The 144179-nt window shown below is 40.1% G+C and overlaps 4 protein-coding genes and 2 long non-coding RNA genes across 6 annotated transcripts; 5 read left to right on the forward strand and 1 right to left on the reverse strand.

Moving 5' to 3' along the window:
• Positions 1-4617: 4617 nt before the first annotated feature.
• On the forward strand, positions 4618-13187 carry f11r.1 (F11 receptor, tandem duplicate 1). Its single transcript, XM_026182198.1, has 10 exons — positions 4618-4967; positions 8980-9039; positions 9384-9500; positions 10065-10214; positions 10309-10511; positions 10602-10704; positions 10823-10930; positions 11093-11105; positions 11237-11294; positions 11659-13187. The coding sequence occupies exons 1-10, from the start codon at positions 4916-4918 to the stop codon at positions 11692-11694; spliced, it is 900 nt and encodes a 299-aa protein (XP_026037983.1). The 5' UTR covers positions 4618-4915; the 3' UTR covers positions 11695-13187.
• A 1969-nt stretch (positions 13188-15156) lies between these two features.
• On the forward strand, positions 15157-35240 carry ubash3ba (ubiquitin associated and SH3 domain containing Ba). The gene is made up of 15 exons (XM_026182197.1): positions 15157-15498; positions 15685-15859; positions 28491-28544; positions 28793-28979; positions 29810-30008; positions 30711-30880; positions 30996-31204; positions 31294-31438; positions 31624-31744; positions 31842-31964; positions 32113-32205; positions 32509-32653; positions 32747-32853; positions 33124-33233; positions 33342-35240. Exons 2-15 carry the CDS (start codon positions 15732-15734, stop codon positions 33477-33479), a joined length of 1929 nt encoding a protein of 642 aa, XP_026037982.1. The 5' UTR covers positions 15157-15498; positions 15685-15731; the 3' UTR covers positions 33480-35240.
• A 4562-nt stretch (positions 35241-39802) lies between these two features.
• LOC113030604 (uncharacterized) lies at positions 39803-64042 on the forward strand. Its single transcript, XR_003273610.1, has 3 exons — positions 39803-40128; positions 43217-43378; positions 57072-64042. It is a non-coding gene; the product is annotated as an uncharacterized LOC113030604 (long non-coding RNA).
• A 12549-nt stretch (positions 64043-76591) lies between these two features.
• On the forward strand, positions 76592-92541 carry LOC113030603 (uncharacterized). The gene is made up of 2 exons (XR_003273609.1): positions 76592-83550; positions 89157-92541. It is a non-coding gene; the product is annotated as an uncharacterized LOC113030603 (long non-coding RNA).
• A 19332-nt stretch (positions 92542-111873) lies between these two features.
• Positions 111874-122251, reverse strand: LOC113030283 (beta,beta-carotene 9',10'-oxygenase-like). The gene is made up of 12 exons (XM_026181572.1): positions 122130-122251; positions 120507-120690; positions 120209-120420; positions 119748-119863; positions 119548-119650; positions 118917-119045; positions 118655-118815; positions 116479-116646; positions 115091-115228; positions 114267-114449; positions 113315-113425; positions 111874-112552 (listed from the first exon to the last, which is right to left on the reverse strand). Exons 1-12 carry the CDS (start codon positions 122155-122157, stop codon positions 112436-112438), a joined length of 1650 nt encoding a protein of 549 aa, XP_026037357.1. The 5' UTR covers positions 122158-122251; the 3' UTR covers positions 111874-112435.
• Positions 122252-122345: 94 nt separating this feature from the next.
• snx19a (sorting nexin 19a) lies at positions 122346-133658 on the forward strand. Its single transcript, XM_026181571.1, has 13 exons — positions 122346-122396; positions 123043-123179; positions 125066-126559; positions 126652-126787; positions 126875-126975; positions 127055-127174; positions 127478-127596; positions 127758-127854; positions 127961-128102; positions 128579-128702; positions 132605-132789; positions 132886-132973; positions 133182-133658. The coding sequence occupies exons 3-13, from the start codon at positions 125090-125092 to the stop codon at positions 133291-133293; spliced, it is 2694 nt and encodes an 897-aa protein (XP_026037356.1). The 5' UTR covers positions 122346-122396; positions 123043-123179; positions 125066-125089; the 3' UTR covers positions 133294-133658.
• Positions 133659-144179: the final 10521 nt, after the last annotated feature.

Here is a 144179-nt window from a genome sequence, read left to right on the forward strand (position 1 = left end):
CTGAAAATCAATAGAAAACCGTACACAGTCCTAAGAAATGTCCCCAAAGTCCACCGGAGCAGCATTTTCTCCCCCTCCCCTCTCTGTGTCCCCCCCTCCACTCCCTTCCTCGCGCCCTCCCTCTCTCCCCTGCTTCTTCTATAAGCCGACCTCTACTGTATCTACCCCCAGCATCACACTGCAGAGCACTGAGGAAGACTCAAAAATGCATCAGAGAAGGTGAGAGGGATTCATGCGCTATGTTTGTGCATGCTGTTTAATCTGAATGGCAAAATATCGAACCGTGGCATGCACAATGCATTTCTGTCATTCGGTTATTCTGGATGAAGTATATGGTCCAGCTGCTCTAAAGCAAATGTTTGAATGCAGGAAAGGGTTGGTTTGCATCAAGCAAATAAAATGAAGTGCTTAGTCTATTCTTTCTACATATCGAGGACGTGAATAATTAGCTGGTATCCTCTAAAGAGGTTAAGCACGGAAATGTGTCAGTAAAGTTTGTACTTCGATTCTTTGCATTGTGAACCGTGAGGCTGGATTGTGATCGATTGTGTAGCGTTAAGGGTACAGCGACTTTTCTGTGGTTTAGCACAGAGCAGCAGAAGTGTGATGTTCATGTCTCCGAAGTGACTTGACTCCACTCTTTACAGCTGACTCAGATTTATTTGGAATCCAGCTAATGTCGAGACAAACACAATAAAAAACTCTTAACTTCCTCTTTTTTGTTTTGTTTTTTAGGAACCTCGGGAGAATGTCTTTGTTTACCACCATATTACTCTTTGGTAAGACACGCATCCTCACGTGAGCAACCCCAAATGTATACGTTTGTGTTCTTAATTCGGATCATCTCTTCCTGCTTCATTATAGGCTTTGCATCTGCTCAGAAGGTGATTCAGTTGTCCTACTGCTCTATAGACGAGGACCACCTCAGGATGGACTGCAAATACTCACTTCCTTCTGAGTCATCAGAAGTCTTTTGCAAGTACACGCACGGTGAACGCCTCTTCGACACCACTGACCCATCGGAGGAGCAGCACGCCCCCTTCAAGAAACGTGCCAAAGCCCGCATCTTCCCAGGCAACATCTGTCGCCTGCTGTATAAGAACCTGCCCAACGGCAAGTCCACCTTCACCTGCAACATCAAAGTGGGCGACTCGGCCCCTGTGACCAAAACTTCGGTAGTCGAGAAGAGTAAGATGCTTATCCTCATGCTCGTTTGACCCATATGTGCACTTCCTGTTATTTTTACAAATAAGAATAGAACATGTGAGCTTGACAAACAAAACGCGCGTCCTTGTGAACCTGTGTTGCTTTTTTCTTATCGCAGAGCTCCTCCTCCCCTGTTCTGCATGGAGTGTCCTATTACAAAGCTGCAGTGGCCTACTGTTGACCTTGATGACCTTTCCCATGCTGCTGGAAATTCACTGGCTGTGAAGAAGGTGCCAAACTGCTGCATATCTTAACACTGCAACCATAACCATCTGGTCACTGATGCTGTACTCCCCCGAAGTTGCGTGTATGCACAAAGTGCAATAAGTTAAACTGAATGTACTCACAGTATATATTTGGTATGTCACACACTTGCACACTTGGCATTATGCACTCAATACTAAGCACACATACTGCTGCATATACACTATACTCTAAACTAATATTAGCTCTAAGCTATAAGTTACCTGTTGTATCTGGCAGACTTTCAGTAGGGTTAATGAGAAAAAAAGCATGATTTAAAATTGAAATCCTAGATTCTGCAGTGCTCACTATCTAGATTCTATCATTGTAGCAGATGTAGTCAAAGATATTGACAGATTGCTTCTTTAATAAGACAAAAACTGTCTGATTTAGAGGGTTTTTAAGAAGGGATGGAAACTAGTTTTGCTGTTCCATCTAATGAGTGAAATCTTCACAGCTCTAAAGTGCAACGCTGCACTCTCCAATGTGAATTATTGCTGAGTCACGTCGCTCGTTAAGGTAAGCAATCTATTTTGCCTGACTGAAATCTGTCCCTAGTGTCTCCTCCTGGCTGTCAAAAAATGACAGCAGATGGCAGTGACCTTGTGCTGCACAGGCCCACTAACGGGAGACCGTGCTGTGTATTTGTCAATAGAAATTGGATGGAGCAATGAAGATAGCTGACAGGGTTTTAATGTAAGCTTCAAATGATGTTTTGACTTACTATTGCATGCAATCAAGTTTCTCTATTCTATCGTGTTCTATTCTATTCTGAGGAGAGGATCAATAGTCTGTATCAAGTCCCTCAACTACAGTTGCAAAGACACCCAAACACAGTTTTTTTTAAATTTTGCCTTTCACGTGTGCCTAAAACACATAAGCCATGTTTGGCTGAGGCTTATTTAGTACATGTTTGAAACTATAAGCTAAGTCAGATACTCAGTCTTTATGAATTTATGAATTTACATTAAAAATTCTTTCACTGGTGCAGTGTTTTCTCCTGAGGTCAGCCTGTTCTGATGGCTGTTTCCAGCAGGATAACGCACCATGTCACAAAGCTCAGATCATCTCAGTCTGGTTCCTTTAACATGACAATGAGTTTACAGGATTCAAATGACCTCCACAGTCATCAGATCTCAGTGTCATCGGCAGCTGTGGGATGTGGTGGAGCAAGAGAGTTGCATCATGGATGTTCAGCCAGCAGTTTGTGCCAATACGGACCAAAATCTCAGAGGAACGTTTCCAGCACCTTGTTGAATCTGTGACATTAAGAACTGAAGCGATTCTGGAAACAAAAGGGGGTCCAGTCAAGTAGTAGAAAGGTGTATCTAATTAAGTAGCCAGTGAGTGTATACAGTGTCTGGTATTTCATACTATACTAAAGGCGCATATCCTTTGGCTGAGCCAAGTGAGTCAAATTGTATTTGAAGGTGTTGAAAAGCAACAGTGAAAGAGAAGGAAAAGAATATCTCGTTTCTATAAAAATCTGTGACTGACAGGATCTGTTTTGAAATTGCATCCTTTAACTGAAAATGAATGAATAATAAAATGAATGAATAAAATTCACACTTGAGTTCAGCTTCTGGAAAGTAGTCCTTGTAAACAAGAAATACAGTCCAACTACCATTTGAAAAAAATTATTTTACTGATTGTTTGTATTCTGCCAAAACAGGAAGATGATTAATCTATAGTACTGGTACCCTGTATACAGAATAAAGAAATGATATGGATTTTCTTTTATAAAATACATTTTTTTATAAAGTTGTATCATTAAACTCTCTTTTAAATAGAAATAACGTTGTTAAAATGCACATATACATTTCATGATCACAAGTATGTGGTGTCTGTATGCCCACATACCTTTGGCTGCATGATGTCATTGTACACCGACAGGCAATTTTAAAAATGCGTCTTCCTACGATTGAGCAGAAGATCTGATAATATGTTATCAGCATGCGGTTAAACAGCAACATTTCCACTGAAGTGCCAAACGAACCGAGTAACTCCTGTCATCGTGTTGCCTAATCCCGTGTGCCTGTGAGCATTATTTGAACAATTACTCAGTAACATGCTGGCGTTGCGTAACAAAGCACGGTGTCATCTCGGGGTCCAAAATACCGAATCATGTACTGATGAATCATTTGCACAGTTTTACTTTCCAGCACTTCTTGTGAACTTTATCTTACAAATAACAAGTGATAATATGACAAAGTTTTGAATATTATGATGCAAGAAACAGTCCATATCAGCCAGATGTGGGCTATATTTAAATCATGAATTAAATATTACTAATTGATTAAACATAAATTCCAATACAATTACTCATGCAGGGGAACTTGCCTTTAAAATGAGAGGAAATAAGAGACACACAAGCTAAAAATACAATCTGATTCATAGATTTTGAAAGGTGAAAACAGATGGCAGACAGAAAGTCAGGCAGCAGTTTGACTCTCATTGTTTGTCCAGATTGCAAAAGCAGTAAAACCAGGCTTACTGGAGGTGGTTTCATTGTTTGTTTGGTTCACATTTATCCACTTTTTTCTGTTTCTGTTTCAATAAGGATTCATTAGTTAATGTACCTAAAATAAACATGCATTTAAACACACATGCTTAAATATGTATTTTTTATATTGGTGTGTTTATTAGCAATTCTCTTTTTAATCTCTGTACATATGTTTAATAAGACAGATTGCTCTCTTAGGACTGAATAGTGCTGCATACAGCTCGGCTGTACCTTTAGTATAATGACAGCAAAGCTTGCGATTATAATGTTAAGCTATATCCCGATTAAAATGAAATGTAATGGTGCTAATAATAAACTTTATTTATGCAGGACTTTTCTTAACAAAATTAAAACGTACTTCACATAAATGCATTAAGAAAAAAGGGGCCAAGAAGCACACACAAACATTAAAACAAGGTAAAAAAAAAATATAAGAATCTGTACGAATCTATTCAAACAGTGCCATCGAAAGTCTACTCTGTTCCTCACTTCTGACTCAGCTGGAAAACACCACGGCAGGACCTAACTGCAAGCGCTTGCATGGCCTACAAACACGCACATCAGTTTCACGCAGAACCCACACAGCTGAGAATGTGTGAGGGTTAAAAGACTGGAAATGTCTACAGTATTGACAAACTAGCCATTGCACATGCTTTCCTATCGGGGAGATGTAGTTTCTATTGGGCGTGTTCTAGTCAAACCTGTTTTTCTCCATCAGCCTCTGGGCGGCACCTGACAGGATCTTATTACCGGAAGTTAGGTGTTTGTAGTCACCTGCGCTGATTCTTTAGGTAACAAGAGGTGTTTACTCGAGCTGGAAACGTCGAAATAAGAGAAATAGGAGTCGGTGAAACGGAGACCATTCGTTCTTTATTCGACACAAAGAAGAGTTTTGCGTACTTTCGGCTTGTTTTACTCGAGAATTTTTAAAGGAGCCGTCGAATAATAAACAAGAAACCCGACATGACTGTGAGAGGAGTCCTTTGGCTGCTTTTGTTCTCTGGCGCAGCAATAGGTGAGAAAACTTGGGATTTCTTTTTAGTTATCTATTAATTTTTAAAAAATGTTTATTTATGTGCTGTTCTTTTAGTCTTTGTAGCCATTCAACAGTTGAAGCTCCGTGTCTTGTTTTTATTTTTTTGTTTTTTTTTTGTTTGTTTTTTCATTTTTAAAGAAGATAGTAATCTTGTTTTGCAGTAGTTTTTGCCAAACCGTAATTATAAGCTTAACGGTTCTTTAAAAATATGGGCAGGTTCAGTTACAACGCCCTAGTCTTGAGCAGAACCATGAAAGGCCATTTTGAATTATTACATGACTGGAATTGTCCTACTCTTAAAACATCTTAACCTTCCGTTTCCACACCACCATTACTTTTACACAAATGTAAAGATGTTTAGCGAGGCCATATTCAATCAAATGTAATTCATCAAAAGAGCTGCTATTTACTTTGGTAAGTTCTTAAGTTTCCTGTCACATGCCCACTCTAAAGGGGTCAGTAGGTATCGGTCAGCATCATTTGTCCTGTTGTAATTCTCTGTGAGGTGCAGTGTGTTTTATATACAGCTCGGCTTTTTGATAATCATCTCTGCAGAAAAACAAACAAACAAAAAAGGTGAATCTTCATGAAAAAAAAGCTCTTTATGGAAAAGATAGGTTAATCGTAAAAATAAGAAAACTGTGATCAGGGACAAAAATCAGTTTAGTTTAGCGATTCATCCAGATACACCCCCAGACCTGAACAATATCTGTAATATTATTCGTACTTCCGCCTTAATTTAAATGTCATCTCCTCGTTATTCTGTATTTTCCTTCCAAGTTTCCTTGTGCTGCTTGATGGTCATTTGTGTAATAGTGTAGTTATCAGTTTTAAGTTTGTGTTGTTTGCTTTTTTTTTTTTTTTTTTTTTTTTTTTTTTTCTAAAGGTTAATATGGAGCTGCTGCTGCTTTTGTTGTTGTGATTGTCTTGCATACAGTTTCACATTTGTCATTATACACATGTTGAGTGGCTTTTTATCCTTTATACTGTCTCAGATTTTCTGAATTGCTTGCAAGATGTCAAGTATTTTCACATTAATTTTTCTGGATTGGTATTAACAGTTAGTAAACTCAAAGTCTGTTCAGGTTATCACGTGTGTATGTTACGTACAAAAATAAAACAACTCTCCCACAAACTTGTAACGAAGTGAGGATTTTCATCCCCTACCATTCCTCTGCAATACAATAAGCACACTCTGCTGTATGAATCAAACTCTGGCTTGTCAGACGAGTTCCTTTAAAACTTGTTTGACTTCTCAGGTACATTTGCTGTCAGGACTTCTCAGTATGTATGTACACCGAAACTCTAAAAGTATGCAAACAAGGAAGTCATGGTGTGTTCTTTCAGTTTGCACTCCTACCTTATTTTTCCATCAAACTTATCTCGGTTGAGATTGCCTATAAGAAATGACCACAGGCTTTAGGTTGGTCTGCCATGAAAACACATGCCAGCAGTGTATTTGTATCAATGTTAATCTGAAGTTTAGCTTTATTTTTATCAGCACCTTGTAAAAAAACGTGATGAATGCTCACAGAATGAATTTGCACTGAGTTAATAATTATCTGCCTTCTGCTGTAGTTGAAGCTTCTCTGTGCTACCTAAGCTTAGCAGACAGGGCAGTGGTTAATCATGTAACTCTAAAGTAATGGCAGCTGTGCAGTGTAATGTGGAGTGGGGCAACAGATGGACATGTGGTGTGACAGAGAAGCTTTTTACTGGCTGCATTAATGATTTAGTGTCCCCGAAGCTCCGCTGACGTGCCTGAAAAGACCCAGTTTCACCCAGAGAGCCGATAGTTTCACCGGAAGCTTCCTGGTTCAGCAGACAGGAATGAGCCACTTTTGTTTTGATGTTTTGCTTGACCACTCCCTGAAAGCTTCTGAGCATGCTCCAAGTGTTTAGGCAAAGGGTGTGTTTTTCAATCCTCAGTGCTGTATGCCTGATTATTTACATAATGGAAGATTGTGGTCTACTGGGAATACCTTATAATTTTCCTGGTAATACAGGGGGAGGACTTGGGTTTTCTGATCGTGGCCGTCAGCCTAGAATGATTATTTTAGTTTATTTAAATGAATGAAAACCTTCGATTGATTTTTAGACACCATTAGGTCTCTTTTGTTAAACAAAGTACAAAAAAAAAATTAACTTTGAAATGATGTTACCTTTTGAAGCCTGAGTAATAAAATCTCCTCCTGGCGTCTCTTCACCTATTCCTGCATGCCATGTTTGTGGAGTGTTAAAACTGGGTTTATTAAAACCCAATTTTCAAAGCAGCTTAAGCAGAGCACTATCTGTGCATGTGTGTAGGGGTTTTTTTCTTTTCTTTTTTTAATCTGCTTTTTGTGTTCCGCAAATGGTTGGCACAAACTTCCTACTCACGCCATGCTTCACTTTTCAGACAGGTTAGACCAGCGGTCCCCAACCCCCAGGCCTCGGACCGGTATCGGTCCATGAGTCATTTGGTACCGGGCCGAGAGTTGACGATCAGGTGTGAAATGTATGGTTTTCAGGGTTTTTATCGGTTTTCAGCGTTATTTTGTTATCGTTTTTATCGTTTACTCGGTTTTCCTGGGTCTTTTCACGTGTGTTATAAATAAATCTTCTTTTTTTCGGTACCAGTACTAGTTTTATTGTGTTGTGTTTATCCGCAACACCTTAAAGGCCGGTCCGTGAAAATATTGTTGGGCATAAACCGGTCCGTGGTGCAAAAAAGGTTGGGGACCGCTGGGTTAGATTACACAGAGTACATTGAGTACACAATGAGTATTTTTAAACCCAAAAGGTTCCTATCCTGCAGGGCCTATTGTTAGTGTGTGTTATCAATAAGCTTTTTTTAATTTTTCTTTTATAAACCATTATGGGGTCTGTGTGTGTCCAAGTAAATGGTAAGGATATTGCTTATAGGTTTATTCAGTAAGCTTATTGTATTTTATACACTGGCTTATTTTAATATTATGTTGTTGTCTCTTTTGGTCATGTATATATGTATTTTTTTTATTTACACTGACAGTGCACATGTAATGAAACGTGTATAAATTACATTTGCGTTTCAAGAGTGCTTGGCCCGTATGCAGCCATACACACAAGCAGCATATAGACAAAAGTATAGAGCCACCTGTATATTACGCATACAAGAGCTGCTTAGTTGTGGAAACCTATGCTGTAAAGCTCCTGGTGCACATTTTTTTTGTGTGTGTGCTGATATTAATGCTAGAGGTGGTTTGGATCGCTGGTGACTCAGTAACTGCTTCCACACAGTAATAATAGCACTTACAGCTGATCATGGAACCAGGGGCACCTCCAGAATGTTTTCATAGGCGTGGCCATATGGGGGCCACTAAAAATATTCGGGTGACACAACAAAAAACAGAATTTCTGGTTTTATTATGCTTTGGTCAAATATAGGTTACCTGGAAAATATAGCAAAAAAAAGAAAGAAAATAAGTTGATATCACTAAAAATATGAAAACCAAACAAGATTTGATGACTATCATCCTTAGGCCCCCAAGTTATTGTTTCTGTTACGAGTTAGTAACATTAGTTTATGTTAGTTAACTATTGGCTGCGACCGACCAACCAACCTGATGATGAAATGTTCCGTGCTGACAGAAGATGACGCTAAACATGTTTTTAAAAATTTTACTTTAACCACTTCTTTCTTAAATAAGCTTCACAGACAGAGTTGCATCCATGTCAGCTTTTATGAACAGGGCTCCATGAAGTAAATTAGTCATGTATCGCTACATGTCCACTTCAACACTTGTACCGATCACTCATATCAAACCTTCCATTACACAAGTTATGCTTTCCCTGTTTTGTAGTTTATTTCAGAGACAAAGAATGGTAGCTCTATCATGACCGTGCATTCACTTGCATTATATTCCTTTAGGCTACAAGCCGGTTCGCTTAAAGGAAGTGAGTATTTTGGACTTGACACTTGATGCTGAGTGTTCTATTTATTTACTTGTTTTATTTTAATCTGTGTGTCTAGGTGTAAGTGGATATTCGGTCACTACTTCAAAGGCAAATGTACGAGCGGAAGAGAACACAGGTGAGTTTTAAAACAAAATTTTGAATACCATACCACCTTTATTTATAAAGCACTTTAAAATAAACCAGGGTTCACAAAGTGCTGTTCATATAAAAAATAGCATAAACAGAAAATGAAATCAAACATGTTAAAAATAGAGAATTTAAAAAAACAAAACAAAAAATGGGATTGTGAATGATTACCCAGGAAAATTGCAAACTGTCTATGATGTGTCTGCTAAAATCACAGATTCAGAGGTTTTCAAGATGAAGTCATATAATAAGACAAAACTGCATTTAAATAATAGACTGCAGAATTATGCAGGTTAATGGTGTCACCACACAAATTTCCCTCTCTCTTTCCAGATGTGGATTTGACATGCTCATTTTCAGGAGACTTTGGTTCAAACATTTTACTTAGATGGAAGTTTAAGGACCGAAAAGGCTCTCAGGTGTTTGTGGTTCACGATGGGAAACCAACAGGTAAGTTTGACATTTCTTTCTTTTAACTGACACTTTAATTAGTTTAACTAAAAAACAAAAACACATGATGCATGTGAAATAAAACCACAATTTTCCAAAAATTCTATTTTGATGTCACTGTTGACAAAATTCGGTGAATGTAATATCATCAATATCAGTCACGGTGATCACATTGGTGCCTGCCATGGTCCGTTTTATTTGACAGATCCAGATTTAGATTAAAAGAAAAAACTAGTTCTGTCAGCATTAATCTCGTTAAAATGACGTTAACGCCAAAACTGCATTAACGCGGAAAATCTCTGTTAGCGAGTTACCGCGGATCGCCCCATGCGTGGGGCTGCACGGCGTTAACGAGCTAACTGCACTAACACGTTGATGAGCTAACGGCGCTCGCCGAGTTAATGCAGTTATGGCGTTAACGTCATTTTAATTAGATTAACACTGACAACACTAGAAAAAACCTTTTTCTGTGACCAACCAAATAACCTGTCCTGAAACCCATCTGCTGAATGTGGTGTCTGAATACTTGCATGCTGGTTACGTAATGCTGCGTTTCTTCCACAGCGCCGTATGCTGACCGTTTGAATGTGTATGGTGGTAGCAATCTGAGATTCTCCAAAGTCACTCGTAAAGATACTGGAGTGTACACCTGTGAGATAACCAGCGCTGACAAAACCCAAGTTGGGGAAACAGAAGTGACTCTGACTGTTCTGGGTAAGACTATGTATCACATTTACTTGCTGTAATGAAGACCGTATGTTGCCATTTATAAGTGGTCCAGATAAAAACTAAACATTTTGTCCTACAGTGCCTCCATCTGTGCCATTTTGTAAAGTCCCCTCATCGGTAACAACGGGCAGCACAGCCATCCTGTATTGCATTGATGAAAGCGCTTCACCGCGCCCCACATACAAGTGGTACAAAAACAACGTTCTTCTGCCTGATAACCCTAGTAACGTTGCTGGCTTCAAAAACGCCACCTACAAGTTGAATTCAACCAGTGGCGAACTGGTAAGCTTTAGCTAGTTACATGTGTAACCTTTACTATGACTGATATGGTGTGTTGGCCTTTAAGTTTAAAATATACCTGTGTGGCCACAGAAATTTCCTGCTGCAGCCAAGACTGATACAGCTGACTACTACTGTGAGTCTGTCAATGATGCTGGCCCTGCTCAGAAATGTAGAGCTATGAAGATGGAAGTTCGTAAGTTCCTTTCACACTTTAAACTCCACAAAATGCTTTCGCCTGAGCCATTTCTTCCTTACCTCACAAAGAAAGTGTGCTGGTTCACCTTATTATGTTTCCCTGTGTTTTCTTCAAGGCGACCTAAACACCGGAGGAATTGTCGCTGGTGTAATAGTGGCTCTGCTGCTTGTGGCCCTACTGATATTTGCCGTTTGGTTTGCCAAAAAGAAAGGATATCTGCCTGGTTAGTTTTCCACATTATATTCAAATCAGACTTTTACCGTCCTCATTGTTCTGACGATGATCAGCGAAAAGTTAGTTTGTTGATTCAGGCAGGCAGAGGTCTAAAAAGTGTATCTGTAAGAAGTACTCTGTGCTGATGTTGTTTCCTTTCTTCCTATTACAGCAAAGAAAGAAAGGTAAGTGCATATTTCTATGCATTTAAATGTTACTTAACATTAGTGCCTTTGGTTTAATAATGTAAAAATGATAGCGATCTATATTTGGTGATGTCAATACTGGGTTTTTCCCCCCCTCATTTTTCTTGCAGCAGTTCAAAGATGAACCAGTCTTACCAAGCAGCACCTAGTGGTGATGGTGGTGATGATGTAAGTACAACGTTGCCTTTCATTCCACTAGCGGATTCATTGTTATAATAAGTACTTCTAGCTCTCGTTATAATGAAGTGTGCTTGGTATATTTGAACTTTGAAATTGCCAGAAAATTGAATTTTTTTTAAAAATTGGAGTGTTACTTGAACCTTCTAAGCTAAACTAAATATCAGTTTGCTTTATCGAAGGTTAAATTTTACATCTGGTATTTTTTTTTTTTTTGTGCAACTAGTCGGCATAAACTAACTCATGTGTCACATGTGATACACTTTGCATACAGGGCTAAAACATGGTATCTGTGCAAAAATGGATGAAGCAGAGCTTTATTTTGATTGTGTTGTTTGATATGCTTGTTTCTCAGGCGGATTTCACACAGAAGTCATCATTTGTGGTATAGTGTACGAGCAGCAGTGGCGACAGCAAGCGCTCTGAGCGAGATGTCTCTTAAGTGTGTGGTTTTCCAGGAGTTTGAAAGTTTGTACAATGCAGTTTTTATAGACCATTGCAATATATATATATATTTTTTTTTAACCTGAGCCAGCTACAGTAGTCTGTCAAATGCATCAACACGTGAGGTTCATGTAGCAACACCCTACAGGAAATAAGGAAATAGATAACTAATGAACCTTGTACTGTATCTATCTTTACTGAAATGAACTGTGGCCACTAGTGACCTATTTTCAGCAGAGACAAATTTTCTGCTCCTCACCGATGTGTGCTTTTCTGTGTGCTTTTTATCTTCTGTCTTATGAAGAACAAGATTTTAAAGATATGCGCTTACCTGTGAAAACAAGGTTAATTAGAGTACCCCTACACCACTACCAGCAGCAGTAAATGAATAAATATATTTATTTGTTATCTTTACATTGAGGACAGACGTATATTGCTGCATTTATTATATTTGCTGTCCCATCACATTCATTTCCGCTAGCACAACTCTCTTATCGGTCTTTGTGGGTTAGCTGAAATGTTAACAGAGCCTCAATATCACAGCCACGTTTTTAAAGGTGTTTCATTTTTTTGTTTTTTTAATTTCTTCTTTTTCCAACCACAGATCTGATGTAATGTACATGATAATTTTTTTCTCTTTCTTTGTAAATAAAACTAATTTTAAAATTTGGATAGCTTCTTGGGATTAAATGGTCACTCTTATACCCCTTTCACTGCAGGAAAATGGTTCAATACTGTTTCCAAATTCACATAATGACTTCAGTTTATTTTAGAGGGTATGTGTCTGCGTCTGTGCGCCTTTGGCAACTAAAGTCATGAACTGCTACATTCCTTGTGATGTTTGTGTGTGTGTGTGTGCGTGTGAGTGTGAGAGAATATGCCTTTCCTGCTTAGTAAAAAGGCTTCCACTTATTTGGCATAGAGCCTGTTTAGGAAGGGTGAGACTTAATGCTGAGAGTGCGCAACCCTAAAGCAGTATTAGCAGTAAGCTAGCACACCCACCGATTTCACCATGATTCACACTGGAAAAACTTAACATCCATTTTATTCCAACAAGGGACCGACTGTCAGGTCCCAACCAGTTTATTTTTGGCTAGAATGCTCTGAAGGCTTCAAGATTAGGTGTACAGCCAGTACTGAACCGGTTTCCTGTTAGTGGAAAAGGGGTAAAAGTTTACTTTGTGAATAGGATTCATGGAGAAGGTTGTATGAAGTCAATGCCTTGGATCTACTTGCTTCTTACACATTCAATTTTCACACAACATATCTTAATGAAATGCTGTATACCTCTGGACGCTAACATTTAGATAGTGGTGTGATGAGATCCAAGTATATATTGATGGCATTCGATATTTAAGTGGATGTTGTTTTGTCCTTTTTGTATAAGTGTATAATTTTTCTGTGTGCTTATTTATAATAAACTCTTTTAAAATAGGTCTACATTTGTCTCGGAAGGGTAATATTTAGCTTTTGTGTCATCTACAGACTGACTGTTTGACTAGCCAACCCTCACTGACCCTATAAATACTGCTCTTTTTATAAAAATTAGTTTTACTTGCAAATACATGCTGATCCAATAAAGTTAAAGCACATGTACATCAATTCCTTATAAGCCTATTGCCGCATGTTAGATTTTTTTTTGTCTGCCATGTATAGACTAAAATGACAGTGGAACAGCACTTTTATTTTTGAAACTGGGGAAAGTTCATTATACCCTTCTCAAAAAATAAATAAAGGAACACTTTATATCATATGTGTGGGGGAAAATCATGCTGGATTTCTATTTTAATATAGATTGGGTAATGTGTTAGGAACGAAAGGATCAACCTACAGAGGGCTGGATTCAAAGATACTCTTAAAATTAAAAGTACATTTTACTAAAATTTCACTGTAGCAACTTAGAATTGTACTCAGGAGTTAGACTGGACAGTCTAAGGTGCAACCTGGTGGCATTAGATAGACAGAAACGTAATGTCCCAGAGGAGTTCAGCTGGATTTAAATCAGGTGAACATGGGACCTGTCAATGTATTAATTCTTTCATCCTCCAATAACTGCCTGCATACTCTCACCACATAAGGCCCAGCATTGTTGTGGACTCAGGAGGAACCCAGGAACAACTGAACCAACGTAGGGTCTTACAGTGGGTCCACAGATTTCAACCCGATACTTACTGGTAATCAGGGTGCCGTTGCCTAATCTGTAGCGGCCTTTGCTTCCATCCATGGACATTCCTCTCAAGACCATCACTGACCTACCACAAAACCGGTCGTGCTGAGCGATGGTGCAGGCAGCATAGCATTTTCCACAGCTTGTCCAGACCCTTTCATGTCTGTCACCTCTTCCCATGTGTGAAAAGCACAAGGCAAAAGTGTTGTACTTTCAATTTCTGGTATTCTATGGCAAATGCCAATCAGGCTCCAAGGGGCTCAGCAGTGAGCACAGGGCCACCTAGAGGACATAGGACTAACTAAGAACCCTCTCTGTTATTTCCCTGACCACATACAGTATGTTTAACTAATTTAATCCAACACTTTGATTAAAAAGTGTTCCTTTTGGTTTTTGAGTAGCGTCCATCCACCAAGCAACAATCCAAAGCAAATGCTGCCCGTCAGCTTTGAGTATGGAGCGAGGAATCCAGGTCATCGTAAAACATTTTTGTTATAATTCTGAAGTTTTAACTGTTGTTTCAATTTATAACTATTGGGATGTATGGAAAAATATGCCTACTGCTAAGTATGTGTGATGGACACGATGGGCAGTGGACTGAATAAGAAGTAAGCATTTTTGTCCATTGAGCTGTATGAGACATGTCGCCCTTCATTTTCAATACATGGCCACACGTGCACAAATATATAATCATAGTCATGCAGATGAGTTTAAAAATTAATGCTTCGTTTCAAACACGATGGGGTGCTACTTATTATCATGATTATCTATTTTTATTGCAGTTCTTTGCTCTATTTTCTCCTTTAAAAGTGTATCTCACACACAAGCTGAAATGCTACAGCTGTCAATATGAAAGAAAATAAAGCTACCATTAAAAAAAGTTGTGCTATTCTCTACACAGATACATTTTAAAATGACAAAAATCATTCACTTAACTGCAGGAGGAATTCACACATCACCGCGATCCGTAAGAGTTAGAAGTACCTATATTTCACGTAGTAATGTAGGGCAAATTGAGCGGGTTACTGTGGCAACTGATGGTGCTCGGATCCCCTTTGGAGTGCACTGCGCATGCGGAGTAGTGTCGACACAGACTTTCGCAGACAGGAAGTGTGACCAACTTTTTCCACCATCCAGCCGTACCTCGGCTCTTTACATCACCCTTTCTCAAGTAATCTCATTACTTTCATCGCACACGTATATAAGCAGAGGAGTGGGCTTTACTTTTAGTTTCACCCTGGTTCCGTTTATAACAGCTTTCCTGTCCTCTCACAAACAAGCGTATGCCCCTTTAACTGAGAAAGAGGGGCCGCGCAGTCAGACCTGCGACCGTTTACAGGCTGAGCCTTCCCCTCGCTCCGGGATTCATTCATAAATAAGACATCGTTTCGGCGTGGAAAGGCTGACTTTCTCACTCGAGAGCACCGGATGCGAACAGCGAGCGGGAGTCAGACACTTTCGCCTCCGCGCTCGGCGAATGTGGATCGGGGGCACGGCTGACAGCGCAGAAGTGACTTTCCATGGCTGAGCCCCCTGCTGTTGAGTTCATGTGCGAGTCCGTCAGGAGGCAGCTTGACAAGCTAAGTGCGTTTAGACCAAGTCTCACCATGCTCGCTTCCCCGCACTGTTTCGTGATTTCTACGCGCTTCCTCTTCAGCCGGGGCAGCCTGCTTTAAATAGCTCGCCTCTTCCTTTCTTCTTCTGGTTTACTCTCTACACCCATCGGTCTATCTATATCTATACACATCTATTACTTCCAACAAATGACAGTACATCGGAGGAGGGGTGGACCTGACGTACCGATGGAGCAGTGAGTTATGGCAGCTAAAGAGGAACTGTATGCCAAAGTGACCCCGCGGAGACAGCGCCAGAACCGGCCGAACACCATCAAACATGGGTCCACTCTGGACGTACTGCTGTCCATGGGCTTCCCCAAGACCAGGGCGTGAGTATACGCAGCTTCACACACTGCTCACACCATTAAACACTGTAGAGCTGACCATCAGCAGCCTGTCAAAGTTTTCCTTTATCTGCCTTTCGGCGTCAACACCAGCAGCTGATCAGCAGCATCTCTGCAGCTGGAAGGAGAGGCAGCGAGTCTGCTCAGCTGTGCGTGTTTATTGATACATATTATCGCCCGTGGGGTCTTCTCAGATGACTCCCGTAAAGAAAAATGCTACAGCAGCTTTACACAGTAGGATTTCGGCTTATCTATTGTGCCATGCGTTACTTCTTTTCTTTTCTTTCTGCGGTGCTGCAGAAAGTATTTAGTCCAACAATATGAACGCAAGCTACTCAATCTCAGCTAAAAAAGACAGCAACAATGACTTAAGCTCAAGTGTTGCCTCCCCAGCAAACCAAAGTACCTCAGTGCTGCTGTGCACGCACCTGTCCGTGTGTTGTTAGGTCTTCTTCCCACTGCTAGGGTAATAAAAAAATGACAGGAGATGTTTAGTGCTGTCTGAGGCAGTCTTTTTTTTTTTTGCTTTTGTTTTTTTTTTAATGAGAAGCTGACCCCCTGGGCCTCTCTTGGATGTGCCTCTCAATACTTCTTTTCATTCATCCCTGAGCAAAGAAGTTGCCAGGAAACAAGCAGTACTGGCTTGTGATTGTAGTCTGTGGATTATGTAATTATACTGGAAAATGACAATGTGTGATCTGCTTACTACTATTGCACCCCCCCCCTCCCCCCCCTCAAAAAAAAATCATATAAATAACACATTTTCTTATAAAAAAATGAGGGTTAATCAACAGAAGGATGTGTTTATTGAAACCAGGAAAGAAGAGAAGTTTAAAAAATGGATGCGCAGCTTTGTTAGTGAGTAAAGTTATGAACATTTCTGTCGCTGAGCCTTTTATTTCACTCGAGCCTGTGGGCAAAGGAGCGTTTTATCAAACATGATGTGGTTTGTGTAACCCGACATACTGAAGAGGTGTCAAATTTGAAGTTCTGCACAGAGCTCGGTTTTTACATCTCAGCCTCCTCTCGCTGCGCAAACTCCACATAATCACATAATCTGCAATCATAGTGTCTCTCATTGCTCGCTCTGCCGTTGACTCCCACATTACATATATTTCAGCAGCCTCATCTTCTCACACAAAAGCCTTTCTGTATGTTCAGCCTCTCCCCAGGTATCAAAAGAAAGCTGAAATTACTGCCACAGCAGACAAAAGTGAATTACCTGAGAGCGCCGCGATTAACGTCGAGCTCTGATGCTTGTTTTGCCGTCTGGATCGTACAGATAGAAAACTGTCTGACCATTTAGAACAAGGAGTCAGAATTTAGCAGTGACAGTTGGCAGAGTTTTGCAAGTAGGCCGAAAGTGTTGAACAGTCTTTCGCTTTTGTTTAAGATGCAGCGTCTCCAAAATTAAGCCTTTTTATCGTCTGCAAAACTGGCTGAGGTCATCCCGGCTTTGATCGCTCCAGGCTGAAGCTCTCACTCGTTCTGCACAAAGAACCGATGCAGACAGAGCAACCTGTTTGCCAGGGCTCGCTTCTATTATTGATGACAGACTGATACACTTTGATTTGATTGAGGCTATTACATTCATAATGGAGCAGGATTATTAGGAGCCACTGCCTTCAAGGCTGTCTGGCCTCTCTGGCCTATTTATGATATTAGAAAACAAACATAAAAGGTGTTTTGTGCAACACTAGAAAGCCTCATGAAGTGTGAGGCTCCTTTTTTACTTATATGACTAGTGATACCAAAATATAACATGACATTTTTATATTTTTGGAGCCTAATTACATGTGTGACTGCTTGCGGTTCTTTATCCCATTTTATTTTTAGGGAATCAAATATGCACAGGTTTTACTAACCATTTTCTGGTCTTGAAATAACTGCACACAAAGCTATTTGTTTTTTTCTCTAAGTGGAACATTAAAGACGTAAAAGATGAGGCGATAATGTCGCTCTGTATCTGATCGATGTGTAAACAGGCAACTGCTTTCGGACACGCTTGTCACGTCTGCTTTATCAAGCGATAATGCAATACGTCCCAGTGTTGTCTCTGTACCACAGACAGCTTTGCAGTAACCCTCTCTAAATGAAATACTCGTGTCAGAAACGGAGAAATCCACGATTAAGACATTTGGGGGCTGTAGTTCGATTCACTTAAAAGTTATCTGTGTTCTGCAGATGTGTTTCAAACGGTCAGAATCTACTCTGACGACCACGCCAGACACGTTGCTGTAAAATATCAAAAATAAACATCTGCTTATTAGGTTTTGTTGTCAGCTTCTCTCCCAGTTGGTATTGTGAGAGGGAGAGGTACTAATAGGAAAATCAGTTATCAGTCATGGCTCGAGCGAACAGCAGCTTCATTGTGCTAGAGTTCTTTTTTTTTTTTTTCAGGGAGTAGGGAGCATGAATCATGTACACACACGCATACACGAACACGGAGAATTGGGCTTTCTGTTTTAATTGGGCAGCGAGGGGTCTGCTGAGTCATCCAGGAACTGGCTTGTGTAATCAGATAGGACATGGACGGACAGTGGTCTCTCTTTCTCTGCGATAATGGTGTCAGATGGTTGGAAGACGGTTGGAAAACTGAGCCTTACAACACAGACTTGCCATAATAAAAGACCGAGGACATGATATAGAGTTAAGCTCCTTTTATTTGGATACTTTTTCTTTTCTAGAAAATAAAAATGGCAAATATAATTTTATTTTAAATAAAATCTATGCCATAGTGAGCAATGTAAAGGGGCTGGACCTCTACTGAAGACAACTGGTGTATGATCACAGCATCTTTTCTATGGTAAAGAAAAGTGCTGAAACTCTCCATTATGTAGGCTCATCATTAACTAATCCCTCTGCAAAGAGAAGACTTCAAGAGAGAAAAACGTAGCGATTTCAAGGCGCAAAACACTCATCAGCCTCAAGAACAGAAAGGCCATTACAGAGCCGAAAATGGCCAAGCCGATCACTTGACTGACTTGGCCAGTCGAGCATGCATTCCACGTACTGAATGCAAAAATGAAGGCAGAAGTACAAATAAAGAACAGCTACACACAGCTGCAGCAAAGGCCTGCAAAGCATGACAAAGAAAGAATCTTTGGTGAGGTCCACAGACTCCAGACATCGTGCAAAGGATCCTCAACAAGATCTTAAACTGAGTCTTTTTACATTATAGTGTGGGGGGAGGAAGTGCGTGCAAAAATAGCTGTAAATGCAATATCTTTGTTAACCACGTCAACACCTTAAGGGTAAACAAATTCTGCACATGAAACAGAAATTTGTGTCCAAAAATATGGAGCAACTGTGAGTATCGGGCTAGAACTACCGTTTTGTTTTTGAAGCTACACCGAGCCATCTTCTGGACTTTTGGTGATCTTTTGTTGTGATGTTATATCCAAGCTTCTGGCCACTTCCAGATATGGTCTGTATAATTACAGATATTTTGTAAACAATATGTTCTGGGAAATTCCTTGATAAAACATTTGCTTGCATTACTGCCACCGTAGTTAAATATTAACTTTTGCCATGAGTTTATATCCCCAGTATTCTCCGGCCTGCTATACTTTATCAGTAAGGCAGTTGCTCTGTCTTCCTTCCTCTGTCCTGACTTGGATCCTGACTTTTCTCTGACCTCCAATTATCAATAAGTGTGTAACGTCAGAGCAGTGTATTACCTGAGGCTAAATTTGACATAACTATGGTATCGGCTGACTGTAGGTACCTGTGCCGATGGCAGATTTAGGCGCAGTTTTACAGCTCATGAGAAAGTCAAGAGAGGAATTAAGCTCTTGATTTAAACAAATGATGAACTATGTTAAGAGAAACTACGAGAAACAGACAGCGTGTCTGCGGCTTCTTCATGTCAGCCATGCATGAAGCACAGACCTGCCTTGAAGCAGCTGTAAGAAAAAAAATGTGACTGAAATAGAAACAAATTAGGATATGAGCCAGCATACTAATTCGTTAAAATGCCTTACCTCAGTGTTTATTGTGGCAGTTTGGAGCAACTGAAGCGTGAAGCTGATGACCACAATGCAGCAGAACAAGAACCGCAGGAACAAAGAGCAAAGCGGGGAATTAAAAGAGTAAATAAAATATTTAGACACCCTTTTGCTCACTTTTACTTTCATGCTAACAGGATGTAGACAAACTAGAAGCGGTGAAGGCTTTTGTAATGAATTATGCAGCATGACCACTTCTCAGTCAGAAGGTCTGTGCTTCATCCCAAAAGTCACATAAACTCTCGTGCATCCAGGATTGTCACACAGAATCCAAAATCTGAAATAAAAATATATGTTATGGGGTAATCAGGTGATCAGGTTTTAATAAGTGGCGTATTAGAAAATATAACATCATAACTAAACACAAGTTCTAAGAAAATTGCTGCTTTTGAAAGGCTGGGTCTGTCTAATATCTGGCAGTTTAGCATAATAAATGCCATAAATGTGCCCTTCATTTGTTTATTTGGCCTAAATCTGGTGTTGATTGTGAAATAGAATGCAGCCCTTCTGAGCTCCAGTATAAACCCTGACAAATGCTGACCAAAAGCCTCTGTTTTGTATTCCTTAACACGTGCAATTATCTTCAGGCACTGCCATGTCTGTTGGTTTCCGACAGTGTGTCTAAAGTGAAGAGGGCGATGGCACTGCGGTTGCTGCGCTCTAACGTATCTATGCTCAGATAGCATAATATGTGGTAAATTTGTCGTTTCTGTCTTTGTTTCTGTTCTTTCTGTCTGTAAAGGCTTTTGTTTGTTTAAGAGGAAGTCGGTGTGGGACAATGTTCTCTTGCCTGCATCGGTTTCATAACTCCCGCCTCAACCATAGCAGCTACATGCATTAACTTTACTCCCGTGTAACACGCACCAAAGGCATCAATGAGGAACCGTTTAAGTTTAACTGAGGAAATCTTACAGCAGTCACTCAGTGTAGCTCACGAGTACATCAGACGTGTTAGTGGCTGCTTGCAGTAACAAACTCTGAGCTTGCATTGCAGACGGCCAAGAGGAAGTCGCCCATTTCCGGAAGTGGCTTGTGACCTTTAGAGTGTGCTCGTTTGAGGGTTGAAGGGTGGCTGACGCAGGGGATTCGCACGTCTCTTCTGCATTGTAAAAGCCTTTTATACCTCTTGAGTTGCTGTACTTTTTTTCTCAGTAGACAAATGCAAAACTTTAGGAAATGTAAACAGTTAAAAACTCTATTTAGATTAAGCTTGTATTTGTTAACCTGTCGACAGGCCAATTTTAATCTGACCTTTGAGACCTGGAAACAAAATTTTCAGGTGTAATTTAACCCCAAAAAACCCCCAAACTAGAATAAAGATCCTGATTTTAGCTTTCAGAAAGCATCCATGTGCGTGCCAACTGCAGCTCTTGAACATTTGCTGTTTTGCTTTGCTTTGCATGACACATCCGCGGACTTTTGATGAATGCTGTGCTATGCGTCACAGTTTTGGCACCGAGCCTCACATATTCTTAGTGAAACATTTGCCCTGTGCACTCATTTCACTGACGTCACGGGGCACTAAAAATAGCATGCTAAAACAGCACACTTTGTTTTAGTTGTTTTAGAAGCATTTCTGATCAATTGCTCAAACGGCAAAGCTCGGCGAGCGACTAAACATTAACTTTAGTAACACAAACGGCTCACAGTTCATTAACTGGTGTCAATCTCTGACTTTCTCCGTCAGATCTTGTGGATTTGATGTGTCGATTGTGTGGAAATAATGAAGAGTAGAGGCCCATGTCACGGGCCGTACACTGCTTGCTTTGTACGGCAAGCAGTGTACGGTTAGAGGGGTGATACTGAAATGTTGCTTTGATAGCTCTAAAGAAAGCTCTGAATGTACAACACCAAGAGATCAAAGTATATATATTTATGTATTCTCTAAATTTATTTCTTAATTTTTTTCAGTATTGAGTTTTTGTTTTAATTCAGTTTAGTTTCACTTAGTTTCCTTATTGCACTTCAGTTTTTATTATTTGAAAAAGCTAGTTTTTGTTTAGTTTTCAATATTTTTAGTTTTTGTGTTTGTCTTTTTAATTACTTAAATATTGAGAGTATTTGTAAGGGGCAAGATTTAGGAAAATCCGAATTGGTATTTTAATAAACTGCTCAAAAAAATCATCAGATCTCAGTGGGAAAGTGATCATGCTGGATATCTATACTGATACGAACTACGTAATGTTTTAGGAACACGTTTGATGGAAACGAAAATGATCAACTTAGAGAGGACTGAATTCAAAGACGCCCTGAAAAAAAAGTGAGGTTAGGCGGGTTAGGGGCGACCGTGGTTCAGGGGGTTGGGAAGCTCATCTTGTAACCGGTTCAATCACCAGCTCTCTCTGTCTTGGTCGTTGTGTCCTTGGGCAAGACCCTTCACCTGCCACCTACTGGTGTTGGCCAGAGGGGCCGATGGCGCGATATGGCAGCCTCGCTTCTGTCAGTCTGTCCCAGGGCAGCTGTGGCTACAACTGTAGCTTGCCTCCACCAGTGTGTAAATGTGAGAGTGAATGAATAGTGGAATTGTAAAGCGCTTTGAGGGTCTCGAAAAGCGCTGTATAAATGCAATCTATTATTATTATTATTATTATTATTTTGCTGAAATGTAATTGCTGCAATTCAAAACCTAATGGCTGCCACGGTGCCGTTGCCTAGCCTGTAGAGGTCTGTGACCCACCACCAAACCAGTCATGTGATGTTAGAGGCAGTATAATTTTCTACATGGCTTTTCCAGATCCTGTACATGTGCTCAGGGTGAACCTGCTCTCATCTTTGAAAAGCACAGGGTGCAAGTGGACCTGCCAATCCTGGCATTTCATGACAAACGCCAGTTGGACTCCACGGTGCTGGGCAGTGAGGACAGGGCCCGCTAGAGGACGCTGAGTCCTCGGGCCACCCTCATGAAGTCTGTTTCTGATTGTATGGTCAGATACATTCACACTAGCGGTTCCTAGCAGATTGCTGCGGTCACCTCTAGTTTGCAAACACAAACACTACAAACACTCACAAGCTGAGATGCCGTAAAACTAAAGAAAGTGTCATTAAAACTTGAAATATCATTTGTCATATATAACCTGGCTTCTACACAATATATTATGTTGAGAACCAGTTAGCTACCAATATATCTTTATGTCATGTTATAATGTCATCATGTTGCCTAACAACTGCCTAGCAATGGCTTAAAATATTTATTTGTTGCGGTTATGCACCTACAGCACCTTATAAAAGCATCATATTGTTTTCATTTCAAGCCATTTCAACAGAACAAACAGGCCAAACAACACTGATGCACGGGCATCTACTAGTAGATTAAACAGACAAGATAAAACAAATTAGCTGTAGAGGTGTTAGCAGGCAAATGTCTAAACATTAGTGTGCTTACAACTTTGCGCTGCTTCCACTTTTTGTGCAAAGCAAATTGACCTCAAAGATGTGGCTAGTTTAATAGTGGGATTTTCAAACTTTTCAGGGTCAGAGATGGATCTCTTGATAGAAAATTTTGCAAGGACCTTTTTATAATCCTACCACAGATAGCTGGCTTAGTGTCACTAACTCTAAGGAAACAAAATGCCATAAAGCATCTCTTTCAACATATACAATAAACCTACATAATGGAAATGTTAAGTCGGTGAGCATTATTGCTTTGTTGGCATGAATGCATCAGCCTTGTTGTGTATAAGGATACTTGTAGGCAATGTATCGTGAACTATAATGATGAATCAGCTGTTCCGGCCTCATGTCTGGCGTGGGCTTACCACCCATTTGCATAGTCTGCTAGATTGGCCGAAGGGGAGCCCCTTTCCTCTCCTGATGGGGGCTTTCCTCAGGCTGCAGTCTGGTTTTAGCAGCATCAGTCCTCTCAGCCCTGTGGCTGTAATAAGTGGCAAAAACTGTGTGGCTTGTAAACAGGAAATGTTCATTTGCCTATTGAGTGAAGTCAGGAGGGGGCCCCTGGGAGCATTTAACACATTTGTGTGTGTCCTAAGATGTGTTGATATGCTTCTTTTTTTAACTTCTGTTCTTCATTTGTGGTTTGCTACTTCTTTGGAAATTTATGTAGCTAACCTGCATGGAAAAATATCCAGTTCAGCTGTAATAAATAGTCCGCTGTATGTTTACACGTGTGAAAAACCAGAAACACTGCTGTTTTAACATGCAACACAACACTTTATCTGAAGTGGGCTTAAATGTGGAAACAGGAACTAAACACAGTTGCCATGTGTGGCTGCCATGAAAAGCTGTTTTCTGTGTTGCGTGCAGCCGTGGTGCATGTGCAAATTAAGTTAAAGCTCCATTCAATAATAGTCACTTTCTCTTATACTTCGGCGTGACAGAAACTATTACTAATCCAGAGTGCGTTCACTAACAAATATATATACTGGAACGACATAGAAAAACCATTTGAAACATGGAATTAATTCATGGTAAAAGAAAACGCATCGACCACTATAGTCAAAAAGTCTTTGCCTTTTTTGGCATTTAACATTTTTAGTAAGTGAAGGCTGGAATAACTGGTTCAACTATTTTGTTTTCTGTACTTATGGCAGTGTTGTCTTTATTTATCATTCTACTCTAAAGTGGTTAAGGTGCGTATATTTATTTTTAATGAAAAAAATAGACAATATTCTGTCTGTCAAGACTCTACATCTTGTCCTCACTTGGTCTTAAAATTAGTTAAATGTAACCATTATATTATTTATTTAACTTATAGATTCGCCTTTAGCACCAATCCAGCCGTTAAGTCTGACGTCACTAGCCGTGTCTGGGCCTAAACTCCGCTGCAGGTCCATATATCAAACGATCACTATGGCATTACTGAGAGTTGAAAAACTGTCTAAAGTCTTTCATCTTTAATAAAATGATCAGCGTTCTGCTCTCCCAGGTGAGTTTAACAGCTAGGCATCCATGAAAACGGAATTTATGACATTCAACGGAGTTAGAAGTTAGAAGCTAGCGAGCTAACTCCCTGCTATCTAAATACAATATAGCATGTCCTGACTACCGGGTTTTGGAAACAAATTAAAATTATCACTTCCAACATAAATGAAGACAGAAAACTAAACAGCAGTGATGTTTGTAGGGTTACTGAAGTTTGGCTAGCTGGTATATAATGATGTGCTACGTGACCGCTAGCGACACAGCTATTTTAGGCCGGGAAATAGGATTCATCATGTCATCACTTAACGACCGGATAACTGTATGACTGTCTCAGTCTCTCACATTGTTGTGGAGGATGTTTGACCCACTCTTCTTTCCAGCGTCGCTTTAGTTCAGCTGACTCTGTAACATTTTGCCATACAGACGACTTCGTGGTCGACTCAACGGCTGCGAGGTGCTAAGGTCCTTTTACTGAAAAACAAGCTGAAATCATCACACCTACACCACTGTGCTTGACAACCAGTATGAGGTGTTTGTCCTTATTAGAAAACCTTCGAAATGTACTCTCTTTTTACCAAGACTGCATCCAAATATCTACACTGATATGATCTACATGGGTTGTGCGACGCCTAGTTCTTGTTATCAGTCATAACCACTCTGTAAAGTAGGCACTCGTCTGAGGTTAGATTATGAAATGCAGACAGGCATGTAGGAATTTGCGGTGGCGAAAGTATACATGACACCTTTAAGCATGTCTGTTGGTGTACTACGACTTCCTTGTGGTCCCGCATGTCAGTCAAAATCAGACCATGAAAGTAAGGCTTTAAAAAAGTTAAAGATATTTCTGAAAACGGCCTCACCACAGCTTGGAAATGATTGCAAGAAATACCAAGAACAACGCATACTTAAATCAGCTCATTTCTTTTTCCAAAACTATTAGAAATGTGGGAAAGTTTAATAAAGAAGGCACCAAATTTGAAAGTGGGGTTTTGAAAAAAGTATTGCTACATTTATAATTTAGTATGAGGATATTTCATTTTCAAAATGTGGAGCAGTTTATTATAATATTCCAATATGAGCGTTAAAAATTGTGGAAAGATTACCTTCTTTATTAAACTTCTGGCGAAGGAATACATCACATGCATGTGATTTCTTGCTTAATCAGTATCTTAATATAAAGATATTCTTTTCTAAGGGAACTATGCATGGAAGAGCTCATCGTGAGAACATTACACTTACAAGTTCCACCAGAGGAGTCACACTAGAGGTTTGAGTGTGAATACTCTGGCCACCTGTATAACGATTCCAAAGTGAGCCATCAAGCACAATCATGAAGAAAAATGGTAGCAAAAAAAAAAAAAACACAGCACAAACCACAGTGAAACATGCTGCAACGAAGCAAGCCTGGTGGTATTTAGCACGGCTTCCTCACAGGAAGAGGCTCCTCTGTTTCTCCAGGCATGAAAAAACCTGCTCGGTTACTGTTACCTACTTCAGTCGAGGACACTCTCACAAAAGACATTCGGAAATCTCAAGAATTTTATTCATGGATTTAATAAAGGAGGAAAAATCGACAAGTTTCAGGCAGACATATTTCTGAATCGGCTGTTAGCTGAAACGTATGATTTGATCAAACGTGTCAGCATCGATGTTTTTACTTTGAAGTGTTGCCAGAGTCGGTAATGATGTCCTTTTCACGTGGACTGATCCACGAAAAGCTTAAGCTTAAACTCCAATCTTGTGCGTTACATTTTCAAAATACACACATACAAAAAAATCTTTTGTTTAAAACATTGCCCTTTTTAAAAATCTGTGCCACACAGATGAATAAAAAACGGCAACACCATCCTGCTTGATGTTGTGTTATTGTTTATACATGGATCGGGGGTTCTTCTCCTTTGAAAAGCTTTAAAAAAAAAGGAAGATTAAATTCAAGTGCCATTGCATCAGTTTGCTCTGTGACTCCGCACTAAGAGCATTACTATTATTTAATATCGCAAGGGTTCACTCTCATAAAATACCAAGGAGATAAGAAGCAAGAATCCAATGTTCCAGCCTGGATTGGATTTTGTGACGTCTCAGTCACATCTGCATGTAATCCCATCATGCCTTCTGAGAGAAAATCCCCTTCTTTTCCTCCTCCACACAGAACCAGGTGGAATCTTTTGAAAAGGACAACTGACTCTCTTTCTTAAAACCTCCTCCTTACAGTGGTGGTGTAGTGCTAAAATAGCATAAATAATAGATTAACCATAGACTAACCAAATTTTTTGACTCTCACTGTAGCTGATATATAACTCAAGTCTTTATGTAGATCTGTGTGAGCCATCTGTTAGGATCCTGTAGGCTTGACGCTCTCAGCGTGCACGCTGTGCTCTTTCAGTGCGCACTGCCCCAGGGTTGGGGGATTTCGCCGTATCTAGGACCCTCTCACTGGGACAAATTTAAAAATAGCTCATTGAGTTCGAACATCAGGGCGGCACAATGAACTCTGTCCGCATCACGCTATAAATTCAGTCAAATGGTGACCATACAATGATGCAGAATACGACCCCTTGTTCAGTTTTATGGCTCATTAGAACTGCCATTAAGAGTACCAACAAGCAAAGCTCTCTTATGTGAGAATAGAGATATCGTTTAGAAAAATGTGACATTATTTTGAAGGTTTTGCTTTTAGGGTTATCTGTTGCAATGAATGAGAGCTAAACAGACTCAGAGTTCTGCTTTATTTTCAAGCACCCTACAAAGCTCAAAGGAGATGGAGTTGGGTGGCTTGTAGCTGAGCTTTAAAGCTTAAATGCTACAAAGCAACGTGCAGTTACTTAACATGAATTCCCTGTTGTTTAAACATGAAACTGTCTACTTCCTTTCTTTACTCGTTTATCAGGAATCCAGCTCTTACAGGCTGTAATACCAAGCATAAGATATATTCGACAAAACAGCAAAGTTTATGCTACAGTGCACCAAAGATTTGCAGTGCGTGTATGCTCTGAACCTTCTAAATTACCGTCTCTTGCAGATATAATCTGTGTTAGTCCTCTAAGAGCTGAAGAAACCTCCTTGAATCAGCAAATCCCTTCAGAGGCAGCCTGCGATAACAGAGCTTTTATAAAAAGATGCTAATTAGATTTTGAACACTCGAGAGTAATCATTCAATCAGCTCTCTGTTTCAGGAAAAAAAGAAAGAAATTAGAGTATAAAATGACACAGATAAATCTTGTGGTAGGAACCGTTCATTTTATATCATTTTAGAACCAAAGGCGTTATTTTATCTGTCATTTATAGCAGATCTTGGTATCGTGACACAGGGGTTTTGTTGGCCTACATTTTTAAGCAATGAGACGAGTGATTTGAATGTGTTGTTACCGTACTCGAGTGTGCTCGGCTTCAAGTTCGACCTCAGTTAACACTAACACAGGGAGATGCATCTCCCTGTAGGTGGCCACACCTAACTGATGATAGAACCAGACTGTCCTAGTGCATTCTTAGTTCTTAGCAAAGAAGCTAGCTGCTTCAAGTCAGAGTGTTTCATGAACCTCTGGTATGAATAATGAAAGAATCATTGTGTGCTTTCTGTCTTTTTACTGGTCTCTCTGGATGTTTGTTCTTTGTTCACAGTCACACGGAGACGCAGCAGTCTCTTCCTAATAAATACAGTCCGGAAGAGAAAGTATTGATTTGTGTGGCTGTGCTTTGATCTCCCCCTCTTGCTTTCTCTTCCTGTTTTGCAGCCTAAAAGCTCTGGTTTCGACAGGAGGGAAAAACGTCCAGGCGGCTTGTGACTGGTGAGAGCAACACATGCGCACACTCATATTTACGCTCCCTGTTGTTATTGCTTAACAGGAAATCAAATGGATATTCTTGACATGGCAAAAATATACTGACCTAATGTAACATTTTATTGACACATCAGATTGCATTTACAACCATCGCTGCCCTCTGCTGGACATTAGCTGCTCCTTCCTTTTTATCTTCCATTATCACAGCTTTTTTTTCTCCCTCTTTCCACTTGACGTGATCTTGGTCACTCCAGGCTCTTTTCCCATGTCGATGACCCCTTCCTGGATGACCCTCTACCCAGAGAGTATGTGTTATATCTGCGACCAAGTGGGCCACTGCTCCAGCAGCTCACGCACTTCTGGAAGCAGTCCCGCCTGTCTTGTGGCAAGAACAAGGCACACAACATCTTTCCCCACATTACCCTCTGCCAGTTCTTCATGGTCAGTCTCAACTTCCTGTGTGTGTGTGTGTGTGTGTGTGTGTGTGTGTGTGTGTGTATTTAAATTATTTGTGCTCACCCAGAGGAAGTTGTTTTCAGTTTCTGCAAATGTACAGTAAACATTTAATGTATGCTGTCACATTTCCGCGTGAAGCTTGCTGCAGAGAACGCAGTGAACAGTTTAGAACTGAAAGAAGTGCTTGCAAATACAACATGTTAGATTTGAGTTTGCTGGATTGGTTAACCTCCTGTAACCTCTTTGTGGTCTTCAAATTTAAAATCTGTCCCTCAGTTGTTAGCTAACTTATGACCCAAGTTCCTCTTTGTTAAAGCATTACGTCTATGTGTAGAATTTCAGCCCAATTTCTCCCAGTTCAAAGCCTTGCATGCATAGGCGTGCATTGTGAGACAGGATTTGAAAGTGGTGAGTGTCACAGATGTCAAGGTGCGGAGCTGAGCAACTGAAAACTCTACTGTAAACATCATGGTAGTCAAAGGGACTGTGAGAAGAAGACCTTTGGGGCCAGTCAGGAGAAAGTCAGAGTTGCAAGCAAAGCAGATTTCCTGGAGGTGTCACAAGTGGGAGAGTGGTGTTAGGTTTGGTAGACAGGTAGAGCTGGATGTCATCAGGATAACAGTAGAAGCTTATATTAAAAAGTTGATTAAACTTACAGAAAATATATTCAGTGGAAATAAATAAGTATGTATGTAAGTATGTTTGCACTAAACTCTATATTTGCCCATGTACAGATTGTTTCTGAGATCACTAGCAATGACAGAGTGTTCAGTATATCACTGAGTTTCCTGTGTTGTTATCTCCTTTACACTCAGTGTACTGATGCGAAGGTGGAGGCTCTGTCCGATGCTCTCCAGACCACCATGGCCAAGTGGAAGGGTCGCATACCTATGCCCCTCCCCCTGGAGCTCTATGTCTCCTCAACCTTCATTGGTCTCTTCGTGGAGGAACAGATGGCAGAAGTTCTGAAGAGTTTTGCTGCTGACTTTGCCACTGAAGCCGCATCAAAAGCAGGTTCAAGTCCTCTTTTTCCCTTTGGTTAAGAGGTTATACATGAACGCTGTCTTGCAGACGCAGTGTTGGATACTAATGCTCCCAGGCTCTCTGCAGCAATGATTTAGTTCAAAGGAGTAGACAGACATTTGCATGCCTAATTGCTTTCTGACTAAGAGTTTTATGAAAGGATCAATACAATTCTCTCTTGCTTATCCCATGTATTAGAATTATTTGGGCAGAACTGCTTAATGTATTATTATTTGGGGCTTGGCTCGCTAGTTGATACCATATCCTGGAAGTTCCTTTGCCTGGTTAAGAGAGTCCATCATGTAGCCATTGACGAAAAACTACAACCATGGAACTGTATCATGGTACAGAGCCAGGCTAGCTAATAGTAACATGAGAGATAGGCTGTATGCTATCGTCAAGGTTAAAGGTCAGAAGTGGTACTAGTATTTTCTATATTTTCAACTGGTGCATCCCAAGAAACCCTTAACTTTTGCATGGAAAAGGCACATATTAGAGTTAGGCTTAATATGGTTGGGCTGAATTGGGGGTACTTGTAGGCTTTGGAAAGATGCTGAAGGCCAGGATCCAGGTTTTCCCACATAAATATCCCACTGTGACACGATCTGTAGTGTTAATTACTTTACCTGCCAGTGCTTTTATTATTGTGGATAACTGGTGTGTATATGCTGTTCTTTTTTATCCTTAATCCAGATGTTCATGTTGAGCCCCATAAGAAACAGCTTCATGTCACGTTGGCTTACCACTTTCAAGCCAGTAGCCTTCCGGCTTTGGAGAAGCTAGCCAAAAATGTTGACGTGTCTGCAGGGTGTGACTGGCTGGCCGTGCTCTTCTCCAGGGATATTCGGTTTGCTAATCACGAGGTACACTCTCATTTAGTGCCATCTCTTAACAAGCATGTTTCCGCTCCTCAGTTGTAGCTCGGGCACTTGAAATTGCTGCCGTCTTAATGGCTCTTAATCATCTGGCCCCCCGCAGACACTGCAAGTCATGTACCCGTACATGCCTCAGAACGATGACGAGCTGGAGCTGTTGCAAGGAGACTTTATTTTCATGTCTCCGATGGAGCAGAGCACCGCTAGCGAAGGCTGGGTGTTTGGCAGTTCGCTGAGTACAGGGCTGTCCGGCCTCCTGCCTGAGAACTACGTCAACCGTGCCGATGAGTCTGATACATGGGTCGTCCATGGGTAAGGAAGGGAAACAGGGTTGCTGTGCCCTTTTTAAAACTATTAACAATTTAAATCATTTGTGTTTTGTTTTTTGTTTCATTCTCTAGGTCTTTCTCCTTTCTTAACTGTGCCTCTCCATCGAACTCTAGCAGCACTGTTGGTGGGCTATTTTTTGATGGACAGCAAAATGACAGTTTACTTGACAGTCTTGTGGATCCTCCCAGCCTTCCAGGCCTCTGTCTTCCTATGCAGGTACAGCCCGTGTTAAAGTAAAAAAAAACAAAAACAAAAAAACACCACAAACCTCACTGTTGTCCTGTAACAATCCCAGTAAAGAGTTTGTTAATGACAATAATTACTGCGTGGGCTCCTAGCAGAGGCTCCAGATTAGTGCATGTTGTCTTTAATGACTCAGTTTCAAACAATTCTAATCGTAGGTGTCAAGACCAGCTAGTCAGCCGTCCCTGTCCAAGATGAGGCTGTTTGTGTGTCGCCATGGAGAGAGGATGGATGTGGTGTTTGGCAAACACTGGGTCACTCAGTGCTTTGACTCCAAAGGTAAGGGTTTAATAGGGGGATGACCATGTTTTTTACACATCAGTATGGCATTAAATACGTTTAACTTGATTTATTATATTTTATTTGTGTTGTGCAGGCAGATACATTCGCTCTAATCTCAACATGCCAACCAGTCTCCCAGCTCGAAGTGGTGGGCACCGGGACTTTGATAAGGATTGCCCAATTACTGTCTTTGGCGCCACACAGGCCCGTCTTGTTGGTTGGTATATTTTACTTTTATATCATTTACCAGTGTAAAGCTATCTGAGATTCTGAAGAATTGAGCTTTTTAAGACTGAAATGTTTTATTTCCCATACTACATGACATTCTTGCCTGTGGAATCACACTGTATTTTGTCCTATCTCAGGGGAAGCCCTGTTAGAAAGCCATACAACAATAGACTTTGTTTACTGCTCTCCTTCTCTTCGATGCATTCAGACTACTCAGCACATTCTTCAAGGTAGGACCTCATCTTCACAGGCGTCAGTGTACTGACACCAGCACCTACTCAGCTTCTTTCTACTGTGTGATATTTTCAATGTTAGCTTTGAGTCATAAATCTTTAGTTCAGGTCTTATCACAGTGAGGCTTTTCTAGGTCCATTTTATAAAGTGTAACGGGACCTTCGTAGTATTTAGACACATCAATATGTCTGCTTTAAAAAGGCAAATCCTTTTTAAAGGTTACCTCGTTTGCACATATTTATACATTTCCTTTACATTTTACTCCAAAAAGAGTAAGTCTCAGTTCAACTCTCTGCCAGGTCTCCAGCAGGACGGAAAGACAAAAATCCGTGTGGAGCCAGGATTGTTTGAATGGACCAAGTGGGTTTCAGGTACATGTTTACCTTCCTGGATCCCTCCAGCTGAGCTGGCTGCTGCTAATCTGAGTGTGGACACAACATATAGGTACACAGCAACACTAACACTATGGAGGTTGTGCTGTTTTCTCTGATCCTACAATCTACTTCACCCCTAGTATCTATTTCGTTTTTCTCCTAGACCTCATATTCCCATAAGTAAATTGACAGTTTCAGAGTCCTATGACACCTACATCAGCAGGAGCTTCCAGGTGACCCGAGAGATCCTGACTGAGTGCAAAAACTTGGGTAAAGTATAATAATTAACATGTATCCAGGATTTTTAAGTAATTGCTTAGTAAGCATTAAATGTTGCCAACATTCACAGGTTAAAACAGCCACTTTATGTAGATAAAACTGTAGTTTTCAGTGTTGTACTTTTACACTTCTTAGCTAGACTTTTTAGCTCGTAAAACACGCGTATCCAAGAAACTAAACATCATCAATGGCTTAGTTTGGGACAGAAAGCTTATGGTATCTGAGGAATGTGACTCTATGTTCTCTACCTCTTTCACACAGGAAACACGGTCCTGTTTGTGGCCCATGCTTCCTCCCTGGAGGCCTGCACTCGCCAGATACAAGGCCTCAACCCCCAAAACTCCAAGGACTTTGTCCAAGTTGTCCGAAAGGTCAGTGTAGCGTTTCAGTTTCGGCGCTTCTTTGATTTCCTTTGTAACTTCTCCCTTTCCCAATGCTTTTTTTGGACAACATGCACATCTGTGTCTTCTTTTGTCCAGATTCCTTACTTGGGATTTTGCAGTTGCGAAGAAATGGGAGAGACTGGGGTGTGGCAGCTGGTCGACCCACCGATTCTGCCTCTGACACACGGGCCCAATCACAGTTTCAACTGGAGGGAAATGCTAATGCAAGATTGAAGGATTTGCTCTTTGGCTCTCTTATCTTGAACTGCTGAACAAAAAGTGGCTTCCATCAAAAGACATCATGCAAAAAACAAAAAGAAAAAACAAAAAAGAAGCGCATAAATGAAGGCAAATGTATTCAAACACACTGCTCAGGAACGGGAATGTACAGTTTGTGTGGAGATTACAGAAAAATGTGTTACAGTTTGGGCGGGACTTTGCTGCATTATCCTCAGCGATATACTTGTTAACCCAAAATGTAGAGGTGCTGCGAGGAATGCAGATGGCTGTTTGATTTGTTGATGGTTGCCGATGAATCAGGTTTTATGTCACGAGAGGGTGCCTCATTAAACTGTGTCTGCGGGCCCCTCTTTGGCAGAGAGGGGAGTGGGTGACGACTTTGTGTTCTGCTGCCTTCTCACACACTGTGACCAGAATTAGTTGAGAAAGACTTGTGTATCAGAAAAACTATATTGCCGTGGGTCAAAAATAACTATTTAACTTGTAGCTGTGACCCTCTGGTGAAAAAAAACAAACACAAAAAGCACAAAAGAAATGTTGACAATCAGACAGGGAGGAACTGATCTTCATCGTTTTTTGGTGCTCAGGTGGGTAGCTTGTTATAGGTTTGATTCCTGTAAAATGTCATATCATTTTCTTCTGTGTTGACATTTACATGGCCACATGACTCATTTAATCTTGCTGTAAGCCATGGCCTATGGGATTTGTCTGGAGACAACCAAGTCAATATGACCAAGAAAATTTATATGATAATATACAGAATGTTGCTGTGTTGTTGTTTTTTATCGACTGAACCTTCTGCTTGCTTTCTCTGACCACGACAGTACTTTTTCGACAACGTGATGAATTTTACTTTTTCTGGATTACATAAGATATCAGTTATTTGCTGCATGAATCTGAAAATCCACCGATACTCTAAAAATTAATAAAACAAGGTTGTGGAGCTACGAAGGCCAGCATATATCAGCCCTCCATGTCTTCTGTAAAGACCTTACTCCCTCTTCTCGTGCAGCAAGAAAACGAGCATAAGTGGACACTGCAGTGCAGTAGAGCAGTGCTGCCAATATCCCCTTACTGTAAACTGTCTGCACAAATGCATATCAAATAAGTTTAGTTGCTTTAGGGTTTATTCTGTACCAGTTGCAACTTCTGATTTGTTTTTAAAACAGTAATGAATACAGGGACATCAAACTCATTTTACACTTTGATATTAAATCTCTGAGCACAGGTTTAATGTATTTGTATTTTATGTTATGTATGTGTGGTGCTTTTGCACCACTATATTTTGGATACAATGTACTCAACACCATTTATTTGAAGGCTTTAGGTTTTTCTTGTGTTGCAGATAAATTGCATTTTATTAGAGCAAGCTATTCAGCAACATATAAGTAATTAAAATTATTAAAGAGACATACACATGAATGTATAATTATGACAATATGTATAATAATAATATGTATGAGTCTGAAAATTGCCATTCTACATAATTAGTACAGGTACTATTTGAGGTACCTGTACTATATATGTACTTCAGGTATTTTAATGTTTGATTATACAAACTGAGTACTGTTAGGCTACCAAGTAAGGTTGTAATTTTTACTAAAGTAAAAAGTCTGAATGCTTTTTTCCACTTTAAAACAACTGTCCACCGCAGAGTTATATTTAAAGTCTTGTGCAGAACCCCTGCGCATGAATCTGAAAATAATTCTTTTCTATGATAACTTTATTTCTGATTAAATATCTGGATTTCCTGGAGCCCCCTGTGCCACCCTATTTTTTTTTAAACCCAGTGGCATACATCTCTGATTAAAAACACTTGTGCAAGTCATAAACGAAAAGGAACTAGTTTTTTGCAGATACTTAGACCATTCACACATTTTATTTTCAGACATCATGCTGCCAGTTGTGGTTTATAACATTTCAGACTTCCGTTTCTTTCAATTGCCTACTATGAACCTTGCACTGCCTGCAAAGAGGATTTCTTGCTTAATGTGTGAAATTTATCAACATTTTATGAATCTGAAATATTAATTTAGGACATAGTATTATTTGTGAGTTTATATAATTCTTCTATGCTAGCTAAAAGTAATTGCGCTAACCTGTTCACCTGAATTTCCTCCTAATTGTTCGAGGCGCTTAGTATAATGCACTTTTAATAGTGACGAAACTTTAAAAACTACATTTTATTTTAAATCCGTGGGACCACTAACAATATCTTAAACTCACTACAGGTTAAAGCGCACAGGTGAAAAGCACCTGGGACATGAATAACTACTGTATTAGCATGGTAGCCCCACAAATGAAACTTTCTAGCTAATACAGGCTCTTCCACGTGATATGAGAAGCTGAGGAGAATATAAGGTACGTTTGATTTATGGCCTACTGCTCATTGCATAGTCTAGTTGTCAGAGTAGTTAAAGCCGATATAGTGTATAGCAAATATTACATTAACAGTATATCTTGTAGTATGTTAAGAGGATTGAAGATTCAAGAGTCAGTTGCTACAGGTGGCGCAAAAAAGAGACTTAACATAAACATACTGACATAGTATAAATAGAAATACAATAATTAAACACAATTTACTGACATGTAGTAAAAAGTAGAAAGTGTGTGTATACACACACATATATACACATATGTTTATGTCTACGCTATTTACAGGCTGTGCGCATGTCTATGTAAAACGTATTCAAGAGGGTTGTAATTGTGTGAAGCTGAGCAGTATAAAGTGCACTTTACATGAGTTATTTAGCACATTATAAAATGTATATAAAGAAATATGTCAGATTGAAGCAACATAGCTCAATCCGCCTTACAGTGTTTTAGATACTGTCATATGAAGTGCCTTTAGTTTCAATTCTTGCTGTAAATATGTAGCCTCAAACCTTTTTTTGTTATTACTGGCTTTTTTGACAACTGTAGGGATTATCTAAGGATATGCATCTTGTTCTAAACTGTATAAAAAACGGAATTATTACAGAATTTTAAATATAAATTATCACTAGGAGTAAATTGAGTGCTTCTAAAATCTTTGTCTGCGTTGCCCGCATTTCACTCACACTTAAACTCTTGGCATGCAACACAGCGCCTTCTAGCACTCACGCTAGATGGCGCTGTTAAACCAATCTCAGAGTCCCGCGTAGTCAGTTACTCACAGGCTCACGAACACTATGAGCCAGCAATTTCTAAATTCTGCCCCGGGTAACATGTAGATTAACACTGATCCTGGTGTTTGATTTGTTTTGCCTCAGAGAGCTGTGTGTTGGGCCTGAGTGGCATTTAAACTAATTCAGTTGTAGGTTCCCTGCACTAAAATCTAAGAAGAAAAATAGGACTTTATCTAAAATTGTCAAATGTAGTTTTTTGACAGTGAAAATTTTTATTTTTTTAAATTGGGAATCGGAAAAACATGGATTGTTTTACTTAGCAGCGATTACTTAACAATTGCTTTTGATTGTTATTAATAATACATTACGAAGTAGTGTAAAAGACTAATGTTTAATGATAGCTGATCAACACATCATAAAGAAAACATCTACATAAAAACAGCACAGTAGATATTTTTTAGGGCTTACTGGTTCGGTTATGATGGTTTACATTTCATGTATACATTCTTTGGTAAGGCGCTGAGGGTAGTCGCAATCTTGACCAACATCCCTTTAAGTATTCTGCAGGTGTTCATAACTTGATCACACATGGAAATAATCTCAGTCTATTAGTTAATTAATTTAGACAAATTAATGTTCAATTCAGCACAAAGAAATGCTTTAACAAAAGTCTGTAAACACAGTTCTATCCTCTCCGTTGGTGCAGAGGTCAAGCACAGGCAAAGAAAGCATGCAGAAACTGAGCAGATATTTTTGTTCAGAGGTGCGCGATTAGGCCTTGGCCCAGTATGCATTCTCCTTCGTCGAGTTATGCAGCCGCTGTGCTACACTTAAGATTGAATAACTAACTAATTGGGGTTAGGGTTTGGAAGACCTTAATTTTTAATGCTGAACAATGAATTGGTATTTTTAAAAAGGATTTCTTCCTTTATGCATGTATTTTCTATCAAATGAGTCTTGAAACATCAGTATGATTTTTTAAAACTTATTGTGTTATTACTACTTAGATAATCTCTTAACTATATGAGCTGTTTTTATACATCGAATTTTTAAGTCTGTCCTTCTTTCCTGTGAAAGCGCATTAAAGTTTTGGGTTTTTGGGGGGAACTTTGGGCATGGATTGCAGTGTAGAAACTGGAATATTAATTTAGTCGTTACGGTGATTATAATGTGAAACAGTTACCTGTTTGCACATCTGTCTGGCTTTCATTTTGCAGTTGTGTCAAATTAAACTCAACTCACTCTTGTGTGAGATATCCTGCTCTTCAGTTGCTAAATGCTCCACTGTGTTCACAAGCTGTTTTCCTGCTTTGACTGTGTGCTGTTTGAGCAGACCACTTAAAGTGTTTTCCAGAGCTTTTTGACTAAAAAAAGGGTTTTTGGGTGGGAGCAGTGAATCAAAACTGTGGAGCTGCCAGCTTTAAAACCCAAACGGTAAGCTGAAAAATGCTAAAACGAAGTTAAAAACAGAGGTTTGTGACTTCTTCCATTAGAGATAAGTGCTATGAAGACTTTCACAGTCCAATATTAAGGTGATCTGTAAATAATAGAAGAAGATTGTCGTTGATGAATATTTATGGGCTTGATTATAATGTAGATTTTACTCTGGGTTACATGTGCCACAATTACATTGCTGGTCTTTTTTATTTGTGTCCTCCGTCTAAACTTTTTGGAATTCAGAGTTATTGTGAGAGGTGTCTCTTGGCAACTTTGAAGGTCTTCAGACACATTGCAGAACAGCATTGGCAGTTTGCATGTTAGAGGAATCTAAAGTGGCTGTCATAAGTCCTTGGGCCTTCGTGTTGGCAATAACATGAACCAGATTACTGGGGGTCCTGACATATAGCTAAGTCAGTTTGGAAAAGAGTCAAAATTCTTGCTCTGTGTAGCGCCCTGGCTAGTTTATGACAAAACCAAGAATTATAAAAAAAACATTTTTATTTCAGTCATTTTTATTTCAGTCATGCTTGACAGCATGACATCAAATGTGAAGTCATTGGCTTGTCACTCGAGCAAAGCAGCTCTAGCAAATAAACATGAAAATGTCAATTTTTCACAGAAGCACAAGCTTAGGATTAGGCAACCAGTTCCTGCAGAGCTAGTCATTCTGACCAGCGATAAGGTTGGACACAGCTGTCACGAGTTAAGTGAGGCCATAACACATCATCACGATGAGCTGAAGTGCCTGCAGAGTACAAGAACAGAAAAACATGGATATACTGTACTGTTACAGATTGACGGATGTCTTAGTGTTAGTGCTTCTCAGTGTGGGGTACAGTTATTAATCGACTTTGGATATGTGGATGGACTTAAGCGCAAACATCATCAATCATAGTGGTAGCAAATGAACAAACATTTTTGAGAGCTAGCAGAAGCTATTTGAAAGCAGCATCCCTCCGAACAAAAACTTTTCCAGGAGCCTTCACCTTTACTGATTTATTAAAACAGGTTTCACCATCATCATGGCGAGCATTCGCATCTGCTCTACTGAGCACACAATGCAAGCCGTTACTATAGTATAACTATACTATAGTCTAACTAACTAGTCAGTCGTACTGAAAATTCGTAAGAAAGGTCAGTTAATGTGAGAGATTTCTAGCTGTTTGCCAGGATTAATGCAGCATGTGAAATATATGACATATGGCCATGCTTATAGGTCTTTGATTATACAGATATTTTTCATTCATGTATCTCTGTGACGAGTCACCTGAAATTGTGTCAAAGGATCATGAAATCTGGGCTATTTAAAGTAGAGCAGCTAAAGGATTACTGTGCATATAAAGTGTGTATCTTTTTTTCTCCGCACCACTGAAAAGACAGAAGCAAGCAAAAGGTTTGAGCTTTTTTTTTAAGGATTTAAAACGCTCGTGAAAATTCAGTTTGACTGTTTCTGATTTTTATGTCAATAAAGAGGATCGTACTTTTAAACAAGTGTGGATAAAAACAAACATTTCACACTGTTTTGCTCTGCTTTGTCGTACAGAAGCAGTTCGGTGTTTTTTTGGTTTTTTTGTAACCAGGAAAAGACGACAGTTCTGCATTGTGCGTTGAACCGTTAACAGGAAAAAGTTGAAGAAAAAGAAACTTCTGAGCCCCTTTCTCTTTGTGTCTTGGAGCTGTTTAGGAGAGAGGGAGGGGAGGTGCGTGGAGGGGGAGGAGGAGGAGGAGGTAGGTGGAGTAAGGTTGGAGTTCCACACAAGGGGCGAACTGCTGGCAAAGGAGCTGTTTTATACTGTGCTTCTCTAAGCTGTCTATGCCTTCTCTGTTTGTGTTCACTGGGGGTCTGCGTGCACCTGTGTGTTTGAGCACTGGTGTCTGTCATTCCAGTTGGTTGTTTATCAGTGTTGTCATGTTAGCAGCTCATGCAGCAGTCAGTAGGAGAGAAGCAGAACCGGACCTGCTAATAACAAAAACTCAGAGCAAAGGAACGGTGTTTGGAGAGTTTCTGCCTCCATCTTGAGACGAAAGAAATCTGAGGAACAAACTTGCCTAGCTGGAATGAAAGACTGACAACAAGCAGACTTGTGGGGAAAAGGGTAAGTTTCACAAACAGCTAAAGTTACTTCAGGTTGTTTGGTTTGAGCCAGGATCACTGTGAAAGTTTTCACCTTGTTTATTTTGTTCCAAATTCTGTCACAAACCTCAGTAAACTGTACAGGACTGTGGCAGTGGTACACTTTTCTTGGACTTGAGCTTCTGTTTGTGCTCTTTGTGTATATGTGTGTGCCAACACGTTTGTGGGTGTGTGTTGAATTTTCTGTTGTCTAGTTTGTGGTTAATCTTAGCTGCTCTGCTTCTTTCAGGATGTGTCTTCTTTTGCTTTTCATTTGTTGCGACATCTCACATGTCCAGAGGTTAAAAAAAATAAAAAATAAATAAAAAGAACTGCACACAGGACAATGTGACGGCTTCACTCGAGAGCAGACAGCATTTACCCCTGCTGGCTTAAATTAAGGCAGTTCACTAGAAAACCCTTAATCCATTAGCCCTTACTGAAATGATGCTCACATGTTTAAAGTGGAAAAAAAAGTGTTGTTGCTAGATTATCTGCATTTGGAGATTTCAACATAGGGCCAGTCCGAGCACAAATGACAAGATATCGCAGCAGGAGTGGATCAGAGAGAACTGTTCTGCTAACTTTTCCAATGATGTTGCTGCTTTAAGGACTGTAGTGTAAAACATTTTACTTATTGGTAGCTTAAATGGATGCCAGCAGACAAGGGCAGAATTGATCAACCTGGCAATGACTAAAGAAGGTGGCACCAAATGACAGTTAACTCATGGGTCAGCATCATGTTTTTGAATTAACTATGCACAGTTATTTAATATGTTGCCCTTAATTATGTAATACTTGATACTTACCAAAACAATCATATATGATGGATTTGCATATCTGTGTACCAAAAGAGGGAAAAATTAGGAATTAAGGATTCGTTCTTTACAGTTCGGTGTGTTTGTGCATTTTGTTTTGATAACGTGTGAGTTTGATCTCTCCTCGGTGTCCACACTGTCCCCATCATTTTCCCCTGTGAATTCATTAATTTGATAAGCTCCATCACGAGGAGTCATGAAGTAGTGACTAAGTAAAACTGTTGGGGTAATGGGTTAGACCGCCTGAGTGTTTAAAATATTGATGCTGTTTGTTGACAGTATACTGATAACTTTTTGCAGGAGGAAGCTAATGGCGAAGCAAAGGAAGTTGATATTGCCTCACTGATATTTTTTCACCCCTAGGCTGGGTTCATATGGTCATAGAAAGCTTTTGGTCATGGAATTGGGAAATGGCAAATAAATATACTGGGAAACTTTAGAAAAGGCAAGACTATGAATTTCTGAAGTACCTGGAAAATGCTAAATTAGGTTTCTATTGTAAAGTTATAGGGCATGACTTGAAAGACCAGTACCCAGGACATGGAGTGAAGACTATGTTGACTCATTTGGCGCTTTTAGAATGAGATAGCTAGCTAGCCATTCGATTGTAGATACGCTTTTGGTACCTCAAGAATATTAAGTCTCTTCTCCAGAACTGTCTCCCCCCCCCTTCCTGGTGTGACACCTGCTAGCAGATGCACCGTTTCCTCTTGCCCACCATGAAGCAAACCATTGTGAGGAATGTGTCCAGAAATGTACCCCAATTTGCAAAGGAACTGTGGATGCTAAAGGTGGCTAACAGCTAATTTAGCTCTCACTTGCTATCTTCTCTGAAGATCGTTCCATTACAAGGTGGGGTATTTTTTCCAACGCTCCTACAGTAACTGTTTGTTAATTATGACTACACAATGAATTATCGTGGTTTGGCACATTTTCTTTCTATAGACATTTTCCTGGTGTGTTGACCTTAAATGTTTATTTTTTTTTATCCCTTGAAAGGCTACTTGAAGTCATCCTTGAAGCTCTTTTCTGAACCCAGTGATTTCTGTCATATTTGAGGGCTTCTTATTGAACAAAATGACTGGGTTTAAATCAGAAGTTATAGTGAGGGTAGTCTCTGCCTAACTACCCTTAGAAAAACCCAGAAACTATTTTAATGGTCATAATGATATAGACTGAGGTGTCAAAACTCATCATTATGGGTACTGGGGAGGTTGTCAAATGTTGTGTTTACGTGGGAAAAAGTTGAGACATATTAAGGTATCACTGTAATAGATTTAATCATTTTTATTTTCATTTTCAATGCAGATATTTTACACAACCATGCATTTCAGAGAATATGTGGTGATGAACATTTGCTTAAAAGTCAGGGAAGTTTTGCTGTATGAGCCTAGTCTGACTCAGCATTGTAATAGAGGACTATTCAATGCTACTCAATTTGCCCTTTCTCCCAAAAGTCTTCACATTGTTCTTCCATATAACTTTCAGATTCAGAGAAAGACAGTTGGTAGTTTTATTTTTTTTTTTTATTATGATGCTAAACAGCCAAACCCATTTCTTGCTTACCTTACTTTCTTACTTACATGCACATCTTTTCCTCAAGCACACCCCACACATAATAATCTTAATCTTAAATTTAAATGTCATGTAAATTGATGCTTCTTTGGTATGGGAAATAAAATAAAAAACCCATCAACAACATAGTGACATTTAAAAACTGGTGAGTCTTTTGGATTGTTCAGAGCGACCAAAGAGAGGACTGAATGTTTGTAGCTAAGCTAATGAGCAAGGTACCGTCCATATAATGTTAAAATATTCTTCTGGTACTCTCTACACAATGTCTGTGTTTATGAGGGAAGAACCAGAACTTGGTGGTGCTGAAATCAGCTTCTGGGCGGGATCAGTGTGTGAAGCATCCACTCAGTTTGTCTTCATTGAAATTTTGTGGGGATTCATTGAGATTTTCTACATTATATTTGTACACTTACCAGTAACCTCTACATTAGAGTGCTTTACAGAACAAAAACAAGAAGAAGTAGTCATGTTAAGGATGATTAAAAGCAATGAATTCTAGGTTCTGTGTACATGCAGTGCTGAGATGCATAATTTAAGATTGTGAATGCCACGAGCTTGAATGCACTCAGAATGGCTCGACTCAAGTTAATGTCTGTTGTGTGTGATTCTGTTTGACATGCTGTCCAAGGATATCCTGCAGGGAAACAGATTAAAATAGCTCTCCTATTTTTTTCTCAGGTCTCTCCAATGATTTGCTACTGTTCTTCAAAATACTGACCAGCGTCACCATGACATCCTATTTAGTGCTCACAATAGGGTGTGCTACAAACCTGAGGCAGCTGACAGTGTAGGACAGGAAGAAAAAGCAGAGGACATATAGGATGGTGGAGTTACCTCAAGGTATGCTTCAAAATGTGCTTGGTTTCAAACAGAAATGAAGGTACTGTATAGGTATAGTAGAAAAGAAAATGTAGAAAACAGTGTTGGGGGTTGTTGGGAAGAGAAAGGGATCTTTCAGGCTCTGCATGCTTCACATTCTTAGCTGCTGATCTCTGTGGAAAATAATAACAGCCGTACTTGAAGGTCACACCACCACAGCCAGTGGTGGAGTCAGCCTCGTTACTGGCTACAAATTGGATGTTTATAAAGTTATAAAGTGCACTTGTCTTCTCTAATTATCTAATTATAGCGGGATATTACAGTTAGAGATTACTTAAGTTATTTGGAATGATTTTGTTGTTGTGAAACTGTCAAGTACTAAAGGTGTCTGCTCAGTACACTGTGTGGTCGATGAGACAGGACTATTTCTTATAGATCTACAGTAGTTAAGCAATTTCATAGAATGTATGAAGTACCCATCACAAGTGTTTGCCTGAGGTCATATTATTTTAGGGCTCCAAGGATATCTGGACATATTTTTTTCCCCTAGAAAATGTAAAAACTGAAAGCACCGTCACAGACTAAAGTTTAGGTGAAGGTGAAAGAATGTGACAGAGCACCTTTTTTTCCTGCGGTAATCAGCAAGAGGCTTAGGTCTGAAAAGACAGTATCAGGCAGTGATCACACACCATTTCACTAAACGGTTTAGAGTAATCCCTAAACAAACCAAAGGCCAACCAACGCATTAGTGTCTGTGAAAACCTCTGCTTGGCTGGTTGCAAATGTGGGACATATATCTCTTTAAGTATAATCCTGGGGTTTTTGGACAAATAGCTTCGATGTTCTACCTAAATCTTCCCTAAAAGATTTCCTGTATATTTTTTAATGTGGTTGATTTGATGTATGTATTCGGGAAACTAAACACAAAACATCTGTAGCATCATCAGAGTTTCCTCCACATCAGAATGACACTAGAGAGGACAAATTTGAAGGGTAACACTTTGTATGAATTATTATTTGTCGGCATTTTGCAAGCTGTAATCCTCCATAACCTTTCATCTACTTTTCTTACTTTCCCTGCTCCTTGTGTCTGCTGAGGTAATGTTTCGTAAATTAGTGCAGTGATGCAACATGTCATATCCTTTTTTTTTGGCTTCTCTTTACATTAAACAAAGCGATTGCAATGACTGTCATTTCATCTCATTAAGATGAACAAAACTAATTTAATCCAAATTGTGCTGCTGTCAGACTTGTCAAGTTTTAATTGTTATGTTCATATCACAGCCTAGCATAGAAGTGTGTGCAGTCACTTACAAAGAGTAAGATTAGGTCTTGCTCATGTAAAGCTGTTAGCCATGAATTTTATAAAATTGAACAGCTTGTTGTTTGGATGTTAAAGCTTGAGTAATCGACACAAGAAATGCTAAAATCCCATTCCGGCTTTATAGGTTTAATTTGACTATATGAACACAGACACACTCCTGCTGATTGCTTGTTCTTTAGGTGTTATTTATGCAGTGATTTTTTTTTACATGCAGATCTATGGATTGAGTCAAATAAAAGTATCATGCTTTTAAAGACAGTGGGCTGAGATCAGTGGTCTGAACCGGCTCTTTTTTCTTTAGGACAACCCCTCTTAAAAGGACTAACGCTAATAAACGAACTCCTTATGTGCCTGCCACACCGCACGCCTGCTATCAGTGGTAAAATATGACCGTTTTACATTCCTTTTTCACTCTTCACCTCGCTCGTTTGACGAGCTCGTCTTTTTCTCTGTCTCTTTATGTTCTGTTTTCTCTTCCTTTTCTCTCTCTTCCTGTTTGACTTCTATCTGGTTTCTTCACAAATATGTTGTCTGGCTGTTTTGTCTCGCCTTTTGTCCCATTTCACCACGTGGTCGTTGCTGTAAACTAACCTCTGTTCTACTTCACCCTTTTTAATGCCAAATGGGAAAGCTGTGTATTTATTTAAACAAAGAGTTTAATGAAAATTTTAGTTGAATTCTTAAAACAATGGCAAAATTAAATGATGACTTGATATGGAGTAAGTAATACATCACTGTATCCTTGCTGCAATGTCTCTAATAATATACGCCATATGGACAAAAGTACCAGGCTGCCTACTCATTACACCTACGGGAGCTGCTCAGCCATGGAAACCCATGCAGTGATGAATGTGCAAAGTTTTTGTGCTGATGTTAATGCCAGAGGAGGTTTGGAGCTCTGCAGCTATTTAGTCAGCAGTGTTGGCAACTTTTACGCACTGTGTGCCTCAGCACTCGGTGACCTCACTCTGTAACTTTATGTGGTCTACCACTTTGGGGCTGAGTTACTGTGGTTCTGAAACTCTTCTAATTTGCAGTAACACCACTTACAGCTGATCTCAAAATATCTAGGAGGGAAGACATTTCACAAACTGACTTGTTGTAACCGTTAAACCCTGTTACGGTACCACGCTCAAACTCAGTGAGATCTTTAGACGACCCATTCATCCACAAATGTTTGTGAAGGCTGACTGCAAGGCTAGGTGCTTGATTTAACAATACCTGTGGCGACAAGACTCAAAACACCTGCATTCAAAGATTAAGAAGTGTGGCCCAATGCTTTAGTGCACTTTTGAATTTATTCTAAAAACCTGGTAACACACAGATGAGACTTTTTACTCCCTGCTCCTTTCAAGTTATAGCCCCCCTTTATGTAATGAAGCTGAAAATCCCCCAATTAAAGCATAATTAAGTGGTAAATTTAGTCATTATGGCAGCTTGCGGGATGAATTGCAATGAAATCATTTTTATGGATCTTTCTGACTTGTGCTCTGCTTCTGAGAAAGAACTTTTTGTTTTGGGTTAATGCGTATTTAAGCTAGGAAAAGTTTGTAGAGTGGGATTTAATTACATTTCTCTGTAATATTGAAGTTTTTCCTTTTTAATTGAATTTCTTGGTGATTACTGGAAAAACGAGTACGCTGTGATATACTGAACTCAGCTGAGTTTCTTGGAAAAGATAAATCTGTTTGCAATGTTGGATGAAGCAGACAAAATGTACCTATAGATTAGTAATCTTTAGCTGGAAAAAATGACTGCTTTTATTGTTTCCAATCTGTTGCATATATTAGGCTCAGTATGTCATTCCCTTTGAAATGCTGCCTGCTTCTTAGAAAATCTGGCTATTGACGAAAGAACATGACCAAAATAAATAGCACACTGTGAGGGGATTAAGGTTGTTTAAGAGCTTCTAAAATTACAGCCCCCAGAACATATCCAGATGTTGTCTTCCTGATCCTCCTCAGGTAGCACAAGTGGCAGTGGGGTGGTGTGTAGAGGAGCTAGAGCAGTTCATGCAGAGCACCCCTCAGGTGTGAACACTTAAGATTTTTGCTGTCCTAGACTCCAGCTGATGTGACTATCATGCAGTATGGAGTTGGCTCTGTGTGTCCTGCTGATCAGATGTTGAGCCGGTTAGAGAGAAAAAAGAGAGAGGTCATGATTTTTCAGTATATTAATCTTTGAAGTTACTCTAAGGTTAGCTTCTTAATACAGCAAAAAGCAAAAATTTGTTTTGGTGTAAAAAAGAAAAGAAAAACGAACATAAAAAGAAAAGTACTGTTGATTTTACAGAGAGAGTGATGTGACGAGATTCTGTGTAAGAGGTGGGAACTCGGAGAATTTTCTGAACTGATTTTCCGACCAGCACATTTTTTTCTGAGACTTTTTTTTCTCAATGCACAAAATATATGGAGAGCAATGTTTCAACCAACAGATAATTTACTAATGTTTGCAACACAGACTTTCCTGCTAATTGAATCAGTATTTTATTGATTGCACTTCACCTTGAAATGAACTGAGTGCACCTGTGTTTTGATTGGCGAAGATTAGGTATAAGTGAAGAATTAGTGAGTCTTCTTCATAATTCTAAAACACTCTTTCAGAGCTACATATGGGATATCCTCCAGCCTTCCACATGAAAGAAAACGAGAGACAGATTTGTCATTGTATAACTTAGTAGCCAATATATGAAAATTACATGTTCAAAAATATGTTTCATTGAAGAAACATATATCTGAGAGTTCCTCTTAATTAAGCATTTATAAGGCGTTAGACTTCTGTACTTCAGGAGGTAGAGAAGGTCATCCATTAATCGGAAGGTTGGTGGTTTGATCCCTGGCTGCTCCCAGTCTGATTGCTAAATATCCTTGGGCAAGATACTAACCCCAAGTTGTATGCATTTGACACATTGAAGTATGAATGTGTGAGAAAAAGCAAAGAAAAAGTGCTTGTATAAATGGGTGTGAATGGGTGAATGAAGCAATGTGTGTAAAGAGATTTGAGTGCTCAGACTAGAAAAGCACTATATGAGAACCAGCCCATTTATTATAACTTAGAGAAATCATTTACACAGAGAGCAAATTTGAACCAGGGATAAATGTATAACAGAGTGAAGCCATGTAAAGGTTATTGCACATTGCTCTTAATACATCAGCCTCCTTGCTATGGAAACTACTGGTGTTACAGAGATTCCAGTTGTTTTTCAAGTTGGGCAACATTCTCATCAGGATGACAGCTTTTACTTAAAAGAAAAATGTTCTCCATTCTTTACAGTCTCTTGTGTGATTCAGGACATATGCTTCCGGTGGAAGGAAACAATCTTGTAAGCTAGCATTTTGGTGTATCCACAGACATTCTGGTTGCATTCGTGAAGCCACATAAAGTCACACTACCACCTCTGTGTTTGAGTTGTGGGATAGTGCTCTCCCTGAGCGCTCACTGTGGTTGTTTTTTTCCCACCTCAAACATGCTGAATCCCATTTGAACTGAACAAATTTATCTTGGTTTCATCTGCATCTGACCATAGAATGTTCTCCTAATGTCTATCAGATGTCTCTTCATATTCTGTAGCAAAGACCAAACCTGCAAGGTTTTTGTTTGTGTCTGCAGTGTATAGGTTGACATTATTCAACGTCCTCAGACTGCCTGAGCGGTTACAGGAACATTAGTAACTCCTCTGCAACGTCTGAAGCACTTTTCAGTTTGTCTAGCATTTTTTTTCCACATATGGAGCTATGATGCAGGAGGGTCTAGAATTGAGTTCTGGTGCTCACAAATCATAATTATGATCAGGTAGTTGGACTAATTTGTATTTACACATATATATTTTTTCAGTGATCGGGGTTTTCTATGTTGTTGGAGTGGCTTCTACTTCTACTGGTGCTTTTTTTTTCACAGTCTTACAGTCTTTCAAAAAATATTGTTTTTTTATTGTTCATAACAGGAACTATGCTACTTTCAATTATACAGAGGTCAATCTCAGCATGATTGATTTTTGTATAGGATGGCAATAGGAAAAGTACTAGGTAACTCTGAGATAGGGTTTAATAATTGGAGCGTGGGCAGCAGGAGCTTCATTAACTGCTCAGCTGTCTAGTGTTTAAACAGGAATGTTGACTAAAGTGATGACAATGATGCTCATGCATTAGTGCCACATGGAAGAAACACAGAAGAGCATGTTTTTCTCAGGTGACTGATTCAAGGAAATTATTAGTCTAGTCAGCAAAAAAGTAATTTCACTGACACTTATGTAGAGAAGGATTTTATGGTAGGAATGCAGTGCATAAACCCCTTCGTTTTAAAGAGGCTATTGTTCATCTTTGCATAAAATCTCTATGCATATTAATTGTAAACTACTTTGTATATTGAAACAACATTTAATAATTAAGTCAACTTAATTTAAGTCTTTCTTTGGTTCTGTTTTGTGACTTGTACATAACTTTTAGTGACTTAACTTTACTAGTTTAAAGTTTTTTATTTTCATATTACCTAAAGTGGTATAGGGCACTAGGAGTAACTGTCTATTATAATTAAATCGGCTCTCCTGCTCTCTGTCTTCTACTGGTAAATATGCAGTGAAACAAAAAGTTGAGAAGAGGTGTGGCTACACCACACCAAACTAAAAACAACACATACCTTATGTTTTCTCTTATTTTCTTCTCATTTGATATACATGTGGCACATTTAATATGAATCTGTTAAATTAACCCTTTCACACATAGCGGTCACTACAGTGGACAGTCATCAAAGGCTTTTTTCTTGTATTTGTGTCAGTGTTGATGGTATACTTGCACATAAACCACTACATTGGACACTGATGTGTCACTCCATACCCTGCCACCCACTGGTCGTTTAATGTTACTATAGATGTATGAGGTGTGTCATTGCAATCATTGTTATTTAACCCTGTCAGGATTTTTTTCTTAAGTATTTTTAATCATCTTTTCATGTCTAAAGATGAATAAAAATACTTGATTAAAAACTAAAAATCCTGATTGAGGTTGTCATAATTCATGCATGGAAGGGTTAATACAATAATGGAATAACAAGCTTAAAAGTTGCCATGATTGACAAGCGATTGGTGATTATCTGGACCATCATTGATCCCCAAGACACAGCACTATATGATTAGATTGCTTCACAACTAATTGTTTTTTTTATGTCTTTGTGACAACAAGTAGTTACAAACAAATTCTGTTCCTAAGATGGAATTTGATTACGGAAACTTTTACAGTTCTTTAGAGAAAGTATTAAGGAGCTGGAAAAAAGCTGAAAAAGCTGTCAAAGCCTGGGGTCAAAATGGCTACAAGCACAACATCAACACAAAGACACAATGTGCAGGTCTTATTAAAAAAAAACATCAAAACACCTGCAGAATTCTTTACAACTTCATTAATCATTTGCTCATTTAACCACTACAAGAAAAACTGTAAGGATGAAATTCTACCTTAAGAGAAAGAAAACACTGGTACCTTAAACCAAAAGGTATTTTGGCATATCTTGAGTTTGTAAAAGACAGACAGAATGTTCTACAAATTTTCTGTGGACGGATGATAAGTTGAAGAAGAGCTTTTTTTTGTCAAAAATCCACAAAGCTATGATATGAATGCAAAAGGCACCACATAAAATCCTGCTCGCACATCTAAGCCATGTTGCTGGGAGCAGCACAGTTTTTCAACTGCCTTGATATCTCAGAGCCTGGACATCTTGCATCAGTTAGGAAGCAGTTCATTTTAAATTATATCAATAAAATTTACAGGATGCTGAGGAAGCAGTGCAGGATAATAAGCAAGATGGTTGAAAGGAAACCATAGGAAAAATCAGAGTCCCAATCTTAATCCAAAGGAAATGCAGTCACATGACCTAATGAACTAACACAATAGTCTGTTTTTTAAATATGTGAGCTACCAGGGTGTTTACTGCTAATTTTACAAGCTTAGCGTTAGATAAAGCAGCTATTAATCATCTGTGTATTCTCAGTAATAATAAGTTCAGTAGAGGAGTTAATCAATTTGCCACAATCTTCTTATTTTATTGCTCTAGGTTATGAAATTAAACTTTCTTCTTTTTCCTTTACTGTCTATTTCTCAAAGTAAGCCTCTGTGTTGTTGGCTGAATCAGCATCTTGAGTGGAAATATAGACCCTTGGGCCAGAGAAGAGGCATTATATCTGCCTGCAGGATGCCCTTGCTGAGTGTGCAAGCTATCTGGAGAAAAAACACAAAAGTGTACATTTCCAAAGATTATCCTTACTCTGAAGAACCTGTGGATACTATATATACTTTGAAAACTGTATCTGTGTAATTTCATTTTTGCTAAAATCAAGCACAAAACAAAATGTGAAAATTAAATAAGTGGAAGAAAATATGTGGCTAGATAAACATAAACATACATATTGAAGATTGTTCACCCAGTATCCGTGAGGTCAGTCTCAACATTACACATGCATATAAAGTGTGTTATAAATAGCAGTTTGCTGCAGGCTCTTGGTCTGGAGCAAATCATTTTTCTGAAATTCTTTCTAATTATCAACAGATACAAAAATGGTACTGTCATCTGCATAAATGGCAATGCGTAAGTTATAGCAGATGTCCTAAATAGCCGCCCTGATCAACTTTACATTGTCATAATTTTAATGTTTGATTGTAAATCTCTTGGATTACTAACTTTCATTCATGTACCAGCTGATGATTTCAATCCATATGCAGATTGTTTAATTAGACCATGATTTAAAAGATTAAAAGCAGCACTAATATCTACATGTGGAGTAGCAGATGTGGGAATTTAGAGTTGATATTGTTTTCAGTCAAACTGAACATTTTTGAACGCAATACTCTCCCGGAGTTTACTTAAAAAAGACAAAATATACTAGGAGCATGATCTTTATATTTATTTTTTAGTCAGTTTTGTTTTTATTGGATAGTTGATAGCACAGAGACAGACAGTGATTTATCCACTCTGTGATCAGAACATTATATGAAAGCAATTTAATGTCCCTGTATATGAAATAATGGCTGCAATGTAACAAATCATGGTCAGGTTTGTTGACCTTATGAGACCTATGGCACACACATTTTCAGTTTGCACACTTGGTTCGAAAGTGACGAAATTACAAAGCCAGTCTGAAGAATTTGCTTTGAGATTCCTTTTTTGTTTTTTATATTGGTGCATAAGGTTTTAAAAAAGCCACAAAGGTTTTAGTTGTGCAGTCAGCACCAGTCTCAGTGTTACGATGGCCTAGCAAAGTGAAGACCACATTTTTGCTTGACAACCAAAGGGTGGTTTGTGCAGCATTAAAAAGCTTTTAGTTAGATTAAGATGCATCGACTGATTGGTGGAATATTATTTTAAACGGAGCCGGAGACACTGCCTTTAGTTTCATTAAAGAGATAATAATAGTACTTTGAAGTAACTTAACATTATTTCAGAAACTAAAATTGAAAACTACAAAGGCAAAACAGGTATTATTACCTTTTGTATTTCCTCTAAGTGTTATCAATTTATTTATTTTTTAATTCAAAATAAATCATGCCTACTTCTTCTAAAATTAAAGCTCTTTGTCCTTTTTATTCTGGTGGCCAAAAAGAATCTTTAATAACTTCACGGCAAATGTTTTCTACAGTTTCAGGGACAGGATAATAATTTATACTGAATAAGTTAAAACCAATTTTTTTTTACGTCCCACTCACCAAAAAGCATGTTTTCACACCACCACTTATCCACTTTTCGCACTTTATTATTTTGTTGAAAGGAAGAAAAGTATTTCAAGGATATATGAGATTTTTTTTTCCCTCCTCCATCATTGGAGTGGCTTGTTGTTTGTGTTTGACAGCAGTCGGCATGCTGATCTCTGGTAGGGGCAGAGAGAAACAAAGTAAACATACTTGTGCTCGGACATACCTGTAGAGACATTGATGTGCTGTGTTAGCAGTTTTATTGTTAACAGCTGGATCGATGACTAAAAAACAGTCGGACCACTTAAAGGTTACAAAATAAACATTTGTAAATGAGGTTACAGAGTTGGTCCACCCTCTTGACATCTGTTGGATGGATTAATATGAAAATTTGTACATGTATTGGCCCAGAGGTCATCACTAATGGCTTGGTGATCCCCTGAATATGCAGCTAAATATCTCATGAAATACTTGGTTTGTCATAAATTTTGCTACGTGGATCAGTTTTAATACATGTTACTCAAAACGTCTGCTAACCGATGATCTCCCCGTTACTTTCAGCTGCAGTGTGAACATGGTAAACATTAAATCAGAGGGGTGTACTGTGAAGTGAGGTTAATGAGTCAGTGAGCTACGTGGAGCTTAAAGACATGGCAACGCATACTGCACAGCTTACCTGGTCCGTTGGAGGGTGTGCTGTTTTGGCTTGCATAAGTATAAGTAGTATTTTCACCAGTTATTTCCCTGAAATTATGATCTAAGTGCGATAAATGGTCTCATTTGATAAAATATTTTATGTACGCAAAACTGTTGAGTTGCTACTGATTGAACCCATGCAGTACAACTTCATCTGTGTCAGCTGTATACTATGTCTTGCGAGGAATTTACTCAATTGATGATGTTGGGGTTGGTTTTTTTAATTTAATTTATTTTTTTTGCTTGAATTTCTTGTTTGAAGCTCTCAGATTAAAAGACTGGTCATTTAGAGGTATTTATCACATTTTTTTCACTTTCATGTCTCATCTAACTATGTTTTTTTCTCCATCTCCTGCTAAGTCAGCATTATCCCACAGCCTACCCAAGTGGTTTGATTAGTTTGGTATCAAGTGCAAAGTTGTTTGGACCCAATATTTGAGTGGCGACAAGTTATTAAGAATGAGGCCAAATGTTTAAAATGCCCGAATTTCCTCTTTCTAAACCTGCCTGATTATTTGCATTTAATTGGCTGCAGCTGTTCTGGTCTCTAAATGAGACTGGTACCTCTGAATTGTGTACCCTTTCACTGTGGGCTGTTTGGATTTATCTGGATGAAAAAATCTCAGCTTGTACTCCTTTGTATACTTGATAGATTTGTTTGACATGTAATTGTCTGTGCATGTGACTTCATTTTTTCCCCCATACGTGCAAACAAACATTTGAGTACACACAGTCAAGAAAATACTTCCTACCAACCAGTTAGTGGAGCACCGAAGGGCCTCCTGGTTCCTGTGTATTTCACAGAGCTTTACTTTTAGGGCGAGCCTCGCTACTTAGTTAAACAAAAGGGCCTCCATGTTGGTCCTCTAGGTAAACACACTTTCCTGAGAAAACACGGACACAGTTACACTTTAACCTGCCCGGGAGGCCACAACTACATCCTCCCGGACAGTTTAGATCGAACTGGGCTATAGTTCAGACCCTCAGTGAGAATCATGTGCTGCACGTGAAACCATGCAGGCCTGTCAAACAATGGTGCCTTTGACAGCCGTGCTCCCCCTCCCTAGTCCACAGTACAGTCAGAGCACTGTCTCTCTAGGGCTTGGATGTCACTCCCCATCTCTGTTGTGCTCCCCTGGAGCTGACCAGCTGGCTTCTAGGCTCTGGGATGTGAAAAGCAGCAGCACAGAGGAGCTACAGTCAAAGTTTAGCCCGCATTAGCTCTTCAGAGAGGCCAGCAGCAACTCAAGCCAACCAAGTTGAAGTTGTTCCACGTAAATAACCTGATAAGTTCAGCCACTTGAGAGTAGCCTGAGCTGGTCCTTTGACCCACCTGACATAATATCATCTTTTGCCCCTTAATCCTGCTCTGCAATGTTTTTCACATTTTCACACACATTTTTTTTACATACACACTAACCACAGTGTAATAATCCTATACAGACAATATGCAGAATTTGCTTTCTCAGCATGGCAAAAATGTGAATTATAGTCTTTTTTAAGCAATGAACTACAATTAAAATCACTGCCGGTTAGCAAAGACTGCAGGGATTGAGCAATTGCCTGAAGAAACACAAGTCAGTCAAATTTTAATAAAATGCAGATGGCTAAGCTCAAATGTGTTTCATGCTCTGGATTCTCAAGTATCCACGAGGCATTGCAGCATTAACAATTGTTCAGCTCTATAAGTCGCTGGCGTGCAGTGCAGGTACTGCATGTCGTGTCTAACTCACAGGTCATTCTAACTACATGCAGCAATGTCGCTTGTTGAAGTATCTCTGCCTGTAATGCAAAATAGAGAGAAGAAAGCATATTACTGTGCCTCCATTACTGCACAAACAAAGGTTTGAGTGTGCTTTGAAGCCATTGTGACTGGAGACCTTTTTGTACACTCAGAATGAAGTGGCTGACTGAAGTCTCAAGCTTGAACAGATTTCAACATTAGGAACACTGAATAAAGCATTCTTATCTCTCTGCTAGATGATGGACATATAGGCAAGCGATGAGAGTTATATGATGTTATAGTTATGCAGAGCTGCCACCTCCCCCAGGCAGTGGCGGTCATGTAAACAGACAACGCTCTAGAGGAATGCTGGACTCTGTGACCTCCCGCCCCGACTGCTGTTACAGTGCACTGAGTTCAGTTAAAACAACCCTCCCCACGCTGCGCCTCCCCAGAGCTCCGCCTCGCCCGCCCTAGTCTGAGGCCCCTCAGGGTGGAAAAAACACACCTCTTTCACCCAACACCGCAGCCTGTTCACATATACATATACACGTACATGAACAGACACACACAGAAAGACAAGTGGCCCTTTTCTTTGCCATCCCAGCCATCAGGACATCAAGCTCCGGTTTCAGGCTGCCTTGTTCTTTGGTTAAACGTACTTGGTCCTCCTTTTATTCCTTCGTTCCTGTAGAGTTAAAAAAAAAAATCATGGGTATACTGTTCAGTCCTATATTTTCAGGCTTAGTTGTTTCTTTTTTTGGGAACCGGAGAATTTAATTGTAAAATTAGCCTGTCCCTGACACTGAGGAGCTCTAAGGCATTCTTTCCTCTTACCAGTCAGTATTTCAAATTCGCTAACTGATAACACTGACCTCAATTTTTGTTAGAAAATAGAACCGAATGAATTTTTAAAAAAATTACTTTTGTAAAAAGCTTGTTTTTCTGATTAAACTCTTTCCCTGCTTTAAATAAACATTCAGTGAAATGTGGTTTGGGAGGCGTATACTACAGTGTCAAGCAGACACTGCCATCTGCTGGAGTGCAAATTGAGGTGAAAGAGCAGGTCAGCAAGGATGAAGGCTCTAAGATGCTGGTTTGTAAAGTCAAACAGACTTACATCTGACAAAGTGCTGAGCAGCAGAGGAAAAGCAAGACAGACACTGAGAGCCACATCTAACAGAAATTCACTCTGTTTCTCAGTCACACACGAGTTGTAACCCCGCTAAGATCCCTTGAATAAATCAAGTCAGTCAGAGGGAAGACCTAGTTAAAACGTAGCATGAAGCTGAGCTGCAGCTGCTTATATGTCATGGTTTATGAATCTTAAGTGGATTTTGTAATTGATTGCAGAAGCAGAGTGATGATTATCGCTTTGCTGGAACTCGTCACATTAAACACGAGAGGCCTAACACATGTATGCGTTACTTGTGCACACAGTTAGACATGTGGATGCACACATACACAGAGGCACACACACATGCAGACACACACACACTCACACGCACACAATCACAGTTAGCCGTTGTCTGAGGAAATGAGGAGCTGTCTGGTGCCATAGCAACCAATGCGGATATCCCACCCTTCTAGAGCAAGACAGAAAAAAAAAAACCAACAAAAAAACAAAAGTGGCAATGAGAGATTGACAAGGCCCTAATGAGATCCCTGCTACAGAGATTATCTATCTATTTATCTGTCTGTTTGTCTCATCTAGCTACTGTCTGTCTTGTGGTCCCATTCGGTTTATCACAGACCGAATGGGAAAAGTAGAAAACGTTAAACCGCAGCTACGGCAACATCAAGAAATTTTAGGAAACAAAATGTAAGGAACAGAATAGCCACGCGTGGGTGAGAAAGGTGAGCGCACACTGATGTGGAAGGAGAGAAATGAAACAAGGCAAGACAAAAAATGCTCAGACTACTCTCTGGGGCACGTCTGTCTGTTGTGAGCACTGAGCCATTGCCTAAAAACACAGACACTGCCGCAGTCTGCATCAGCCTCCCTTTCACCGCCGTGGCTCCCGTTTGAACTGCGCTCATATGTAATACTATTATTCTGGCCCATATACCAGGTTACATAACACTCCGAGCCAAATCCTGACCTCAATCTGCAAAACAGTCACTCTTGCACTGATCAGAATGTTAGATTCCTTATGAGCACTGACGTATGTGGAGCACAGCAACAAAAAAATAGTCAAGACGTCACAGGACTGTTAATAGCCAAAGTTTGCTGGTTTGGTACTACCTACTCTGCATATGAGCTAATGACCATTGTTATTGTTTTTTCCCCTTCTGTAGGTGGCTCTAAGAACTTCTGGAATGGATGGAGAGCACCAACTGCGTTACCCCCCACCCGGTAAGTTTAGCCCTTATCGAGTCTCACTTCCTGGGCTGGCCTGCAGGTGGAAGTCACACCCACGGCTATGTACGCCACAAACAACATCCCTGTTGGAAAAAGACTCCACTCCCATTTACTTTTCCTATCTATCAAGTCTGTGTGATGTGATAATCATTGTTTGTGGCCACTTCATATCAGTAGTACAGCAGAGTGATAGTCTGTGTGTCTGTGTGGTGCTGATGCTATTTATGTCAGCAGCGTATGGCAGAAGACCACAAGAAGTGACTCACAGCACTGACATGACCTAAATCTTTTTTTCTTTACTGCAGTGTCATTGTGTTGTCTTTGTGTGAAGCCAGCCAGCTTTGCTCACACTGTTGGGCTTTGATGTGCTGCCCTGAAGTGAGTGTGGAACATGTCAGTGAAACTGTAGAGTCAGAGAGATGGCTGAATGAGACTCGAGAGAGGCCGTGACTTTGACTTGTGTGAAAAAGCGCGTTATAGATTAAAATAAATGTGTCTCTTGTTAGACTGCTAGTCAGGGATCATCGTAGGGGAGGTAACCCCTTAGTACAGATCCAACTTTTCCCTAAAGATATATATTATCCTCACATGACCTAGTTTTACCATTTCAATAATTCTTTGTGGATGAATTTACAGCCCTCGAAAAATCTTAGTAGAGGTGCCTCAGTCCTCCACTGCACCTTTACACTCGGTCCACTTGTGAATGAAGTTTATTGAAAATCATTGGGCCGTTCATCTGCCTCCATGCTGTTGTTCTGTTACCTGGCGTGGCCCCGAGTGCCTCCTTCTCCTCTTCAGGAGTGCAGCGGCTGCAGCCCCACCTGACGCACTTAACTGTTTGCCTACTGATCTACGCCTTGGCTCGAGGAGATGGATGGAGTGGGGATTGGACTACCAGCCAATAACAGTCCTCATTCTGACAGCACTGAAGTGACTTGACACATGTATTCAGCCAATCAGAGAACACTGCAGCAAAGGAAGAAGGAGCCGTTAAAAAAAGGGGGGTGTCTTCGGTGTCCTGTGCTTTCACAGGTTTTGCAAGTCACAGCTAAATTGCAAAACTGAAATCAAACCAAGTTGTGCGGTTATTAACTAGCACGTAAAACCTCAACACGGCACTACTAGATGGGATTATTCATAATCAATACTGTCTTTGAATATAAGGCCTGTAGTTGATAGCAAAATGTCGGTTTTATGCTACATTGTTTAAAAGTAATCACTGCAGCTATTAATAGGCTTTTATGAGCAACACATCCCTGTCACACTGTTACTCTTGACTGCAGTGGCTAAAGCACCATGGTTTGCTTTTCACTTTTGAGACATTTGAAAAGGTTGGTTTTGATTTTTGTTGGTTATCATTCACTCACTCATAGCTTGGATTCACTCTCGGCTTATCTGGATCTAAAAAGAGACCGTCTTCCAGCAATGATGATGCATATAAAGGAAAGAAAAGCTTTCATCTGTGGGGCCTTTAGGTATATTCACCACCTCAGAAATATGGAATGCCGTCCTAAAGAATCAACCCAGGATACAGGTTGTTATCTTTAGAGTCTGTAAAGTCAGTTACCGCAGTAAAAGGTCTATTACCTTGTCTGACACAGCGTGGCAGTGCCGTCTTAACGGCTGCAGACACATGCCACATATCAGTGTCCAGCCGGCAGAGGACCTCTCTATTAGTGTGCCCCTAACTGCACATGTTACAGTCCCCTTATCGGTCAATATTCCCTGGGAGCTTAGATGAGAGGTGGTTGTCTTGAGTTTTTATCTTGCAGTGCTGGTTGGCGATTGTGTTCGAATGATTTTTGCATTTTAACCAGATGGATACACGTTTATTTTTCACCAACGTGATGTGTGTTATGTAAGTAGGGTGTGGTCTAGTTGGCATCTGTCGGTTTACATTTAAGTACAATATTTTTAAAAAGTAATAAATAATCAACGCTGCTTTTTATTACTCAGAAATATGTAATATATTAACAGCGTGAGCATGCGCGCTTTATTGAGAGGTGATCCCGTGTGGTCGCTGCCTTTATCACCTTTGAAAAGGATATTTTTTGTTATTAGTTTTTAGCTGATTATTAATGTAACATGTTAAATGAAATTTCAACAAACTTTTTTGGAAAGTTCAGCTGTGTGGTTAAAAAAACAAACAAGTAATTAGTTTGTGTTGTGAGTCTGGATCAGGATGCAGGTCAAGGATTATTTTTAATGAATTTTTAAACACTGAGATATGACAAAATTTTTAAAAAGAAGCATTTTGCTTTTGCTTCCTGAGCATGAGTGTGATTGGGTTATTTTGACAAAGATTATCAGTGTTTCGGAATTCTTTGTTTTGTTATCCTGACTTTTTGGAAAAATGTTCCTTCCATGAGCCTTGTAGGGTTTACTTTAAAGTCACGATATGTCCGTTTTTTTTTAGTCTATAAAAAAAAACAAAGTTTCAGTTCTCGGGACGAAAGTCACGACAGCCGGTCCAATAATCCTTTGGTTCAGAACCTATAAAATCTACTTTTAAGTGACATATCATCATCTTCCGAACAACCATGTTTATATTCCTTTTGTGTTTGAACACTTACGTCGAAAAAAGGTCATGTGATACCTGGGCCACAGGATAAGTTTATTTGTCTGCGTGTTGTTTTCTCTGTCTATATGAAAGGTAAAGCACTGATTTAAAAAAAGAAAGAAAAAAGCTTCTAAAAAAGTTGCTTATTAGATCCATGTTCAGTTTGCTTCAGCCAAACCAGTTTCTTTCTGCTACGGTTTTAATGGCAAAGCACTTGCAGGCTTATTCACAACTGGATCTAGTGCTGGGTGTATTGAAAACAGAGTTTGAAAAATATTTGTATTTAAAAAGTTAAAATGTTAGATTAAAAGATCAAAAACACCTCCTAGTCTCTTACTTAAATTGTCATTAAGGGAGCTTGTCATAAGCAGCGATTCACCTCTCTGTAATATCTTACGCTACTGTTTCTGCAGACCAGCATGAATTCATTACTCTGCACTGTTCTGCATGTTTACATGACTCATTTACAGACTGTAAATAATCCGTTCAAAATGAAGGGCTACAAAATTACAATTTGAGTTCTTTTTTTCATCTAGAAAATACATTTCTTGAATTGCTTCATAGCAACATTGTTATATTTTACAGGTAAAACAATCACAGGACAGTCTGTATATACAGTGCACTCTCTCATTCAGAACGTGTTGATATTTAATGATTTCTGCATATCTGTGCGACTTCAGTATTCAGGTACCGATCAAAAATTAACATGGTTTTTGATTTTATCCCGTGACCGCATCAGTATTCACGTTGATGATCAGCTCTTTTAAAATTGCATTGTGAGAGCCTGCAGACTGTAGTAGCTCTACTCACTGTGTGTATCTTTTTCCTGCCTCCATCCTTCCAAGCCTTACAGCTACAGTTCATGACTCACAAGGTACTCTGTGTGTGTGTTTTCTGTTTTATTTGTGTGCCTGAGCGTCTGAGTATACTGGAAAAGGCTATAGAGGACACAGTCCTGCATGGACTCTCAACGCTGCACAGGAGTACAAAAAACAGACAGATTAGAAAATCTATGTACTTTAGTGATCGAGGATATGATTCAATGTTCTTTGGGCGGTGTTAATGTGGTTGAATGACCAGTGTTTTTCATGTGGCCTCAAGAAGTGAAAGTGCGACTGAGTCATCAAATAGAGACACAATAGAACAGGAAACCACAGTGGTGCCTACACACCCTAGTGCCGTAAGCACACAGTTGGGTTACTTGATTGCTAAATTTGAAGAATTTTGCTTGCTCATTATGGCTTTCCACTGTTCAGAGTCATGTCTCACGTGTTTGGAAAGACACACCCAACAAGTGGTCTGATTTATTGCTTTGGAAACAAAAGGATTTGTTTTACAGAGAGATGTGCGGTGTTGAATCTTTCAGGCGAATTACTCACCGACATTTGAAAAAGACAGCAATTGTGCTTTTTTAGTGTTAACTGTGGATGAATATGTATCGAAGAGAAATGAAGTAGAAGAAGAAAAAAATGGTACTGTACTGGCTCACATGGTGAATAGTGATTTATATTTTAGGAATTAGACAGTCTATTAAAAGTCAGGTGAAACAGAGAGGAAAATTTGTGAGGTTGCCGAGAACTACTGCTGTCATTTCCAAAATGCGGCGTTTCAAAATGATTAGACTAAATGCAAAAGTCCTACAGGGGAGAGGGAGAATATGTCAGCTACACAGATGTAACTTTACATGTTACTCTGAACATGTCTCATGCAGAAGAATAGCTTTCAAAGATTAGTTCCCTGTAGGAAATAAATTAATCTCAAGAACTTCCTATTCAAAACAATACAACATATAAAAAGAAATGAGATTTTCCTGACAGTTTACAGACCATTTTTACTCTATATTATATCTTTTAAGGCATAGTGGCATCAACTATACCTATATGTCTTAAAGCGATATGTGAATGATTTAAAATTAGAATTAAAGGGCTGTTCCTATTTGTTGGATAAAAATAGCGAGGGATGACTTAGAGTCTGCTACTGATAATTATCATGACTCTCCTTGAATGTAGCTTGCGGTCAGTGTACCGCTGTCTGGGGAATCCTGCATGCAAATGTTAATTTTTTCTTGTTTGCTGTCTTAATCTGGCTTTCATTCTTCCTGACCAAGCTGTCATCTCAGAGGTTCAGATTATTGGCTCTCCTTTCCCTCCTCCACAGCAGACATGTGTAACAGTCTGGTAATGTCTGTGTAATATTTGGCATTTTCCAAACTAGGGTGATCCGCTTGGTGTTTATTAAAATGACTCAGCTTCCAGAGAGTGATGTCCAAAATAAAAAAGAGCAACTTGTTTGAGGTGAAAGGCGTGACCACACGCTGTAGACGCTACAAAGATGCAGTGTCTATGACATCACCCACAGGTTTGTGAAGGGAGGTTTTCATGCCAGGATCTGGGTTAGCCAGCCCAAATTTAGGCAAAGAGGAGGTGCATGGAAGGATATGCAATAATGACTGACTGTGAGAGGCTGAGACGCCTGCCTGTCAACAAAGACACTAGAAAGATGCTCTAGATTTAGGAGCCTATTGGTCTTTGAGAGTCTGTCACCTGTCCTGAATCTTACAGAAACATTTATCAAAATTAAGCAAAATTCATTTTGTTAAGAGGGTAAACCTCTCTGTTTTAAGAATTTGATAGACCTGCTGTGCTTTTTCAGATTCTTAAATATTTAGATTCGAATTTTGGTGACTGTTAAGTTACGTGCAGGTGACGCATGTTGAACGTGACACGCGAAACAAACGCAAATAGGTGGGATGATGAAGTGAACATAATACACAGGAAAATCAAAACAACTGGGACTTCAAATAAATGTTTTTTTTACACCCCCATAGATGTTAATAAGTGCTGTATGTCCGATTGGCACACCCATTATGGAGGAGATGTGCTACAATCTTTATAGTAAGATGTATTGTTTTCTGTAATAAAAGTCACAAAATGAAATCTTTGCTAATAGGCAACCAGTATGGTAACACCTAACAGCAGCCTTTTATGGGCAGATATTTTAAATTCCATAAATTAAATAGAATTTGGTCACTGAGATTAAAAGACTGCATGTTTAGAATTAACAGGGTTTCTTTTTGTTTGTTTTTATTTTTAAATTGAAGGCTGGAAAATTTACCCAAAGTAAAGTTTACAAAGCAAGTTACAATTGTGCTATGCATGTGCAAATTTATAGGTTATGGCTTTATGAATGGCTCAGTCTAATGTGTTGACACTATCATGTTTCCCAATATCTGAACAAATGCTATTCTAATGAGCACTAGCGAGGCAATTACCAAAGAAGAAATTATGGCAAAATGTCTTCTTTGTAATGTCTCTGCTAATACGAAGTAGTAGATGTGAAGTTCTGTTGTTGTTCTTGGATGATTTAGACTGAGTGTGCAGGACTGTCTGGTTAGTCGCTCACGTTTTCCCTGAAAATCCTCACCTTGATGCGTGTCTGACTTCAGTACTTCAAGCCCTTCACCTTTAATCCTCATTTAGTGTCATGTGATCATTTTATCCTTTTCACACTAATGGTGTGATTTGTTTCTGTCGTGTAACAGTGGGTAGAATTTTAATAGGAACGCACTGTTATTGTGCTCAATGTTTGTGATCTTTGACTTTTTCCACTTTTTTGATATGATCTTTAGCAGCTGCCCAAATAGCATAATTGTGTGCACAGTTGCACAAACTCTCTTGATGATTCACTGAGACATTTGGTGCAAATTAAGTTGTGGCACAAATATGACTCCCAAAATAATACTTGAACAGAGCAATTTAGATCCAGTCACAGCTGAAGCATACTTTACACACAGATAGATTGATCTCTCCGTCATGTGCTTGGCTCATTGGTTGCTGAGGTCCTGTGGTAATAATTACTTGATGAAACTTGGTGTAAAGTGCACAGTGTTTTAAATTACCAAGAATAATTTAATGAGTAGTTCTAGTGCTTATTCATATCTATAAAGTAGCTGGGTCCTCAAGGTTTCTGGATAGTGACACTTTTTCTGTAATTTTGCCTCTGTTTGCAACCACAGTGGATTTTAAGTCAAATAATCAAGATGAGATTCAAGTGCAGGTCAATTCACGTTTAATTCAAGAGGTTTTACCAAAGTTTTAAATGAAAGGTTTACACTTCCACATTTTCAGAAGGTCGAAATTAATTGGACAAAAGAACCTAAATTTAAATACAAGAATCGTTTTCTCCCCCTAAAAGGGAGGGTGTGCAGTCGGTTCCATTTGTTTGTCTGTCTGTTTGTATGGCATCCACAGTTTTCATTATATAGTGTTCAAATGTTGTGTGATGGTAGATAACAACATCTTAGGCTAGGGCTGTTTGATATAACGATATATATCGGATGACGATATAAAGACGTCTATCATTTCATTTTACGCTATCGTTTGTTTTGTGGTGTCGCAAAATAAACTGTTTACAGCAATATTTTTTCGTCGTTCTGATGGTCACTGTAGTGGCTATATTAATTTCTTCTTTCTCTCTTTCTCTTATATTTAATATAACCACACTACAGATGGACAAGCGCATGTTTTATGCGTTGTCGTTAGCAACAACGACGGTAACACCATCGCATGTCCGCTTGTTTATGTTCCACGTAAACCTTTCACATCCTGGGCCATCTGACCTCAGGAATTCGCATGATAAGGTGGGGCCAGGTTTCACAATGAACACACCCGAAACTCTGGCTGATTGGGACCCACGCCCAGTTTCCCACCTTGGCTCAGGCGATTAGAGGATCATCAGGGGGTCCTTTTGTCCCTCTGTGGGGGGTCACTCCCACTAGGTTTATATCTGGGACTCTCCACCATTTGACCTTAGAACTGAAGAAGCTTCTCGGATGAGAGATGAAACGTCTTCAAGCAACTTAAAGAAGTCCAGACGCTTTTCTTTGCAAGCTCCTTGGGCCTTTCACAATAAAGCTCAAGATCCTGTTGAGACTTTTCAAAATAAACTGAATCATGTGAAAGAGCAGATTATTTATGGATGAGAAGTAAAAAAGAGCCGTCAGGTGCTAAAAAATAAACCTTAGACTCAAACGTTAGAACAGGCAACTCGCAGCACGCCGTGTAATAAATACTCACAAAGAAAACGGCGGCCTTTACAACTTATGTCTAAAAATGTATAGTTTCATGCATCGGTTAAAACACTCGACTCCAGCTACATGACGCGCAGCTGGGAACACTTCCCGCAAGATGAGCTGCCCGAGATTCACATAATTTACAGAAAGTGTTACATTTTTGTGATTTATATCGTTATCGGGACGATAGAATTCTTATATCAGGATATGAGATTTTGGTCATATCGCACAGCCCTATCTTAGGCTGATTTCATTTTGGCAAAAATCGGGTCAATCATTTATGGATCCTCTTCAAACTTCACAACACTATACTAGAACCTGCAGGACGTGAATACTTCGGACGACTAAGCATTTAACCTTGATCTAACATTGTTAGCGCCCATGGACCTTGGAAAAAAAGTCAAGAAACCAAATCGAGTAATATATCATATGAGAGGGCATGAAGAGAGCGGTACGATACACTTTTTATTTTTTCGATGTAATGCCCTGTGACATCACAATGACACCATAAAGTTTCGCAAAATCACACACTGCATAAATATATGTTAACATTTACAGTTTTACAGTTTAGAAAAGCCAAAGATTTCAGCCAATTCTGTAAAGATAATAAAATACACAATTTTAATATGTAATGCTTTTAGGTCATAGAGCAAATTTACAAATCCTTTACTGCCTTGACTGATTGCCTGAACCCTAGAAACCAAATATAGTTTTCTCCTTTGAGATGCTCCAGACCTTGACTACAGCCGCCTCTGTAGTAAAGGGTTTCTGTTTGTCTGTGCGTCTCACTGACCTCAGTCAGGTGACTGACTTGAATGTTGGAGAATATTATCTTTCTTTACTTTAAGAAACTCTTGGGTTTCTTTTGCTCTAAACTTTAGATCATTATCTGTTTTCACTGTGAAGCTCTGTTTGATCGGTTTTGCAGCATTTGGCGAAATCTGAGCAGAGAGCATTGCTCTGTACACTTTATAATTTACCCTGATGCTTCTTCTATCTGCAGTCACATCATCAATAAACACTATTGGTGTGGTTCCAGTCACAGCCATGCATGCCCATGCCATAGCATGTTTGACATGTTTGACAGATGATGCGGTGTGTTTCGGATCACGAGCTGCTCTCCTTCTCCAAATTTTTCTCTTTCCATCATTGTGGTACAAATTAATATCGGTTTCAACTCTCCAAATTATATTTTCCTGAGCTGTGCAGTGTCTTTTCAAATGTTTTCTGACAAAGTCTAATCTGACCTTCTTTTTCTTGATTGTACCCAATGGCTGTTTCTTCTTGGCAGTGATACACTTACCTCCTTGAGAGTGTTCTCGACTCAGTCGTGAAGTTGTTTTTCCTGATATAATTCTATATCAAGCACTAAAGTTATTTTCTGTGGTCTTTCATGCTTTTGCATTTTGCTGAGCTGGCCACTGCATATATGAGATTGACGATAAGGCCACTCCTGAACTTTCCGCTACCTCTCTGATAAGTTTATGTTGGTTTTTTAGCCTAATCCGGCCTCCTTCTGTCACACCTGTATATCTTTGGATCTCATATTGAGAGTTCCAGTGACTACTACCAAATGCAAGATCAACACTTGGAATCAGCTCCATATCTTTTATATCCTTAATCTGTCTTGGGATAACAAGGGACCAGGCCTCACCTGGCCATGCAACAGCTTGTCAACTTTCCAGTTACTTTATCTGAAAATAGGGGACGGTGTATAAATATGGCTTACTTCTTAAACACAGGTGATATCTTTGTTAAATCCCTTAAATTAAAGCTGACATTCGATTGTTTGTTTTAATATTCACTGTGGGACCATACCAAAATATAAATTGCATAGTCGTGTCTTTCAATGTTATAAGGTGAAAATGTAAAATCAGACTACTTTAGCAGATTTTAAAGTGTTTGCTCTGTTTTCCGTGGATAAAATGGGATCATTCTAAGCAGTAATGCTGTTAATTTAAAAGAAAATGCACCAAACAACTTAATCGTCTCCTGAAATCCTTTCGCACAATATTACATGTCAGATGGAGATCTATTAGGCCGGTCCTTCTGTAAAGCTGGCAAGAGACTTGTGGCCATCCCATCATTAAGTGGGGAATTATAAATCCTGAGAAGTTGTTAATCGCCACAGTCATTCAGATTCCATATAGACTCTACACGGCTGAGGACATCTATGAGCTGTGGAAGGGGCATGGTCCTGGGGAAACTGGGCCAATGCTATTGGACCCAATAGTGTTTAATTAGAGGGAGAGCTTGGCAGGGACCGATGAAGGAGAAAGGCTCTCAGGATGTTAGTCCAGGGTGAGAGGGTTCGCACACAAAACAGTGGCTTTTCATCACTGCATGACTCACTCAGTTTGTGTGTAAAGTATAGTGCATGTGCGTATGTGTGCGCATGTAGGGGGTGGGGGGAGAGAGAAAGTGAGAAAATGTGTATGTGTGCTTGTACTGTTTCCGTGTGTGTGTGTGTGTGTGTGTGTGTGTGTGTGTGTGTGTGTGTGTGTGTTTCTTACCTCACTGCTCAGGCATTCCAGTAGAGAAAGTGGTGTGAAGTGAAAGAGTGGCTCTCACAGTGTGGGTATTCATGGATCGGGCCCCCGTGGGCCAGTCAGGGCTCCAATGTTCACAGACAAAGCCTCTCCAGCCGGACCCAGACACACTCATATAGAAAGGGGAGCAACAGAAGGAGAGGAACGCAGAAGAGGGAGACAAGGTAACAAGGGGAGAGAAAATTGGAGAAGGGGTGCGAGGGGGGCAACAGGAGAATGTCTGTTGGCAGCTCCCTTCTCCCAGGAATGCAGGTGTGATCGGTTACCATCTATAAGTGGACCAACCCAAATATTTTCTGCTCTGAGCTACAGCCTGGAGTTTTGTTTGGGAAAAATCTAAATGGATGCCTGTCTTTTTTGAATATTGTGTTTCAGATTTCCTAAGGGTTAAACCCGAGATGCTTTGTAGTGCCTCTCATCTTTACTGTACCTTTACTTTAAATAACTGTTACACTGGAAACCACTTGCTAACCCCGTATTCATCGGCACCTTTGTCCTTTTTTTTCTCTCCCTGCTGCCGTCGGACTCCATAAATCTCTCTCTCCCTTCTGAGGAAGTGGCTCCTCCCTTTCTTTTTACATCAGCCAATCCTCTCCCTCTCCCAGTCCCCTCTACTCCCACTAGCATTAAGCCAGCAGCTTGAGCTCTTTGGATTCCATGAAAGTTTATTCCACTTGGCCGTCCCGTCACTGCTCCCCCTGCCCTGGCCCCTTCCCTAGATCGGGTAGCCTGGTTCACTGTGTCCTTAAACAACCCGTGTGCATGTACAGGAAAGGGGCCCCGAAGTAGGGAGGCCCATCTCTAATCCTTACTTTTCGAAGAGACAGACTCGCACTGGAAAGTCTTTATACTGGCTTCTCTTTATTTATTTCTGGCTACAGTCATCACACAGTCTAATTACCACAGTCATCAATAACAGTGTTATCTGGTAGAACAGATGTGGTAAAACAATATAATACAGTGCGTACGACGACTGCTTAGCATGTACTCTGCAACTGATAGGAATCATTTAGAAAAGATACAAAAATATACATCCTGAAGAGAGATGTTTTTCTTCCACAGCATCTTTTCATGTTAATATCTGGAACATACAAATATTTTTTTGTTTTCCCTTTTGGACAGTTTAAGAAAGACCCCTACAGTGCAGTATTCACAAGGCGTTTGTGATGCTTTATAACAACTTTTACGTTCCCCATGAAAATCTCAATCGAAGGGCTCTCGTGCATCATGACTTTTGAATCGAATTTGCATTTTTAAAGAAATCAGGTGCAATTTTCTTTGAGATACATTACGTATTTCTTAAATACATTTATCTCATATTGAGCTGTAGCTCTCCTCCTGCTTGCAAACGTGGAGCCCTTATCAGTGTTAAAATGGATGGGTGGGTGGCACCTGCTACCATGAAATTGATGGCCCTGTCCTGAAGGTGCATAGTCACACAAATTCTAAGTGCACAGCAGCCAAGAAATGGCCAGAAGACAGATGATATTCGATATTTGAAGTTAAATTAATCATGAGTCCACTGATATCCAACAAAAGCTGTTGATTATGAATTAAAAATGTGTATTTTTTGAGGCTTTCCTGAAATGTATTGTTTACAAAAGTATATTGCTCAGTTTGTCATCAGTTAAGAATTTGTGGGGACGTTGTAGTAACGTGGAAGATAAGATTTTTCCAGTTACGGCTGTGAAAGCATAAAGTAACAAGGATACTTCCCATTAGACCTTGTTAAAATATTTTCCCGTGTGTTGGACAGAGCATCTGGTTTGTTAGAATTCCTCGCCATTAGAATTCCTTACTGAGACAAGAATTGTCTCTAAGCCATGAATTCACCAAACTGCTGAAAACTGGAATAAAAAAAATCCAAAAAAAAATCACCAAGGTCACAGCACTGGCACAAAAATAAGATTTGCAATATGCACATCTTAAAAGTTTGATTACAAGCTGGTTAAATGAATGTGCTGGCATTAACAGTAAGCTGTTTTTTGAATGATTCTGTTGGACAACTAAATGCATAAACCTATTATAATGAATGGAGCACCGTTCGATTTGTGCAGATGTTTTAGGGTCGACTGATTTGATTACACTTTAGTAATAGTAATAATAGGTGATAAATTAATCAGGATATGGCAGTACAACTCACAGTAGCTATAAAGATGCATAAAGACGACTAAAAATATACCTAGTTATATTGGAAGGTATAATTAACTCAATTCATTTAATGATATTTTATCTTCCTGTTATGGATGGTGCTTTGATAACTTCTAAAATCTGTAGATGAAGCATACATGATGTGACTTCAGTTTCTGTGTATACCGAACCTACAGGTGGATGTTGGGTGTAGGTATGCCTTGTAAAATCCTAAGTTGGGCAGCTAAAGCGGGGGTGGAGCATTTGAGAAAGGGGGTGATGCAGTAAGTGGTGCAGGATGCTGTCTGCCTGAGCTGTCTTAAACTGCTATAGCTACACCCCGTGTTTAGAGATGTAGCTATTTATATTGGGTTTAAACTGTAAAACCAGGAAAGCCAGAAACCACAGTTACAAATCACCTATCCAACAATGTTGGGCAACTGTTCTACAATACAAAACAGGCACAATCACTCTTTTACATTATAAACTAGGGCATGAATGGATGGCTATTAAATATGAGTATACTGAAGGCACAGTAGACACACTGTCATATGGCTCTACGATCCCAGTGACTCCTGATCCCCTCAAATCCCTGATGAGCTAGAAGCCATGACCCTGGCATCTGCCAGCAGTAGCAGAAGAAGCAGGAAGCTATGACTGAGTCACACCTAGACAGATGCTGCGTATGACAAAGTCTCAGCAGTGAAACTGCCAGCAAGCTCTCTGCTACTGAAACTCTCACAGGGCAAGATGAATCGTTAAACATCGATCCTGACTTCTTTGGCTCCAAACTACACTAAATTATGCGAAGCAGCTGCTTTACATATTTGGATCACCCTATAAGGTTTCTGTTTGGTCTAAAACTGCTGTAAAATGTGGTCGTCTGAGACGTTCATCAGTGATATTTTACAGTATTTTTTGAGTGTGTCCTAAAAAGGGATACTATTTAAAAGACAGCAATAGTTGTGTTAAACCTTAAACTCGTGTTGAAATTCTGTCCTTCAGATGAACAAAGTACTTAGAGATGCCTGAGAGAACGCCTGGTCAGTCACTCTGTGCTCCTGCTGGTATGTGTTGCAGAGGTGCAGCTGATTTCAGATGCAATCTTTGTGGAAGACTTTCTTTTTAGCAGCAGTGTTTAAGTTGATACTGCATATGTCTCAGATGGAAGTAACCAAGCAAACAAGCATCACACTCAAATTTAGCAACAAGCATTTAAAAGGTGCGGTTTAAAGTCGTACAAATACAAAAGATTTGTGGCGATCACTAAACCCAAACGAAGGCTTTTACACACCCATACAGGACTTTTTATTGGATTCCCATGCTCATGTTTTTAAAATATATGTGTCTAACTTGTTGGATTGGTCGGGATTGGGGAAACTAGTATCACATTAAGCAGGAAACATCGTTCCTGAAAAAATTCTTCAAATTCAAAGATACAAATGAATATCCAGTGAGACATGAGATGTAGCAACACTAACGATCATCTATAAAATTTGAAATAGCAGAGACAAACAAATCAAATGTCTGACTGACAAGATTTAAACAGATACACTTCTTTAGCTGTATAAAATGTTAATGTTACTCATTGGATTCTGCTATAGTTACGGTATAAACCTAAATAAAAATCCTTGCTTTTTAAGAAGAGGTTTACTCTGGCTTTCCATTGACTGCACTGAACACAGAAATGTCACTAAATACTTCCAAGTCATTGCAAGTCAGGGTGAATTCAACCACCCCAGTGTGTCAGACAACACTTTGTCCAGTCAACCAGGTTTGAAGACTTTATTTTCCTAAATTAGTTCTTTGGTTTTTAACATCTGTGCTGCACTAATTTGTTTTTCCAAAGTTGCGATTATTTATTGTTATAAATTGCAGTATCACTCCTGACAGTTAAATGTATTGTGAATTTAGATTTTACTCCTCACAGTTCAAGTCTTTCTATCTGCGAACACCAGAATTTAGAAAGAGGATTCTGTCTATGATTAAATAAAGATTCATGTTTAGTTTTTAGTCACATGGATTTAAAAATGATAGTAATGAGATTATGACTTTATTTTTTTTCTCATAGCCACTCTGATTGTACACTGTGTGGAGGCCAACGGTATATGAATATTTAAATATACGCACATGTATTTTCCCATTTTTAGTTTGCTGTGTGTGTTTGTGAGCAGGTATGCATTTGTGCGTACATACATGTGGTGGTGCATGCATGCGAGTTAAGTTTGATGTGCGTAAGTGAAGCTGTTTGTCTCGTTCTGTCCTGTGTGTTCAGAAATCTCCTTTTGCTGCAGACAGTCTGGGGTGCAGAAATGGTGCGGGGCGTGGGGGAGGTAGGCAGCGGACATGGCGGCAGGCCAGAATCAATTGGCAGTGTAATGAGATGGCCTGGTGCCAGGTAACCATGGAGCTACCCTCTTTGCCTGTCTCCCAGTGCAGAGTTCAAAATTAAACTGAATGAATGAGAGAGAGAGAGGAGGGGGGGGAAGAAGGGGAAGGAGGGCAGGGAAATGAGGGTCTGAAACGGCAGGAGTGGAGGGTGAGAGAAAGAAAGAAACGGCAAAAGAGGAGGGTGGCTGATGAGGGGCTGTGTACTATTTCTAAGCTCCGCTGTAAAATCTAACTTGAGCCCTTATTTCTGAAAAAGAGGAGAATGGAGGGGGTAAACTCAATATCCAGCCAGGGTTTTTTATACTCTGGAATATCTCAAAATGCTGTTTCTATCCGTCTTCATTTTGCTTCAGTGCGCTGCCAGTTAAAAGTAGACTTTAAAGGGAGGAACAAGTGCACTTTACGTAGCAAAAAAAGAAATCAGACTCCATGAGTTTTTATCCTTGATGTTGTCCACGTTGAGCTGCTTCCTTCCTTTTGCGGGTCTCAATTTCTTTCTTTAATTTCCCTGCAAATCTTTGCATTTCTTCAACCCCCCTCACAGGCCCCACACTCTTTTTCCTGTCACAGAAGATGTGTTAATATTGAGCATTTGGCTGCTTTCTTAAAGTGATTAGTTCAAGTCAGTGGATCCTTCAGATGAATAGAAATTAAGTAATTAATAGAGTAATTACATCTTTTTCTTCTTCCTACAGCCTTTACCCCTGCTATGTCATTGTGCTTGCTCTTTTTTTGTATCTCTTCCTGCAGATCATCTTCAAGAAGCCACATTGGGTAGTTTTTCAGTTCTGCTTTGGCTGACGTATACAATGGTGAAAAACTGGTGTACAACCATGATTACACCAACTGAAGATCTGTCAAAACCTTTATTAAAATAATAATAACACTGAATGTGAAAATGTCACATTTCAAAGGCTCTTAGTTTATAATCTGCATTGATTTAAATGTGTTAAGTGAAAACCAAAGTGCAAATTAAACAATTTTTTGTTTTTGTTTTTGAATGATTCGCACTATGAAGGCAGTAAAGTCAAACAAATGAAGGAACATTTTTTTGCACAGTCCATCACAAATCCGAAACTCTGTATAAACTTATTTCCAGTGACAGCAATTGAGTTTTCTGCACTAAAGCTTATGTCTTCAGTGTGTTAGAAACTGGCTGAAACAGGGCAGAGCAAGCCACATATCACCAACATTTCTGCAACAAGCCACTAGTTTTTATGTGGTGATGAAAGTAAATAGATGCTATATTTATGTTGCCACCTGTCCTGATATGACCTGCGCTTTCACTGGGATGTCGTCTTCATTTTCTAGCATATTTAGAGAGGGGGAGTGCTTGATGTCCTGTCTGCACGGTACACCCTGTACAGTAGAAAAGCATGCTCAACAGTAGGCCTCATAGCCTGCGAAAAACGGCCAGGCACTCTCTGCTGAAATGGCCCAGACTTTGAGACTTTTGAGTGCACATTGACAGAGAGACGAGACAGTGGGCCAAGATGTCTGTGGTGTGGATTAATGGGGAGGACTGGAGAAAGGGTGCCGCAGTTGTGCGTGAGCAGAATATTTGATGGGAGAAGCGAGAGGAGGGAACAGTGAGGGACAAGCAATTGAAAGAAATGGGTGAGATGAAAGGGGGAAAAGATATAAAAATTGGACTGCAACATTCAGAAGCAAAGATGTAGGAGTGTGAATGAAAAAATATAGGAAAAAAAATATATGTTGCTGCTGTCTCATGTATCCCACTGGTTCTTTATCCTGCTCTCTCCTGCATGAGTGCGTCTTTTCCACATTCATCCTGCTGCACTGGGTTGATTATGGGGATGAATTCGCCATGAAGGCCGTCCTCACGGACACCTGAAAATACAGGCACAAAAGCAGAGAACGAACAGTTAATTTTTGTGGGTACTAAGTAAAGCAAATGTCGAAAAAACTGTCATATAAAACACTTTAATTATGAAAATTATGACAAATTCTTTAATCGACTGCACATCTTTAATCATTAAGCTATTTTATTAACTTTTATTAACTTCCTCTTGTGTATCTAATGCCCTTATCTGCTTTTATTTGACTCAACCAGCAATAATTTTCCAAAAAAGACAACATTTGGGGAGCTTAAAACATGATATTTGCATGAATGTATGTACTTGAGTAAGCTTAGTATGTTCTGTAACATTATTTAACAATTATACCAAACCAAATTATAAATCCTACACAACATTGTTTTTATTTCACTTTTATATATAGATTTGACCTAAAATCTCAGCCTGAACCCTAAACTCTGGTGGATTTCACAGGTGTTACTGCACGTTTGTGGAAGTTCATGAGAAAATACATTTGGAGTGGGCGGTTATTTTATATTTTGACTGCTATACCCAAAAAATTAAAATCACCCATTATACTTTTTTATTTTTAGGTACTCATGAAAGGATCATTATTATGTATAATGCTATTAGACAAGACAAGAATCATGGCTGACATCACTGGACCATCCTTTTACTGTGGGAAGCACTAGCTGCCAAGAAGTCACTTAGTGCCAGTAACAGGAGTAACTTAGGGTGATATATAGGTTCTTGTAGAAACTTCTTTATCACAGATGCAGCTATGACTCAACTGTGAATCATAGCCTTAACATGATTAGACATTTACCAATGAAGTAATAAAACAAGTGAGAGTGAACTATTGATGTTGCCTTTCCTGTAATCTTCCACATATCAATATTTGCAAAATACACAGTATATAATTCTGTCCCTCTAAACATTTGAATGGGTTAAACATATTATAAATAATGTATTAAGCCCAGAATAGTTTCATGTTTACATTTCAGTCTACTGATGTAATGAATTCAAAGGAAGCAGTGGTATTGTTCATGTCTCAGTGTTCTTATCAGCACATTCTTTCCAAATAAAAATATTACAGCTTATCTTAAAAATGCTGTGGCTTTACAACATGGATGAAATAACAGTTTAAACAGTGCATCATGATCCTGAGTGATCTGAGTAATAAATACCCCCTGTGATGTGTAAATATTCATGCATTTTAAGGTATTTTACATACTTTAAGCTCATAATGAGATTAAACTCCAGCAGCCTGTTAAGGGCCTGTCTTAAAAAATGCACAATGCAGTAAAAGTACAGAAAAGAAAACCAGTGTGAAGTTTTGATTCAACAATCCTACAGGTTCAGTAGTAACACCCCAATTATAATGCTGAATGGTGTTTTAAGCCCAGTGGATATCAAGAGCTATAGCTAGCATGTCATTATAGTAAAGTGTTAAAAAAGGTCATTATGTATTAATAAAAGCCTCACTCCTGGGGTGGAAAATGCAAGTTGGTTGGATGTACAGCATCCAAAGAGGCTACCGACAGACCGGTGCAGCAGGACAATAATAAGGGCACGTATTGTAAGGAGTCAGTTAAAAGGTCACAAAATCTAATTAAAACAATGAAATCCAGTTTTAATCTATGTGTCTAAGACCTGGATTATGCAGCGCACTTGTCACTGCATTCACTGACATAATGTTACCATATGAAAAATGTTGGTAATGATTTTTTGCCTATTGTTGGCAGCCCTCTTTCTCTTCCCCACTTTCCCAGGCTCTGAGAGTGGCTTTAAGGGGTTACCTTGTTAGAGGTTTGGGGTTATGCCCATGTCGGTCGCTCTGTTTTCTCCAACCTTCTGTTTTTGGAGAGGCCCTTCTCTGTGTCGGCACCGTGACAGGGTTCTTGGCAATATCCTGAAAGTCAAATCTGTTCATTTAGATTCAAGTGGTGACCATGGAGCAGACAGCAGCCCATTGGCATGCTGTGGCAAAACTAGTATCCAGGGCAGTTAATATCCTGAACCCAACATTTGTCCTTTTTCATAACACTAACAAGCTGATATGCATGGAGGGGATCCGTGTGTGTGTGTGTGTGTTAGTTGTTGTTTTTTTTAAGAATGCCGCATACTCAGGCTTTCTGTGCAGTTTTTACCAGATTAAATTTTGCTTTTAAATTAGCTTATTCTGCAGAGGTCAGGGTCAGATACAGCAGCATCTTGCTGTTTTTCTAATCTCTTGCTTTAGGAAACTTTGGTTGGGTGGTTGCTTATTGGTATGAGCTTCACTGAACACGCTTCCAGTCAGCAAGAATGTGAGGCAGCCATTTTAAAATCTGAAATGGTTCTTCCAGTGCTGGTGAAGATGACCTCACTGGGAGGTCAGTCCCTCAGATTTATGTTGGGTATATTATGTGTATGATTAGTGATTTGTGTAAAACAAATGTAGACGCGCATCTGCTGAGACGCATGAGAGAAAAACCTTAGCTGTGAGTGATAAAAACAATTGTATAGATTTAACCCGGAAAAATTTCAGATGGCTTCGCTAAAATAACTGCAGCATCTTTACTAATTTGGTTATTAAATATGATGTTTGGAAAATAAAATCCTTTGCCCTTTTGAATGTTTCTAGTAGAATTTTGGCTTTATATCAGATAGGTAGTGCTTTTTATGCATCGTGACTGCAAGCAGCCAGTAAACAGTCTTCAGATACTCCACTAGAAATACCCAAATGTAAATGTAGTACTACCGACTGCAGCAGCCATGCTGTTTAACTACTGTACTGTTGTGACGTCAAGAGTGGTGCTGAGTTCAAATAGTCACGAGAGGAGACTGTTCAACATAATCAGTGATGTTTTTATTTGAAATTTGGGATTCAAGACGATAAAAGTGAGAATATAGCACAAGATTACATTTTGTTTTTAAAAACACTGAATTTATGTAATATAATAAAATATCCATTATTGATATGCACATATTTTTAAAATAGAAATTATATAGTGGTTGAGCAAACGTCACCTGTCCTGTGAGGCATCTGAGAGCATTTTCTTAAAAACAGCAACAACAAAAAAACAGCAACAACTTGCAGAGCATCAGGATTCGAGCATGTGCACGACGAACAGTAAACCACATGAACCTCACTCATTTACAGTTGTAGCTTTCCCCTCCCCACGGTGGCCCGAAAAGAGTTTCCAATGGACCGACAACACAGCTGTACGCCATTCGTCCGGTGTGAAAGACGGCTAACGGGACAAAGGGCACGAGTGAGGAGAGGGAAACGAGGGAGAGATGCTCGCTGAATCGCCCAGCCCACCCCTGTGCAGGACGGGGAGCACCTCTCTTCCTCTCTGCTCATAGCCGCTTTCTCCCGGCCCTCAGCCATTTTGGAGAGAGCAAAAAGTGGCTGCTTTCTCTCTCCCTCTCTCACTACGTGGCATAGCTTTAGAAAGGTTTCGGCTGCTGTGTTTGTAGCAGCAGAGAAGACACACTTTGCAGCTTGCACTTTGGGAGATATTATGTTTGCAGAGAAAAAATTCTGACGCGAAAACAAAACCCTTCCATCTCGACTTTTTATTTTTTAATGAATTTTTCCTTTTTTTTTCGTTTCCCTTGAATTCAGCTGCTAAGCCTCTCTCCTCCTTGCTGTGCACTTTTCACTCATGCTGTTTCCTTTTCTTTAATAACTTGCGCTGTAGTTTTGGTGGCCGGTCCAATCCCTCTTTTCTTTTTTAAAGTCATGTTTTCTCATCTCTCAATTTGAGTTTTTTTTTTTATGTAACAGAGTTCAAGACAAAGGGATATGTCCATATTTTGGCAGCGCTAAGAAGAGACAGAGCAGCAGCCAAGGATCCTGCTGGGATCCAAAAAAGCCAAGCAGAATGAAGCACCAAAAAAAAAAAAAAAGAAAACACCACCCTTTCCTTTGCTTGGTCAGAAATTCCACTTTCTCTGTAGCCAGCCCTGCGCTGCCACTCCTCCTCATCCACATCTTACCGCATTCAACCTTTTGCCATTTCTCTCTTGCCGTACCTTTTTTTTTAAAGCCGATTTGAGGTTTTTGTACCCCGGAAAATGGGGACTGGACAACGGGTTATGAGTGCGTAACTAGGAGAGAACAAGGGGATGTTTTCTTCTTACTTTCGGTTGTGATTTAGCGTTTTTTTTTTTCTGCTATTAGTGTTATTATTGTTGTGCTTCTTATAGTTTTTAGTCGTTTGTGTTTTTAAGGGTGTGCTTGGATCACCACGTGTTTGTGTGGTTTTGGGAATGTGTGTGAACGGGTGTATACTCCCTGTGAATGTTAGACTTGCTGCTCTGTTCCCAATCAGTTTCTGATGATTTACATTCTGCTTTTTTTGTTGTTGTTTTGTTTTGGGGTTTTTTTACATTTTTATTTTAGGTTTCTTGATTTCTCCTAAAGCGTTGGCCTACACTTCTCTTCGAGCCTGACTTCATCTGAGTGTAGAGGACGTTTGACCACCAGGTCCAGCTTATGCCTTACTGGTATGTTGGCGATTTACGAAACTTACAGTTTTCTTTTTGTGGAAGCGGTTCAAAATAGGGTCTAACCCACACAATGTGACGCGTGCGTGATTTTTATTTGATTTTTTTAAACTTTGCTTATTTTTCGATGGTGTTCGCTTTATGTTTTCTCTCCAGAAAATTTTCTAAGGTCCAGAGAATTGCATTATTGAATTTAATTTATTAGGTCATTGCAAATAAGAATCACTTTTATTTTTATAATAAAAAAAATACTTTGTATTTGGCAGCGGAGCGATTAAATGTGCTTTGTATTTTGTCTTTATTTTGTCTTATTTAAGAATATATAACTGCATGTGCTGGATGTGTTGTAGCATTTGCTTTTGCTGCTCTGTTGGAGACGTGGTACTTGTTTTTATTTTAATCATAGTGTGATATTTCATAAAATTCGTGCAGCGCAAATATGCCTTTTTATTCAGTGCAAATTCATTTTCTTTAGTAAAATATTTCCTAGCGATGTGCGTTCTTGTGTTCAGATGTAAAACTATTTACAGTATACTATCCTGACATTTCAAAATTATACCTCAAAAGAATGTGATCAGTGGGGTAAACACACAAACACCGCATCTATTACAGTCATGTGCCCCGGCCTGTCCTGTGTACCATGGCCTAATTTCCACGCTCATCTCTATTAGATGCTTAAAAAGGACACATTGTATATCCCCACACTGAAGCAATCTTAAGAAGTACAAGAAGTGAAAAATACATGAAAGGATTGATACTCAACGCGTGGATTTATTCTTTAAATATCGGTGAAATAGACTAAACTTTTTAATGTTGATGCATATTTTAGTTGCAGAAAGACCTACATGCAATGAAAGCTGTGCCATGTTGAGCCTTATCAGAGTTACAGTGTTGTCCATTGTGGTTTGAACACCCAGTAAGAGGAGTGCCATGATGAATCAGTGGAGCTGAAAGCTTCAGACAGTAGAATGAGTTGTCTGCTTAAATGTTTGTTGATTTCTCTGCTTCTTATCCGCTCTCAAAGTGTTAATGCCAGCTGCCACGAACCCGTAGATCCGAACTTGTGGTGACTGGCTGCACAAGCTCGTATCTATAGGTATGTGTCTTCCTGGTAAAAACAGCATCTGCCCAGTGCTTTTAAGAAAGGCGACTAGATCACTGGAATTATTTTGGAAGCAGGTTTTGACTGGATAACCATAAAGAGTGGCATTTCTTAATCCTTGATTCCCACAATTAAACAGCACTGACCCTGCGTGACCCTGTATCCTAGGATGCAGGATATTCTCTACCAAACTTATCCCACGTGTGCCGCCTCGATGCAGTGACCCCACCCAAATTTGTGGGTTGGGCTAAATGACGATGTGTCACAACATTGTACATGACAGACTATCTTTGGCCTCTACGTCAGTGTTGCAGTTAAGTAAGGAGGACGACTTATTGGTGAAATTTTTCTTCAGTTTCTGGTAAAATAAAATTACATTGCTTGTGGTAGTTTTGAACTGCTCGCCCGGCCCTACAGGGCAGCCATGCTGCAGCTTCCTCCAGTGTTCCGCAGGTTGAGGTAGTAGGTTGTATAGTTCAGAGTGACACCACAGGAGATAACTGTACAGCCTCCTAGCTTTCCCTGAGGAAACACCACACAATCTGTACACTGATGGATTATTTCATAAATGCCAACATCTGTGCAATATTTGTGTATGAGAGTTTTATCGCCTGGTTGTAAACACAGCTTCTCTGTCAGGTGGTTTTGTGTCTGTTTCTTAATACACTGAAATTTCTTCTGTTTAATTCAAAGTGTTGTTTTGGGGTTTTTCGTTTTCTCCTTTAAGCAGATATGGGAAGAGATAAAGATATTTTGCTAAAGACTTGCATGAACATGGCAAACACTGCATCTCGTTTGACACTTGGAAAACAAAGTTGAAACAATGACAGCACAGATTAGGGAGGGGGGGCAAAGAGAAATCATTTCAAAATATGAGGAAAAGCACTAGCATGCTGCTGCAGTGATGTTTGCGGGACGCTCTAATGAAGGAGATGTCACTGAAGGGAAACACACCATACAGCCGCAGGGGAAGAACAAGGTCTTGGCGGCCAATTATGCACAAAGTTCACTTTCACTTAACCAAAACGATATACTTCCTCTGCGCAGCTATGTGGTAAAGACACTGCTGTGATCAAAACAGCCAGTAACAACTTTCACTGCTTCAAACCAAGAAAACCACAGGCCCCTGAAATTATCTAGGTTCCTGACTGCAATTTAGAAATGCGCTGAATTACTTCTTAATTTTGGCTGTGTTCAGTTTCTCGGGCTTCGTCTCAGACCGTGTGACCTATATCTGCTCTTCGGGCATATTTTCATTGCATACTTTTGATCTCTGTTGGATACTACATTTTTTTAAACTCCCACTTTAAGGTGTTGGCATAGACGCTGCCAGCTATGCATACACAAGAAATTAATGAAAGTGTTGTTATTTAATTTGTTTTAACTGTTTGGGGAAATATGGATCTTTATGAGTAAAAAGCAGTTTTTAGTTGTCCTGCCATGAAAGTATTTAACGTGCACGTAATCTGTTAAGCCTGAACTGTAAATATACATTAGACACTGGATGTAGCGCCGCTAGGTTAGAGATGGTATCCTACTCCTGTAGTGCGGTATGCTGCTGTGTACAGATGTGTAGTGCGGGGAGTGTCATGATGATGAAAGACTGTTTCCACTTAAACTCTATGCTCTCTGTCCTAAGGCCACCGGGTTCGAAAGAGGTGGGGTAAGGAGCTCTTTGGGCCAGAATGAAGAAGGGGCCCTTGGTACGGGGCAGCTTTTGCAAGAGCGCAAGCATTCAGTTACAGTAGATACAACGTGAATCGACTGTTGGGTTTTTCACTGTGCCTAATTATCCTTGCTTACTTTTTTCTCCCCCTCGCCCTTCTTCTAGAAAAGCGTATTCACACTTCTTTCTGTGCTCGGTGGTTTGTTGTTGCCATGTGGTAGTGCATTACATTATACAGCAGGAGGCATAAAGGAGCTCTCCCTGACTGACCCCCCACCCAGCACACACGGCCCACCATCGCTGTGGAATCTGTGCAGGTTTTTTGTCTTCTTTGGAAATTTCTATAAATAGTCCCGGTTGACTCTTGTCGTGTTAGTGTGCGAAGACAAGGTGGAAGTAAAACTGAGCATAAATGAAGGGACCCTTTGCCGCACTGAAGCGCACGTGATGCCTTTCAGACATCGTGACATGTGATGTCCGCGAGCAAGGAGAGATGCCTTAAAAGTGAATTTTCGATTCAAAAAAACGAAGAAGAAGAAAGAAAAGAATGAGGCTCTAATGATACAGAGAGAAATACAGCAAAATGTAAATGAGAGCTGAAGAAGTGAGAACTGTCTGCCTGATTTATTATTTTTAAATTGACTTCAAAATAAAAGAATGACCTATTTAAACCAGCAGGGGGAAAGGGTTGGGGGGCGATAGTGTTGAGACCACACAGGCCATTTTTCTGCTGTCACTGATCTCAGCCTATTGTGCGCTGTCCGTCAGAAGAACCCTGGTAATTCCCTCTGCTCCCCATTTGTCTCGCTTTCCTACCATCTTGTCTCGTGTCTTCCCCCCCTCTTTTTTTTACAAGCCTTTTCCACTGCTTTACAGTGACTAATACTGATAAAATATAAGACCACCACACACACCACAATGCTTCCAGTTACATTTCCTTTGAAGCTCCCTGAACTGGTGCGTTCACTCTCTCTTGCTCCCTCCTTTTCTCTTGTTCCCACCCTCCTTTTCTCCATGAAACGCACGCTGTAATACCCAGTCACTCACAGACACAGAGGGCGAGAGACACAGGAACAGAATACTGGACATGCTACTGGAGCAGGATTTTTCTTTTTGTTTGCCTTAAATGAAAAAGGAGCTTGAAAGAGACATTGTAAGATAAAACTGTGACTTCCTATTTGACTGTCTTTGCCTTCTCGTTGTGCTACTGTATGCTTTTGTTCTCTTCACGTCTCTCTCCCTCATTTCTCTACCTTCCCTTATCTCTCTTTCTCCATATACTAGGCCTTTTGTCTGTGTAATTTCAGCTGTGGGGAGGGAAATGAATGGGTGATATTTAGTTCCTTTCCCACACTGCTACTGCCGTTTTGATTCTATATGTAACAAACAGAAAAAAAAGGGGCAAGCAGAGGCTCTTCGGTTTTTCAGCCTTGGGGACTTGAGCCTGCAATCTATGAAGCATGGAAGGCAGAGGAGGGAAAGAAAATACAGAGGCACAGACACAGGCCGAGAGGTGTGATACAGCGAGACTAAAGCACCAATCAAGTGCAGAAAGAAAATATGAGACAGATGAAGCCAAGAGACGAACAGACAGACAGACAGAGGAAGAAAAAGATGGGTAGTAGTGTCACATGGAGAAAGGGCTGAGCAGCAGTAGGCAGAGGGACTACAGCAACAGGCGTTACACATTTTTTCCTATTATTCACTCCTGTCGCTGTTTTGGCACACTGTGTCTCAGTCTTTTTTTTTTTCACAGCTACTAACCAGATCTGCCAAATTCTGACGGTAACCTGAAAATCCTTCTTGTTTTTGATTTCTCATGTAAAGCTGTGACTCATATGGGGGAAGCTTTGGGGAAAGCTGAGATTGTACATTATTGAATGTGCGGGGCGATGAATATGCGCTTTAGTGCAGTAGAGCTCTTTTTAGTTAAAAATCAGACGTCTGGGGGGTTAAAATATTACTTTATCACTCTCTAAAATCCTGTTTTTCTCTTTCTGGATGGCTTCCTGTCATTTGCTCTTATTCTCTTGTATTAGTCAGCATACGTGTAACATTACTGGGCTGTGGTTTTGCTGTTTATTTTTGTGATTTTTACTGTTGGACCCAAGCTAAACAGAATATTTTTTCAATTCTTATGCTGGTTTCTTTTTCATGGATTGTTTTTGATTTATTATTGTGCATTTTTCCTTCCCCTGTAATACTAAATGTATTGTTGTCTCAGTCACCCTCACTGCTTTTCTATTCTATTCTCTTTTCCCCCCCATGTTCACCTACATTAAATCGTTAACCCAACATCTGCCCTCCCTGCCATCTCTCCCTTCATGTCTCTGTCTCCTTCTCTTTCTCTCTCTCTGGCTGCACATGGTACAGTCTTGCATGTCTGAGCAGCAGACGGCTAGACGGCACCAATCTGCTAGAGCAGGCTCATGTGCTAGCCCGAATTATCCATTCAACAAAGCCTGAGCTAGCAGCACTAAAATCTTCCCCTATTCTTCTCTCCAGCATTCATTTTTTTCTCCCCTCTCTCTCTCCGATTTGTGCCCTGCTACATCCTCTCTCCCTTTGCTAGGCTGACCGGCACAGGCGTACAGAGAAGACTGCGGCAGCCTCCGCCACCTCGGTCAGCTGGGTGAGTTTTATCTTCTTTTTTCTTTTCTCCTTCCTTGCATCTCATCTTACCGCTCCTCCCAGCCTCTTATTCCTCCTCCTCCTCCTCCTCTTCATCTTGTGGGTAGTCAGATTTTATTCTGCGACCTGACAAATGAGCTTTCCCTCCATAAAGTCAAGGCGGCATGATTGACAGGTGCGGTCTCAGAGGACTGACAAGCCTGGCATGTCACGAGATCTCACTGGCATAGAGGGAGTAAGTGGTAAGGAGCTTGGACTTTTTTAGTATTAAGGGTGTATTTTTATCAGCGTGAGACACTGGCGTCAATTTGTAGTCTCTGCTGCTGTAGTCATCTGGCTGCTGCTGCTGCTGCTGTATGCGTTCTCAGTGCGGGGTTTGGAAAAATATCAAAGATGTTTTACACAGATTATTATTCTAGGTTTGGTCAGGTTGTGACAGGGAGGCAGAGCTATCCTTATGATTAGTGATGGTAAAGTGCTTCTGATTGGGTGTGTATGGCTAGAGTACAGTGTGCACAGCATGAGTCTGTTCAGTTATCATAAGATTATATATGGTTAGGTTTTATATTACATTTTCAGCGTGTGCTTACTGATGCATATCGATCTTTTGACTCATATATAACGATTTTGTTTGTAAATGTGATCATGGATGAGCTAAATGCTAACGCATGGTGGGGTTGTGCATTTTACCGAGACCAGACTCGACTTAAGGGGCAAAACTGAGACTTAAGGTAGAGCACCGCACAAATCGAGGGATAGAGGGAGCTGTTTCAGTCTCAGCCACAGTGCTCGTGCAGCAGATGATCTGCTGTACGTTGCACAGAAAAGGCCAGACCAAAAAAAAAGAGCAAGCTGTACCTCTCTCATTCCCTGAGACCCTAACTTGTGACGTTTTGCTGTGATGTGCACGGGTTGGGTTCTTGGGAGCTGCGAGGGGCACTCACACATCTCTAACTCAGAACAAAAAAAGGAAAAGGCTTAACATGGCGGAAAGACACAAAGCACGATGAAGAAGGAACAGTTTCGCCTTTTCATTTATTTATTTATTTATTTTTAATAAAAACTAGACACGGTGACATAAGGTTCATTTAATCCACAAATAGTGCAAAAATAAAGCGCGAAGGGAATGAAAAGTACGAACATTGGGTTTCTTTCAGGATATTGAGAGTCTGAGAGCCAGAGGCAGGCACAGTGTGCAGGGCACTGGGTGGGGGAGAGGGCGGGGGAGTGGGATAGATAGAGAAATGTGGGTATAAGGGGCATGTGACTGAGATGGAGGGACGTCCAGATGAGGTGGGGTGACATGGTGAAAACACCCACATTTACAAAATCCTTGGTACAATGAATGAATGAGGAATTTGTGAGTTAGGTTACACCCTCAGTGACTAATGTTGCACATGCTAGCATAGACAAACCACACAAGAACCGCACCTCGCTGTTTAACCCTGCGTCATAAACCGTATAGTCATACATTTAAAGAAACATGATGTTGACAAAATAAATGTAATTTATACGCAGCGGGGAGGAAAATTATAATATAAACAGCATAACTTGAACACACAGCAAAGTGCAAAATGAAAGTCAGTGCTTTAGGGTATTTTATTTCCACTACTCAATCCGCAGGCTCTTCATGCCTTATCTTGAGAGCAGCACAAAGTACTAGTGAGAGCGTGACTCTGAAAGCTCAGTACACTTGTGTTTGACCTCATGAAAATAATCGTCTTCCTTTTTCTATTATATCATCGATACCTACCCTTACCTGCATTCGGCCCGCTGTTTTTTTTTCTCTTCTTGTTACAAGCGAGTGTGAAGATAATGGTGCAAAACAGAATTACACAGTCGAGTGGGAATTGTAAGACACCTTGGCGTGCATGTCATAAGGTGACCCCCTCATCAGCTATGGATGAAAGCACAATTGTAGCGGCTCTCAGGTGCATTAAAAGGCTTTTATATAGTTTGTTCTGTGTTTCAATGGGCATCATTGGAGAGTAGGATGAGTGTGGCAGAACTGCTTCCTGCTTTGACGCATGCGTGACAACTTCAGGTGTCAAACTGCTGAGGACTAACGTACAGTCCTCTTATGTTATATGTTTTCTATAACTAACATCCTTTGTGTCAAAATATGCACAAACGTGCGTCTGTTTGCGTAGTCGATCGGCGAACGCAGTAACGGCTTCGTTCTTCCTCTCCTTTTATTCATACTTGGATGTCCCCCTTTTGCATATCGCCTTCCTCCTCCTCACCCGCTGTGAAGTTGCTGCAAGTTTTCCAGGGAGCTTCAGCAGCATTTGAACCGGGATGCTGTTTGATGTTTTGTCCTCATTCTTTCATTAGCGTGGATGGGATGTGATTATGTGCTTGAAGGACAGGTAGCTTTGAGCTCCGATTCTTTTTCTGAACCTTAATTTGAAGCTGTGTTTCACCATTTCTAACTCTAGCAGCAGCCTTTTTTTTTCTTTTTTTTTGGTCCATACAGCATCCTTGAGGAATTTTGAGATTCATTAAATCAGGCATTTTTACTATGCGGTCAAACACTCTTAATGAGCAATGACTTCTGTAAATGTGCAACTCATTTGCATTGTCACGCACTTCATATCTTATTGAGCGCTTTTGTCCTCTGCCTGGTTTCAGTTTACTGTGTGAGGATGAAGCTGGAAGTAAGGATGCAAGCAGCATGTGATGCAAGTTAGCCAAGTTTGTATGAGGGTAAAGAAGCAGAGCATGCTGATAAATAATTAACTACCCTGTAGAGTAAAATCTGACTTGCTGATTTCTTGAAGATGTTTTATCTTTTGTTAACTTGAATCCACTGCTGCAGACAGCTCCATATATTGAGGACGTTTTCGCTGTAATAGTTTGTTTAGAATAAGAAAACACTTTTTATTCTCAGTATTATCCCAACACTGTGATTTCCCATGTGTCTACAGAATATGCCCGCCACACACTGGATGCACATGGACGTTGTTTTCTGAGCTCATCTGGTCAGCCACTCATGGCCTTCATTTAGCCCCAAAACAATCAATGAAAATCAGGCTTGAGCATCTAGTCCATCTATTTGATCCAAATTAATTCCTAGATGGGCGTCCATTGGACTAAATATAACTGTACAAATATGATCACACCTCACCCAGCACGAACTGATTGAAAAGGGGCAGAAAAAACAACTTTGACAGACGTCTCAACAACTTTAAAACATGAAAGGTAAGAGTAGCTTCTTTAGGTCAGAGGGAAAGAAAAGACACTTAGAAAAGCGTTCCTTCACATTCAAACTTAGTTGAAAAGAGAATGATGAAAAGATGTCTTTTCAGGGCATTGAAAAGATATTTCTATGCATATAAAACTACTGAGTAATTTTCTGTTCTTTACAAGTCTAAAAGACATTTAAATAGTACACAGCTATTTAGGATTTCATCATTTAAAATCTAGTTGAATAGTGAAAGTGCTGTAGATGACTAGATTGTATAGTTGCAATAAGATACACATACATACATGTCCTAGGTGTGCTGTGACCGCTATTTTGGGCTATAGCAACCTGGAAATGTTATGTATATGCCTGCATAGCATGTAGAAGCTAAATGTGGTTCACCTTTAAACCAGTTACTAAATGGCTCCCTTTTTTTCCACTGTGAATCCACATTTAACGGTGCTTTGGTGAAAATATGTTATATAATAATGCTGGGTGCTACATCCTTGACTGTAGCTCTGCAATCAGCAAACTATTTTAGCACATTCAGTAGATTTCAGGTGTGCGTGCTACATATTTACACTTGTTTCTGCTCAACTCTGCTGGTGAGCTCAAGTCTTTTGATGCGGTTGGGTTTATTTGTCTATCAGTCCCAGTCTTTGGAGATCAATTCCTAGTCTGAAATAGGATCAAATTTTCAAAGGGATGTGTCTTAAGGTTGGTTACCTTTCACCTTTGACTTTTCAATCACATCTCGATGTTTCTTAGAACCCTGCAAACATGAACTTTTTAAGTGTTTTTCCTGGGAGTCTGTTTATTCTTCAGGTTTTGTTTTTTAAATGTAAATGTGGTAATGTGATTTTTTTTTCTCAGTTTAGTGGGGGTTCCTGCATGGAGCAGTGCATTTGCAGCAGTAGGTTATGGTGTCAGTGTTCACCTTGTTCAGCACAAACATGGAAAGGAAGATTAGTTTAGACAGGCGGCGAGAAGGAAGGAAGAAAGATGACTAGTTGTAGAGTGTTTGATTGCTTTCTGCCATATATTTATTTATTTATTTATTTATTTATTTATTTATTTATTTATTTATATACTGTATGCACTGTATCTGATTGGTGTCATTCACCCACAGTTGTAGGCACACCATGTTTTTTAACCAGTCCTCTATGCATGATTATAATTTAATCAAAGCAGTAGTGCTGTGCGATACTGAAAATGTTGGTACTGATCCAACGCCAAATAAATACAGGCCGCATACTGCCGGTAACAGTACCAATACTTTTAATCTATGAAGGCAGATTGTGGAGGGGAGAGCAGTGTGTCATCATTTATGAGAAGAATGTGATAATTCTGAATGCATTTTAATGACCACTAAATAACTCTGATTTTTACTTTCCACGATAATTATCCAACGCAGTAAAACACACCTTTTCAGCTTTTCATGCATTCTGAAATTTTTGACGACCCTGAAGCGTCAACCTCTGTTGTTTAAATGTGCTTTAGGCTCTAAATAAAATAGATATGACAGTCAACAAAAAAGGTTCCCACATTTTTCATAGTGCATGTTTGAGGTATATATTTCTAAAGAAATTATTTCTTTAACACAATTTAGCGGGCTACGTAGAGAACGTAGAGGATAGAGACGAGTATCGATGCTATTGCGCTGGTATTGGTATCAGATCAATACCAATACCAGCGCAATAGCATCGATACTGGTATCAATACTATTGATATTTGGATCGATAGTGATTTAGTGAAGCAGCAGGTAACAGTTCCCTGAGGTTTATGTGGATTTAAAGGTGCTGAATAAAGAGCTGATACTGTAAGTTACAAAACCATACACTGTGCACTTACTGTACTGTAAAACTCTTTAAATCTCATCAATTTAGAGTTTTTTTTAAAAACTTTTTTTTAAATCTCTAAATATGTGAATAAACGTGTCTAATGTGAGTTATTAGTATATGTTGGGAACTGCAGATGTATCAGCTCTATATCTTTCTTCACCAGCCATTTCCTGCTCTCACCCCTTACGCTGTGACCTCACTGCTGCACTCTGAGTCCTGAGATGCCCTCTGATCGCTAGATGAGAGGCAGGACTTGAATTCAGCTTACTCTTTGTCTGCTGGTTGTTACACTAGCTGCTCCAACAGCAGCAGGAGCAGGTGTGTCTACCTCCTGTGCCATTCCTCCCCCCCCTCTTCCTGTTCCTTCATCACTGCAGTACGGCAGCTCTGTCTGGGAGGCAGCCATTCCATTGTTCTCGCACCCCCCTCTACCTATGAGTGCTCCTGTAGGTGCTGGTGCCGCTCTGCCCGCCCCACCCCACCCTGTGGAACAGGCTGGCTCCAAATCACTGTTATACTTTTCACTTACGTGCCCTGAGTAGGTTACGCTTATGTCTTTCTGTCTCTTCTCTCCCTGGACAGAGCTTGCTACACTCGCTGCTGCACACCGCCGCCATCTTGTTACTGCCTGTGCTACTGGTCTGCCTGCCTTTGCTGCACTCAAACCAAATCATCAAACTCAGCCTGCGGTTGTTTCCATGCCACTCCTGTTTGTGCGCAGCTTTGTCACAACGCAGTGCTGCGCACCAGCTACCGGACGTTGCTGCACAGAAGCACCTGGAACTTTTATCTGGGTGTTTCTTTAATAGCTGCCACAGATTGGATGCTGCAGACGGTGTTGTCAGCATCTCTCAAACCATCAGTAAGATCTGTACCATTGTAACACACACTATGCCCGATGTAGATTTAGCTAAGGACTTGACATGCCGTACACCATTAAAACAAGTAAAAATAAGTGAAATGTTATTTTACAAATTTACAAATGATTCAAAGTGGCATGTCTTCTTCGCAGGATTTAAGAAAATTGCTCCCGTCGAAGAAAATCAATAACCACAATCTGTCCCTTATTCTGTGTATATATTTCTCTCCAGAGCCCATATGCCTGAGCACATATACTGTATATGCTATCTTTGTGAGCTTGTGTGCTGTAAAGAGAGGGTGGGAAAGAGAAAGGAGGGGAGTGAGAGAGAAAGAGAGGAATCAAGCGTCGGTAAGAAAGTCTTCCTAATTCTGTTTGGCAGAAACTGTGCTGTTTAACCATATGTGCAGAGAGCAGGCTTTGCACATGCTCAGAATGACTCAGAGGACACGACTTTCACATGTCTCAACGCAATTAGATTAACTAATAGATAATTTTCCAGCAAATATAAATAAGTTACAGTGAAGTCATAAATAATTTAAAAAGTGTGCACTCTACCTTGAATTATTTTTGTTGTACTCACAGTATGAGGTTAAAACATGGGCATTAGAAGGAGAGCGGGATACAAACACAGCAAGTATATTCCAGCTTATGGAAATCTTATTCCTGCATTTAACTGTGCTTTGGTGCAAAACAAGTGGAAGTGTGTAGGTGGAGGCCACAGTGATACAGCAGTGAGTTCAGAAGGTCTTCAATCCTCTAAGACTATATGCCAAGAAGACACCATGCTAATGAAATCATAAAGACGGTGAAGAAAACAAGCTGTCCCTGGAGAATACATCCATGCATCGGAGGTTGCCAGTTTTACTTTACTTGCTTCTGGGTATGCATGTACTGTAGCTTTGCAGTGATACTGTATTTATAAGGTCAAAGGCTGCTTTGCTTCAGGGTTAAAATGCTCTCAGCCTTTATCTTATGATTACCTTCATCAGGTCAGTGAAGATCACCCTTTGCCCCACCAGCTGAGTGGGACAGCGGGTTACAAGAGGTATGCAAATCACAGTAATATTTATTATGTATAACAAGGAAGAAAATGTAAAAAAGAAGAAGAGTTTAAATCACTGCTGATATTCCTATGAAATACAGGGTACAATTAGAATGAGATAGAAATGATCAAGATGCAATTAACGTTCATACTTTAAATATTGGACAGAAATATGACGTTGAATAATTTTGGCCACTTTTATACACAGTCCGCCATCTTTAGGTGCTTAAATGCAGTCGAACGAACGCTCGTTATAAGTTGGGGGCGGTTACAGTTACAGAACCAGCAGTTCTGGCCTATTCAGAGAGCTCAGGTGGTGGAGCAGGTGGTGGAGCAGGTTTGGGCAGGACACTGAACCCCTAGTTGCTCTCGATGGCAGATGAGCTGTCTGAACACGTGTGGCCTATAAATGCCGATCGTCTAAAATTTGTACTTTTAATACTTTGTCAGGAATCATTTGCGGGCAGTCTGATTTCTGAAACCTTCGGATATTAATGCTTCTGCGTTTCTGCAGTTGTTTGTTTACGCGTCTTGTTATCAGGGAGTGAAATTCATACTCAGTCAGACTGAGATTGGCCGAGAAAGTTAAATTGTCTGCATCATGGTTGACTATAATCAATGCTGACATTGCTTGTTGTCCTCATTGTGTAAGGACGGAATCATTAGAAACACCAAGTAACAGCGTATTACGTAGAGAGCAAAGAATTCGTAGTTTATCGAGCTACCAGGTCTCACGCAGAGTTAACTTTGAATTGATGATTAAAAGCAAACAATAGTCAACTGATAGTTTTCATGAATGTTATTAATCTAGTTTAAAATTTCAAATTCAGTTGGAGTTTCAGAGACTTCAGAGCAGATCGCTGAAACAATACCGAAGCAATATTGCTGCATTTTAAATCCGTCCGTCCAAGTCATCTTTAGGCAAAATGCAGGATATACTGTGGACTCATTACCAGTCTATCACGTGGCTAATACAGAACACTTGCAGTCCATCAGCTAAGAATGGCTGCATGATTAAATCCCATTTAGAGGAATTATTCACTGTCAAAAAGTCCAATTTATGCAGAAAGCACATAAGAGCAAATATGAATTTCTTACTGGAAGGTAAGCTCCATACTGGAACATCACAATACAAGTTCAGAGAGCCTGTCCAATGAAATAATTCATTATAATCCAAAGTGAGCCTTCATCAGCCTGGGAGTTGTCCTGCTATGTTTTTATGATCCAGTTAACAGAAATAAAGCCCTCAACTCTCCGGCTTGAGTAATGACGTAAGCAGTTAACGATTGGAAGAATTTCTTTTTGGACAAGAGCGGAGGACGTTGATCATTCAGGGTCAACAATGAGCGCCTCATTTGTTCTTTTTTTCCCCATTTGTAGTATAAATAGAAGCAGTTCAGCCTTCAGTGGAGAGTTTGTGGAGCATACTTACTGAGTGTCGAATGCAAAGATGTTGCATTCTTTATTATTCCATATCAACTGTCCTGGAATCCGTTACACCATTTCCCAGAATTGCAGTCCAAAAAGTATGTAAATCCCAGCTGGGAATGGGTGTAGAATCCCAAGGTTTGTGCACGTGACATGAACTATTCATTCTTCTTCTTTTTCTGTCAAAGCATGACTTCTTAAAAAGAGTTACAGGTGTATCTGGGCCCACCTTCTTGTTACATATATATAATGCACAGCTGTCAAAAGTAAATAAAGTAGAAATCACAAACGTCCTTTGTTAGGTGTTCACATTTAATTGCTCCTTCAGAAATAAATGCAAAATCTTTGGAAAACAGGATAATCTGCTAACAAGTGCCATTTCCTTACCCAGAGGACCCATACTTGAGACTTTGTTTCTCCCAGAATACAATGTTTCCTCATTTTCAGTGAGGAACCAACCAAAAACCAAAAGGTTTTGACATTCATTGTTCTCCCAGAAGATGCATCTGCAGGCAATCCCTAACTTTCTCCTCTAGTGCTACCAGCACAATGATGTACAGGTGTATGTGGTTTTAAAATTCATAAGTCACCAAATACTGGATGGATTTCCATTAAAGTTTGTGCCGATATTCATATCCTTCAGTGTACCTGTCTGCATTTTTTTAAAAAGTGTCCTGTGTTCCAGTATTTTGGCTTGCGATTAAACAACTGCAAAGCTAGTGATTTGCTGCATTACTTACATATTGCAGTCATGAATAAGAGAAGAGACTAGTCTTTCCTGGTAGACTGCAGTGAATTATCTTCACAGCAGCAGAGTAGACATAGATTGCATGACATGGTGCAGTTTGCACATGGAATGCAGAAAGATTTCAGGCACTGAGTGATGAAGGCCAGATGTTTGAGTTATGCATAGGAAGTCAGTGGCCTACAGTTGGTACTGTATGAAGCGATGATGCCAGAAACCATCGCCGGCATATACCATGTAATTAAATTTAAGGAAGCCCACTCACATATTACAGCTTGTATATAAAAGCAATACATGTTCCAGGTTTGAAAAAAACAGACATCAAAAAACATTACATAAACACAAGTGCCTAAATAAAAATAGAAACGGTATATGAGTAAGAGGTGTTGCTTATGATTCACCTGGTTACAGTTTGCATAGCAACTAATTCTAGTTTTTTTATATATATATATATATATAAAGTTTTGCTCAAAAATAAAAAATAAAGAAAAGCTTAAGAGTCTGAGAGGTTGTTGTGAATGTTGTGGATTTAATGATTGGTCAAAAATAAATAAAACATAAATATAAGCGAGGTCATTATATCGATATCTTCAATTTTGTCCTTCATTTGTAGATGTTACGGAAATTAATCTTTTTAAACTTGGAGAAAAGAAACAAGTTCAAAAGAGGACTTGTTTACCAGAAAATATTCCTTGCACATTGATTTGCAGCACGCAGTGTGGTTACATTATTAAACTATAGACACCCAGCAATGGTAAATATATACTGAAACTTACCTCCTCCTCCTATAGACGGTTTTCTCTTGTTCTTTCTCCCTCCTTTTTGTCTCGTCTTGCACACAGTTACACATGCACACTCCCAGCCTGTCTGCGTCTCACACTCAAACACGCACACACACACACACGCACACACACGCACCGTCTTTTGTTTGGAGTCAGACGGCATTGAAGGCAGATCCTGTGGCCCTTCTGAGGAGAATGTTAATATGCCCGCTCTGGTCTCTCTGGGGACGCAGAGAATGGACTCGGGCTGCTAATGCACTGTCACACTAACCCCGCTAAGTATTCTCACAGTTAGCAACAGCAGCGCTGCTCCCAGAACTGAAATGTATTTAACTAAACTCGCAACCTACTGAATCGTAAAGACTTACTTTAGATTGTCCTTTCACAAATAACTGCCTCATTTGCCCACCTTTCTGTGCCTGCAAACAGAGATATGGCAGGTGGGCTATTTGTTGAGTGCAGTTAGACTTATTTCACTTTCATTAGCACTTTATTTATGTGGACTCATTAGGGGCAGTTTGCTCCCCCACACTGAGGTAGGCTTAATGGATTATACTAACGACCTACACAAGCACACGGTATTCAGTTACATGTAGAGTTTAAACAAGTCAAATTATCTTTAAAGAGTTTGGGCTCGGTATCGTTTTTGCTAACTTTGGCTAAAGGATGTATTTTTGCTTGTGGTTCAGTGAAATCCTGCTATTCGAACTGTGGTCACCTGAGTGGAAGGAAAATGTTCCCCACTTACCAAACTGGTGTGAGGAGTAACTATGTTTTCATTTATGTCATGAATAAAATAAAACTATTTTTGCTATTTAAGAGCATTAAAAATGAAAAATAAATTAATAACATTTACTTCATGTTGTATATTGGCTGTGGTCATTGTGTCCATGTGCTGAGCCTGTGGATCACAGTTGCATGCAGTAATAGTCAAAGGATATTTAAGGTATTACTATATAAACTATGTATTATCATGGATTAAATATATTATATAAGACATTTTATTTTGTGAGCAGTGTTTTCCTTTGATAATGCTGGTTTAGTACTTTAAAAATCTAAACTATGATCAAGATCCTGTTACTCACTACTTTTCGAGCTGTCTCACGCAGTGAGCAGACTGTGGATCATTGACATTGCTGCCTTGATTTCAGGTGTCGACGTGCATCAACATGCGTCAACGCTTTAGAAAAGCACAGTTTGCTTCCTAGGGTCTTGACTACTCAACAAGTCCTCTGTCAAACCGATTATATCGGCTCTTTTTAAAATCTGACACAACCCTGAAACAACATATAGGAGTAGTGCTATTTGCTAAAAACAAATCCACCTCACCTTTGACCAGGAAAGCAGAGTTTGACTCTCATCTGAGACAACTTTCACTTGTGGTTTGCTTTCATGTTTACTTATTTGTTACGGGAGGATTCCGGGTCACCTGCACCAGCCTTAACTGTAAGTTTTATCAAAAAGTAAAGTTTCAAGCCAAATCACTGACATTGTAATTTTGGTTAAAATATACATAAATAAGATCATTTTAATATGTTAAAGCATTTTTCACATTTCAACATGCTGTAGACCCTTCTGAAAGCGGAAGAAAAAAAGATGAAAAGACAACGAGGCTGGCAAAATGGAGAACATTTCCACCTGAAGCCGCTAACAGCATCCTCCATGATAATTACTGTCTTTGCTGTTATGACCTATTTTAGGTTTGAGATGCTTCTTTTCAGACTATTTAGTTACTGGTTTTAAACCCAATTTGCAAAACAAATATCAATTCAAGTCATGGTGGAATTTTTAGCACCCATTCAGTCACTGGCCGTTTTGCATTAATAGTCATGTTTTTGTCGTTAATGGTAAACTTTTCAGCTCTATGCTGCGTGTTGCAGCTTTTGCTTTTACAGGTTTATTACTTTTCCTCCTGTTTTCTGGCTGTGAGCAAGGAAAATGCAGCATTGCACTATCTGTCCCGCTCCCCACCCCATCTTGCTCACCAACTGAAGCCCTTTCATAATGAATGGCAAGGTGCTATAATAGCATTCAGGTTGCCATAGAAATGAGACTGGGGCCTGCATGTGATCCCCCCGCCCCTCCCTTCCCTTTTTCTTCTTATTTTGGAGTAAGGACTGAGGACTCTGAGGTAAACTCTTCCTAAGCCCATCTTTACAGTCAGCTTGACATTTTACCTCCTTTGGGCTGCTGGGCCTATCTGATCTATCTGAGAACACATTCCTTCAGGATCCAACAGTGTTTTTCACTCATTGCTTGCACCTTAAACAGCCTGGATAGTTTTATCCCACATAAATGAAGCTGATCTGTGGCAATGCAACTTCAAAATGAGTCTGGTCTCACTGTCATTAGCTGCGATGTGATTTTTCTGGCTTTGTTCTCAGACACTATTGTTTTTTTCTCTTTAGCCAGACTTTCTCCTATTTCCTGCTCATACAACAACTTTATGGTTTTTTCCACTTAAGTAAACATGTTTCATTATATAGACGAATGGAAATTATCCAGATTGTCACAAGCCTGTTGATTTAGTCTGTGTAGGTTCTCAGTCATACAGGTCATGGTAATCAAATGAGCTTGGAAAGAAAAGCAACTGGACTCATTTATGCTTCTTCAAAGTCACTGGTACAGATATGTGGATGACACTTGGGTCAAAATCAAAACCCAAGAAGTGGAAGCCTTCACTGTTCACATCAACTTTGTGGATAGAAACATAAAGTTCACCAGGGAAGATACAAAGGATAAGAGTTTGTCATTTCTGGACTGTGCAGTGTGAAGTTTACCTGAAGCCCCCCACACATGGGCCAGTACCTACTCTTTGACTCCCACCACCTTCTGGAACAAAATCCTGGAGTAATCAGGACCCTACAACACCGGGCAGAAAATGTTCCCTCTAAGCCAGAAAAGAAAAAGAGGGAACGCACAAATGCAAAGAAAGCTCTTAAAACATGTGGTTATCCTAATTGGGCTTTCATCAAATCAGCAAAGAAGGTCAGACACCAGCTGGGGAGAAACAGAAGGACAAACACAACAACATTGTCATTCCTTATTTAGCAGGTTTGTGTAGCGAGGAGTGCTCAGACATTGGAGAAACCAAACAGCCACTTGATAAACGCATGGCACAACACAGAAGAGCCACCTCGACAGGACAACACTACAGCTGTACATTTGCATCTAAAGGTCAAAGGTCACTCTTTTGAGGATGCCAGTGTCTACATTTTGGACTGAGAAGACAAATGGAAAGAAGCCATCTATAGCTGTGTCCCAAAACGTCGGCTGCATCCTCCGGAGGCCGCATTTGAAGGCTGATTACGTCACGGCCAGGCGACGAAGGCTGTCCCAATTCGTCGACTCCTTCGAATGCGGCCGACAAATGCGTCCTTCATTTCCCCGAATTTGAAGGATGTGTCGGGTGTGTCCTTCGTGGCCCACCATATCCCAGAATTCATAGCGCAGCCCAGCCAAGTTTCAGCTGCCAACAATGGCGGCCGCTACTAAGTTTTAAAATTAGTCTTATTAATCTTTCTGCGTCACAAAATAAACTTTTAACATATTTTCAGGCCAGAAAGTAGCCGTGTAAATTACAAATATCTGCTTGGTTTATCAAGACATCGCATATTTGCCAAAGTGCGCCAACGTTTTCGGAGATGTCTGTTACCCACCAGCTCGATAGCAAGCCAGGGGTTCAATGGTCACTCGAGCCGGCGAGAGCAGCGGACTCCCGGCTTCATCGTTTTCAGACCCCCGCAAAGGCCGGGTCCTCCGAAGGATGCAGCCGACGTTTTGGGACACAGCTTATGTCCACTGTGAACGGCCATCTTTGAACAGAGACGGTGGGTTAAGACACCAACTGTCAGCCACCTACAGTCCAGTTTTGAGACCCCTTCCCTGATGCTGTAACGCCCACTCACACCTTGTGTCAGTTGATCTCTGTAGGTCACATGATATGATGAGACAAGGCCTCACAATGGTTTCACATGAAACCTCTGCTGATAATAACCCACACCCTTTTTCACACTTTGGCTCGTGTGATGAGGCACATGATCAATAGTGGGTAAACGACTCTCTTAAGGAACAACTAGGGCTTAAATACCTGGGACTGTCCACCATTCGGTCCTAGAATTGAAGAAGCTTCTTGGATGAGAGGTAAAACGTCTTCAATAAACTTAGAGAAGTCCAGTCGCTTTTCTTTCCAAGCTCCTTAGATTACCTGTTGATTTAGATTGATTCTGACTGACCAACATAAGCATGGTGGTAAGAACAAACTTTACCAGTGTACACATTTTATAAATCCAGTGATAATTTCGCTTGTACAGTTATTTCTTGGACAGGTTAAGAACATTTCTATACACACACTATTCGCTAGGCCCAATATGATTATGGATACATATAATGTGAATACAAGAAAAAGCAAACTTTGAAAAAAATAACAGCAAAGAAGTGGATGTGCATGCAAATTTAGCCAAAGGTCAGATTGTGCAGTGCTCTGAGAAATTGCAAAAAACCTTCAGAGCTACATCTCAGACTCTCCAAGCCTTAGTTAACATATTAAATGTTAAAGTTCATGACATTACAATCAGATAAAGACTGAAAAGTATGGCTTGTTTGGAAATGTTGTCAGAAGAAAGACTTCTCTTTGAAAAGAACATTGCAGTACAGCTTTAATTTGCAACAGTGTATTTCTCCGAAGTGGAGATGTTTGGGCATAATGCACAGTGCCATGTTTGGTGAAAACCAAACGCAGCAAAGACCTCATATCGACTCTCAACCGTTAAACTCAAACGTGAGGCCATCTGTCCGACAGCTACAGCTTGGCCAAAACTGGGTCATGCAACAAGACAATGATCCCAGTCCCATACAGATGCATACAGATCCCAACACCAGCAAATCTGCAAAAGAAAGGCTGAAACAGAAAAGAATCAGGTGTTGCAGCTCAGTCAAAGTCCAGATGTCAACCAAATTGAAATCGTGTGGCGAGCCCTTGAGAGTGCTGTGCATAAATGAACTGGCCACAATCCTCAGTGAACTGAAGTAATGCTGTAAAGGAGAGTGTGAGAGAGAGAAACTCATAGAAAATGATTACTTCAAATTATTACTGCTAAAGGTTGTTAGGCTGACTCATTAGGTCTGCTTAGTTGTTTTCACTCCTTTTGCATTTTTATTCATTTATTTTTTGGGTCTGAGATGTTATTTACTGAATTTTAGGACCTGGCAAAAAAACAGATGATTTATTTCTAAGTTAAGAAAACATCCGCTTCAGACACATTTATAAGCATCATTTAATATCAGTTACACAAACAAATGAAAATATATCTCCAATACTTTATAAAACCATCCATTCGCTTCCGCTTATCCTTTTTTTTCAGGGTCGCGGGGGGCGCTGGAGCCTATCCCAGCTGTCATAGGGCAAGAGGCGGGGTACACCCTGGACAGGTCGCCAGTCTGTCGTAGGGCCAACACACAGGGACAGACAACCAGTCGCACTCACATTCACTCACGCATTCACACCTATGGGCAATTTGGATTAACCAATTAACCTATCCCCACAAGCTGCACGTCTTTGGACGGTGGGAGGAAGCCGGAGTAATGGGAGAGAACCCACCTTCTTACTGTGCGGCAACAGTGCGTGGTTTTGTTTTTTTATAAAACCAAAAGTAGATTATACATAAAGATTAGTTCATAATAATTTATAATATTAATAAACACTGGTCAACACTTACAGTGGGGCAAAAAAGTATTTAGTCAGCCACCGATTGTGCAAGTTCCCCCACCTGAAATGATGACAGAGGTCAGTAATTTGCACCAGAGGTACACTTCAACTGTGAGAGACAGAATGTGAAAAAAAAATCCATGAATTCACATGGTAGGATTTGTAAAGAATTTATTGGTAAATCATGGTGGAAAATAAGTATTTGGTCAATAACAAAAATACAACTCAATACTTTGTAACATAACCTTTGTTGGCAATAACAGAGGTCAAACGTTTACTATAGGTCTTTACCAGGTTTGCACACACAGTAGCTGGTATTTTGGCCCATTCCTCCATGCAGATCTTCTCGAGAGCAGTGATGTTTTGGGGCTGTCGCCGAGCAACACGGACTTTCAACTCCCGCCACAGATTTTCTATGGGGTTGAGGTCTGGAGACTGGCTAGGCCACTCCAGGACTTTCAAATGCTTCTTACGGAGCCACTCCTTTGTTGCCCGGGCGGTGTGTTTTGGATCATTGTCATGTTGGAAGACCCAACCTCGTTTCATCTTCAAAGTTCTCACTGATGGAAGGAGGTTTTGGCTCAAAATCTCACGATACATGGCCCCATTCATTCTGTCCTTAACACGGATCAGTCGTCCTGTCCCCTTGGCAGAAAAACAGCCCCATAGCATGATGTTTCCACCCCCATGCTTCACAGTAGGTATGGTGTTCTTGGGATGCAACTCAGTATTCTTCTTCCTCCAAACACGACGAGTTGAGTTTATACCAAAAAGTTCTACTTTGGTTTCATCTGACCACATGACATTCTCCCAATCCTCTGCTGTATCATCCATGTGCTCTCTGGCAAACTTCAGACGGGCCTGGACATGCACTGGCTTCAGCAGCGGAACACGTCTGGCACTGCGGGATTTGATTCCCTGCCGTTGTAGTGTGTTACTGATGGTGACCTTTGTTACTTTGGTCCCAGCTCTCTGCAGGTCATTCACCAGGTCCCCCCGTGTGGTTCTGGGATCTTTGCTCACCGTTCTCATGATCATTTTGACCCCACGGGATGAGATCTTGCGTGGAGCCCCAGATCGAGGGAGATTATCAGTGATCTTGTATGTCTTCCATTTTCTGATGATTGCTCCCACAGTTGATTTTTTCACACCAAGCTGCTTGCCTATTGTAGATTCACTCTTCCCAGTCTGGTGCAGGTCTACAATACTTTTCCTGGTGTCCTTCGAAAGCTCTTTGGTCTTGGCCATGGCGGAGTTTGGAGTCTGACTGTTTGAGGCTGTGGACAGGTGTCTTTTATACAGATGATGAGTTCAAACAGGTGCCATTCATACAGGTAACGAGTGGGGGACAGAAAAGCTTCTTACAGAAGACGTTACAGGTCTGTGAGAGCCAGAGATTTTCCTTGTTTGAGGTGACCAAATACTTATTTTCCACCCTGATTTACGAATAAATTCTTTACAAATCCTACCATGTGGATTCATGGATTTTTTTTTTCACATTCTGTCTCTCACAGTTGAAGTGTACCTCTGGTGCAAATTACTGACCTCTGTCATCATTTTAAGTGGGGGAACTTGCACAATCGGTGGCTGACTAAATACTTTTTTGCCCCACTGTAATTGTAAATGTTTCTGCTTTTACCTTCGTCAACCTCAAAGAGTTTAAACAATGAAATCATGACAGTCAAATCTGCTGCCTGTTTGTTTCAGCTAGTGAATTATTCTCCTTTCACACCTTCATATTTAATGTTGACAGGGGAAAAACAATCTCAAGTGGATATTGGTTCTAACTGGTTCACATTCCCCTTTACTCCCCTCTGCCCTGCAGTCTTTCCAACGGTACGTTTAATGTTTGGTGTGCTGCCAGCGCCTTTTTCATTTTTCATTTCTTTTTGCTTGTTCAGTACTAGTCTAGCTGTTCTAAAAGCCATTTAGTGAGCTATGCAAACATTTATTTTATTCAAATACAAACAAAATGGGAAAAAGTAAACCATTTAGCTACTGCAGTTGTCTCATTCCATGGTGAAATGTCCTCTCTGCAGCCCCAAATTCTGTTTACTCACTGAGTAAACGTCAGTTTTACTGGTAACCACTGGCATCAAGGGTTGTAGGTTGTAGACCCAAATTCAAGCTTCTGAAGCAGACTTTATAAACAAAAAGAAAGCTTTATTGAGGTGATGCAGGTAATCCAAAAGGCAGCAAAAAAATCAAATAAAGAACAAATTCCTCAGCACACAAACAAGAGACAGCAGAGAAGAACATCGTATGACTCATCAAAGAACTCACGAAAACCGAGGCTTTAAATAGATAAAGTAGGTAATCACGAGATTGGAAACACCACAGTAATGAGACACACCTGAAACTAATTAAGACAACAACAAGTGATGAAAGATTAATGGCGAGGCACAAGAGACGGAGGACTAACAGAATAAATCAGGAGCTAACTAAAAGGTGAAGCATGCAATACAGAGAAAGACTTGACAACAAGGCGCAGGATGACACCATGGAGGCTAGACCAAACTAACACTTACAAAAGAAACAAGAACTAAAAACTAAATGGAGTCGAGAGATTAAGCAGAAACTAGAGACAATAAGCACGACCATTTAAAAAAATCCTTACTATAATTACAGAAATAAAGGAAACTTTAAAATAAACCAAAAAATCTCAACAGAAAACTGAAAATAGCCAAACAAAACCCACAGATGTGGTCTCAAAATTTAGTTTTCTCATTTTTCTTTCAAAACGCCCCTAAACAGGGTTCTTTAATTTAATTTTTAACCCTACTGAACACCTTGATATCAATTTTTAAAAAACAATTGCAAAAACTTGTTGTTAATTATAGTAGAAAGCAACATATTGAAATATCTGCTGCCAAGACATTCAAAGCAAGCTAAAAGTACCAAAAACTAATCGGCCCAACTTAAAAGATGATACAAAATGCTTTCACTGTAGCTAATTTTCCCCTTCATAATCACTGTACAGTTATTTTATTTTTATTTATTTATTTATTTTTACAACTCCCACTTCAGGATTGTTAGCTGAAAATTAGAGGAATGGCTGTTTGCACTGAAAATATGAGAGTAGAGATATACAGTCCCTCGCTTATAAGATAAATAAACATGTGTTGTTATTACCTATGGATTTTTTTAACAGAATTATGACAGTTAATGCAGTTTGCTGTGCAGTGCAGCAATTGAAGAAATTTGTGCATGAGGTTTGGTGAGTGTATTTCTCCTTTTTTTTATTTGTATTTGATTCAATCATTAGATATCTGCATCTGTGTTTTGCACTAAAACCTGAGCAAATTAACGAAGCTGCTAGTTAGCAGTGATGCCACTGTGGCTACATCCATCTTGCGTATACAGTCCTAGTTAAAAACAGCAGAAAAGAGAAAGCTGTGTGCATGACTACAACCTCAACGTTGCCATATAAATGTGTAAAATAAAAGCTATGATAAAGTAAGGTGTCTGAAAACAACTCGCCTCTCCCTCACACAATATATCTGTTTCTCTCTTTAAAAAGGTCTCGCTGAGCAGAATGGGAGCCTGATATAAGCATCCAATTCAAACGTAACCAAGGTTGAAATATCTGCCTGGATAAAAACCTGGTTCATCATTTTGATAATGTAACCTATTTTTTTTAAACTCAGTCTGCTTTTATTTGCAGGCCACTGAATAAACTCAAGGAATTTAGTTGTGTGCAATCTGAAATTAAAAGAAGTGCGTTGGTGAATGTCGCACAGAACAAACTTTCACTCCAACAGGCGTCTTTCATTCATCTAGCATTTACAATAGAGAAGATGCAAGCACAGCGCGAGGGGACTAGAGATTAACACAGAAGCAGTGTAACCTTTAAAGTGTTGTTTTATTTACAGAAGGCTCGGATATCAGGGGTTTGGTGTATATTTCTCAAATAATTTTTATGATTTTTCAGGATATTGGTTGTAATATTGTTCATACAGCCAGGTCAGATTTATAGCAATACAAACAGATTACCCATTGCTCTGACTCTGTGTCGGAGTAGCTAGTCAGACTTTAGGAGCTTTCTCTGTGGCCTGCTTAACTGTTGTGTTGGTGTCACGTGCTTCACAGCTGTGACACACAGTCTCTGGATGGCAAGTAAGATGCGCGCTACCACCTGAGGAAATTTTTCCAAATTGCTAAAACCTTTGCTAAAGACATTTTATCACACATGCTTTTACAACAGCTCAACAAGCAAACAGTTAGTGAGACAATGAGTCTGGTCGTTAGTTTGACCTAAACTCTGTTATTTTTTAGTTCGACACAGTTTTATTTATATAGTGTCAAATCACACCAACAGTTGTCTGAAGATGATTTATATTGTAAAGTAAGGATCCTACAATAACAGGGAGAAAGGTTTTATGGCCCCATGTCACGCAGAACTTAGCTCAAATGGTATGTGAAGATGAAAAAGTATAAATGTGATCCTTCAAGAACTTTCGAAACACGACCCGCGTGCAGTAAAATACCTCCGTTATGAAATACTATCTCTAAGCATCAAATAATCCAATCCCCTGCTGAGGATGAGGATAAAGGAATTATCCGTGCAGAGGGTAAGACTGCTGAGAGGAAAGGTGGGATACCAGCATGAGCAATATGAATTAAAGTAATAGCAGTTTATGCATACAGAAATTACAGGTGATGAATGGATTCCACATTGTATCCAGATGTTCAGAAGCTTCCGATGTCTACGTCTAAATAGAAACAGAAGCAAATCATTTCAAGTGAACCAAAATTAGCCAAACTACATGTAAACCCACTGTGATCTTGACTGTCAGAAGTGCACGTTCGATTTGGCGCTTGTGCAGTCTTACCTTTGCACAGAAACCGACCGCAGGTTTGTACCTTGATGGCTAGCGAATCGCGAGACAGCCTCACTGAGGAGTCTCCGTGTTTCTGTCATGGACTTGTTTTTCGCAGGTCTTTGTGGCCATTGCAACCAAAGGCTCTTTTGGCCAAAATCCACGTGGCACAAAAAGGCCGCAGCATTCCTGATGTCTGTGGCTAATCTGTGGTGTCAGCTTGTGTTAATGCCGCACCGCCACATTTGAGGACACACAGGGCCGGGGAATATTAAAAACTCCCATCAGCAGCATTCCTCCAGAAGAGGGCGGGCCTGATGAGAGCAAGGGTCACCTAAGGTTAAACTCTGGTTGTCTGTTAGAGCAACTCCTACTCCAACGGTTTGCTCCACTGGACAGAAGGTGGGGCAGAAGCAAGACGGAGGGAACGCACTTCAAAGAGCGAGTGCTTTCTTCTTGTCCGTCTTCATTGAAACTGGGGAAAACGAGCTCCGTGGGGGATTTTTTCCCTGCTGTTTGACAATTTAGATACTCGACTGAAGATGCTGAAAAGGACACGAGGTCAAATGGGTACTTAATCATCTTCATCTCAACACGCCAGACACTTTCCGCATCCCACCCCAATTGACCTATAATGACCATGAGATATTGTTCTGCTAAATTTGAGAAGTCTAGCAAGTGTAAGGTCGGACTGTTGCTATAATTGCCACATGTCAAATTTCACACAGCCATGACACTTTTGAGTGCGGGCATTTCTCTTCAGGTATTCAGCCCTGCAGCTTTCGAGCCTAATTTGAATACACAAAGACTGAGTTAGCATGCATGGGGGGAAAAAGACAGCTTTTTCTCTCTAGCACAGCAAACTGCAGCCCATAACAAGTCATACGATAGCTGAAAAATTCAAGTCATTTCTGGTTGTTTCAGGCTGCTGTGCAGACATGTAACATGTGCTCTGCTCTCCCTAACTCCCAGAGGGGCAAGGACAGGAATGCATTTGGGGTCAGGGGTCGGACACGTGCACTGCTGTAGCCTGGCAACAGGTGCTGTGCAAGAACCGCAGCCAAGTCATTAAAGAGTACAGCAATCCTTCAATTAGGCCAAACATTTTCTTCGTTTTCATCTGACATGACAGAATTTGCTCCTGTCTTTTATCTGTTCTGTAGTAATACTGCATGAACATATTCAGCTGCCTTTATTATTCTGTTTTCTGTTGAAACTCTTTAAACGAGCCGAGCTGTAGCTGGAACATCTGCACAGAAAGAGAAGCTCATAGCTGAGAGGTTGGTAGTGTCTCAGGGAAAAGATAGCTCTGTGCCAAGGTATTCCTTCCCTCCTGAGAGAGGCCCCGCCATTCAGCGCTGTGAGGTCAACAAGTACAGACCATTACCCACAATGCCCTTGAAGAGAAAGAAAAAAACAAAAAACAAAAAGAAAAAATATTCAGGGCTGTTCCTTTAAGATGGTAAGATGGGAGCTGCCTGAATTCATTCAGAGGCATGGCTGCAGCCAAGATGGAGAAGAGGAGGGAGAGGGAGGAAAAGGCAGGAAGGAAGAAAACAAAGATGTTCCCTCGATGTGGAAAGGGACAGACTCGTGCTCCTCTGCTTCTTCTGCAACACTGTAAAGTTACAATTATTCATATTGTAAAATTATAGGTGTCAGTTTGCTGGTTGCTTCGCTCGCAGAGAAGGAGTCTTGTTGCTAGGAGAGGAGAGAATCAGCCTTCTCTTATTGGCCGCTAGGATGCGTAAGATGGCCCAATGAGAGCCCTGCCCTGAGCAGCAGCGCAATAGTAGAGCTACCCCCACATGCAGACCTGATTAATATGTCAGACATGTTTTATGGGTTAACGTGAATCAGGCTGGATGTATTGAAAACACTGCAGCAGGGGTTTAGTGTACGGGTATTTGCTTTTTGTGTGCAAGTCCACAGAACACGCATGCCAGGGAACTGCCAGGCTGACAAATCATACACAGTGCTCTGAGGTCAAAGGATGCTCTTGATTCTGAGTAGTGTTCACAGGCACACATACACAGCACACTCAATGTACTAATGAACTGAAAACAGACTAGACTGGAAATAGGGTTTCTCACCTGTGCGTGATTATCATGAGAATGCAGCACAAAGGAGGAGCAGAAGTGAAAAACTTAACTCTGTTTCAGCAGTCAGATGCTCCTCAAAAGACGGTTGTTACGAATTGGGAACACACTGTACAGTTGTTAATATGACGTGCATCTCAAAACAAATCTGTCGGGAAATATCTTGTGTGTGGGGGGTTTCTTTTAACGTGACAGGTGGAAAAAAATACTTTTTTCTTTTCAATGACAGGGTCAGTAAGTTCGAATTCTCTGTACTTTTTCAAATAAATTCTTGAAACTTTTTTTCCATGGTAGGCACATTTATCTCCAAGACTTGCTTAACCTTAACACAACAACAGCTTTTTCAAAGTGAAATAAATACTGTCTTACTTACATTTTGTAGTAACTGAAATGCTAAATAAATGCTAAATAACTTTTCATATACCGGCATCCTGAAATCAAAGCAGCTTCATAGAAACTCAGATACTATTACTTTTATTATTCACACCCTATTTATCCTTCATAAAGACATATTAAAGATACCGCAGCTGTTGGAAATTTCATTCAGCCTCCGAGTTAACTCAGTAACCTGCAAAATGTGAAATACGTACTTTATGTATCCTTCTGCTGCTGAGTTATGGAGCTGAACGCCAGGGAAAGTGTATTATTTGCAGAAAAATATGATGTAACAGCAAAGTTGACCTTGAGTTATCATTTCAATATGTTATTCTGTTAGACATTTGTATGAAACGCTGTCATAATAATCCAATGAAAATGACCATTTACTACTAAATTCTTACTCAGCCTTCCTGGAGCTGAAGATTCTCATGAGCTACACCTGCACAGGCAGACATACATAAACATAATGGCGTCATTTTTTTAAATCAAATTTCCTTTTGTTTTTTTGTGTAAGCTAAACAACGCACAAGTAACGCCATATTTATTATGTTTTGTGCGTTTTCTGTGTCCTTACGTCTGACCCGGTCTCCTGAACATAGCTTGTCTTTAACAGCTTAAGGGAATTTTTTTCAAATTTGGCACAAACTCTCGCTTTGACTCAAGAATGAACTTATTAGAATTGTGCTCCGAGGTCACTGTGGTCTCATAACTCAAAAGAAAAGAAAAGAAAAAAAGTCACACAAACGATGCGATTGATACGATGTGATATCGACATAAAAAGGCAGATTGGGGCCATATTTTAGATATTAAATTGGTTACAGTAATCTTTGTGCCCACCTTTCAGACTCCTACGATATTATGAGTCTGCAGCTTGATGGGTTTACAAAGGTGCGCAACCACAAAGCAGTAATTGTAGTCTGTTTTTTTTAAGCATCACATGTAGTTCCTACTCCTTCTGTTAAATAGCCTCCTGCAGCCTCCTTTTGCACACCAGAAATTAGCCCCCTTTAGATCATTGCAGGTTTATGTAGATTTAAAAGCGCGTACACGGTACAGTTACACAGGTGTTTTCACTTTCACTGATTAGACCCCTGCTCAGAGCTGTGTGGGCGTGTCCCCACCGCTTCACTGACATCCCTCCTTAGTTTTATTTATTGCGTGTAAACAGACTGACAGACGCTGATGTTGTTTTCATGTACAGTAACATCCCAGTCAGACCCTCATGTGTTTTTGCATTTACATATATTTACATGGACATTCTGTTTCATTGGCTGCTTGAGCAATCTCTCTGCTCCACGTCAACATTATAAATCTGTGGTGTGGTGTGCGTTGGCTCGCTAAGTTGACCAAGAAGTGAGAGGTCATCGGTTTAAATCTCCATCGCGATGGTTTTGCTTTGCACACATTTGCTCTTCGCTCAAGTGAGAATTTTATCTTTTCACATTTGATGAAACAATTACAATTCTTGTAAACTTGATTGAAAGTCCATTAAGCTCAAGGATGGCTTAAGCTCAGGGGGTAGAGTCAGTCATCCCCTAAGGACGTTTGGTGGTTCAATCCCTTCCTGCTCCAGTCTGCATGCCAGAGTATCCTTGGGAAACATACTGAACCCCAGGTTGCTTTCTGATGCATTCATCAGAGTATGAATGTGTGTAAATGGAAGATTGAAAGCACTCAGGTGTAGAGAAATATTTGTACATATGTTTTTGTATGAATGAGGCTCTCCGAGGGCTCCCATAGAGTAGAAAAGCATTTTATAACAAAACAGCCCATTTACCACTTTCATTTCCATATTTCGACTAAGAGAACAGTGACATTCACTATCAAAATGTTTGCTGGGCGTGTTTGTTGAGCTAATGTAGCATCCATCTTTACCCAATGTCCGACTGGGCCGAGCTCCATCAAAACACATGAAAACAATCGTGTGGTTGGGCGAAAGTGCCAAATTTGAATTTTCATGTGTAGGGAAAACGTATCAAAACACACTGGGAGACGCTCTTTTTCTCTATGATGTTGCCATGGTTAATTTTTATGAGTGAAATATTTATGGTAAATCACAGCATATTTATATATATGTATTTTGTGAGTGAGTTTGTGGTTGGTACAAAGCAAACAGTTACAACGATCCTGCATAGTGACTTTCTATGTATTTAACAGCTTAAAGATCAATGAGGATTGTTGGTGTGATGTCTGTCAGTTCTCCTGAACTCTGGGATTTTTAGTCTCTTTCAGCACATTGTTTTGGTTTCCCAAATGGCAACTTTGCTCTTTCAGTTCAACCTCACTGCTTTCTGCATTGATTCCAGATGCTGCTTTTAGCCATTGATGGACAAAAAACTCACCGCAAAGCACGAGTACTTACTGAAGACTAAATGATAGAAACACAAAGACGTGAAGAGTAGACCAAAGATTAAAAAAAAAAAAGAATATTGGACTTTGTTGGTCAGGTGGAGCTTAAACTAGAAACTCATGTTGCCTGCATAACCTGCAAAATTTATCACAACCAATGTATTGCAATAATGCACATTAAGGGCTCATCTTCTAGTCAAAGTAATTTTTTTTAAAGCCCAAAAAACAAAATGGTAATACATGCAGTTAAACTATATTTACATTATTACACTCTGTAGTCATTCTGTAGTCTGCTGTATATAATACAACAATATCCAGACTAAAATCCAGCTTCTCTATAACATAGTAACCCTCCTGAGAAGACTGCAGCAGCACTGTTCTCAGGGGTGTCTGGCTTCACACATTTGTGATTTTATACAAAAGGCAGCAGCTTTTTAGAGTTATTCATATCACCATCAAAAAACAAGCTAAAAATAAATGTTGTGCTTTTTATGCCACGACTGATCACAAACCGCTTTCCTGCCAGGAAAATCACAATTCGTGACCCGAGACTCTACCGGCTGCTTCAATAGACATTATTCTGCTTCCACAGAACCCGCTGCTTTGTAGCAGCAAATCAAACAGTGGGTAGTGCATATGAGCACAGTCGTTCATGTTACTTGCTGTCTGCTTAATGTTTGTGCTGTAAAAGACTGAGATGAGTTCAGCGAGAATCTTTAGGTATATGAGGATTTGCTACAGGAAAGACAGCAGCTGTATCTGCCAGCACGTTTTTCCTGCAGAAAAGAAATCTGAAACAGTTGATCCCTGAGCTGTTCTGACTAAACAGGGTGGATGTAAAAATAAATCACATAATTCTAATTTATTTAGTGCCGTCGTTATTCTAGTCACTAACTTTTCTATTTAGATAAAACAATACCAAAACAACACACCAGTGATGAGCACTGATTGAAGGTTTGATCAGCCGCAGCGTTGTTGTTAAAGTTTTTTTTGAATCACCATTGTTGTAACAAAGTGCCATCTGCAGCCCTCCTGCAGATATTAAAAATGCATGTTCTGTCCTACAAAAGCATCCCAAAACTTTAAAAGCTAGTTAGAGAACCCCGCCCCCCAAACTTCTACATTTGGAGGTGTAGTTTTGGGTCCTGTTGCTTTAACTGGCTGTTGGGAACAGTTTTTTTCTTTTCCTTTTCTCCTTTTCCCCTTTGTACAATCCTCTATGAAAATGCGCATCTGTTCTCTGGCCACACACGCAGACTGAAAAGTGAAGCTTGAGTTACTCTGCTTTAATCCACAGTTTCGATAATAGTCTGTTTGAAATCCCTTTTTTCCCCTCTTTAAAAAAAAGTTCTACCCTTTTTTTTTTTTTTATCTTATCTTTTTTTTTCCCCTCAAAGAGGCACTCTTTTCCAAGTGTCCTATAAATACAGTTGTTAAGGTCACAGATTTGGAAATAACCCCTGTGAAGTTCAATGCCGGGCTCCTCCACTGTTTGCAGTGTGTTTTTGAAGTGGCAGGGTGGGCTGGCAGTTACAGATTGTCCCACTGTCACAGGGTCACAGGTTTGATCCCTCTTATAGCCCGTGTGGCCATGTTGAGCCCACCTCCTTCAGAGACGTTGCCCCTGCCTCACCCCTTTGTTCAGACTGTTGTATGAGACAGAAAATGGGTCCGTTACGATTCACAATCGCAAAGCTGAAAACAGCCTTGCAGTTCACGAGGTTTACAATACAGAAAGCGAACATGGTTACAAAACACACACGACACAAAGTGGTATACAACTTTTTTCTTAATTTATAAATTAATTTAAATAAATCCTGGTCAGGTACTGAGTCGTTGTTCCAACTCTGCAGATCCAGAACGTGACTGAAGGAAGGTAAATGTCATCACATGCTGACCTCTAGTGGATGATGTGTGGATCTCTTATAAACAGCAAAGAAACCAAAAAAACCCTCCAAAAAGCCACACCTCAGTTACAACTGTGTAGAGCTTTTTCATTCATGGGTTTTCAAATTCATCTTCTAGTGTAAGTGCAGAGAGTTTAATCGGTTTTTGAAAAATAGCCTCTATTGAGTCATAGTTTAGAGAGGACCTCTAATAAATTCTCTACACAGTAAAACCATTTCCTAGCCTATTACATTTACTACAGAAATACGTCTGTGAATGATATTCTGTATACTTCTGAAATCTGGGTGAAGCGCACCCAGACTTTAATAAAGCATGCGTTTCAAATTTAGACCACTATAAATGTGTATTATGCATTAGAATAATGGAGGAAGTACAAATGGCACACACAGTTATCACTTACATGTAAAATACATGTGCTTACATAAGATTTACATAATCAGAGTTGGCACTTAATGCAGAAATGTGTTATTTAACTGTGACAAAATTATTTTATTAGCACCAATTTTTTTTTTTTAGCCTTCTAGTTGAGCCCTTGTAAAAAAAAAATTTTAGGTTTATACCATCACTAATGGAATTGTGTTTTATTCATTTATTTAAAGACAATCCTTACTTTTGAGGAGCTGGAGACCTCGATGTGTCTTTTAAATGTTTAAACATGTAGCATGTTTTATTGTAACACAAAAGAGTAATTTGGAAATTAAAAGCTGTCAAATTGTGGATTAAGAGTTATGTTTTTCCCTACAGTGGAGCAGAAGTTAACAGAATTAAAAACTGTATGGTAAAGAAATGCCACTTAGTTTTAATACAATTTTCAATTCTCAATTAAAAAGACCCCATTGTTATGTAAAATAGGGTCTGTTTAGTTTAAGTGATTTGTGTGCCACTTAGTCTATTTATGGGCTTAATGTATACTGTGAAACAAGTAATCTGAACAAAGGTAATAACAAATTAACGATTAATATCTATATTAATGTCAAGGATGCAAATTTGATTGCTATACAAATTGTTATAATTAGCAACACATGTTGACTTTATAAAACCTGGGGCCTTAAATGTATCACTTGCCAGTAAAAGACTGTAAAAGAATATTTGATGTGAGGAATCGTACTTATGTACATTATTCTCAACCATGTGTTTTGACTGATTCAGTGTGTGAAAAGAATCCAGACACTTCACCTCTGAAAAGTGTTAATGTTGAAACTTTAATTAAAAAATTATATTTAAAAAAAAACAGTACAAAAGTCAGATTTGTAAAAATTTTTGGAATAAATTTCTTTTAAAAAAAACATTTTGGCACTTGGGTGACCACAGATTTACTTTCAACTGTACCCTACAAGTCCTACCAGTCGAAAATCCATCCAACACTGATCACACTTCACTTGACAAAGCTACCTACCTCCTAATTCAGAACAAGCTAACAGCTCAGTCATTAGAGTAAAAATGGGACAGCAACCTCCAACGTCTATTTGCAGCAAACTACTAAAGAGAGATAACATAATCTTACTGGATATGATAAATCCGGTTATTGTAATACTCAGCACACTGCTTGTATTGTCAGTGAAATATGGTGATAACATAATGTCTGGTGATCCTCACCTGTAGTGAATATCTGTAGACAGTATATATGTTAAGCATAAAAAGCAGCAGCAACTCAGTACCATCTGATATATAACTGGCTAATGCTTATTGATGCGTTGTATTCATGGCCCATGAATCATGGGGAGTCTAAAAAACAAGAAGTTTATGCAGAGGCACTGAAGGTACCGTGGAAGCCATAAGCCATGTTAATAGGCACATAGGCTCTTCCTAGCTCTTCAAAAGTCTTGGCATCCAAAATCAGGAGGAAGGTCCCTTTATCCTGGAGAGAAACGATTGATGGCGTTAACACACACAAAACAAATCACACTTCTCTACACACCACCACATAGTGAAAGACTTCACTTAGGTTCAGTACACCAGGTGGAGGTATGCTTGAGAGGTGTGCATGTCTTTAGAATAGCAGCTTTGCTTAAATTCAAGGACCAGAACGCATTGTGTGTACAAAAGAATAATAAAAGGGTCCTCATCCAGTGTTTCAGGGGTAATTAAAACTGATTAGGATTTTAAAATAAACAGACGGGCAAATGAACAATTGACATTTGCTATAGGGGAGATGGACACAATAGCATAATGCTCAGTTTTGATTCAGGCTGCCCAATGTGCTGTCAGGAAGACGGACACTGGGATGTAGTAGAACACCATTTTTGGGAAAGAAAAAAAAATCTTACGTTACTCAGAAAATCTTTTACTGGCACCATTAATGTAGCCAGCAAGTGCACTTTCTGCCATTAATCTTGAAGGCTTTAGAAAGTTCTGTTTTTAAATTCCAAAAATTCACTCGCGTAAATTCAGCAATGAATATTTATGACTCTGCTCGTCACCCACATGAATATTTATGATAGATCGTGTCCAGCTGATTAAAGAATTTGAAGCGGAAAGGAATCAAGCTTAGGCGGACTTGCAGACATGCTGGTACCTCAAATTCAGGAAACCATAAACCTCTGATAACGTCATGAGACACAACAAGGTTCAGCACATTAGGTAGATGTATTTGCTACGTCTGTGCAGCCGAGACTCTTACCTGTGACGGGGTGAGAACCACCGAGAGGATGACACCATCATCTTCCTCCACAGCATCAGGTGACGGCACAAACACAGGCTCTGAGGGGTAGAAACCCTTCTGGTACCAGACCTGTGGATGATCATTTTCACAAGTGTCAGTGTTTTTTCAATTTAACTCCACATTTTAAAGTTGCTCTTGTTCGCCATCTTAATTTTGCTTCTTCAACTACTGGCTCAGTTCCAGTCTGGCGCGCGAGCGCACACACACACACACACACACACACACACACACACACACACACACACACACACACACACACACACACACACACACACACACACACCTGAATGCTCCCAGAGCAGCAAATTGCTCACACTGATAATCACAGTTGCTATGGAAGCAGTCAGGATGTAGTTAATTTTTCCCAATGTTACTTCTACATTTTTGGCCAAGTTACGTTTAACAAGAGTAATGGTTTAATATTTCACGTGTAGTTCATCTGAGGCATCGTTTTGCCTAGTTTTAAATATTTTTTACTAAGTAACAATACATAAAACTTTAACTCTGAAAGATCATGAGCTTTTACTGTGACAGCCCAGATGTAGTTGAATGTATAGACAACTGTCTGCAGCAGTGTAGGAAGACAGTTGATATTAACCAGAAAGAAGCTGCAATAAACCATCCATCCATCCATTCGCTTCCGCTTATCCTTTTCAGGGTCGCGGGGGGCGCTGGAGCCTATCCCAGCTGTCATAGGGCGAGAGGCGGGGTATACCCTGGACAGGTCGCCAGTCTGTCGCAGGGCTAACACTAAACTAAGGGCTAGCAATAAACCAATATACCATTTAAATTATGTTAACTAATAATTTACACAGTATAACAGCAGTGAATGTGATCAAATTCACTAACGCTCTCTCATCGTCTCTCATGTTTAAATGAGGTGGAGCCCTTTGCACAGTATCATACACACCTTGAATGTCTTGTCCTTCAGGTCCATCTTGAGCAGAGAGTCTCCCACCAGATGTCTGAAGCCACAGCCGTAGAAATAACGGTACGGATGTGTGTTACATCTGGCGTAGTTGATCTGCGGGAACTCCAGGCCACCGTACTCATGGAGGTCTTCTCCGTGGAGATCCTCGTGCTGGCAGAACACCTATTGAAAAAGAGGATGAACTACCACCTAAGGTCAGTCGAGCGTGCGAGCTCTGTGACCATGAGCTTCACCTTTAACTGGACTCATGTTTCTGCAACCTAGTTATGTGAACTCTGATTGCCATACATTTGTTCTAACATACTAGAAATTATGTAAACTTCCATACACACAGGTCAAAAACTACACAAACTGCAAAAATGATAAAAATCACTACAGAAACATCTCTTAAGATAACAGAATAGATTTTGTGCTGATGTTACCCATCAGTCTAAATATCCCAAATTCACTAATCAGTAGTTTTACAAATGTAGCGGTTACTTTTAAGCAGGCTTTTCTAATTTTATGAAAAGCCTTTTTTATGCGTTTCAACCCCCTCCCAAAAACCTAGTACTCATTTTGTTAACTTAATTTTCTGCATCTGTTCATACCGTAGTGTGGCGTTAACATTTCTACTCAAGGGAACGCTTTACTTCTGCCACTTAGATTAATTTCAAAATAAGAAGCTTAATATTTTCACTGCCTGCTTGTTGACTTGTACAACACTGTATGAGTTGTCAAGACAACTCATTTCTGGTTACTGCCTCCAGCATGTGTGCTACAGGTGAACTGTAAATGAAGGCATGAGCAAGAAGTCAACTCACCTTGTCGTCACCGATTTTGACACACGATGCATTGCTGCAGGGTCGAGTGTTCAGGTTCTGGTCTTTTGGGGTTTCATTGGTCACATGCAGTGGCAGAACAAAACGCCGAGGGAAAACCCTGCACAAGGTGTTGTACACCTGAGAGGGACAATATTTGCACATTTTAGATATTTGGTTAATTCAAATCTGAACAGACTGAAATCCATAAAGCTAACACTGAATAGCTTTCTCACTAAATTATTTAGTAAATTAGCAAAGCCGATGACTCTGCAATAGTCGGCCTCATCACTGATGGGGACGACAAGGAGTACAGAGGTCTGACCCAAGACTTTGTGGACTGGTGCCAGCTGAACTACCTCCAGATCAACGCCAGTAAAACCAAGGAGCTGGTGGTAGACTTCCGCAGGCACAAGCATTCTCCACTGCAACCACTGAACATCCAAGGTATGGACATTGAGGCTGTGGACAGCTACAGGTACCTTGGTGTTCATCTGAACAACAGACTGGACTGGACTCATAACTCAGACGCCCTCTACAGGAAAGGGCAGAGCAGGCTGTACCTGCTGCGGAGACTCAGGTCGTTTGGGGTGGAGGGCCCACTCCTGAAGACCTTCTATGACTCTGTGGTGGCTTCTGCTATCTTTTATGGTGTGGTCTGCTGGGGCGGCAGCATCTCTGCTGGGGACAGGAAGAGACTGAACAGGGTGATCCGAAGGGCCAGCTCTGTTCTAGGATGCCCTCTGGACCCAGTGGAGGTGGTGAGTGACAGGAGAACGGCGGCTAAGCTGTCATCCCTATTGGACAACATCTCCCACCCTATGCAGCAGACTGTGACAGCACTGAGCAGCTCCTTCAGTGGGAGACTGCGGCACCCACGGTGTGGGACGGAGAGATTTCGCAGGTCTTTCCTCCCCACTGCTGTCAGACTCCATAATAAAGACTTTAACTGATCAAGCACACACATCCATACATATGCAATAATACCAAGTGCAATAATCCTTTCTGTCATCGTTGTATTTTTACTCAGTTGTATATAGTATTTGTATTTGTATTCTATTTTTATCTTATTGTATATTTATTTTATTTTATTCTACTGTATATAGTATTTTATTTTATTCTATTCTGTACAGTTGTGTACTGTATTTATTCTTATTGTATTCTAATTTTTGCCTCATAACTTTTGCACTGTCCACTTCCTGCTGTGACAAAACAAATTTCCCACGTGTGGGACTAATAAAGGTTATCTTATCTTATCTTAAAGCCAATATTGTCTTCCCCGGTTATAAATATTTATTATGCCAAAACTTAAGTACAGTGAAAAAAAAAAAAAAATCTGTTTTTCTTACTACATTTATTTTGTAACAATGTGTTCATGCAATTATACTGACCTCATCCAGCGCGTCTCCTGATTTACGCAAGTTCTGGATGAGGTAGTTGTTGATGGCTTGGCCGTCGTCGGAGCAACACATATCGAGCATCAAGAATCCATCCTCCTCAAAGGCGTTGATTTGATGGAAGGTGGAGAAGGCTTTGGTGTGGTACTTCACTGAGCTGACCTGCGGTACAGCGTATACAGTTACAGAATTTCTGTCAAGTACTTCATTTCGCTGTAAACTACAAGGACACTCTCCTTTAAGGACAGTACTCCTCAACATCACCATCACTTATTCAGAAGACAAATTATGTTAAAAACTTTAAAATAAAATCAACATGGAGTAATAAAAGCTTAATATGTACACACAACATGCTTATTACATCTGTTACATTACATTCTGAATCACCTAGTTTTCTCTGTGTAGCCCTTTAAATGGGGCCACTCTAGGGAGTTTTCCTACTGCAATGTCATTGCAAATTTGTGGCGCTAAGCAGAGATGAACATTTTCAGCCTAGGTGGCCCCCTAATGGCCTGGAGTGGAATTCAACCAATGTTTCAAATCCACACCCAATTTAAACGGATTCTGTCTTTGCCTCTTTTTACATTTACATTACATGCAGGCTTGCTAGTTCTTGCATAATCAATCAACAGGAACATCAGTTGTTATTGTATATAAATATAATATTGAAGTGCAGTTAAAAAAATATATTAACAGTCGCATCCAGTGGCGGTCCTAGCCTGTTTGGTGCCCTGGGCGAACACTCCCTCTGTAACATAAGGTATTGTTTTAGTCTGTTACTGTTCCTACTTTTACCATTTCTTCTTGGAGCAACTGTAACGGGGATTAGGGATTAATAAATGGCCTGTATTTGTATAGCGCTTTACTAGTCCCTAAGGACCCCAAAGCGCTTTGCACATTCAGGCATCAACCCATTCATGCACTGGTGATGGCAAGCTACATTGTAGCCACAGCTGCCCTGGGGCGCACTGACAGAGGCCCACCTACTGGTGGTGGTCTGACCACCACCAGTAGACAACAGGTGAAGTGTCTTGCCCAAGGACACAACGACCAAGACTGTCCAAGCCAGGGCTCGAACCAGCAACCGATTACAAGGCGAACTCCAAACTCTTGAGCCACGATCACCCACATAATAAAGTATTCTGATTCTGATTGTTTCAGGATGACCTGCCATTATCCAATGACACATCTGCTTACCTGTATCTTTTGCTCGTTTCTCCTCCTCTTCTTTTCTCTTTTTTCTAAACTGAGGACCTGATGGCTTTGAACTTTTCTTTTCCATCTTCCAGTGGTTTTAATTTTGCACTCCAGTATGAACACCTATCCCTCAACCCAAGGATCACCACAACATGATCTAACACACCTACACCTTAGTTCACAGATTCACTTTGTCTAGGGTGCATTTCTGAGATTTCTGAGACAACCCAGGATTCAAATCAAGAATACATAATGGACTTGGATTTACAACATTATGAATGAAATGTGCTCTATTTGGCCCCCCTCCCCTTTCAATGGGTTGTGTGTGAGACTTTAAATCATCAAACTGTAAATTTTAAATTGTTATTGATCCCTTTATCCCTGGTCCTAAAGGGTATGTTTATTTTCTTACTCTTCTTATATATATTGTTTGTTTACTTGCACTGCTGTAACTGGAGCCTCGTCGTCTCGTCTCTGGACTGTATGCGGAGATGACAATAAAGTTTACTTTGACTTCAGCAGCGAGCAGGCGCACCGAGGGCTCTCGCCTCACTTTTCGTGTATAGAATTTCAAAAAAACATCGGTGCAAATTATAAGTCTGTATCATAATGTCTGGTGTTTTCGTCTTTGTTGGTTTGTTTTTATTTTGTTTTATTTTGCGAGTTGGTTATTAGATGCTGCTCCAGCCGGTCAGAGAATCCCCCGCCGCCCCGCCCTCTCCTCCCTGCGCCGCAAGCAGCAGGTGCACCTTGCAAACGGAGGGCGCCCTTACTCCCAGCAAATGGGCGATAGAAAACCGATCGGTGCCTATGCCATTTCCAATATGCGCTTGCTGACGTCGGGGCAGCATGAGTACGAGCATTTTCTTTTTTTTTTTTTGCCGATGCCCGTGATGCCGCCCCCCACCATGATGCCGCCCCGGGCAACCGCCCGTGTCGCCTGTATCTAAAACCGCTACTGATCGCATCTCACCTCGCCTGTGTGCTTGTTCACGAGGTGGAAGACTGTCTCCTGTTTGGGATCCCAGTAGATTCCATCACTCAGAGCCTTCCCTCTTAATTTACATGTGACTATCTTCAGCAGGTCCATCTTGACTGGCTGCTCGATGAACACCACGTAGTTCTCAGACATGGCTGGAAGCAGGAAGAAAAAGATTACCAAGCTTTGCAGATGAGGGTAGCAAATGGAAAAAAAAAACAAGCATAATGAGTGGTACCCTGGTGTGCTGCCTTACCAAAGCTGTGGTAGTAGGAGGGATGGGACTTGTTTGCAGGCACAATAGAACAGAGGATTTTGGCTCCTTGCAGAGTGTCTTCGCTTTCCGTCTTCTCAGGAGGTACTCTGATGATATTGTAGAGGACTCCTGGAAGGAGAAGTGTTTTACAAAAAATTGTTCCATCCATTTTCCATCCATCCTCTTCAGCTTATCTAATTCAGAGTTGCTGAGGAAGGGGGAGCTGGAGCCTATCCCAACTGTCATGTGTGAGAGGCAGGGTACGCCCTGTACCGTTTGCCAGTCTGTTGCAAGGATAACAGAGACAGACAACTAGTGATGTCTATGGCCAATTTAGAATCAACCTAATTAACCCAACCCAGTTAATCTAATGTGCATGTCTGTGGACTCTGGGAGGAAGCTGGAATGCCTGGAGAGGCAGAGATGACGCACTTTCCACAGAAAGTGGATTTGAATCCAGACACTTGCTGTGATTTGACACTGCTAACTGCTGCACCTCCTTTCTTCCAACAAAATACAGTTCATTTCTTTTTTTCTAAATCAAGATAAAAAATAAAAATAAATAAATAAATTTTAAAAAGCCATGTAACTGTGCAGACTTTAGTGTGGATACTTGACTCAAGGAACAAACCTCTTCTTCCATAGGAGTTGCCCATGTTGTAGGTGGTACCATCTGGATCATAGTGGGGGTGAGCAGTGGCTCCATTTACTGCAATGAACTTACTCCAGTCCACCTGCAAAACAACAGAATGATAAGGATGTATACTATGTTTATACCAGACTACACAATGACAAAGAAATGCGTTTACTGCACATAACAAATGACATTACCTTCTCTAAAGTTTCTAGGGTCTCTGGGTTCACTCTGTGCATGAAGTTTGTCTCTGTGCTGACATAGTAGTCCCCTTTGTATTTCACAAAGCTCACACTTGCATTGTCTGTGGGTTCTGTAGCAAAGACAAATAAAGGATGGCATGTTTTTTTAGGACTGAAAGCTTTTCTCCTTTTAAAGAAATTGGTCTGCTATACGATTTACAGTTTGTAGTTATACTGGAGGGTCCAGTGGGAATGTAAAACATTTTATGCTCCCCCTGGTTCCCCACTGTAAACTTGGGTATATACAGAACACTTAAGAAGCTCCATCCCAGGAGGATTTAGCAAAGCAAAGTTATAAACTTGATTTTATCTCTAGCTGTCGTGGCTCTTCTGCTTTTTTAAATTAACTGCAGCAGAAAACCTGCTTTTTGATCCATTATGCACATATACTTCATCCCACTGTCTTATTTACTCACCAAACTTCTCAAAGCGAGAAAGGAATCGCTGGAAGAAGTTTTTACAGGGGTCGGGCATGGCAAGCGTGCCAAACTCAGACATTATGATCCGGTCCCGCTCGCTGTTCTTTTTGAAGGTATCGCTCTGCAGGAACCGACTCATGTACGTCACCTCACCTCTCTCAATCTTGAACTGGTGCAGCATGGCCATCCCATCAAACCAATGGTTGTAGCTGTCATGAAACACAGATGTTAAGGCTCGACTCCATTGTTATAGAAATGTTCATTTTGTGCTTTGCAGCAGGTCTTTATAACTCACTGTGTTTCTCCAAACTCAAACTTCCCAGGGCCATTGCGGAGGAGTTTGCCATTGATCCAGGAGGGAATGGTTCCCTCTAATTTGGTAGCTACTGGCTCAGGGGTCTCTTCAACAGAGCGGACCAGGGCAGCAATTGTCTCCAGCCCCTTCAGTACCTTGCCATTGTGGGCATTTTTTGCCTGATCTGAACCCAAATGAAAGAATGGACAGAAATTACCTTTCTTTAGTGCAACTTTTGCTTTACACTTCTTACAGTTGGACAATATTTCCCTTTTACTTAGTAACTGCTGTAAACAACATTTCTGGCAACCCAAGTATAAACTTTACTTTACTGGCAGTTCTGCATGCAGCTCAATAAATTAAGAAAAAATAAGGAATGAAAACAAGCACTCAGGGTCTGTGCCACATTAGAGCTCTTTAGTTGCCCAAGCTTTGCTTCTGAGCAGAGTTTAAACACATTTGGCTTGGTAAGTTTTACGTAACACTGTTTGTCCTTCTGTCAGCATCTCGGGGATATAAAAAAATAAAAATAAAATAAACAACTCCCCAACTTTCACCTTGATTAAGAAACATTTAAAACCTGCCATTACTTTTTCAAGTGTGCATTTACTTGTCTTTAAAAGGTCGTTCATTTAAGTGTCACAGCTACTAAAACATAAAATATAAAGTATAAAATAACAGTGACATTGAAATCTGCTGTTCTAGTTTAGGGTGGTCCTTTGTTTCAGAAAAGCTACAATAAACAGCTCAGTGCCCTGCTGAGATCTTTAGGGAGAACCCCGTTTAACCACCGCTTCAGATCCTCAGTGAAAAAGTCACCAACTGCTTCTCTGACTCCAGTGTTAAAGACGCATGACTTAAATTATTCACAACAGTCAGCTGTACTGTTACCATCCACCCCTGCCACTACTGACAGGGAAGGGCTTCATTTTTACAAAAGCAAAAGCACATGATTGTTTAAACAACAGTATATTCTGGAGATCCACTCAGAGAAATTACAATGTACAAAAGTTTCATTTCTGGAGTTTGAGACAATGACAAACATGTCGCTTTAAGCTTGTTTATCCAAATACACCCAGTGCTGTACTACTGGGTGACAAATTAAAGAAAAACCTTGAATAAATCGGTGTTGAAACGATTAGTTTGATGTGGAGGGAAATTTTCTGCTATAAGTTATGGCTAATTATATTTGGCCTACAGCAGACGGGCTGTTACAAAATCCCCATAAACGTGGCGGTTGTGCTGTAAACAGCTAAGCAGCAGATATCCAAGTCTCCGATTACAGCCTCAGTTCTACTCTGTTTTCTGGTAGTGCAATGCCTGCCGAGTTTTTCATATCCACCGGCCTGTGAAATTAAATCCACACATGCCAACGTGAGGCTGAAAGAACACTCTGTACTGATATTACTCTACATACAGTCACAACCGCCCATCACCGCGCTCAACAGTCCAGCTGATTTATAGAGATGCAAATATGATAAATGCGATTTCATCAAGTGCGCTTCAAATGCTCGTGGCTTGTAAAACGTGCAGCTTCCTGTAAGTTATGAAACCAGCAGCGCATCGTTCTGTGCAATCTGAACTGTATTACTGTACAGTATTCACAACAAGGAGGAAGCTTACCTGCACGCTCGAGCTTCACAGATGACATGACAGCTGGTGGATGCAGTTCCTGATTTCTATATCCGTGTCCTGCTAGACCACAGAAACCCACTAGTGTGCGTGGAGCTGCGACAGCCGCCTGCAGCGATAAACTGCGTTATGTAAGCTATAAGAGAGAGAGAGAGTGAAAGAGAGAGGGAGAGTGAAAGAGAGAGGGAGAGAGTCACTTGTGCCTGCCTGGGCTTGCAGTCACACACGGTGCTAACAAAACAGAGGTTATGAAATAAGGTAGGCAGAAAAAAAAGAATAAACATTTACAACAGCAGCTACATACAGGCCTATACAATCATAAGCTACACCTGCTTTAAACCACGTGGTGTGCTAACAGGTGATTTTCCAGGTTTCTATGTTGTATGTCTAACATCTTTGCTTAGGGGCCATGTGACACATCAAACTTATTGGTAATGTCACAAGAAAAACAATGGTGTGCTTGGTTTCAACGTAACTTTATGAATCAGGACTCCAAAACTTTACTTTACAGTTATGGGTTGCCGATCACTTTATTCCTACATTTATGTGTATCTATAACATTATATATATAGTTTTTGGTCAACTTGTAAAACAGATCACTCTCATTACTCTGCAGAAAACACTGGTGAAAACACAGAAGTACGCAATTAAATCAAGAAGAAATGTAGAGATAATAAATTTAAAATATTTAAGTGTGCAGAACTTTAAAAATGGAGTAAAGGAATTTAACTTATGCTAATTCAGCTACTAGCGCTTAAATGTGTATCATTTGTATGCTTGTTTTGTGTCTGTTCATTTATTTATGGTCACATAGTTTTATTCTCTAAAATCTGCATACTTATCGCTAGCATTTGTTTTCAGCTGCACATAGATGACTGTATTGCTCTTTAACTGTCTCAAGTAGACAACCAGCAGCCAGAGAGCTGTCCATATGGGCTCTGTGCGTCTATCCAGATAATCTTTGTTGGAGGATTAAGACCGGAGCAGGAAGACATTCAACACGACCTGCATTTGTCCAAAGAGAGTCCTTTAACCTTTCAGGTAATGTGTGTTTTTCTGCTTCATAGCCTAAACTAATAGAAATCCACTGTCAGTAGGCTACGGGCTAGCTGCATATAATAGGTGAGCTTCACTGACCTCTGCTCTGACCTCAGCTGCTGCTAGCCCACAGTACTTTTGTAAACACGCTCTGGATTTCTCTCGAGGTTTGACTGTTATGCGAAATATAGAAAGCAGAAAAAAGTTCAACAACAGGCAATACTCAGTTCAGTTCAGTTCAGTTCAGTTCATTTTTATTTCAAACATTTCAAACATGTGCCTTCACAATCATTACAAAATATCATTCCATTATTTGTTTGAAAAGGAGTAGGCTGAAGTATTTACTTATTTGTCCCTACCCCCTCAAGTTTTACCTCTCATTCATTTAATTTTTTTTTTTTGTCTTACTCGCTGTCCATTAAAGTTTATATCAATTTACTGTTGACATGGAAGAAAGTCCTCTGACATGATACTGTAACAGATGGTGCATTCAAGCGTAATTACATTGTCACGGGGCAGTTAATGGAGTAGAACATTATACTCCATACAAACAACATAATAGGTTTATAGCTGTCATATGGACCTTTTGCTTCCAAATGACTTCGGACGTTATCTGATCATTTTTTATTATTCTCATGAAGGCAGTAAATATAAAACAGTCTCTCAGTAGAAGGGATTTTGCTGGAACTGTAATTTTGTTGGGTCAGTGTTTTGAATCCAGTACAGCACTGCAAGCCATCTAAATTTTAACATGTATAATGGTCAGTTGAATTAAATCACACGTCCTCCAAATTCTGTGGGCCATTTACAGTAAACGCAACACAACTTCTGCCTATGTCATATCAGGTGTGGTGTTTTATTAATTTTCTATAAAAACACAAAGAAAAACATCACCTTAAAAAAATGCTAAATTATTGTTCTAATTCCCTGCATATTCCGGTTTTACCGTTTTAATTATGAGGATTTAGATGCTTATCTCTGTGGAGGCTTCCTAGTTCTTTTCTTTTTTCTCTTTTTGGATTTTAATTTACAAAAAAAGTCTCAAATGAAAAAAGGAAATTTGTAAAATAAAACTTGAGGGAAATAGATTACATTATAATGCATATATTTGTTAATGGAAGGCCTATAAAGGGATATGCAAAAGCCCCATCATAGACACAAACACTGTGTAAACATAGATCTGAGTGAGAGTTGTAGCTGGCTGGCTTTATCATGTGAGAATTGAAGCCATTAAACCAGGGATGGGGAACTCCAGGCCTTAAATGCTGGTGTCCTGCAGGTTTTAGATCTCACCCTGGGTCAACACACCTGAATCAAATGATTAAATGGTAAATGGCCTGTATTTATATAGCGCTTTACTAGTCCCTAAGGACCCCAAAGCGCTTTACATATCCAGTCATCCACCCATTCACGCACACATTCACACACTGGTGATGGCAGCTACATTGTAGCCACAGCCACCCTGGGGCGCACTGACAGAGGCGAGGCTGCCAAACATTAGCGCCACTGGGCCCTCTGACCACCACCAGTAGGCAACGGGTGAAGTGTCTTGCCCAAGGACACAACGACCAAGACTGTCCAAGCCGGGGCTCGAACCGGCAACCTTCCGATTACAAGGCGAACTGCCAACTCTTGAGCCACGATCGCCCACGATTAGTTCATTGGCAACCCTCTGGAGAATTTAAAGACATGTTGAGGAAGTAATTTAGCCATTTAAATCAGCTGTGTTGGATCGAGGACACATCTAAAACCTGCAGGACTTCGGCCCTTAACGCCTGGAGTTCCCCCGCCCCTGCATTAAACAGTTACCGGTATACTGAAATTTAGTCATTACTATAATGTTCTTATTGCTTGTTATTTAACAGTATATGCATTTTTTTTTTCAACAGGACAAATCCCCACTGCCGATCATAATGTCTTTATTGGATTTTCTTGGGCAGGGGAAGCTGTTGGGGGTCGGAGTTCTGCTGGTGTGGCTCGTCCTCTTCCACCTTCTTGTTAATGTTTGGCTCCTTTGCGTCTTCACCAGTCTACTGGTAGTTCTCGGAGGTTGGCTTGGGTCACGGGCTCTGCTGGATGCCAACAGCGTTCTCCACCTGGAGCACTTCTTGCCTCTTGGCAACATTAACCCACCTCAGTATTCACCTGAGCACGAGTGGAGATTGAACCATGAGATCCACAGCGCTGTCCACAAAGCAGTGCGTGACTTTGTGTCCTCGTGGTATCGCACTCTGCTGCCCGAGGTGGAGGGCGAGTTTGAGCGTGCGGTGCGTAATTCGATGCTGGAGTCAGTGATGGAATTGAAGGAGCGTGCCCGGCGAGTGGACAGAAAGGTCATGGTTCAGCGGTTGCTGGAGGTGTACGGGGGTCACCTGCAGAACTACATGACAGTAAGACAGATACAGTCAACACAAAAGGGAAGCATGAGCCTCTGGCAGCTCTACAGTGAAGTAGACACCCCTCATCCAGCTGTGAGCAGCAAAGCTGCTGAGCTCAGCTACTCCAGAGCTCTAGTTCACCTTGTACTACACGTGCTGGTTCCATACCCACAGATGGAAACCAGGACAGGAGGTTACATGGTTACAGAACTTATTACCTGCAACGTGCTGCTACCGCTCATAACCAGGATATCCGATCCTGACTGGCTCAACCAGACCATTGTAGACATACTTACCAGATGCAGAGAACCACACCAGGAAATCAACGTGGATGACCTCCCAGTAGATCCCCTATACAAATGTCAGATCGACCAGGAGTCCTGGGCCACCTGCATGTCACTGTCTTCTTCCGATCAAGCTGGTCTCGCCAGCAAAAGCGCCTCTGACCTTGATGACCTGAATGAGAGCCGGAGCACGACGGAGCAGACTGAGTCCTCACTGAGCAGCATGGTTAGCTTGGCATCAGCTGGGAAATTTCAAAGCTGCCGCCCAGGTCTGCTCACATCATACAAAGTGAACTGCTGTCCGCTTACATCTGCCCATCACTCCAACTCGTCAGAGTCCAAAATAATTTCACTGGACTCGCTAACTCAGTCTGACTCGGATGATGATCTGAAAGGAGGCTTTTGCGAGTGTGGTCCTTCAAACAACTTCTGCAGCATGCTCACTTCTAAAGATGTTGAAGCCTATGGATGCTTCGGTCCACTGAGAAATCTAGGACAGAAGGTGGTGGTGCCGGTGGACTCCCAGTGGCCAGCAGGCATAGCTGAAGAGAAATCTCCAGGTTGCCCTAGAAGAAAGCTTTGTTTACCCTCTTATAACTTGGATTCCCCCAGCAATGCAGTGGCACCTGTGAACATCCAGAATGTCAGAATTGGTGGCACCGTCACCGCAAAAGACCAGCGTGGCACCGGCATACATCCCTATATTCTTTACACTGTAAAGGTACAGTCATGTCACAGCCTGGTACAATGAAGCTGTCTTATGAAATTGGATTATTGATGATTGCATACTGCACCCCTCTTTCTGTTTAACAGTTTCAGACAGCGACCAGTGATGGCAGCGCCACTCCACAGCATGCGGCCTGTCACGCTGTCAATCGCAGATACAGCGAGTTCCTCAACTTGCAGACACGATTAGAGGAGAAGCCTGAAATGAAGAAATTAATCAAGAGTAAGACATCGTCCTCTGCTTTAAGACATCACCAAACCCTAGTAGTCCAAGAAGAGATGCCACGTTTATTTATTTATTGCATTTCAGATGTCAAGGGCCCAAAGAGGATTTTCCCTGATCTCTCATTCAGCAGTCCAGACGGTGAGAAGGTTGAAGTGCGTAAAAGCCAGCTGGATGCCTTCCTAAAAGTAAGCATTGGGATTATAACTTTTGCATTTGCAGGGTTCTGACGTTTGTTCTTGTGGTATAATTTTTATTGTTTTCTAGCAATTAAGCAGCATTCCTGAGATAGCCAACAACGAAGACATGCAGGAGTTCCTAGCTCTCAATTCAGGTGTCTGTACATATTTTGGAAGAAAACCTTTTGCCAAGTCAAGAATTGATAAGGTAGGAACAAGCTAACAGAAAATTAAACCAATAAGTAGTTGCATTTTGTGAAATTTACTCCATTACTCCCCTGCGAGAGTTAAGTAAGAAGTTTTATGCCTTGTTCTTGAGCATGGAGTTGGACCTTTTGTGAAAATGTGTAAAGAAATTCCACATTGTAATACTCAAGAACGCACAAAATAGAGAAGAATAAATACTCAAGAAGCTAATCATGTTCAGAATGAGACAAAAACTGGATGCTTTTTCTTTCTTTTTTCTACAACTTGAATTTAATTATCTCACATATGTTTGATTGATTGAAAGATGATGGAAAATGCTTTGGACACTTTGAAGACAGCTTTCCCACATCCAGAACCCCTCAGCCCAACAGAGGACATTGATGGAGATCCTGATGGAAGAACAATGGACAACAGAAAATACAGGTAAGAGCTCTATCTGCCTGATACCAGTCTTCACACACATTCAAATCTACTTTGCTTCCTTATTATCAATTCGGTGAGTTAATTCTCAGCTTCTTTCATGTTGGATTTAATTCACTTATTTTTGTAACACGGGGATTCCTGTTTTGTGTTCTGTGCTTCAGGAGGCTTTTCCCAAGCAAAATCTCCCCAGCCTTCAATATACCCAACATTCCTGATCTACATCCTAAAGTGACATACTGCTTCAGTGAAGGCAGCACTGTAAGTTATTATTCCTCATGAACTATCAACACAAACATGTTTCAGACTAATGTGGGAGAGCGTTGACATTTTCTTCAGAAATCATTTGCTTATTCTGATTTTCTAGGTCCTCAATGGCATGTCACTGTCCCACCTCGAGAATTTTGTTGGTGAGCAGGAAACACTGTTATGTGGACTGAATGGGAAAGAGAACAAGCAGAGGTGTGAGCAAGATGTGAAGAAGACTTCAGGGAAAACTCACGGCACAGGTTGAGTTTGTCTGAAGTAGATTTATCCACATTGGCAAGATGCACTGACACAGTTTTACCACATGGGTGCAGCAAAACCCAATGTCTGTGGTGGCTTTAGCTGAGCAGTAGACGATTTGCAGCAATAGGGCACAAACACATTTTGGAGACTTTTTGAATCCACATTTAGTAAGAATGTTTTTTTTTACTTGCAGTGGAAAATCTTGACCTCAGCATCTATTAATAGATATTTCTCATTAAAAATTTTTTGGTTGATTGTTTATTAACAACACAAAGGTAACTCCATGTTTTTGCCCACTACCACTAATGGTGTGTTCTGCCTTTACAAGTAGTCAAATATTTTTTTAATTCATTTGTGAAGATTCCCATCCTTGTGCTGAAATAAATGTATAATTAATGTATAATTAATGGGGGTTTGTGTGTGTGTGTGTGTGTGTGTGCGTGTGTGTGCGCGCGTGTGCGTGTGCGTGCTGCAGACACAGCTGTGGCAGATGTCGCTTTGAACATCTTGTGTTTGCTGATGAAGGATCAGTGGAGTTGGCTGTGCACTGAGAACATCCAGAAGGCCATCAGACTGCTCTTCGGGACTTTCATCGAGAGGTAAGAGTTCCTCCGCATCTGCAGCTGTTTGTGAACTGTTGTTCCTGATTTACTTACACTGTAAGTAAATCAGGAACAATTTACTTGCACTGTAAGTAAATCAGGAGTGAAGACAAAATCAACAATGACTTATGCCATAAGTCATTGCTAACCCATCCTTCCGCTCAAATGAGCTTGGAATAGTTAAAGGGAGCATTTTGGGAAACCACTACAAGGTAGAGGCTTTCCTTGGAGAAGGGGGCTTTGGTATTGTAGCCAAATGCCGTGATACCAAAACCAACCGAGCTGTGGCTATTAAGGTGAACAAGAACAACCCTGATATTCTGCAACAGGCAAAACTGGAAATTTTCATCCTGGAGCAGCTGAGAAGGTTGGATCCAGATGCCGCCAACATTGTTCAATGGAACGGCTTTTTCCACGACGGAGAGCGTGTTTGCCTGAAATTTGAACTCCTAGACCAATGCCTGTGGGACTACATACAGGACCCGAATAATCGGCGTCTCCCCATAAGCGAAGTCAGGCCAATTTTAGGTCAACTCACAAATGCTCTGTCCCACCTGGGTTCTGTGGGAATAGTGCACGCTGACCTCAAACCTGGAAACATCATGGTTGTAAATCGCTATGAGTCTCCAGTCAAAGTCAGACTTATAGACTTTGGCCTCGCATGTCCTGCGTCTGCAGTGATGCCTGGTGACCGTGTGGGGACAGTTGGTTATAGTGCACCTGAGGTTATGCTTGGCCTTCCTTATAACGAAGCAAGTGACATGTGGTCTCTGGAGCTGGTGGCTGTGGAGCTTGGTACAGGGGTGCCACTCTACCCTGGAAAAAAATATTATGATGTTTTGAAATTCATCATAGAGATTCAGGGTCAGCCGCCAGATCATGTTCTCGATCCTGGCGTGTACACTGAAGACTATTTCACAAAAGACAACTACAACCAACAACGCTGGACATTTAAGACCGCTCAACAATTTAAATACGAGACAGGATATGAATCTTTGGAGACAAGATACATAAAACTGACACGTCTGGATGACCTCGAACAAATAATGCTGTTTAGACGAGGACCAGAAGATGGCCAACGCTTATTTGTCAGCCTAATTAAAGAGATGTTGGCCTTGGATGCACACCAGCGGATAACACCCTCTCAGGTTCTCCGGCATCCCTTTTTCAACCCTGGCCTCTCCAACAGGTTCCCAAGTATCAACACTGAAAAACCATACAGAGTCAATCTCCAGCATGGCATCTTCCACCCTGGACAAAAGTGATAAAAACACAAACTGGGGTTGGAAAAGGATATTAACAGCAAATTACACTGGAAATATTAATTAAGCTGCTCCAATAATTATCACTTTGGCTTTTTTTTTTTTTTTTTTTTTTTAATTTTCACTCCCCCCACCCCAACCAGTCGCGGCAGATGACTGTCCCTTCCTGAGGCTGGTTCTGTCGAAGGTTTCTTCCTTTTTAAAGGGAGTTTTTCCTTCCCACTGTCGCTAAATGCTTGCTCATAGGGAATCTTCTGATTGCTGGTGTGGCCAAAACTCTAGGGGAAGTAGCAATTCTTGTGAAAATTAAAAAAAAAAAAAAAAGCCTACCAATATTCAAAGCAGAGCAGCGGACACCTTACCATCACATCAGTCCTTTAATCCAACCTAAAACACCATGTTTACAGAAATAAGTTCCATACAAATTGGAAATAAATTGTTGTTTTTGATTGTTTATAAATATATAGTGCTACCCTTCAGCCTCCTAGTAGACATACCTGTGTTATAAATGTGAAACGCCTCCGATTTTCAGAAAAGTTTACCTCTGACCTTGAAGTCAAGGTCACTGAGATTTAAGCTTCACAGAGATTTTCAGTAGATGCAACCATGGTATTGATTTGAAAAATCTACACAATCACAAACTTGGATGTCCACAGCGCCTCGCCATATACCAAAGATTAAGAGGGGTTTTTTTTCTAGGTTTTTATAAAGATTACAGAACACAAATAACAAAAATGCCAACGCTATTGTCATTTTTGACAACGCTATTTTGATGTTGTCTAATGTAGTGCAAAAAAACAAAACAAACCCAAAATTTAGTAAATAAAGTAAATAAGGTATATACTACATAGTATACAACATTTTAGTGGTCCACAATGGGGTCAATGAACAGAATGAAGGAAGTAAGTCTTTTATATGACAATGGTGTGAAAAAGCGTTTTCCTATTTATTTGTATGTTTGTCACACTTAAACATTTCAGATCATCAAACATTTTTTTTCTTTTTTAATGTAAAAAGAAAAATCCTTTAACTGTACAGTTTTCTTGATGTTATGATGCTTCTACCACTGGTTTGTCATTAATATTTTATTGTCTTAGTGTGTTAAAGATTCTAGTTCTTATTCTGGTCAAACTGTGCTTCATTATTTGTTTACAGCACAGCTACAGTTCCAGGTGACTTCAAGTCAAAAGGATACTACATGTCAATGGCCAGCAGCCTGTATTCAGTTTGAATATTGCAGTAAATGTACCTGGATCTGTTTCTATTGGGTTGTGAATTTGGTCTCACTGTTACATCCAACTTTTAGAGTGGGATAAAGACAAAAAGAAACAAGAGAGAATGGATTTGTAGTTAGAAATCCAAAGTTGCTTCTGTTTTGCCCACACACATTGATGATGATTTCACATCGTAAGCAGGTTATCAAATGTGGACAGAATGTTAGCAGTATAATCAAATACTTAATCTTGATGGCATTACCTTGGCCTCGAGTAACACTGTGACGAATCTTGGAGCCATTTCTGAACAGGATATGTCACTCAACTCACACATTAAACAAATCTCTAGGACTGTTTCACTTCATCTGAGCAATATTGTCAAATTTAGAAACATCCTGTGAGAGTGAGACAGAAAAATGACTTTGAGATTGTTACTTCTAGAGTGGGTTACTGTAAACAGGTAAAATCTCCCTGAAAAACCTTCAGTTCAAAGGCCACAGTGAGAGTGCTAACATATCAGCTTCTCTTGATTTGCTGCCTGTTAAAACCACAACTTAATTCAAAATTCTTCTCTTTGAATAGAAAGTCCTGAATGATCATCATACTGTATGGGTAGAGTTTCTTAAAGTAGAATGGGAGGCTGAGCCTTCGACTATCAGGCTCTTCTCCTGTGGAACCAGCTCCCAGTTAGGGATCAGGAGACTGACACTCTCTCTACCTGGAACACGAAACTTCAACTTGATAAAACTTATACCTCAGGTGACTCTGCTAGAGGACTTTTCTGGTGTTTGTCTACTCTCTGCCATAGTTTGTGTGATGTCCTTTTGGTTGTTCGCAGTCTTTGTACTGTCATTCTGTTATTTACATTCCAGGAAAAAATATTGAATTTTTATTCATTACAATAAATCACAGCAAGGCCTCAACAGTTGGCTATGGGGTCTATTTTGTGAGCAGGTGACATATTTACAGTCATTTATTTTCCCTTCATTCAGCCAGATCTAGAGGGCACAAGGACAGGTTAGTGGTGGTTAGTTGGATTTTAATGGTGCACGATCTTCTCTCCGATTGTCTTTCAGGAGTTTTTTAGCACACACACATAAATGTTATGGGTTTTTGTGCTTTACTTGCTAAACTAAATAACTACTGGACCCACTTTACCACATGGTGTGTGGGAAATGGGCTTTTCCTACCCCTAATGTTATGCTATCATTAAATGGTCATACTGGTCACAACTTTTGGCTTGATATCTGCCTCTGGGACCTCACTTCTGGCTTAAGGTTCATGTTTTGCATTCTCCTGTAATTGCTTAAAGCACGCTTTTTCATGAGCTTGCATTTAATTCCCCATCTGTCTGTTTGACACACTGGCACATGTCCTGAACATGGACGCACTCACTAAAGTATTGAACTGATTTCTGTATCAGATGGTTGGATGTAGGTGTCGCCCACCTTACCAGTGCTCCTTGCTGGGTGATTTACCTACAAGTGCTGCAGGAAGCTGTATGGCCCGGTGGCACTCTGCCTGCTCAACCACAGCCTGAGCGAAGTGCTGCACAAAAGGAGAAAACAAAGGAGCAATGTTTGGACTGCCTGATGCAGCTGCTCCCAGGTGAATAACAGCTGTTCAAATCAGATTACTGCTGTTAAATGCTGCCCTGATTTTCATAGCTTCTGACAGTATGTTTCACTGTTTGTGTCTGAGCAGAGCTCATCACTGACATGCTGGGTAATGAGAAGTACAGACTGAGTTTGGAGACTATGCTGGAGTCTTTGCAGGACCACCAGATAAACAAGTGAGTCAGCAACCAAACAGCAAGCTAACAAGAAACAGAAACTGTATCAGTGCTGGTCTCTGATTATCACTAAACAGTACAACCACAATGTTAATGTTTCAGATAGAACTGCAAACTCCTCTTACCTTTCATATTTATACTATTATATCATCAATCTAAGAATGTCATTTTCCTGATGTCTTTTTCCTACATCTGTGTTTTTCTGCAGGCATCTGCTTTACTGCATCTGTGACCTGCTGCTGGAATTTCTGATCCCCGAGTCGTGTGATGAGAACTTCCAGCATTCTCTGCTACAGAGCTTGACCAAAGACACATATTGAGACAACAATGATCGTCATTAGTTTACAAAAATCTGCCTGCTGAAGCCCAGAACTGATCACCAGACAGACTCGGGTCTGAATGACAGTCACGACTCTCAGCAGCTTGTCTGATAGATAAATGGAATACACAGGTAAACAAATATCTGTCATTCAGTTGTGGCGAGCTCAGTGTACTTATATAATTCCTATCATTATTTCATGATCATTTCAACTTCCCATATGTGTGATAGACTTATCACTTATCCCATTATCATAAAACAAGCTTGAGCTTCCATTTCAGCTTATAAAAAGTGTTAGGTATTTTAGCACTACGGTTAGCATTTACAGGATATTGTTTTATAGTGACATTATGCAGGAAAACTCTGTCATTCAATAAGGCCCCTTTGTTTTAGTTATTTTTCTCTTTGACCCAAGAATTGATGTGTGAGAATCACAGGCTGGTACAAGGTTGAAATACCACAGAGATCACTCCCTCAGCTACATTAGTTTCTTAATCTTTTAGGAGACGCCTGTTGAGGCCAAATGGTTTGTTTCAGATTTCACTAATGTAAGAACTCTTTGTTTTGTGCCTTGAAAATATGTCGCTGAGATAATCACAATTGTAGCTGAACTGATACACTACACAAAGGATGCTTCTTCACCCAAGGGCAGGAAGACGCTGCCTTATCTTGGTCTGTACTGGTTTAAACTGATAAATCTGCTGTCTCATGAATTTTACCCTCTATATAAACTGTTGTACTTGTGAATAAAGTTGAGTCAATTTGGGAAGACAACCTGAAGCAGTCTCTGTTTTCTTGTTCTCCCAAGCTGCTCCCGAGCTCGTACTAACACGCTGAATGGCATGCTTGAATATTACTTGAGAATATATTTGACTGTGTTACAGACTAAGGGACATTCTCTGCTGATAGACGTCCACGCCTCGGAGGAAGCCGATCCACGGAGTAGGCCCTGGAAACCGTTTCCTTCAAAAAGTTTGCATCCAAGTAAAATACCATGTACTGTATTTGTCCTCCTCCTCCATTTCTTTACTTTTCAAGTTAAATCTGTTAACGTTTCAGACAGTGTCCCACATTATCCCAAACATACCTACTCTTTTGCCCCATTTTTAGTCTTTTGGGGAGTGATAAGATGATTAGGTGATGCATCGTTGGTGGAAGCAGTTCATGGAGATGCAGCTTGTCTTATACTTGTGCAGGATGTGACGTATTCATAAAAGCCTGTAGTCAATGGAGTCCACAGGGTAATGGCACAACAAAGCGGCATCAATCACGCAGATTAATGAGAAAAAAGACTGATCCTGGCTTCATATTTATATCATCACGCAAACTGACGTCTGGTTAACATGTCACCCAGTTAAACTCATTTTTTTGGCTCTTGGGCTCTTTTATCTTGATGCATTCATTTATTCTGATGTGGTTGTAAATCGTGCACATTCCTACTTTGGAGCCTGGTAAGTTCACAGCTGGCATGAGTGCATATGTTCATGATATCTACCTGAAGTATGATCTTCAGATGTAGAACTCGACAGATCGCCGGGGCTTGAAAGGAAATGAAGGAGGCTCTTCCAGGATTTTATATAAAGTTTTATTCTGTCTTTTGTCGCCCTTTATCTAATGACTGCTAGAGGTCTCACTGTGCTTCTCAGTGCAATTAGTGCCTTCAGCTGAGCCCTCTGACATCTGTGAGTGAAATCAGCAGTGTGAAGGATTTGCTCAGATGAAAGCTGGGGCTGAACTTCAGACAGGTGTACTGACTGAGTCAATAAATGTTTGAAGTTGAGAGCACTGTTGGGGAATCCCCCTGTCTTCAACACAAAGAGTGAACTTTAGCCGTCACAAAGAGGATTTTGTGCTAGTTTTCTTTGATTACTCCTCTGTGTCAGGTAACTTATTCATATAATCCAGCTCTTCTCACACATTCTTTCACTGTACAAACACTATTTGTGTGAAAGGAGTTAAAAATCGACTGATTTCATAAATAAGTGTGTATAAGTATTGTGTTTTAGTCTTCCCATGATCTTTTGATCCGGAGAGCAGTTAAAAAAATACCAATTTCTTCACAGCCAAATTCCGTGATGAGGGATAAATTAACTGCATGATTTACAAAACCGCTTTATGTTTTGCTTGAATGGTAAATTGAAAAAAAGTAAGGAAAAGCACTCTTTTTATAGAGTGCTTCCATATGGCAACATAATTTTATTAAATATGGATGGCTAATATAGTGTGTGTTTGTGAGTATCTTTATTTCATTGAGGGGAAAAAAAATCTGCATCACTTGGTATCTGCATGCACTCTGTACTTGAACTGAAAGATTTATTATCCGTGTTAAGCACGACAGGGTAACAGGGTCACTGGTGGCTGGTACTCAGACAACTGTCAAGCATCCTTAAATATTCAGTATGGCAGCCTATTGCAAAGAATCTCTGAAACACTGAAATAATTACAATCAGTTCAAAGAGGGTGTTTGTCTGTAAAAAGAAAAAAAAATCTGGCAGTTCTGTCATGGTGATTGACAAAGTCTCAAAAATGCGCACTCTTCCCTGCTCTGCAATTATCTCTTCCAATGTAAAACACTTTTCTATCAATTTAGTGTGTTTCCAGCAGAATAATCCTGTAACACACACAAGGTTTATAAAGCTTTAAGACCACAGTGTGAGCAAAAGTTGTATATTGGATGCGCACAGATCCAACAACAGGGGAGTTGTTCACATATGCTCACATATAAACTGTCAGTCGTCGGGGTGTAAATCCACTCCTATTGTTTCCACTTGCTGGTCAGCAGGACTTCATAAAGTTAATATTAGGAACATTTAGCACATCTCACTTCCTTTCTTATGAGATCATGGTCTGATACTGGTGGGGCCCCACCTCCTGTCTCATGCTTTGGGACTTGTTTGTGACTGGAAACCAGGGGGGATTAAATGCTTAAACTGCACTGCTGGTGGCCACATATGAGTGGGAACAGCTGTATTTTAACCACAAATTGCTTAGTGCAACAAATACCCACGGAAGTTCACAACTTAGATCCATTACAGGAATTGCTGAATCATTCCAAATAAGCATTATTATTCATTTAAAGTATATTGTAAAATATTGTGATTTTATCTGATAAAAATCATCCCCCCACCCTTAGAGTTTTTTAATTTTTAGTGAAAACAGTGAAATTTGTTGTGCACAGTTGTAGGCTTCCTTGGGGTGACTGGTAAAATCTTCATTAGATGTTCCTCAGGTCAATGTGTCCAGTGCTTTGGTTAATGAAACTGTGAGGAACATGGCGAGTGAAGGCCAGTATGCTCTGATCCAACAGATGAGCTACTGTTACACAAATTGCTGAAAAAGTTCATTCTGGTTGTGGTAGACATTATCAGAATACACACTGCACTTTGTTGGGTATGAGGTTGCATAGGGATAATAATGTACACTTTTATTGATCCCCGTGGGGAAATTCTTCTCTGCATTTAACCCATTCACTCAGTGAAGCAGTGGGCAGCCACTAGTGCAGCGCCCGGGGAGCAGCGTGTGGGGATGGTACCTTGCTCAGGGGTACCTCAGGGTAGCTGTTCAGGGGATTCGAACCCCTGACCTTCCGATCATGGGGCAACCGCTTTTACCTACTGAGCTGTCACTGCCCCTCTGGATCTGGACCACAGAGAAATGGAAGTTGTCCTACTGGAAAAGCTTGGGTCCTGCCATTCACCTGGATGTTACTTTGACACATACCATCTACCTAAACGTTGTTAGAGACCATGTGCATCCTTTCATGGAAGCTGAATTCCCTGACAGCTGTAGCCTCTTCCAGCAGGATGAATATGCCCTGTCACAAAGACAAAAGAAGCACAACAACCTGAAGTGTTGACCAAATTCCACAGCTCTCAATCCAATCAAATATCTGGGCAATGTGGTGAACAATCAAGTCCAATTCATGGAGGCCCCACAACTTACAGGACTTACAGGATCTGTTGCTAACTTCTTAGTGCCAGATACCACAGCACATGTTCAGGGTCTAGTGAAGTCCATGCTTCAATGTTTTAGGCTTGTTTTGATAGCAAAAGAGGGACTGCCACAATATTAGGCACGTGGTCATAATGTCATGATCAGTGTTTGATCGTAAATGTTGTGTAGGACGTCTGTTTTGGCACAATTTAGGCTCATTAGAACCAACTGAGTACAACTTGAATACCACAGCCTACCTGAGTATTGTTGCTGACCATGTCCATCCCTATAAACCACTGTGGTCAATGTCACAAATTTCAAATAATCTCAAAATAGTTTCTTGAACATGACATTGAGTTCACTGTACTCGAGTTGCGTCCACAGTCACCAGATCTCAATCCAATAGAGCACCGTTAGGTAGTGGTGGAGCAGATGATTAACACCATGCACGTGCAGCAGTGTGATAGTATCTTGTCAATATGGACCAAAAGGAATGTTTCAAGGACCTTGTTGAATCTATGCCACGAAAAATTAACAGTTCTGAAGGCAAAAGGAGGTAGAAGCTGGTACCAGCAAGGTGTACCTAAGAAAGAAGCCGTGAGTTTCATATCAGTAACACGATGATAATGACAATAGTATTAAACTAGTTTCATTATAATTCACCATGGTCCCAAACAGCAGATGTTCTTTATGAGTTTGCAATAGTTGTGACATGAGGCATGACCAACCACAGCTAAGAAAGTGTCAGAAAAGCCCAGCAGCTGCTGAAGCATCATGAACTGTCTCAGTTTTACAGTGGAATGTCAGTGTTGTAATGATTAATGTACAGTCTCATGGACATTTGTGCAAACATTCCACATGTAGTGATTATTCACAGCAGGTGAATACGACCAGCTAACAAATGTGTTTCCTGACCTTTAAGCTAATACTTTGTTTTCAAACTCAATCTGTAATTAAAATCAGCATTCTTGTGAAATCTTTGTACACCACTCCTTTTGCCATTTTCCCGTACATCCAATGACGTAAGAATACGTCTTGTATGACACAGAATTTAATCTTTTGGCGTGAGCAAGCCTAACTGCTGATTGTAGTACGTGACCTTGCAATAAAGCCAATCTGGTTCCTGTTAGTGGTGTGTCCTCTGCTGCACAGTGCAGATGTGCAGTGTAGCCTTTAAGGAACTCTTACACCCCACACCCTGCCCTACTTCCATCTACTTAGAAAAAAAAAACCTGTGTTCTCAAAAAGAATTGCATTTGCTATATGACTTTATCCAGTAGCAATTCTACTGCCTGTACTCCACCCCTTTTCTAGTTTATTTGATTATTTGACCAGTAGAAGGAAAGACGTTGCATGGAAGTGGGCATAGTGGTAGGCAACAATGCTGTGAATGCATTTCTGAGACTATAAACTTAAAACAGGCTAAAAAGGAGAAATATGATACAATGGATAAGGGAAAAGTGAAGGGTGATGTTGACCTCATAGTGACCCCAACTTCAAAACAACTGTGTGAGTCAAAGCATTTATCACTGACTTCTGGAAACTGTAACAACTGTTGACTTTAACTGTATAAAGTTTAATCTGGAAGTTCATCAGGAGCAGGTTTATATTTGCCAAAAAGATTATACACCAACCCCATCCGTCCGTCCATCCATCCATCCATCCATCCAGGGGTAGGTTAAAGCTTTTGAGAGGTGCTTTTGTATCCATGATTCCTTCTGTCCAGCCTGTATAGCAATAGTGGTTCAGCCCATTTTAAAATAATTGCTACCCCTTATATTCAGTCAGTGTCAGCCTGCCCCCCTGTTAAAGTTAACATTTTCTAATGAGCTGCGTGCTTTTCTGCTACTTCCCTTTGCTTCCTATATTGACTTTTTCTTTCTTTGAGTCCTGAATCTAAGCTCTTTTACTTAGAGCTTACTAAGATCAATCATCTTTATTTGAAAGAGATTTGAAATTATGGGTATGGAGCACATGCCAAACAAGGGTCTTTATGCCATTCTTTGTTTGTGCTAATCAGTTGAATAGCTCTTCTTAAGAGGTCATTGCGCTCCCCAGTCGAAATGGAAATGCTTATCATTTTTCAAGTTGAAAAGGTAATGATCACTAGAGCCATTTCTCTGAATCTCAGTGAAAGAATGTGCTGTTTTTGGTATTCCAGTATTTTGGTGCATAACATCAGTCGCCCATATAAGGTCGCATCTGCTCTTTTGTGCTTGACACAGAGATAGACGTATAGTTTTCATAGCTATACATCTATAGCCATAAAATTATACATCTGTACATTATGGTCTTAACTGCTGATAAGAGATTAAAGAGAAAAACTGCAGCTTTCATGTGGAGATTACATTGCAGATTCAAGACTGCAACGGTCTCATGGCGATGAAATGAAACATGTGAGTGTGAATTCTCTTTTTCATCTGTAAATGGTTGACGGGGGAAAAAGGTGCCCCCTGACAACGGAACATTATGAAACATGCTCGTAAAGTTTTTTTCTTTTTACCATACCACAGTACACTTTCTTTACCTTAGAGTATACAGCCTGTAGCTCAAAGGAAGTATAAAACCTGTCATTTTAATAAGTAGCTTTTTTAAGCCCTGGGCGAAAACCAGGCTTATAGTTGTGGTCTTCTCTGTTTAAACAGATATAACACAGTGGGAAGGGTGTCACTGAGGCCTGAGTTTGAGTTCTTCATGCCTCATTAGACCATATAAAAGAAAAGATAGAAGTTCAATAAGATAATATTTTCAAATATTACTGAAAATTCTCAGTAGGTGAGCTATGTTAAAATGCTCTATAATTTTATGCATGCTTGCAGTTGCCACTTCAGAAAATACTCTGCACTTTATCAGAATTCACATGTACTGCACAGAGAAGAAATCCTGTTATTTTTCTGCCATGTATGAGGTCAATGAGGAGTGTTGAAACGGCAGACACTATATCAGCCCCAGGAAAGGCAGTAATATTTGACCTGCATCCAGGAATCACAACAAGTCATTATTCTGATCTCTGTGCAGACAGAGAGCAGACCGAGCTGTGTGGACAGTGTGTAAATCAATGTATGGGGGATTAGGGCTAACATTATGGGAGATTGGAGTCAGCTAGTTTAGAAGAACAAAAATGTGGTGCAGAGTAAGATGTCCTGAGAAAGTGTTACAAGGGGCTAGAAGAGGTTTAGATAAGTTGATCATGAAATAATTCTCTTGTTCAGCTGCAGCACAGAAACTCCAAAACTTTTGTGCATTACTCTTCTTCTTATGCGGTGAAAATATATCTGCAATAGTACATCTAGGAGTTTCATTTAATGTCATCAGTCAGATAAGACAGCTACAAAACAGACACCCCCCCTTTTGGGCTTGGATTTGGCGCTTGACTGCATTGCTCCCCAGGTACTTCCTTGGAGTTGTTACCTGAGCCTTCCCCCAGGCAGCTCAGCACGACACTGCACAGCAGAAATGAGGTAATCTTGTTAAATGGTGACAGTCAGTTTCATATCAATCAAGAAAAAAAAAGACAAAAGCCTTACAAATTCTGTATGGCTGTCATTAAAACTCATTTACATTTCAAAAATTTCACTGTGATCTGAAAAGTGGCTGTAGACGCCTGTTTAATCTGTTTAAACATTAATTAAAGGACTATTCCTGACGCCCACCCCTTCACCCATCTACAGTAACCCCAAGAAATGGCCGAGATCATATCGTTATCAATACCTAAGTGGAAGTCAAGCAGTCGGCTCCTGACACTTCTGTTTGTTAAGTGACCTGGGTCAAATGAGGTCTGATAGCTTAATGGGGGCTTTGAGACTTCTGGAAAATGGTTATAATTGGATTTAGGCTGTGACTGCTCTCCTGAGGTGTGAGGAAAACACTAAGAAATACCTGGAACAAGGCTGCAAACAATTATGTTCAGATCCTGCTTTTTCTTAACTTTTCTGCAAATATGATTGACTCACACAGTCTGTATATTTAATTGAATTTTATTTCATTTTATTTATTAATTTTTTGGCCAAGTTTTCTGTCTTGAAATGAATGGCATTTATCACTCTTATTTGTATATCTGATCACTAGTTTTTCACGTATACTTTTGCTATGGCTGTATAGCATTTCTTAGGATATATGGAGAAGCCATTAAGCTAAGCTGTATTGACTGTATTGTATTCAAGTGGCCATTGTACATTCAGTCGGGTCACATTCAGTCAGTTGTTTCTCTCTGACCGACCTGCCTGAGGTCAATGTATCCGGTTGTTAAGTGATGACGTGACGAATCCTACTTCCAGGCCTAAAATAGTCTGCGTTTAATATGGCTTTTGTGTTGTTAACATGTTTAATGTTTTCTATTTTCTTCTATTTAATCTCAAAAAGCTCCTAAAACAGTCAGTGATCACTGTTGACCTCCCTCGGCTTTTATTACCGCTAATCATTCATTAAGCTCAGTTTTTAAAACCTTAGGATGTAACTACAGCCCAGCCCATGCAGCAGTATATGAATGACTAACCTCGTATTGTGGATGGATTATCTCAGTTGTTCTCCTGGCTGAAGTTTGGTTCTTTTACAGCATCCTGCCATGCGATTACATTTGTTCCTGACCACCGAGAACACTCACGTTAACTTTTATCGAGTGGAAAAAAAGTTAGCTTGTTTATATTATGCTAACATAGCTGTGTCGCTAGCGGTCACGTAGCACATCATTATATACCAACTAGCCCAACTTCAGTAACCCTACAAACGTCACTGCTGTTTAGTTTTCTGTCTTCATTTATGTTGGAAGTGATAACAGAGCTGTACGTTTTAATTTGTTTCCAAAACCCTGCAGTCAGGACATGCTATATTGTATTTAGATAGAAGCTAGCGAGCTAACTTCCTGCTAACTTCTAACTCCGTTAAATGTCATAAATTCCATTTTCATGGATGCCTGGATGTTAAACTCAATTGTTACACCTGGTAGAGCAGAACGCTGATCATTTTATTAAAGATGAAAGACTTTAGACAGTTTTTCAACTCTCAGTAATGCCATAGTGATCGTTTGATATATGGACCTGCAGCGGAGTTTAGGCCCAGACACGGCTAGTGACGTCAGACTTAACGACCGGATAATTAGGATATAAACATAAATGGATAGTAATATTATAGATCATGTTTGTCCCATTTCAACCACAGAACACTCTTTGATAAACTCCCCAAAAGAGAATGACTTCCTGTTTTTTTTTCTCAATTTGTCGTAAATCACAATACTACTTTGTTTCTTTTATTTTTAAGATGACTGCTGTTTTTTTGTTGTTGCTTTTTTAAATTTATGGATGTAGATGTGTGCAAGTGAGCACAGTTTTACCAATGAATGTTTTGGGTCTGATGTTTGTGATGTCAGTGCCAACACATTTATGAGAGATGCGAGTTTGCTAACGCTGCAATTCACACACATGCAATAAATAATAAAAAGCATGAGTATGTAGAGTTTTTAATGAAACATGGACTTCGCAATATTTATGTGGTGAAGTCAGAGCTAAAGCCATGACCTTAGTTTGTGGAGAGCAGATTGCTGTGTTTAGAGATTACATCTTGAATTGCCTTTATGAACCTAAACATGCAGAGAAACACAACAATGTGACTGTTGTACAATGGAGATTGACATCTGAAACTTAAAAAAAAAGGAAATCCGCAAAAGCAACTAGCGCTTTTTACCAAGCTGTAGCGGTGCAGTCAAGACCAACTTCATCATTTCTCACAAAATTACTGTAAAACATAAGCCACTTTTTTCGCGAGGAGTTTATCATAAAGTGTTTGGTGGACTCTGTTATGCTAATATACACTGAAAAAAGAAACATTTGGAAATGTGCCCTTCTCCAGAAACTCCAGTAAGTCTGTAACAAAATGGATCGAGGACATTGCAGGAAATCTGGAGCTTCAATCGAGAAATGAAGTGGGCAATTTTGACTTTTTCTCCTTGGCTCTGGACCAGAGTTGTGATGTATGCACCAGAGCCCAGTTACTCATCTAGAGTTTTTGATTACAGAGGAGCTGGCAGCAATACACTCAATGAAAGGGACTTTGTGAAGAAACAGTTTTTCAATTATGAAGTTTAACACAATCAAACTTCTACTGGTCAGTGATGATCACGTCTGCTGTTGCATTTCCACTTCAGATATTGAACCTGACTTTAATTGACCTGTTCTAAGACAAAACAGAGTAGATTTTCCCCACTGAACAAGAAATAAACCCCCAAAAAGCTGCAGATGACATAATCAACTACAAACAAAATGGCAACTGCAGTTTGAATAAAGTTAAAAGTTTTGTCTAATTTTGCAAAAAGCAATTACATTTTAATCACAAGTCTTTGTGGGACACTTCAATGATTCAAATCTGTTCTTTTGTAATGATAAACATAGTGATGTGTGTGTTTAATAAAGTGGCAAAATCTATTACTGAAAATGACAGTGCATGTGATCTTTCTAGCTTTAAATGCAGCAGCCAAGAGCTGTTGAATGCAAAACATTAAGCTGACATGAAAAAGAACAACCACACTAGTGGAGGGGAGTGGGAGTGGGTGGCTTGTTACAGCGCTGAAGTCCCCCTTTTCTCTGTAAGTCTTCAATTCACAGATATGGTCTATACTGACATGACCAAACTAAGAAAGCTCTTTGTGGGTGCTACCAGCATTTTGACTGGAAAACTCTGGCAGCAGATGAAACGCCAAAGTTGTCCAAATTGTTTGGAATAACCTTTAGCTCTTCTGTTACAATAGAAAATATATTTAAAATCAAAATTTTCTTGGTTAGGGTGAAACTTTAGATGAAAAACGATTCTCTTTTCTGCTAATTTCTTTACACTTTAGACTTGAGTATATAAACAGCTTCTTCTAAAAGAGTAACTTTTGACATTATGTGTTGTGCTCGGACTTAATGCAAAGTGGATATTCAATCTCTGTGAATATAGGGTGAGATCAGATGCAAGCTGGAC

Source organism: Astatotilapia calliptera, chromosome 10 (assembly GCF_900246225.1).
Source record: "Astatotilapia calliptera chromosome 10, fAstCal1.2, whole genome shotgun sequence".
Lineage (NCBI taxonomy): Eukaryota > Metazoa > Chordata > Actinopteri > Cichliformes > Cichlidae > Astatotilapia > Astatotilapia calliptera.

What these genes read in the sequence shown, in the direction of transcription:
- ubash3ba (XM_026182197.1), top strand. Translation starts at nt 15,732, where the DNA reads ATGGCAGCTAAAGAGGAACTGTATGCCAAAGTGACCCCGCGGAGACAG. An exon ending in GTCCAGGCGGCTTGTGACTG is followed by an intron (nt 28,545 to 28,792) that starts GTGAGAGCAACA and finishes TGGTCACTCCAG; the next exon opens with GCTCTTTTCCCATGTCGATG. An exon ending in GCCTCTGTCTTCCTATGCAG is followed by an intron (nt 31,439 to 31,623) that starts GTACAGCCCGTG and finishes TTCTAATCGTAG; the next exon opens with GTGTCAAGACCAGCTAGTCA.
- snx19a (XM_026181571.1), top strand. Translation starts at nt 125,090, where the DNA reads ATGTCTTTATTGGATTTTCTTGGGCAGGGGAAGCTGTTGGGGGTCGGA. An exon ending in AGCTGGATGCCTTCCTAAAA is followed by an intron (nt 126,976 to 127,054) that starts GTAAGCATTGGG and finishes ATTGTTTTCTAG; the next exon opens with CAATTAAGCAGCATTCCTGA. An exon ending in CCAAGTCAAGAATTGATAAG is followed by an intron (nt 127,175 to 127,477) that starts GTAGGAACAAGC and finishes ATTGATTGAAAG; the next exon opens with ATGATGGAAAATGCTTTGGA.
- LOC113030283 (XM_026181572.1), bottom strand. Translation starts at nt 122,157, where the DNA reads ATGTCATCTGTGAAGCTCGAGCGTGCAG. An exon ending in TGTGAAGCTCGAGCGTGCAG is followed by an intron (nt 120,691 to 122,129) that starts GTAAGCTTCCTC and finishes ATTTGGGTTCAG; the next exon opens with ATCAGGCAAAAAATGCCCAC. An exon ending in CAGGAGACGCGCTGGATGAG is followed by an intron (nt 115,229 to 116,478) that starts GTCAGTATAATT and finishes TGTCCCTCTCAG; the next exon opens with GTGTACAACACCTTGTGCAG.
- f11r.1 (XM_026182198.1), top strand. Translation starts at nt 4,916, where the DNA reads ATGACTGTGAGAGGAGTCCTTTGGCTGCTTTTGTTCTCTGGCGCAGCA. An exon ending in GTTCTCTGGCGCAGCAATAG is followed by an intron (nt 4,968 to 8,979) that starts GTGAGAAAACTT and finishes CTGTGTGTCTAG; the next exon opens with GTGTAAGTGGATATTCGGTC. An exon ending in ACGAGCGGAAGAGAACACAG is followed by an intron (nt 9,040 to 9,383) that starts GTGAGTTTTAAA and finishes CTCTCTTTCCAG; the next exon opens with ATGTGGATTTGACATGCTCA.